Raw genomic sequence first — 144,179 nt, 5'->3', positions numbered from 1 at the left:
AAAGAAAGAAAAAATCTTCCAGGGTGGTCTCCTACTGGGCCAGGAGTCCACGGGCTTGTGCCTCACATAAGGCCCGATCCACCAGCCATTTCTGGCCGCTGGGCTGAGCGGTACGTAAAGCAGCCTCCCAGGAAGAATGAGTGGGATTGGGGATGGGGGTACTGCCTGTGGGGAAGAACATTCCCAAAGGTCACTAAGTGAATCTGGGCACACCACAGGTATTACAATGAGGAGGAAAGGTGGGGTGAAAGCATGAGAGACGGTAGGGTGAAACAATACCCGCCGCGGTGGCTCATTGGTTAGGGCGCTCGACTACTGATCCGGAGTTCCCGGGTTCGAATCCGACCGCGGCGGCTGCGTTTTTATGTAGGCTACATAAAAACGCTAAGGCGCCCGTGTGCTGTGCGATGTCAGTGCACGTTAAAGATCCCCAGGTTGTCGAAATTATTCCGGAGCCCTCCACTACGGCACCTATTCTTCCTTTCTTCTTTCACTCCCTCCTTTATCCCTTCCCTTACGGCGCGGTTCAGGTGTCCAACCATATATGAGACAGATACTGCGCCATTTCCTTTCCCCAAAAAACCAATTATTATTATTATTAAGCAGCCCGTCTGTAATCCGCCTTTTTCATGTTCCTGTGCTGCCACCTCACGTACAGCGCTGGAAGCTCATTGGAAGGGTACTGTGCGCCCAACCCGGCCGGAGTGAGTGCCGCTGCGGAGCACGTTTTGTAGGAATCTATCAACGATTGCGTGTCCTGGGCAGCACCTGGTGCCTGGAGGATTTCTAGGATTGACTGGTGGCTATGTGCGAAGTCCGAGGCAGGCTGCTGAGCCCACTGAAGAGCAAATTCTTCAGTATCTTCGGTCATCCGGCATGCGATGCGAACGCCAGCTGAGCAAGGGCCGCCGCTTCAAAGATGAAGGCTACATTCGGAACATAATATTCAATGAAATATCCGCGATCAGTGAAAATGGCGTTTTCCGCTGTATATGCCTGCCATCCATGAAAGGTGGATACTACATCGTGCACGCCGTAGCACTGAAAACAACTGGGGACAACAGTTTTCACAATCCCGCCGCGGTGGCTGAGTGGTTATGGCGCTCGGCTGCTGGCCCGAAAGACGCGGGTTCGATCCCGGCCGCGGCGGCAGAATTTTGATGGAGGCAAAATTCTAGAGGCCCGTGTACTGTGCGATGTCAGTGCACGTTAAAGAATCCCAGGTGGTCGAAATCTCCGGAGCTCATCACTACGGCGTCCGTCATAGCCTGAGTCACTTTGGGACGTTTTTAACCCCACTAAACCAAACCAACTTTTCACAAGCAATCGTTGTGCTCAAGTGCTTCAGAATAGCTACACGAGCGATAAAAGCACAAGCGTACTCGCAACATGGCAGCTCTGCTAGCATTTTACTTTATTTTCCTACAGCGCACCGCTGCATAGGTTAAACAAGCATGCGCGTCCATAAAGACGTGCGCGAGAAGAGCACATTGAGTCCTTCCGACGAAACCACGCAGAACTTTTCATCATGGATATGATGCGAACACACGCATAACGCACCTTCTGCTTCTTCTGCCTCTTAATACATGGCACATACCCACATGGGGGTATTGGCCAAGATGTAGTGGCATAAACAAGGAAATTTCCTTAGGAGATTACGACAAAATTGTAGCACCATGCGTGAATGCTCTCGTAGCTTCTTTTTCGTTGTCCGCTCCACCGCGCGTTGAAAGCGGCTCACAGCAATTGCCCATTTGGCCTTCTTGCTTGAGAAAGCAAAAAGCATCGGAATGAAGTCTGGGTGCCGCGGTGACATTCGAGGCCTTCCTGCCCATCAATAAAACATTTCGTGATGGACTGCACACGCATTTAACCACAGTACCTCGTCCGAACCTGTCACAAAGTGATTCCCGCACAGTCTTGACGGTGCCCAATGGCGGCCACGATCGCCGAGCCGGCGAACGGCTTTTATCCACGCTTCGCGTCGAAGGCGGTCCTGGGAAGCGTTCGGAAAGCGAAAAAATCCGAGTTTGCTTCCCTTTACATATTGGGTAATGCAGTCGTATGCAACACATGTCGTAGGCATTGTCAAATGCGTCGCACTGAACGCCAGACGGCTGCAGCAACGCACCCCGCGTAGGAAGCCGGTTTGTTTACACTTCCACGGCCGGTCTCGAGTGGCGCGCGACCCTTCCAATATGTTTCGCGACACCACCGCCAGGGGATGGGTGCATGCGCAGTCGCGTCGTGAAAAAAGGGGATTGTCGCCATGTGGCGCTGGATAAGGGAGACAAAGTAGCGTGGGGTGGTGGTAATTTCATGCGGCTGAGTTTGTAGAATGCGCTGATTTGATGATATGTGTAAAGGACCGATGGGGCCTCTTGCTCAGGGTTGGGTTCCTGATCGGCCGGGGTCCGGGAGGAGAGTTCTCGGGCCAGCGCATGAACGCGCTCATTACCCCGGGGGTCGAGGCATGCCCAGGGATCCACGACGGAGTAACCGTTCGGTCGAGAGAGGTGGCAAGAATACGTTGTGCGGCCGGCGTCGCCACGCCCTTTAGGTAGTGGTGGTATGCGGCCTGGGAATCTGTGCAAATTTCGATTATGTTTTTGTCAATGATGGAGTGGGCCAGCGCAAGTACGATGGCGGCTCATTCCGCCTCTGCAGGAGAATTATTTCGGATAGTGGCGGTGCCCCCCCCCCCCCCCCCCCCACCAGTGCGGTCTTCATAGGCTGCGACTGCCGTGAAGAATCCTACTTTAGAATTTTCTGCCACGTCGACATAAAGGATGTCGGAGTGGTTGCTGTATGTTTTGGTGTAACAGTTAGCTCGAGCCTGCCGCCTACCCTGATGGAGGCTAGCTTTCATATTGCGCGGTAGAACCTTCTGATATATGTGATCCTGCGTGCGCAGAGAAATAATGTAAGGTGTAGGACTTGTTGGGGTGGGGATGAGTGGATTGAGACGGAGCTGTCGCAGTAGGCGTTGTCCTGTTTCCGTGCGACTCAGGTGGACTAATTGGTTGGTGCGTTGAGCCTCTATTAATTCGATCATGGTATTGTGGGTACCAGTGGCCAGGAGGCGTTTCGTGCTAGCCGTCTGTGGAAGACGTAGGGCGGAGGTGACAGCCGTGCGTATTAGGATGTCTGCCTGTTGTGTTTGGCGCTGAGTGAGTATGTGGTATGGGAGGCGGTATGCAATGCGGCTGATGATTAATGCATTGGTCATATTGAGGGTCTCGCGTTCAGACAGCTCATGATTGCGTACTGCCACCCGCTTGATTAGTGCAGCCACCTGTTTAGTCTGTCTTTGCAAGAGCTGAAGGGTGGCGGTAGCATCGAGTGTGTTGTTAATGAGAAGGCCGAGAATCTTCAACTGAGACACAATGGGCACTGGATTCCCTTACATGTGCAGTTCAATGGGGGGTCACTGGGCAGGGGTTTCAGTTGCATGAGTTCCGATTTATTTGGAGAGCAACGGAGGCCTGTGTTGGATAATTGGGTGGTGGTGATGTCTATGGCAGATTGCAGGATATCCTGGGCTGTTCCAATAGATCCTCCCGTTGTCCAGAGGGTTATATCATCTGCGTATATGGCTGTGTGGAGCCCTGTGATAGCAGCAAGGGCCTTTGCCAGTGGCGCTAGGGCAATGTTAAACAGTAAAGGTGATAGGACCGCCCCTTGTGGGGTTCCCCGGTTAGGCAGGGGGAAAGGCTGGGAGGCGACATCCCCAAGATAGAGTTTTGCCGTGCGTCCCTGAAGGAAGGCCCGAACATAATGCCATATGCGGGTGCCACAGCCGGTGGTGGCTAATGTTGTCAGGATATGGCCATGGCTTAGTATATCGAATGCCTTATGAATATCCAGGGCCAGTACGGCTCGCGTAGCGGCTGTACGGCGCTTAGTGTAAAAGAGAGACTCTTTAAGGGCGAGAAGTACGTCTTGCGCCGAGATGTTTGGACGGAAGCCAAATTGAACGTTGGAGAGAAAGCCTGTTGTTTCTAGGAACGGTTGCAGGCGATTGAGAATGACATGCTCGAAGAGCTTGCCGACACAGCTCATTAAGGAGATGGGGCGCAAATTTTGAAGGGTTTGCCCGGTTTGGGTATAAATCGCATGCTGGCATGAGTCTAGGCTTACGGGAGCGTCTCAGCGTGCCAGTGGTTATTAAATAAATCCGTGAGTTTCTGAAGCGAGACCGTCCAGATTGAGTAGTGCCTTGTACGTTATGCCATCCGGCCCCGGCGCCGTAGAGCGGTGAATACTAAAGAGTGCTCGGCGGACTTCGGTTAAGGTAATGTCGGCATCAAGTTCCGGGTTAAGTGGAGGTAGATTGGGTGGATGTGCTGACTGAAGGGATGGCGGTATATAAGTGTCCCGTAGTTGGGCAATTACGTCTGTGCCCTTTTGAAGCTCTAGTTGTATTAGACGTTGTGTGCTTGCTTGTGTCTCAGATTTAGTGGTTTCTGGATATAAGAGAGCGCGTAGGGGGGACCACGTGCGTTTAGTGCTTAATGTACCCTTGAGGTCGTTACAAAAGGTTGCCCAGTTTGCACGGGCTAGGTTGTTCGCGTATTCTTCTGCCTCACGAGTGAGAGCGGCTATACGGAGTCTCAATATACGATTGTGTCGCTGGTGACGCCAGCGCTTGGGAAGTCCCTGTCGGGCCTCCCATAGATGAGCCAGATGCGGATCAACCTGCGGTGCCGCAGGGGTGTTTTTAATGCGTTTGCTGTTCGCCTGGATAGCCTCCACCAGACGGTCTGTCCAGTCGGTGACAGTACGGGGTTCGGTAGAATCAGCTGCCAAGTATGAGCGCAAATTATCCCAGTCAGTGAGGAGCTGTGAACGAGGGCTGAAAATCATGGCATCGTAAGCAATAGTAGCGGAGACTGGAACGTGGTCACTCCCAAGGCTGTCTTGGAGCACCGTGTGAGATTTAACGATTATGTTCGGTGTGGCCCATGTGAGATCGGGTGTGGTGTCGCGGGTGACACTTGTGCCAATGCGAGTGGGTACGGTGGGGTTTGTGATCAGGCCAAGGTTGTAATCAGCCATTGCGGTAGAAATGACGTTACCTTCGTGGGTATCCGAGGTGTATCCCCAGTGCGTGTGGCGTGCATTAAAATCACCCACCACAAGGAGCTTTGAGGAACGAAAGGAGCCCAGGATGCCCGGAATAACTCTGCCTTTATCTTTGGGATTGCTGTATATGTTAACAATAGTGAGGCCATATGTGTGCTCGGGTCTAGCACCGGCATGGATGCGAGTGTCAAGATTGCCGTACGTGGCGCAAGGACTGCCGTGCGATAACTGCGGATATGAATGCGATTTGTTTCCGTCTCTTGCAGAGCGATGACATGGGGTGGGGGGGGGGGGGATTAGGGGACTGGCGTCGCCGCCATCTTTTTTGCGTGCTATTTTTATGTGCCATGTTGCTGGTCTGGAGATACTGGATCAGGACAGGCAGCGTGTTGAACTGCGCGCAGCTTGCGAGGCAATTCCTCATGAGGTACAAGTTCGAAAAGCTTACTGATGCCGGCTTCATGTTTTTCCAAGCGTGTGTTGATCATAGCTTCTATCCTGTCCGTCATGGACTGTATCAGCTGTGCCTGGGCTCCTATTAGCTGTTGGTGCATCGCTCCATGTTGTTCAGCAGCTATAGTGTTTATTATGCTAGTGATTTGTGAAAGAAATTCAGCGGAACGTATGTCTTGCTTTGCCGCCTCTTGAGGTGGAATAGGAATCCCTTCCCTTACGGCGCGGTTCAGGTGTCCAACGATATATGAGACAGATACCGCGCGCCATTTCCTTTCCCCAAAAACCAATTATTATTATTATTTAAATTATTCCGAAACCTTCCGCTTCGGCATTAACAGCGTCCCTCACATCCTGCGCAGCGTCTCGAAATGTGCACGCACAAAACGTGCTTCAGTCCAGCTATGCAATGCAAATTCGGCTTGTGAAGCAGCACATTTCATGAGAATAATGATGCGAGTTGATGAAACACTATTTTATGATAAAGATCCATTCCTTGACACTAGTGGAAAACGCGCGATAAGCAAAACGGGCTCATTTTCGCTCCAGTGGCAAAAGTTAGCCTACGCGATGCGCTCATTTTGGCTGCGCGCCTTACCGCGCCTATGCCGTTAGCGCCGCCGCACGGCATCGGCGCGCTGCGGGGCCATGTTTCCCCGGTCGGTTTTCACAGCTTTCCAATCTAGCCACCTTAGCCTCAGGGTGCTGGCCAACTTTTCGACGGGAAAGCTTCTCTTCGTTTGGGCACCCTAACGCTTTTCCCTCCCTTGTTCACTTTGTGAACATATAACGTTGTAAGTTATATAGAAGACTCTAACTAAACAAACATTGTTTTAATAAATTCTTCTAATGTTAGAGTCATAACAATGTTAGCGTCATAGCAATAAAAAACATGACAAATATATTTAGAGCACTCATTTCCAGAACTTTTCCCGCTGTTTCTACAGTAAAGATGTTTTCCATCTAGCAGTACTTTGCAACCACCTCTATCAGATAGTACTCGCCATAGATTGCTTGCACAACCCCACTATTTCGCCATAAACTTTTCTTATTAACCATTCGCCACTATCATACATGGGACATCCCTCTGTAATGGGTATACAAGCTTGACTCCATGATATTTGTTCGGAGGTGAGTGAATACGAGTGGCAGCTGAAGTGTCACCCTCTTTGCTGCTTCTTACAAAGCGTTGTAACTTGTGTGCCGTCACAATTGGCGGTCCTGCATGCCTGTGCAGGGCTACTTCAAAATTTTCGTGAATGTTACATGCATGTTACATTTATATTCTTGACAGGTACACTAACGTTAGGGGAAGATTATGCTGACGTTTATGTTTAACATTACAATAACGTTAGAAAAAAGGATTAAAGCGCATTGAAATAACATTTAACTGTAAGAAAAATGTGGCGTTATTTTAATGTTTCGGTGCTACGTGGGACGTGCCGGTGGAGATAAACAAAGAACATGATCAATGTTCAATGTTCGATAACGTTCCATGTTCCATGAACGACATCGAATATTGAACATGGAACGTCAGCGAACACAACAAAGCTTTGCGGCATTGTCCCCCTCTTAAAGAAGCATCAGCCCAATCCTTAGGACAAAACAAAAGGAATCAAAGAAAGAAACAGAAACTGAGCACTGGTGTTCATTAGCCTCCGTAGTGCGGTTTCAAACGCATATGTGCATGACTTCTGGTCATGTGCAGCGCCGCTCGGAGGCTGTCGCTACATCAGGAATGCCTTCGTAATCGTGCTCCCCCAGTCATGGAACTGTCCCGTATGGCCCAAACTAACCCCGTAATAGTTTTTCCCTAAATCCTCTTCGACAGTTTGGTGTCTAAGCTCACACACGATCACCGGACTTATACTGCTTTTTACACCCATGCATATTGTATAAGGAGAATGCACAGGCTTTACAGTGGCCGCATTTTGTTGTACATAAAGCATGGCGAAAGGCCACCGCGCTTGTCTGATCGGCTTATTGCCACTTGCTCCAGCCTGCACTGTTGAAGGTGCGCGCTGTACAAAATGGCGCCGTGACGTCTCGTGAATACCCTGCTGATCAGCCAGCTTTCTGGGCTGAGCGGATAGCGTGGGGGTACTTAATCCTCAACTCCTACGTGGTCTACGAGCGCAGACCAGTGCCCAATGTGGCAGCGCCCATCGACCATTTTTTGAAAAGGTCGTAGAACCTGCAATACGTAGGTTCTACTTCACCACCAACAAATTTGAAAAAAAAACCAGACCAGTTTGTGTAGCGAGATCCTCAACTTTAATTTCCATCAAATACGATGTAATTCTTCCGTTGCATATTTCTATTTTTGGTTATGGACCTTGTCATTTCTTTGCTTGTTTCTTACGTCACTCGTTTGTTAGTAAAGCTGATGACGGCGAGCTGAAGCTTAGTTGGCAGTAACGATTGCGTGTCCTCTCGTTTGTTTCGCGGGTGCCTTGAGCTGACCGTGTCATTCCAAAAAGTAAAAAAAATAAAACGCCAACTAACCAAGCGCATGACGCCCTTGTGGACTTCAATTTGCCCTCGTGAACTTCAAAGGGATGGACTGCGGAGTACTAAATCCCCGGAGTGCTGGCTGTGCTCGCCGACTATCGACGAGTTAGGCACTGACGCTGGGCGCGCGAGTTTCTGTAGGCACCGAAAGGCGGCAGGAGCAGCCGGCACTACAGGAGGAAGCTATGGCGCGAGAATCAACTCAGAATTCGTGACGTTGTCTCATTTTACCAGCGAAACTGGCATTCAGCAACTTCTTCAAAAAGAGCTTTGATTTGGGCTGGTCCCAGTTATCTTCCCATGCGATCTGTCTATTCTACAGCTAAAACGCCGCCTGTTTATACTCTGATCTAGCTCGTAATAAAATTACAACTGCATTCTGTTTTCCGAGGCACTGCGGGATTCCGGGCACTGCTGTTTAGAAATGCGCGCGTTACTTTAACCGCAGCCGTGGCCTAGTGGCTCGGGCGCCCGTCTCGGCTGCGGGAGGTGGTCGGTTCGAAACCCACCGCCGGACACCCACCGTTAAACATGGGTACAAGCGGCCCCGGCCTGGCGCCCGGCTTTCTTTAGGGGTGTTCGCTTGGGAGAAGCTCCGTAAACCCCGCTGCGCCCCTCGCCGGCTAAGCCCCAGTATCCAACGACTCGCAGCCTGCTAAAGGTGGTACTCCGGTCAACGTGCGATCAGCAAAGCAGCAGCAAAAACCGCAGCCGTGGCCTCGTGGTAGAGTACCCGCCTCGGCTACGGGAGGTGGTGGGTTCGACTCCCGCCGTCGGCCGGTTACCCACCGGTTTCCTCAAAATGGGTACAAGCCATTCCCCGGCCTGGTGCTCGGCTTCTCAGGGTGCGTGGCTTGGAAAAGGAGCCCGCACTTTCAAAATCCAACACTGTGTAAGGTTGAGTTCAAGGCCCCCCTGCGTGCATTTTCAAGGCACCCCTGCATGCATTTGTTCTCAAACTTTAGAACTGCAGTCAATTAAAAGCGAGCATGAAGTCCGACATTTTACGTTCACCACTGACTGCATTAGCCGCAGGACGAGAGGCGGTTGATTCGTGGTACAGCGAGATCCAGCAGCACCAGTTCGGCTGCGAGCCACGCAGTCTCGGCTCCGGCCACTTCACGCAAGTCGTCTGGAAGGCCAGCACTGAGCTCGGCACTGCTCGAGCGCGCACAGCCACCGGCAAGCTCCTGGTTGTGGCCAACTACAACCCGGCCGGCAACCTCATCGGCAGCTTCGCTCAGAACGTGCCTCCGCCCAAGAAGTGAGCGAGCCGCGCCACGACGACTACAACGCACTGTGTCGGCCGCGTGTACAGCACGGGCACCGTCGCGCGCAACGGGCTTGCGTGCGTGTAAATATAGTTTCAGCTGCAAACACCAGCTGCCACAGATCTCGACTACCTCCCCCCTCACCTTAAGGAAGAAGAGGACGCCGAATTCCCCCCCACCACCTCCTTAGTTCCCCTTATTTCTGCCGGAAGGTTCGAACCTAATTAGCCCAGAAATAAAGACGTACAGGAAAAAAAGAACAGCAGGACTGCGGATTTTTTGTCGGCACCTCAGTCGGGGGTACGAAATTTTCTTCCGTCTAGCGGTATTAATCGACCTACAAAAGAAGCTGTAGCTTCAAAAATTGTCGACGTGAGCGGGAGAGAGGACCACACGTGTGTGTTGTGACGAAGGAGTCTGCTTTGGTCGGCAGCGTTCCGCTGACTATGTAAGATAATACTATGCAGATAAGATAAGGCTTGGGAAAAATAGAATGAGATTAGGCACAAGGGTACAAGTTGGGGGTGTAACTGTATGCATGATGCTTGCACGGTATGGAGAAAGCGTGCAGTAACCTTATGAAAAAATTATCTGCTAATAAAGCAGCAAGCAGCGAAAAATAACAGGATATAATTATACAGTGCGTCAGCGTGTGCTATAATGAAATGCATCTCTTTTAAATCACCAGCGCAAGGCTATTTACCAACAAAAATGTGCGCTAGTTATATATATATATATATATATATATATATATATATATATATATTATTTTAAGTATTGTTGTCCCGTTCATTACCACAGCAAATAAAATAAAACAAAAAGATTCCCCTATGCACCTTGCATTCGGTGACTGTTTCCTTCCTTCCTTCAAATATATATATATATATATATATATATATATATATATATATATATATATATATATATATATATATATATATATATATATATATATATATATATATATATATATATATATGCAAGCACACAAGGAGCCAGAAGTTTAGTGAGCTGCGTTCCAATGCGAACCACATATCACAAATTGCATATTGTCGTTCTCGATTAGCCAGTATGATACATGTTTGAATAGCGCTGTATGCAGTATCTTTCGGATGAAGGCGTTGCACGAGACAAGTTGGTTTGAATTAATGCAGTCAGTCTCCTTGTGCTTACAAGAGGAGCATGGCAGGGGTTGAATGTAAAGAAACAAAGAAATGGCCACGCTGTCGCAATTTTAAAGGCATATTCTGCCGAGCTTGCAATGTTGTGTTCGTCTGTGGTGTGCACATTGCAAATATGCATAAACTGCCACTGCAAAAAAAAAGAACGCTTTTCAAACCCGGGTAACTAGATTACAGGTGACTCGGTTAATGGCATACTACTGCCTAAGATGTTGAAATCCAGAAGAGGAAATTTACGACGTAAGATTCTCTCAAGGGCGTGAGAATTTGCCAGAACTTCCTGTGTAATCTACTATTTATTTTGAATGGTTTATGGCGATTTAACGTCCCAAATCGACGCAGGCAACGAGGGACGCGATAGTGAAGGGCTCCGGAAACTTCGACCAGCCGGGGTTCTTTGACTCGGGCTGACATCGCGCAGTACACGCGTCTCTAGAATTTCGCCTCCATCGAAATACGACTGCCGCATGCTAGAATCGAACCCACGTCTTCCGGATTGTTCTACGATTTGGCCTGAACATTAAAGCAGGGAAGCAATATATAACCTTTGTCCGTAAGGGTCCGAGACTGAGTCCATTTATAAAGATGCGTTTAACACAGAAATCATTTGTCCAGCACCCCTTCGAAATAGTCTCCCTTACAGTCTATACACAGCTTCCAACGCTTCTTGAGGTCTGGGAAACAGTTGAAAAACGCTTCTTTTGGCAGGACTGTCAGCTCCTTTGTCGTGGTGCCTTGAATGGTCTCCACTGTCCCCATCCAGCGACCTTTTAGGGCTCTCTTCACACGAGGAATCAGGAAAAAATCGCATGAGGAGAGGTCAGGCCAGTATGGCGCGTGGGGAAGTATACTACCTAGATGGAAAGAAACGCGAACAACCCGACGCCAACACGCCTGCTGCGGGAATTCATTTTCATCGCGCTTTTATCTCAGTGGTACGAAAAAGACGTTAGAGTAGTCCTAGAATGTATCATGGACGAGTCTAGGGTCTTTTTGCTATCACCGAAGAAAAAGCGTGGTGAAAAGAAGTATAAACAGCGGAGCGTGTTGGTGCCGGGTTGTTCGCGTTTCTTTCCATCGAGGTAGTACAGTAATGCAGTGCTTGGCGAGAAATTTTGTCACACTGAGAGCACTTTGCGGACTTGCGTTATATCGTGGAGAAGGCTCCATTGTGCAGATGCCCGTAAGTCAGGGTGACGGCGTCGCAGTGCATCACGCATGTGTTGGAGCACGCGGATATAAAACTCTTGATTCACCGTCTGCCCTTGGGACTAACTCGTGTTGTATGACGCCTCTGGCATCGAAAAAAACTATCAGCATCGTCTTTGTTTCGGTCTTCTGTCGCCGCACCTTTCTCGACGCCGGAGAGCTTGTGGACCGCCATTCGGCGTTCTGCCTCTTTGTTTCAGGATCGTATTGAAATCACCATGTTTCGTCTTCAGCAATGATGCTGTCGACGAATGTAGCATCCTTCTCTGCCTCGGAGAGCAGATCAGCGCTCACTGATGCCCGCGTGTCCATCTGGTCCTGCGCGAGGGAGTGCGGCACAATTCTGGCATTCAGCTTTTGTTTCCCCAAGCTCTCACGCAAAATTTGGTGACATGTTGTCTTACTAATGTCGAGAGCATCTGATAGCATGTTGACTGTTATGGTGCGGTCTTGCTGTGCAATTTCGCTGATCCGAGTAACGCTGTTTTCCTTCCGTGAGGTTGAAGAGCGCCCCTGCCATGCGTCGTCTCCACCGACGTTCTCCCCGAAACGAACCTCTTGTGCCACTAGAAAACTCGCGCCCGCGATAATGTCTCGTTGCTGTAGGCGTCACGAAGGAGCTCATACGTCTGTGTGGCTGTCTTGGCAAACTTCACAGTGAACTTTATGTTTACACGTTGTTCGAGGTGGACGTTCATCTCTCCATATTCACTCACAGTAGAATGCGCAGATGACTAGTGTCAACGTATTTTTCAACATGTAGTGGCGTCTAGCGGCTGCCACAGCAATTATCATCAATAGCTCAGGTTAGCCTGAAAAGATGGCGCACACATAAACAGCAACATTTGTTTTGGGGAATCATTTTTAGAGAAGAAAATAAATCAGTCTCGAAACTTTACGGACAAAGGTTGTATATTTCTCGGACAGAAGCAACTACCTTCTCCGGGAACATGTCTGTTTGATTGTACTCTTGACAAACCCATATAGGGGCCTCTTGTACAACGTGGGGGTTTGCATGGTCATCTATGGAAATTGAGAATTTGCATTTACGGTACATGAAAGGCGTGTTTCGTTTTAGGACATGAGGAAAATATATATGTTTAAACGTGGAAGAAAATCGCGTTACGCATAGAAGTAGTAGAGTCGTAGTAGTAGCGGTAGTTGTAGTAGTAGTAGTAGTAGCAGTAGCAGTAGCATAGTAGTAGTAGTAGTTGTAGTAGTAGTAGTAGTAGCAGTAGTAGTAGTAGTAGTAGTAGTAGTATTAGTAGTAGTAGAGCTTTCATCATCATCATCATCAGCCTTACTACACCCACTGCAGGGCAAAGTCCTCTCCCATGTCTCTCCAATTAACCCTATCCTTTGCCAGCTGCATCCATCCTTTGCCTGCAAACTTCTTAATCTCATCCGCCCACCTAACCTTCTGCCGCCCCCTGCTACGCTTACTTTCTCTTGGAACCCACTCCGTTACCCTTAAGGACCAGCGGTTATCTTGCCTTCGCATTACATGCCCTGCACAAGCCCATTTCTTCCTCTTGATTTCGACTAGGATGTCATTAACCCGTGTTTGTTCCCTCACCCACTCTGCCCGCTTCCGATCACTTAACGTTACACCTATCATTTTTCTTTCCATGACTCGCTGCGTTGTCCTTAACTTAAGCTGAACTCTTTTCGTTAGCCTCCACGTTTCTGCCCCGTAGGTGAGTACCGGTAAGATTATGCTGTTGTACACTTTCCTCTTGAGGGAAATTGGTAAACTGCCACTCATGATCTGCGAGAATTTGCCATATGCGCTCCTACCGATTCTTATCCTTCTAGTTATCTCCCTCTCATGATCCGGATCAGCTGTCACTACCTGCCCTAAGTAGACGTATTCCGTCACAATTTCTAGGCTCTCGCTGCCAATTGTGAACTGTTGTTCCCTTGCTAGGCTGTTGAACATTACCTTGGTTTTCTGCATGTTAATTTTTAGACCCATCGATCTGCTCTGCCTGTTTAACTCATTGATCATGATTTGCAGTTCACCTCGTGAGTGACTCAGCAAGGCAATGTCATCAGCAAATCGCAGATTATTTAGGTATTCTCCATTTGTTCTTATTCCTAACTGTTCCCAATTCAGGCCTCGAAATACCTCCTGTAAACATGCGGTGAACAGCATTGGTGAGATCGTGTCTCCTTGCCTGACGCCCTTCTTTATTGGAATTTTATTGATGACTTTATGGAGGACTATAGTAGAGCTTTATTCGGCCATAATTTGCAGGCCGAGCACGTCGACCGCCTGGGCGACCAGACGTCGCTGTTCTTCTTCCCCTTCAGCGCCAAACCAGTCAAGCGAGGTGGCGATGGATGGAGAAGGGGGCGGATAGGAACCCGACTGCTGAGCAGCCGGGCAGTAGAAGAGGCAATGGGCCAGGTCTGCGTAGTTACAGGGGCAGTTAGGACAGGAAGTGTCCGATCGGTAGGGATAGAGAAAGAGGCGAACATAGAAGTCTTAACATATTGACCTGACACCAAGGGAACCATCGTATATGCGCAAATGTAGGTTACTGCAAGGATGGTTGGAATCGTAGCGGGCAAAATGGGCAACATTCTTTGCCTAAGCACATGCTACATCTAGTGCCCGATTTCATGGCTTGCTTTGGTGCATCGGGTCACCACCCAAACAGCGATGACTTTTTTATTGTTTTTTAGAATAAATTTGCTTTGTTGGACCAGTTTGCAAGCGTTTCGCTTGTCCCGCTGCTTGTAAGTAAGCCGCATTACATGTAAATCAACACAAAACGGTCAAGGGCAACATAATTTCACTCCTCAGAACGGAACTATGCCGCTTGAAGCACCATGCTGTTTTAGCGACACTTTCCGAAAGGAAAGCGCACATGAGGTTACTGTTGTGAAAAATATACAAGTGACAGGGTTCGATACTCAGTCGCGCAGAATGTTTTCTTTAACAATGAGAGAGCGCTGGTGATTTAAAACGAGCCGCACAGCAAGGTCGAGGAGGAGCCCTGGTGGTATGATTGTTGTCCAGAAAGGCTGTACACCACGGTGCCGTGAAGGGATCTCCCGAAAAGAGATGCTGAAGGCGGCTTTTTCTCAGCTGGTTGATGTATTGTCTTAAGCGGATCACACCAGCATGATACGAACAGCGATCAGCATCCTTCAGGTATAGCCTTGTGCGCAGTCTGCTTGCGTGAAGTGCTGCCTCGCCTGAGACTGTATCCAAATGCGATTTCTGCTTAGCTACTATTTCATCCCACACTGAAAGCCTAACAGTAAGTCAATTACAAATGAACCAGGACCAAAGTATCGAGGCTAAGGCGTACTTTCAATGCCCCTAAAGTTTCTCGCTAGTCGAATAGATATTCCAAGCTCGGCAGCAACCTAAAACCTTTCTTCAGTGAGGTGACGTTCTGACCAGGACTAGCAGCCCCACCCAAAATGAAGCCTTCCAGAACAAAAACAAAGAAAATCTGCAGGAAAAGGAAACATGTGCACTGTAGGAGAACGTAGCTGCTGCATATTTGAGATGAAGGCGCAACTTAGTGAATTCAAGCAATTAATAACAACTGCAGACAGGGCACCAGGCAAGGAAGCAGCACATCAGGCCAAAGGTGCAAACCATGTCCTTTCCAAAATGGAGGAGAACAATTGTGGCGATTATATTGGGCTTTTTTTTTAGAAGATGTGGAAGCAAACAAAGCTACAGGAACAGCGTCTTAAAGCTTAAAAGGTGAAAATATCGAAAGAGCCTCAAACATTATGCTGGACGCGAAGCCCTGTGGTCACAAGACCGACATGAAGGCCATGCAGGGAGATGTGGGGCGCATTGAGATGGATGGGGAGTTTTGAGGAGCTTTCAGGCTGTAGCCACTGGCTTACGGGATCTACAGGCTAACATATCGCATTCATCGTAGAGGATGACAAGGCCGGCATTGATGAACCCCACGAGAAGAATGAGAGCACCGACGACCTGATAAAAAACATGGGAGCCGCCGCGGTGGCTGAGTGGTTATGGCGCTCGGCTGCCGGCCCGAAAGATGCGGGTTCGATCCCGGCCGCGGCATTCGAATTTCGATGGAGGCGAACTTCTAGAGGCCCGTGTGCTGTGCGATGTCACTGCACGTTAAGAACCCCAGGTGGTCGAAATTTCCGGAGCCCTTCACTACGGCGTCTCTAGTAGCCTGGGTCGCTTTGGGACGCTAAACCCCCATAAACCAAACAAAACATAGAATGGCTGAGTTCAATGCCTGACACAGGAATCACCTAAAAACAAACAAACCAGGCAGGGCTAAGCTTCGCTGCTTAGCGCATAAATTTACGCCAAGAGCCGGTTTACATCGCGCTGGACTGTGCTGCGCTGCTTTTTTGCTTACACAGCGCAGAGCAGCTACAGTAAATATAGGCGCGCTGTGTTGCGCTAAGTACGTACGGTAACGGCAGGCGATATTTTGCAGCTTCTTTCTTCTTGGCTTTCGTGCACGGCGAGGGCCTCTCTGAGGCGACGTCGACTTTCACGCTATCGAGCGCGGCGGCGGCGGCCGAGAGCTTCTTCGCCGGCCGTAGCTCTGCCAGAGCTGACGTGCGCACGTGGCTGCTCCTCTAAATTAGGCCCCGCGAAGGTTCTGGCGCCGCGCAAACCGTGGCTGTCGTTTTCTTTCGCTATACCTAGGGGTTAGACTTTCCTGTTTTTATTTTTTGAAAATTCGGCGGACTTTTTTCGGTGTTTATTTCAGAACCCAAGTTCCGTTTTTTTTTTGTTTTCTGCGATTGTTATTTCCGACAAATGAAATATGCTGAATTTTTTCGGTGATTAATTGCAGCAATCCACTTTGGTCAAAATTCAGTTGAAGTCTGCCTGGGTGATTTCGTCATCATGACCAATTTGCTTACTAGTAATCAGCGTGCAAATGGTAGTATTTGGAGCTGTGCTTACATAAGAAATTGCTATCGTCATTAAAAGGGTATCTCAAGTTAAACGAGACAGCCGGTAGACAGAAATGCAACTAGAAGTTCATTTCTAAGAACTAGGTTGATATGTGAGAGTTGGGTTGTCGCGCTGTGTTGTGCTCAAACGTGGGGCATCACGTGGTCTGCGTATTGATGGCAGCGATGGAACTGCCGACCAATTGTCGCGGTAGCCAGAACATACTTTTTAGTGACGCCCATGCACAATTTTGTTTTAGTGTCCTGCATGCAGTTCATTAACCTAATTTGTCGGCTAACTGCTCTAAGCAGGTGATCAGAGTGAACAAACTGTGCTTAGCTAGCAGGCCGCCAGGAGGTGGGGCTTCGCGGCCGTCAGAGGAGTGTAAACTAGCCGAGCAACGTCTCAAATCCCACAGATGCGCTTATTATCCAATAACAGCATCGTCGCATCGTGCCCCTGGTTTCCTGCTTACTTAATTAAAGTTTCGACTGAGTGTAACTCGCATTCAACAGCTATCTATGCCTTGCGTGCCAAGATTTCTGACCTTTTTCGGTTAAAACCGAAATTCTAAAAGTGACTTCGGCGTATTTTTATCTTTTTTCTTTTTGATTTCAACCGAAATGTCCAACCCCTAGCTTTACCGCATGGTGGCTCTGCGTTAAGACATCAGTCATTCCATATCAAACTTACCAGAGTAAGCGCTCGACCTCCTCCGATCTTGTCCATAAAATTTGCGGGTGCTTTTTGAACGGTTTAAGGTAATTACCCTTAATAATTTTGGGGAAACATTTCCTGTTCATGTGACAGCGCTTTTAAATTTTCAGAGAAGTGTAAAAGTTGGTCTCACTGAAAAATTTTAAAAAATTAAATATTTTACTTTAGCGCTCTAAAAGTTTGTAGAGATAATGCATGTGCATTGCGGTTTCTTACAGCACAGCAAATACATTTTTCGCACAAAGTTTTTTTCTTGTTATAATTTATTAATTTCTCCAAAAAATGTGGTTTTGCTAATTTTTCATACTCTTTTGCGACATTGGGGAGAAACGTCAAATGTTCCGGCGCTTCTACATAACGTGTACTATATTATTAGAAGGTTTAAACTATATTGCAAAACAACAAACTTCAGAAAAAATGTCGAAATTAGAAAAAGTGCGTTGTGCCACGTGTTCGGCCATAAATTTCGTACAGAGGCGTTCCCAGTAAAAATATGAAATGTAGCCCAATTGATAGCTAGCTTCATTGAAACTTCTTTCAGGGATTTTCATTGGAGCCTTTTTTGTTTTAAGCGAGAAAAAAAATTTTGAAGTTCAGCGCCGCTCCTCGAACCATGGTTGCCCCGTACCTCCACTGCACTGCTCTGCATGCTTTCGTTGGTTCCTGAGGGCCATACGCCGCAGCAAACTTTTAAAGAGATAACAGTGCTCCACGGGGCTCTGTGTCGGTAACGATCGAAGCCTGTGTGTGGGCCTGCTGAAGAGTAAAAATCGGTCCACAGCGCCATGGCTACCTTCGCGATGGCTCAGTCGCAGTGGCCGATTCTACCACGGACAATGCATAATGTGGAGTGAGCAGATGCCTCAATAACAAGAACAAAAAATGATGAAACGCAAATCATATAATATATAATTGGTTTTGGAGGGAAAGAAAATGGCGCAGTATCTGTCTCATATATCGTTAGACACCTGAACCGCGCCGTAAGGGAAGGGTAAAGGAGGGAGTGAAAGAAGAAAGGAAGAGAGAGGTGCCGTAGTGGAGGGCTCCAGAATAATTTCGACCACCTGGGGATCTTTAACGTGCACTGACATTGCACAGCACTCGGGCGCCTTAGCGTTTATCCTCCATAAAAACGCAGCCGCCGCGGTCGGGTTCGATCCCGGGAAATCCGGATCAGTAGTCGAGCGCCCTAACCACTGAGCCACCGCGGCGGGGCAACGCAAATCAGCGCATACGCGTTCTCTAGGCTCCTCGCCGTCAGAGTACGACGACAGCTCTTTCTCGCTGTTCACTGACCGCAGAAAATCGTCCTCGCTTCCATACAGGGTGCTTGAAATGTACTTGAGTAGAGTTAGTTCTTGGGCTAGTTGGTATTCTTGATTGAAGCTCATAGTTTTTCAGCGCAACGGCACACAGCCAAAGAAAAGAAGAAGGACGAACACAGCGCTGGCCTTACTTGTCTCCACAGTTCAGACCTTAAGAGTTTGCAAACGCGTGTCACATGCCCCCACGACGGCGGAACAGCACCAAACAAGGCACTCACTTCTACGGGCATCACTCTCTTCTTTATGCAGAATGCCAGGAACCTAGCACGGTACGTCGCTCTTGCAATGTTGGTCTGCAAGACTGCAGCTGCAAGACTGACCGAAGGTTGGTCAGCGCTGTGTTCGTCCTTCTTCTCTTCCTTCTTCTTTTCTTTGGCTGTGTGCCGTTGCGCTGAAAAACTATGAGCGTTTGAGATCCCACATTTTTTGAACGAATGGGCTAGCGTTGCCTGCGGGAGTGTCTTGCAAGCACCGTACACCCACCTTGCGATGTCTGCAAGTGTCGATCTTGTGAGGTCGGCCCGCTGGGGTGATGGTCTGCAAGATTCCAACGCAGTTGTTCGCTGTGCGTACGCGATCACTGATCGGTTTATTTAAACAGACACCGCGATGCTGAACTTGGGACGTCATACCGCCAAGAATTGGTTTCCCGAACTCGATGTGCCAGACCGCAAGCTTTTCCTTTACGCGCTCAGTTGTATGGCATATAAAAGAGTCAAATGCCGCCAGATGATATCTCAGTTGATGGAATATGCAGATTAATAGATAACTTAAAGGTATCTAGTGCCCCTGGGCCCGACAACATAGCTGTTAAGATTCTTAAAGGTACCAAACTAATATCTTGCTAAATTCCCGTGCGAGTGGAAGTGAAGCAGAGTTGTACCCACCTTTAAAGCAGGGAACCGTTCCGATCCATGCAATTATCGACCTATCTCGCTAACGGGCATTGCATGCAAGTTCATCGAACATAAAATTTATTCTCACATTGCAACGCACCTAGATAATAATTGCTCTTTCTTCTCTAACCAACACGGATTTCGTTCTGGTTATTCATGCGAAACACAGCTTTTCGAATTCACGACTGACGTACCTCCACTCAAACCTAGACTCATCATTTCAAACAGACATAATTTACCTCTATTCTTCTAAGGCTTTTGAGCACGTTCCGCACCTGCGCCTCATGACCAAACTTTCCTGCCTGTTCGCGGAGCCACTAGTATTATCATGGATTCACTGTTTTTTATCTAATCGTTCGCAGTACACCGTCAGTGATAGTCATCCTTCCGCCGCTCCAAATGTTACCTCTGGAGTCCCTCAGTGATCAGTTCTTGGCCCGCTTCTGTTTTTAATCTTTATTAATAACTTACCTGCTGGAATTTCGTCATCCATTCGTCTTTTCGCAGATGACTGTGTTCTCTACCGTCGTATTTGCACTAATAGTGATCAGTCTCTGCTGCAGGACAACTTAAACTTAATCCAAAACTGTTGCTTTACCTGGCTCATGAAGTTGAATGTGACTGAATGTAAGTTTATGCACGTGTCCCGGAAACGATCTAACTTGCTCTACTCATTTTCGCTAAACACGACAGTGCTATCGCAAGTTGAATCTTACAGGTATCTTGGCGTCGAAATAAGAAATAATCTGAACTGGTCAAAGCACACCAAGTCACTTGCTGCACGTGTTTTGCAAATCACTAGTTTTCATCAGACGACCCCTCACATTTTCTCCGCCCACAGTTAGACTAATCACATATGAAACATTCATCCTTACCAAACTTGAATATGCATCGACTATTTCGAACCCCCATCAAGAATACCTAATCCAGGCGTTAGAAGCAGTCCAAAACCGAGCTGCTCGTTCATAACATCCAAATATGATTCTCGGCTGAGCGTTACTAATATAAAATCTTCCATTGGTCTAACTCACCCCCCCCCCCACCCCATCACGGCGTGAGATAGCAAGAATTTGCCTATTTCCCAAACTTTATCATAATTTCCCGCAATTACGTGAGAGCCTTATTCTGCGCCCCTTGAGATCCTTCCGACGTTTGTTTAATTGCAACAGTCTTTGGAGTATTCATGGTACCACTAACGCTTTCAGTAATTCCTTTTTGCCACACAACTGTTATATTCGAGTGGGATGTACTCCCTGGCGGTATTGCCAATGAAACCAACTAAGTAAAAATTTAAACACTTATTGATTTCTTATTTCTCTCCTTAATTCCTGTAGAAAGCCTTTTTATTTACCTATTTATTGCCTGGTTAATTCAATGCGTTTACTGTTTTATTTGTGCTTGCCAATTATATTTTTGTTCTACCTTTGTGACCCGTTATCATTTGTTTCCCCCCTTAATGTAATGCCCCATTGGGGCCTTTAAGAAAAAATAAATGATGATGATGATGATGATGATGATGATGATGAAGCACTGGCATAGCGCGCACGCCAAGATAGCGCCAGGCCTCTTCCACACAGAGTCGATCCAGTCGATCATATAAGATCGGTGTCCGTCCACCACTTAGGGCGTACGCGGGCAACAACATTGCCAGGGAATGTTAGTGTGTCCACCGGTACCATTTTCCTCTGATCAAATATGGACTCAACTTGTTCCCGTCTGCTGTGCAACGGAGCATGACAGACACCGATTCTTTTTTTCATTCCCTGGCGTGAGTATTCGTACCTGCTTGGCGCCTGTCGACTCCACCGTATAGTTCGACGGAATATCGAATATGGTGTTTGATCGGCGTTCCCGATGTTACTTATAGTGTAATCATGCGAACGGCGAAGATCACGAGCCGCTCAAAAGCGATCGATTTTTCGTCGTAGGCTTTCGGGAGTAATTGGCAAATGTTCTTTCGCCGTCCCAGATAAAAGCCCTTCCTCTTCGTAAATTTGGTGATCTAGCTCCCGCTGACTTTGAAGCAGTACCTTGGAATATTGCGCTGCCTCGCTAGCTGAAGAGCCGTCGCCTTGATTGCATCTGAAGAGAAGGGCACCTGGCTAATTCGCTATTCCTTGAGGTACCCCGCAAGCGAGGCTTCAAGCACGGGGAATAATAATAACAATAATAATAATAATTTGTTTGGGGGAAAGGAAATGGCGCAGCATCTGTTTCATATATCGTTGGACACCTTAACCGCGCTGTAAGGGAAGGGATAAAGGAGGGAGTGAAAGAAGAAAGGAAGAAAGAGGTGCCGCAGTGGAGGGCTCCGGAATAGTTTCGACCACCTGGGAATATTCAACGTGCACTGACATCGCACAGTACAGGGCGCCTTGGCGTTTTGTCTCCATAAAAACGTAGCCGCCGCGGTCGGGTTCGAACCCGGGAACTCCAGATCAGTATTAGAGTCAGATTCTTCGTTCACTCCCTCCTTTATCCCTTCCCTTAAGGTGCGGCTCAGGTGTCCAATGATATATGAGACACATACTGCGCCATTTCTTTTCCCCACAAACCAATTATTAATTATTAAACTGACTCTTACTTGCAAGCAAATTAGAGCGCCTATTTAAACTGAAAACAAGAGCTCGTTCCCATACGGCGCGGTCTGGGTGTCCAACGAGATATGTGAGACAGATACTGCGCCATTTCCTTTCACCAAAATCCAATTTTCAGTGGTTAGGCGCTCGGCTACTGATTCGGAGTTCCTGGGTTAGAACCCAACCGCGGCTGTGTTTTTATGGAGGCAAAACGCTAAGGCGCCCGTGTGCTGTGTGATGTCAGTGCACGTTAAAGATCCCCAGGTGGTCGAAATTATTCCGGAATCCTCCACTACGGGCACCTCTTTGTTCTTTCACTCCCTCCTTTATCTCTTCCCTTACGGCGCGGTTCAGGTGTCCAACGATATGTGAGACAGATAGTGCGCCATTTCCTTTCCCCCAAAACCAATAATATTATTCATTCATTTCGTTAGAATCGCGCAAATATGGTTCTTTGGTGCTTCAGTATCGATGGCAGATGCCGGGGCTAGCAAAAATCTTTTACTTCCTTTTTACTATTATTTTTAATAAAACCACTACCACCACCACGAGTCATATGTCATGTGCAGGGACGTCCCTGGCGTCGCTGCTCTTGTTTTTCTTGACAAGCTGGGCTCTTCGTTCTCGGATAAAACACAGTTTCGCCTGTATCTTCATCCCGAGCAGATTTCATAAAACCCAACTTCTGCATTGCTCTGGGCATGGATTCATTTATTTTTTCCCCGCATTGAAGTGAGTTCAATCAGAACCCATGTGAATAAGGCGGGCTTCCTTCATTTTAGATTTTCCTCGAACGCCTCATCTGACAACACGCTGAGAAGTATTTTAAGCTGAAGCAGCCTGGCTGTGTCGCAAAACATAGGAAGAAAGGAGATGATTACTGTGGCATAGGAGCAGAAGCCTGCCCGCGGCTTAGGGACGAACCTGAATGGACGCATCGAGAGCAGCGGCACGAACGTGAAGTTGCCTGCATTTATTCCCTTATCTCATTCGCACCAAACTAGGACAGTCATCTGTCTGAAAACAAGACTGAACTCGGTTTATAGTGACCTGAAGTAAAATTCCAATGACTTTCAGGGCCCAAAATTTACGTTCTTTTAAAGGCTGGTCTCAAAAGTCACTTTTAAACATTATGGAGTTTGTGCACTTTTCTTAGCGGGGGAAAAGGCAGACGATAATCATGTTCTACATATAACAGTATAATGTGTACTGCCCCACGCTTCTGTACTGGCTATTTGCAAAAGGTCAGGTATGTGCTGACATTTCCCGAAGCTTAGAATTCTGGTCGTATGGTCCTTGAGAAAGACGGCCTTGCAGATAAGGTCGGCATCTCATAAGAACTCACACATATGAATTGCAATCGTTTTTATTTATTGTCTATGTGATATGGTTAAAGAGATTTTCATATTGGCATTTGGTAATGAATCAGCTACATACATGAGGACGACACAGCACACTAACCTGACGTGCACCTTAGTCCAAGAAGTATGGAGTCCTCGCCACTAATCCTTTTCCCAATGGTTCCCGCAGCGCTTGAAGACCTCACAGCGGAACGCGGGCCAGTGCGGTAACAATAGCAATTTTCTTGGCGCTTGTCCACGCGACGAGCACAGCCGGCGGCCGTGGACTACTTTGGGTTGCCGACTCGTCTGTCCATTCCATTGGGCAAGTTCAGCGGCCAGGTTTATCTGCCTACCGAAGGCAGTATGGCTCTGCTGCACTGTATCAGCAGGAGCTGACCAGCGAAACGAACCAACTGTCATGAGGCGAGGAACTAAAGCTCCGTTTTTACGAATGAGGAGTAGGGGGCCGCACCGGACTCAAATTCAAAAGGTCCTCATCATCCGGCACTCAGAAGGTGCCGTTTTCAAGATGGGCTCCGGAAGTCATCAGATTTCTAGACGAAGAGGTCAGCTAACCATAGCACGCCGAGTCCGTTGTCTTTTAACTGAAATCAAAACCTTCGGAAGACGCCTGACGACGAGGCGAGGAGGTCAGTTTCCCCGGCACGCCGACTCTGCAGGTTGTCCTCAGTGCGGAAACCTCCATGGCCTCCGAAAGGCGCTGGCTGCCGATAACAGGAGGTAACCTTCACCGGACACAACGAGTCTGATGTTTTCGGGGCGAAAACCTGGCCTCCTGAAGACGCTGCATGACGTGATGAAAAGGTCACGTTCTCCCTGCCCGCCATGTCCATTACCCTCAGGTGAAATCCTGTACTCTAGAAGACGCTGCACGACGATGTGAGGTTCCCCCCCCCCCCCCCCCCCCCCCCACGACATGAAGAGTCCGTTAATTATCATCAGGGCGAAATCCTTGACTTGTGAAGACAGCGCCATGATAGGCGTACCGATCGGATTCCCGCGCAATGCCGATCCGCTGTCCTCAGTCCGGTTTACGGTTTTATGGCTTTATGAGGTTTAAAGTCCCAAAGCGACTCGGGCTATGAGGAACGCCGTAGTGGAGGGCTCCGGAAATTCGATCGCTTGGGTCCTTTAACGTGCACTTACATCGCACATTACATGGGCCTCTACCATTTCGCCGCCATCGAAATGCGACCGCCGCGGCCGGGATCGAACCCGCGTCTTTCGGGTCAAGAGCCTAGTGCCATAGCCACTGAGCCACTGCGGCGGACCGACAGCGCAATTTTAGCAAGATTGTTGCATAGCCTTGCCTTGCATAGATCAGATATTTCTGTGACTGCACCCGAATGCAAAGGAGAGCCTAAACGTTAAAATTATACGCAGAACTGTCTGAATGTATTTCCCGAAATTTTCAGAGGAGGAGTCAGAAATGCTCCATTGAGTTTTTTTCAGCGCAGAATTTGTACAGAGGGACGAGCACCAGTGCAAATGTGTACATAAAAGTTAACTTCCAGATAAAACGGTGTAGCTCCAATCAACACGCTACAAAAAATTGATTTTGAGGAAATGAAAGGAGTACCCTGATTTGAACCCGACCGCGGCAGCCGCGTTTCGATGGAGACGGAACGCAAAAGCCACCCGTGAGCTGTGCGATGTCAGTGAAGTTTAAAGATCCCCAGGTGGTAGAAATTATTCCGGAGGCCTCCACTACGACACCTCTTCCTTTCTTCTTTGACTCCCTCCTTTATCCCTTCCCTCACGGCGCGGTTCAGGTGTGTTACCGATATATGTGAGGTAGTTACTGCGTCATTTCTTTTCCTCAAAAACCAATTTTTATATGAAAGGCGCAGTCACTGCTTCGCTTCTCTCTGGACACCTCAACCGCGCCATTAGGAACGGGATGAAGCTGGGAATGAAAGAATAACGAGAAAAATAGATGCCATAGTGGAGGGCCCTGGTATGATTTCTACCACACGGGTGGCTTTTTTTGCGTTTCGCCTTCGAACCCGACACGCGGCGGCCGCGTTTAGATGGAGACGAAACGCTAAGGCACCCGTGTGCTGTGCAATGTCAATGCACGTTAAAGATCGCCAGGTAGTTTGCAATTAATTTCCGCAGACCTCCACTACGGCACCTCTCTCTTCCTTTCTTCTCTCAGACGACAACCTCTGAATTTTTGAGTCATATTATATTATAAAAATAAATGAAGAAATATATATGGCAAAACATTTTACCGTTGCGTTCATTACGGTAGAGAAATGGAAAGGACATTTTTGTTTTGTCTCAAATGGACCGCAACACACAAGCTTGTATCGTCTGCCCTGCAGCTGTCGCTACTTGCACAGTAAGTTCACCGTCGGATGAAGGGTCGGCGACGAGTTCCTCGTGCGAAATACAAAGCATCCATGCTTCAGCCGTGACTAGGAGAACAGCGTTCTGCGTCGCGTTGAAACCGGCGATCAGCGGAAAATGGGGTGCGACTTTCGATGGCTGTCCCTTCACTCTCAGACAGCGGCCTGACAGACCACTTTGAGGCGCCGCCGTATTTATACACAGACGTGAAAGACGGTACTGAAAGCCTATAGTGAGTTTCGCACTAACATACATAGATACGTATACACGACCATGTACGCAAAATACATTTTCACGTGCGTTTTTGACCCGCCGCTGTGGCTCAGTGGTTAAGGCGCTCGGCAACTGATCTGGAGTTCCCGGGTTTGAACCCGACCGCGGCGGCTGCGTGTTTATGGAGGCAAAACGCTTAGACGCCCGTGTGCTGTGCGATGTCAGTGCCCGTTAAAGATCCCCAGGTGGTCGAAATTATTCCGGAGCCCTCCACTACAGCACCTCTTTCTCCCTTCACTCCCTCCTTTATCCCTTTTTTTAATGGCGCAGTTCAGGTGTCCAACGATATACGGGACAAATATTGCGCCATTTCCTTGCCCCCTCCCCAAAACCAATTATTATTTTGTTTGAAACGCGCACCTTCTGTTTCCGTCTGCTAGCCTACACCTCCAAAAAAAGAGGTGTGGAACGTGTAGTCCTCGTGCTACACTACGCGTAATAGAAATGCGTCCGTGTAGATGGGCGGAGCTACACTTTTTCTACACTGGCAAAAAAAAAAAATGAAACCACGCCAAACTAGCTACACTCGTGTAGCCAGTGTAGGTAAAAAAAAAAAATGGCCCCAATGTAGCAGACGACGCCGCTGCGTCCAGCGTTACCATTGGCTGCGCCGTCTGCTAAAGACTCCCAGTGGTCCTTGGGAAAACACGTGACTTCCGGCAAACTTTTTGGCGTGCAGCTCGGATAGCGAGGGCCTCTCCTGAGCTTTCCCTCCTCCATGCGTGACGGCCTCTACTCTAAATCTTCCTTGATTGATTGATTGATTGATTGATTGAAACAAGTTTTATTTCCATGAAAAAAAAGGCGCCTCCACCCCCCCCACCTCCTCTCCGACTACATGGTTTGACGTCACCACCCAGTTTCTTCGACTCTTTTCGCAGTATACAAAGTAACACATCCGCTTCCGGCGTTTTGGCCAATCAGGCGCGGCCACTGCACATGTCACGCGGCGTGCGTGTCATCGCAGTCAGCGCAGGTGTGTGTCCTTCTTGTTCTGGTCCTTTGTCTGCAAGCGCTGTGTTCTCAAGATCGAGTCACCCTCAGCTCCAGTCCCGCGTCGAACATCTTGCGAATTGGACGCAGTTTTCGAGCCCCAAGAGCCACGTCACTGCTGCTGCACTGCTCCAAGACACCGGCGAAGGTAGGTCTCGCAGTCCCCACCTCGAAGCAACGCGACGATGTTCCAGGGCTCTGCTGAACCATTACTGGCGGTACCTGCGACGCTCGCAGACAACGTCGGCCCTTGCCACTGGCGCGGAGTCGTTCTTGAAACATCGTACGACGCACGAGCCCACGGTGGTACCCGAGCGCGGAACGCCAGCGTTCTACTGAGAACTGCTGCTGTCTGCCCTTCGGCTATGAAGCCGCATCGCCCCTGCAGCTTGGAGTTGCAACAGCAGTGGAACCACACCGTCATGTTTCCAGCTGGGCAGCCAGGGAGTGAGGTCAAGGTACGTTCTACGTGCACTCTTCGCGCGGTTGTGGCTTGCGTTCATCTCATCGACATAATGGAATACGTTGTGCTCTCCGCCGAGTCGTCTAAACATCGTTTCTGTCTTGCGCAGACCAACCATCTCGCCATGCTCGAACAGTGCGAGGTGACTGCACCTGACAATGGCCGCGATGGTCAACGTGGCAAGCGGGTCGGTCATAGCCCCAGTCGCCGCCTGGCACGCCGTGGTCGTCGCCTGCGTCCGCGGCGTCCGCACCGCCGCCGCGGAGAAGGTAGCCACCTCGTGCTTCTGGCTTCCGGCCACGCTGCTGCTCGAGACCACCGTCTTGCGAGAGACGCCGCTGTGGATGAATCCGGAGCCCGTGGTTGCCTCCAGGTCTCCGAAGAAGCAGAACACCTCGTCGACCTCCGCCTGGATCTCTTAGAGGCTGGCTCTCGAGGACTCCGCAGCGCGATAGACCTTAATGATTTTAGTTCCGCTGCGGAAGTACCATCAGTGCCTGATTTCGTCGTGCCGCGTCTCCTGTGGTAATATGGCCGTCGCATTCGACGGCTAGCACGCATGGCGTACGTGCGAGTCGCTTGCGGGTTGCCTGCAGGAAGCCGCACAGGCGAAGGAGCTCGAACGCCAGTGATGGGCCGCACTTCATAGTCTTCAGAAGATGAGGCAAGCGCTGGCGTTCGAGCTCAGGGCGGCTTCTGCGCCCAACCGCGACGGTGGCGGATTATGTACTTGAAGCTGAAGATAGGCAACCACCTGCTCTTCAAGGACAAAAATCTTTGCGGACGCGTCACATTCTTTACGGTCTAATAGTTTAAACGTGATCTGAATTGCTGAAAATTTCGCCTAATTTCTTGACGTAATTTTATTGACGCCGATTTTTTCTTCAATTTGTTGCTGATATTTACTGGAGCACTGTTTTTCGAATAAATACAGGATCTGTCCAGAAAGAAGTCTCTGAATGTCGAGGGCAAGCCACCGCCCTGGCACAGTGGTTTATTGCGTTCGGCTGCTGACCCGAAAGACGTGGGTTCGATCTCGGCCGTGGCGATCGAATTCTAGAAGCCCGTGTACGGTGCGATGTCAGTGCACATTAAAGACCCCGAGGTGGTAGAAATTTCTTGAGCCCTTTACTACGTCATCCCTCATAGCCTGAGTCGCTTCGGGACGTTAAACCCCATAAAATAAACTCATAAGCCAAACAGAATATGAAGGGGATGTCTTTAATGCGCTCGTGTTCTGTCGTGTCCCTGCTTTTGCGCTATGGAACCTCGTGTGAATTTCCCACTAGCCTGAACAATCTCCCTTCTTATGCAGAAAGTCTGATGCTGATAAAGATGATAGTGTAAGCGTAGGCAGCTTCACACTAACAAACAGATGCGTGGATGTCCATGTACGCAAAATACATTTTTTCACTTGGGTCGCTCAGCGCCGATACCAACGTACGGAACGAACGCGGCTTACCTAAATGTGAAGTAGCGTTCGGCAGACTAAAATACGCACATTCTGGCGTGTGAGCAGTTTTTATCTTTCTAGAAGGTAAGGTTGCCGCTGTCCGTCTTGTAGGTGCATCGTCATAAAGCTGCCATCATCCAGGCAGACGGACTTCACAGACTTGCGAGGCTGCGCTGCAACTGCTCGCGACATTTACAGCCACAAAAAGGCGTTGTGAAACTCGCGCCTTCTTTCTTCGTCCGCTAGCCTACACCATACCTCCAAAGAAAGCGGTGTAGAAAGTGTAGTTACCATGCTACACTACGCGTAAAAGAAATAAGTCCGTGTAGGTGGGCGAAGCTACACTTTTTCTACACTGGCAAAAAAATGGACCCATGCTACACTGGCTACACTAGTGCAGCGAGTGTAGGTAAAAAAATGGCCATACTTTTTGCAAGTCATCGTGTCACATGGTTTTTATGCGACGTCGTCACCTTGACACGTTATCCACCAATTACTCCGCTTAATTAGTGATGACATCATTTTCCAATTTGTCATTTTCATTTTACTAATTAAATAATTGTCTAAATTGCAGTAATTAGCTTCTTAATTGATTTTACTAATCAACAATGCGATATCATTCTTCATCACAGAATATAACACCATTAATCTATTACTATTATCATTAAACTTTTACAGCCGCCGCGGTGGCTCAGTGGTTATGGCTGCTGACCCGAAAGACGCGGGTTCCATCCCAGACGCGGCAGTCGAATTTCGATGGAGGCGAAATTCTAGCGGCCTCTGTTCTGTGCGATGTCATTGCACGTTAAAGAACTCCAGGTGGCTGAAATTTCTGGAGCCCATTGCTATGGCGTCCCTCATAGCCTGAGTCGCATGGGTCGTTAAACCTCAACAAATCATAGATCATTAAACTTTTAAACATTTATTCGTCATGAGTGACGTCATTGTGAGGACCCATTTCGCGGACAAAGAACTGTGAACGCAACTGAGTTATACAACGCTTGCGCATTAATAAATTGGAAATCGTCATCATCTGTGGCGACGGCAAACCAAAACAGCAAGCTATCACGGCAAGGGTGCAGGTTGCGCCATCACGCGCCTTCCGGTCTAACGGTCGCTGTACCGTGCAGGGAGGTGCATAGAAACTCACAGAAGAAACAAGCCGTTATTGATTGTTGTCGTCACACGCAGTCGTGCTCAGACATGTTGCTGCCCCGGTTTGCATCGACGCCAAGGTGTGCGACTGTGTCTACACGTGCGCCTGGTTGCATAATGCGCAGCGATTTGGGAGCCAGCTCAAAAAATATATCGAAGCTCATGCGCGTAGCGTGCGCCTAACCAGATGTGAAAAACGGCTAAAGCGTGCTGCAGTAACATTACCGCCGCTACTGGCACCTAATCAAATGGCCAGATTGGCGAGTTGCAAGTTATATTTCCTTGAATGTCATATCTGCCTAAGCTAAATAATACACACCAGCCTTTACAGAGCTGAACAGAAAGTACATACATAAAGACCTTGTGTAGAATTCAATGATTTAAAGGTACTGAAAGGCATTAGGCCAAAGAGAAATATACCAGAAAGGAATACTTATACATGGATGAAATCCATGTTCAAAAATATTCAATAATTTTTGGAAGATCCTTGAAACAAAGAGAGAAGCAGCCCTCCCTTTCGTCACCATATTGCAGACTCAGAAAAAAACACTACAATATATAAGTTATATATATGAGCTGGTGAGCTTTCGAAAAATGAAATTTACGAAAAAGCATACAGCTAACAAACACTGCAAAATGTTACAAAATATCTTCCTGTGTTGCTGAGCAGTATAAAACAAAAACATTGCACTTGATGAAATGATATTCTGAGAGATGTGTAATTTTGTAACTTTACCTTTAAACATGTATTTAATTGGCATCATAATTTGTCTTATGCTGTTCAAAAGGCGACGTGTGTGACATTATGCAATGTGTAAACGCCTTTGTATATTCTGTATATGTATGAGGTGAAAATCCTTGCTAATGTGCATTAGTTTGCAATTGTCATTGCACTGTTGTGAAATTAGTTCTCATTACGTTTTGCCAACGGACATGTTTCTTTATTTATTTCACATACCTACTATTTCTGAGGCACCGTGGAGGTGAGCGGTACAGCTGTCACAAAAAATGCAGTATACAGAATTGGCAGGTCATACTATGGTAACACAAAGTAAAGGATATACACATGTGAATAAAGAGTGTGCATAATTAATGTGGCTTTTTTCAAGTAAAGAAGCAATACACTAATATGTGTCAACAATTGCAATGGGGTTTCTTAATGTACAGGGGGTTACACCTCTGCCTATATGTGTTACTTGTGACAGTGATTACTACTTGCTCCCAGTGCCATGTACTTCTATATGACAAAAATAAAATTGTAATAAAATCAAACAGCAACATATACCACTTGACAATGTCAAAAACTTGCATGAAGCCCTGCTACTTGCTCTCATTTTTTTACCTTGCAGTTGCCCCCTAGATGAGTAATATAATTATGCCCTCCCCTTTCGTCACTTCCCTTTCAACCTACGAGGATGGTTAAAAAGTAAGGTAACAAGCGCCCGTGTGAATTAAATTCTATGTCTGGATAGAAGGCACGATCAAATCTGGTAGATTCAGGTAGTTGTGCCACTGTGCTTTGAAATAACTAGCAACATATGTGGAGAGGCTACAACATTGCAAACTTTTTCACAGAAAATAAACGCCCCCAGCCAAAGGGCTCTCCAAAGCAGAGGGGGTTAGGTGGTGAAACCGACAACTCACCCGCCCGTCTCAACCTAATAAACTCCGGTTCCTACAACTCCAAATGCAAAGTGTGTGGGGAGAAGGCAAGCCTGCATCACATAGCGTGGATCGGCCCAAGCAATTCACCTGGCGACCTGACGCAGTGGCAACTAATGAGGGGTGGGAGGCTGCCCAGTCCAGCTTTAGACTTGAAGCCCAAAGGGCCTTCGTAGCATGAGCACGGACAGAAGTGACAGCAGCTGGAGCCCCCGACTATAGATCCCTCCCACACATCCCCCGGCCAAATCTCGCAACAATGTTTTTCATTCATTCATTCATTCATTCATTCATTCATTCATTCATTCATTCATTCATTCATTCATTCATTCATTCATTCATTCATTCATTCATTCATTCAATCCATTCATTCATTCATTCATACATTCATTCATTCATTAAGTTATAAGATGGAATCATTGACTGATACATGGTTGGCGATTGAGGTGCAAAGTGTAATAAGGTTTCCGTGTTTAAAAAGAATGTCCCCAGTTGCAATTCACCAGTGACTAGTGGAAGCTTATAGAGTGAGTGTAATGTCAAGAAAACAAGTGCAGTTTTGGTGCCAGGATTTTGATGAAGAGAACAGATGTGTGAGACGAGCATAGGTCAGGGTGACCAAGCACGTCCACCTCAAATGGCAATGTGCCATGTGGAAGGGTTGTTTCGAGATGGTCGTTGCATTCATGTGAGGCACACTGCCCACAAACTCAACATCTCCGTTGGCCATGTAGTGTTGTATTGGGTTTTATGGCATATAGGCAGCTAAGGCCATCATGCGCGAAGCTCATGGTATAGAATAAGTTTCCTGTAGAATGTTTAGAAATGTGAAATATTATCGATGGTGCAGATGGCCTAAAAGACTGTACTGTATAGTAATAACAGAGGAGTAGAAATTTGGAAATGGCTAATTGTAAAAGCCTTAAAAAAGACCAGGTAGCCTCAGCGGCTAACCTTGGCTGGGCAAGAATCCTGAGGCTCCGAACCTATCAAATAAAAACCTCAGCCTTTTTCTTTAGGCATGAGAAAGTGGGTGAGGTCTACTAGAAAACTAGCAAAGCAGCTGGTCAGAATTTAAGGTCTTTCGAAAAATCCTGCCTCTCTTAAAAAATTACAAACGCAAAATTGATTAAAGTGTTTTTTTCTTAGTCTTTGCAGTTTCACGCAAGATAATAAGATGTGGTTAACGGCAAGTTCACCTCCGCATTCCTCGCAAACTGGCTTGTCTTCTTTTGTTAGGAGGAAGTTGTGCGTAAGGTGTGTGTGGCCTATTTGGAGACGACAGAGAATGACTTCCTTGAATCGTTCCTGGTGCACACAAGACATCAATTCGCCTAAAGCGGGCTTTAGCAAGCGTAGCTTTTTATTTACCTCATTTCTCCAAGACGACTGCCATTTTTTTCTTAATTTACGCTGTACTAAGTTCACGCAATTCTTAAAAGGTATAATTACTTTTTTATTTCCTTGCCACGAGCTTTAGCAGCGCAGAAATCTGCCCTCTCGTTGCCTTTTATTCCGACATGACTCGGAACCCAGCAGAGTTTTATGTTTTGTCCTCAATCTGTGGCTGTTACTATCTTGTGTATGATGCCACGAAGAATCGGAGTGATTGCATTTCTAGAGTGCAGAGCTGTAAGTATACTGAGGGAGTCTCTAAATAATACTGTTTAGGTGAGGTTCTCGTTTACTATTTTTTCTACGGCCACACAGACTGCGTAACATTCTGCAGAGAAGATGGATGCGAACTGTGGAAGCCGTACTGTTTTCTCAGACTTCCCTCGGATGACTGCGCTTCCTACGTAAATGTCCGTTCTTGAACCATCTGTATAAAAGTGCGTAAGGCTACTGTATTTTTCTTTGAGCGCAAAGAATTCTTGTACTATATGTTGTTGTGGAGTTTGTTTTTTATATAACTGTATAAGAGTAGGATCACAGATTACAGGAAAATTGTACCATGAAGGCAGTGGATCTCGTCTCCGAGCAAAGTCAGGCAATATATCTAATATGCGGAGGTTTCGGCAAATCTCTTCAAAACGCATGAGGAGTGACCTGATAGCTAGCGGTTTGTTGTTAAACAGTGTCCTAGATGGGCACTTTGTGACTATGGGGTAACATAAGTGTTTGGGCAGCGAATAGATTTTTAAAATGTATGAGCATGTGAGCATAGTTCTTCTGTCTGTAAGTGACGGTTCGTTGATTTCTACATAAAGACTCTTTATGGGCGGCGTCCTGTAAGCACCAAAGGAAAGACGCAAATCTAAATTACTATGTATTGGATCTAGTTGTTTCAGGTACGAAGGCCTCGCTGACCCATAAACTATATATCCGTAATCTAAGGTAAAGCGTATCACGGAGCAATAAATTTTTAAAAGACATGTCCTGTCAGCACTCCAACCTTTGTGTGACAATACTTTGAGTATATTAAGGGATTCGGAGGCTTTGTTTTTCAGTGCATTTATTAGAGGCAGGAAAGTGAGTTTTTTGTCAAAAGTTATCCCAAGAAATTTGTGCTCATTTTTGACGGGTGTCTGTGTTTCGTTCAGGTGTATGTATGGGTCGGATTGTATGCCTCGTTTCAGCAAGAAAAGAATGGCTACTGTTTTCTGTGTGGAAAGCTGGAAATCATTCTGATCTGCCCATGTCACTAGTTTATTCACTGTCAACTGTATTTGTCTCTCGCATGTTGCTACATTTGAGGATGTGCAGGCTATTTGAAGATCATCAATGTACACTGAATACAGGATGTACTTTGGGATTATTTTACTTATGATATTCATTTTTATAATAAACAATGTTGTGGTTAAAATACACCCCTGAGGAACCTCGTTCTCTTCAACGAAGCTCCTGGAAAGGGTTGATGCTTGGCGTACTTGAAATGAGCGGTCGGAATGGAAGTCATTCAGGCAGTTCAACATCTTGCGATGGATACCTAGGTCCCCTAGGTTGCGGAGGATCCCAAACCGCCAGGTTGTATCATATGCTTTCTCCATATCGAAGAAAACAGCAAGACAGTGCTGTTTGTGTATAAAAGCTTCTCTTATTGTGTTTTTGAGGCACACTAGATCGTCAGTTGTTGAGCATGCCTTTTTAAAACTACATTGATGGGTATGAGGATGTTCACGCGATTCAAGGACAAATGTCAGACTAATATTAAGGACACTTTCAAAAGATTTGGCGAGATAGCTTGTGAGGGCTATCGGCCGATACCTACAAGGGGAAGTTGGTGCTTTTCCAGGTTTCAGGAATGTCACTATGACGGCTTTCTTCCACTCCTTAGGTATTTTTCCTTCTATGAATATTTTATTAAAGTAATTCAGGAGTGCCTCTATGGCAGGCTGGGAAAGATGGGCAGGCATTTGATAGTGTATCTGGTTGGGTCCTGGAGCAGTTTTTTTGCCAGCAGACAGTACAGTAGTTTTTGCAGAGTGATTAAATTGTATTGTTGGTTTCCACCTCGACTTGTTGGAAGCCTTTGTTTTTTGGCAATAGTTTTGTATTTCAGGAATGACTGCATATACTGAGATGAACTAGAAACTGCAGCGAAGTGTTCCCCCAAAATGTCTGCCTGTTGCCTTATGCTTGTTTGTGCGCCAGGTGTTGTCAAAAGAGGGATCATGGACGGTGAGAAGTGGCCATTTAATTTCGAACCTGTTCCCACATTTTTTTGTTATGTTGTTTGACAGCTTATAGATGAAATATAACTTTGCCATGAGGCTTTCTTGGCACTGCGAAGGATATACCCAGCTTTCACTCTTGCCTTTTTAAACCGTACGAGGTTCTCATGTGTAGGGTACCTGTTAAATTTACCCCAAGCTTTATTTTGTTGCTTTTCTGCTTCCTTGCAATTTTGTGCCCACCATACCTTGTGGTTCTGTCTAACCACTCCAGACAACTGAGGAATAGCTAAGTGTGCGGCAGTTATTATACAGTTCGTGAACATTTCATTTATCTAATCAATGTTCAAATTTTCCAAAACTAATTTTTCTAATGTGGCTTCTGCTCTAAAAAGTTGCCAGGCTGCTAAATGAAGTTTTCCAACGTTGCACTTTTGTTAGGATTATCTCCGGTGAAGATGTTAAACTGATTAGTACAGGGAAGTGATCGCTGCGATATGGGTTCTCAATGACATCCCATTTAAAATCGTTAAAAACACAAGGTGAACTAAAAGATAATCTAGGCAGCTCATTTTCCCACTGCTTGGAGAGCAGTAATTGTGTTTGCCCGTGTTCAGGAGGCAGACATTGTTGCAGAGAATAAAATCTTCTAGAATCCGGCCTCTGACGTCTGTTTGTTCACTTCCCAAAAACGAAGAGTGAGCATTAAAGTCCCCAACTAAAAGATATGGCTCTGGTAGTTGTATTAAAATTCTTTCCAAATCGTGAAGTGTGATGGTCAGGTGATGTTCAATGTATATGGAACATGTTGTTATGGTTTTAAAATGAAGTACGGTACTGTAACTGCCTCCAATGAGGTTTTCAGGTCGATTTTCCGAGTTGCATAGCCCCCCTGGACCTTAATAGAAGCGCATCCTCGGATACACTGGACGAACATGCTGAACGCACAGCTTTTTTCATGTTGGACCTCTCCGTGAGAGGAGGGCCCTATGGACCGGCAGACCTGGTGGTCCGCGTGGCCTGTTTTGTGGGTGGTTGCGCGGAACTAGCTGCGGCCACCAGGGGCACGGGTGTCCCTGCTCCAGGCTCACTGTGTGTGAGCTATGCAGATGCCGATGGCTGCTGTGATGCTGCACACTGTTGCACCACAGCAGAGTATCTTGGGTTCTGCCCCAACAAGAGTCGTTTCTGCGCTTCTCTGAAAGATACGTTTTCTTTGAGTGTAATAATTTCTTTTTCTTTTTTCCAGGCTGGGCATGACCGTGAGTAAGCCGGGTGGCTGCCCTCACAGTTTATACAAATGTGGTGTTCCACATTCCAGTGTTCAGTGTGATGGTTGTGCGAAGCACATTGAGCACAGGTCTGTTTGCCCCGGCAGGTCTGCAAACCGTGGCTTACTTCCGGCATTTGTAGCATCAACGTGGGTTTGAAATGTATGGTCTCAGCTTGATTTTGGTGTATCCGACCTGTATAGAATCTGGAAGTGAGCTTGAAGCGAAGGTGAGGACAATGTGTTTTGTTTGGGTTTCTTTATCATCCCGTCTGATTTTAATCCTGTACACGTTCATGACATTCTGTTCCTTTAGGCCTTCCAACAGTTCCTCCTGAATCAAGTATCTTAGGTCATCGTCTGAAATTACTCCACTGACTGTACTTAATGATTGGTGTGGGCTGATTAGTACAGGAATGTCTCCAAAGCAAGTGACTTCTTGCAGTTTTTCATGCTGGTGGTTATAGAGAACTTCGAGTAGAAGGTCCCCATTGACTAATTTTTTTACGTTGTACCCCTGGCCTATTGTGTCTAAGTTTTTGTCACGAGAAATGGTTGAATGAGTCTGGCAGTTTTTCTTCATGGTTGGATTGAACCACGTGAAATCTTGGAAAGCTATTGGCATTCTTTCCAAAGAACCTTGCTGCCATGTCGGTGCACCCTCTTTTGAGAGGGTGATCAGAAGAAAGGCATGAAGTAGCCATAAAATACATTTGTTGTTTGGCCATGGTGCAGTCACCCACCAAGGAGCCCATTGAGGGGATGGGGCAGGTACTTGCAAGTCCTGCCCACGCCAGCTGTGCACCCCACTATAACCAAATATGACGCAACTCAGGGTGGTTGGCCACACAAGGTTAACCCTAGCCACCAATGAAAAGTGGAAAAACCAAGAAGAGAGCAGGAGACAGAAGAGTTGTAACAAAGAGATAGGAAAGTGAAAGGTGGAGGAACGGATAGGAAAAGGCGACTGCTGATTTCCCCCGGTCAGGTCAGGTCAGGAGGTGCCGTCTACAGGAAGCTGGGGCCAAAGTGGTGTGTTGCCTCCGCCAAGGGGCCTTAAAGGTCCAAACGCTCGGCATCGGCTCAACCACCAGGATCCCCTTTTCACCGGACACAGCGATGCCACGCACGGCTAAGCGCGGGTGCTCGGGTCCGTGGTGATGCACTGTTCACCATCATGCCCCTGCGGGGATGTCCCTGTGGATGCTCAGGAACCCGTGGTGTCGCCACTCACCAATGTCTGCATGCTGCAGATGCCCCCTTGTGGGGAAGGCAGTGTAGAAGATATCGTGCAATATACATTGGGCTACTGGAAGATGTGTTCTTTCTTGGCACCGTGGCAACTCTCAAATGAGTATAAAGCCAGCTGAATGGGGTTCTCTCTCCAGCACTTAATGCGGTATCAGGCGGAGATTGTTCCATTCCTGCACCGTATTGTTACAGGGGATGAAACGTGGGTGCATCATATGACAGCTAAGGCGAAGAAAGCATCAATGTCACGGAGACGCCTCTCATATCCCTCCCATAAGAAGTTCAAAACGATGGTATCCGCAAAGAAAGTTGCCAAAGTCTTTTGGGACATTCAGAGCATGCTACTGATTGATTTTCTCACCCATGGAGAGACCGTGAATGCTGCCTAGTTATTGTGGGAATTAGGGGATTGGGGAGGAAACAACCGGGATTGCTTTAGAAAGGTGTTGTGTTGTCGCACTACAGCGCCCGACCACATATGCCCTTGGTTACACATTATTTGGTACGGCGTGTCTGACGGACTTTACTGAAACACATCCTACACAGCCCGGATCTCGCAACAAACAATTTTCATCTCTTCTGACCATTAAACAAGGATCTGACTGGTTGCTACACCAGAACTGATGCCGAAGTTCAGGGGGCTGTTGTTAAGTGGCTCCTAGATGTGGACTGTGATTTCTTTTATACCAGTTTCGACAGATTGGTTTACCAATGGAACAAATGCTTTGACAACCATGGTGACCATGTGGAAAAGAAGAAAAGTAATATGCACCAGTGTATTAGTAACTTTGTGTATCTCTGATATCCTGAATAAACTCTTTTTGAAGGAGGACTTGTTACCTTACTTTCTGAACCACCCTCATAAACCAGTTACTTCAGTTCAGAAAGTTTACTTCATGATTCGTGTCATCTCATGTCCTTCAGCCTCCTGAACTATATACTACAGTGCTGACCACCAACACGAAAGGCAATGGGAAAGGCATCAATGCTACACTTCATCACAAAAAAACGAGCAACTTATGTTGAAGATGGAAAATGTACCAAGAGTATATTGTAAGCCTATTGGCCTTAAGTATATGCTTTGTGCGAAGGAAACCATAGCAGAGGAGAAAGGAAGTGCATGATGATATTTATTAATTTGGGCATTTAGTAAAAGAAATAAAAATGATATCGCGCAGCCCACAAGCGCTTGATGACAGTGGAGAGGCACAGTTAGCCCATACACTGCACAGAGCTTCTCAGCAACTCGCACTTCTGAACCCACGTATTTCGGGCCAGCAGCCGAGCACCACTCAGCCACCGCGGCGGCTAGTATCATGGTGTTTTGTACTGTGTTAAAGTGGATTTGACACGTGGGCTTGTCAGGGTACCCTTGCAGTTCTGAATGGCTTTCAATGTGCACAGTAGCTTTTTGTTTGTTTTTGAAGGCATAAGCATGGTTGGTGCTAGCGTAGACACCTTTCAGTGCACACATGGGGCCACATGCTGCATTAGCCACATAGTATTTTACGAGAAGCAAGTGAAGAGTACTCAAAAGCCCATATTTAGTTGACAAATCGGAGCTCCTTGCCATCCAAAGTTTTCAGTTAAGATTTTATGGTTACCAAGGGCAATTTTCTCGTCTAAATTCAGAAGACCAGTGGTAAAATGAGGCAGAACACATTCTAGCCGACTGCTAACTGACATTGCATATCCGAGTAAAAGGCAGTTGGAGAGCAGAAGGGCAGTCTGAATACACATTCAATTTGCCAGTGATAGAAACTATTTTGTATAGGGTATTTACTTACGGGCAACTTTGAGTAGTAAACAGTTGTAAAAGCACGAGTTGGGAAATACTGCTCTCCTGGTCAAAATAATTTTTCCAGTTCCTTATTTTTTTACCTATCTTTTTTGTAAGCCAACATCCCTGGACCAGTTTTAGGACACTCTGCCGCTGAGAATGTCTTCAACCATTAGGGTGCCTGCTGCTACACCTATTGCCAACGACTCCTTAACATTAAAATATACTGCAAGCAGCCAGGTTCCATCAATGCCGTCTGCAGCTTTGGCAAAGCTCAGTCAAAGAAAATCTGCTGCTGCCACAGAACTGGCCACTCTTCCTTTTTCTCTAAAAAAAGAAGCATCAGGTAATAAATACCTTTGTCCTTGCTTTTTAAAAGGTGGTAGTTAGACATCCTAATGGCAGTAGTATTGAAGAAAATTATATAGAGATATGCAAAGCAATGCGCAGATTTTGTAAAAACTACAGCTGACAGCACTAAGCTGGTTTTAAAAATGCTATCAATGAAATAAAACTACTGATATTTATCACACATACCAGAAACCTCCTTTGCCAACAACAGTGCTACTCTTAGCAGTGCCACTGGCAACATATCGGCAGCCTGTCTTACTGAAAAGTTTAGAAGAGATGATGACAAAGCCTGGTTTAACTGTGGAAGAAATGGTGACAAGTTGCAAGTGAAAAAAATCAAGGCATCTGAAGTTTTTTTCAGCAAAATTAACAAAAGTAATGCGATCTAATACTCACAGTCCTAATCGTAAAGTGTTGTATAACGACTCCAGGCCATGTAGCTTGATTACAGAGCGCGGTACAAGCATGGGCTCTGGCTTGACTTGCTTTGCCAATTTAAAATACAAATTCCTGCCAGTGCTATTGTCATCGTAGGGAAAGATCTAACGCAAAATGCAAATACTTTTACACTCGTCTGTGGCAACGGACTGTCGTTTAAACCTGCTTGTCTTCCATTTGTAGTTACTGTGCGATACGAGTTACTAGATGTTTTGTCTACATCAGTTCACTTTATTGTGTAAATGCGACCCATTTTACTGAACATTTTGCTGAAACGACTGAAAAACATATTTTAGATCAATAAAACCCATACCAAGTTGCCTAATGAAAATATTTTCTCAAGGAAGCCAAATAAAAGCATGCAATAATCACCTGCGGTTGTTATGAAAAAGACAAGCATAGCTACTTAGGTACAGATAACTAATTTTTGTAGTACCTGCCACAAAATCATGCCACAAGTAATAATTTTGTTGTAAACTGACAATGAAGTTTGGACGTCGGCATAAAACCTGTTATAGACATAGACAGGAATAGCAGCAGTCTCTTATTCACAAAATGTAAACACTGATGTGGAAAAGCACAAACAGCAAGTTTCACAAATTTTACTGCATGCATAGCATGTCACGAGAATAATTGGCAACAGTGAATTATTCGGCTCACTGAATAAAAACATACACAAGCAGCCCTCTCTTTAAATTACTAACGCATTCGCCGAGTTTCACACACATTTCACCACAATTATTGAAGGACGGTATAAACAAGTTGCCAAAATAAAAAAACAGGTTCACTACTGCACCTTTTCACGCTGTTTTCCTAAGCTCTTCTCGTGCCAACATGTTTTGAGGAATGCGGTCAGTTCTTTCTCCTGGATGTAAATGACGGCTAGAAGCGTGCCCAAGCACATGGCACCTACAGCAGTATGAAATAAGAGATAAGTAAATCCGGCCTCACAGCAGAAAGCTGCTTCTGAAACTTTGGTCACTACATAACTGAATACCGAAGCACCAAGTACAGTTCCACTAGGAAGCATGCCATGTAATGGACAATACTGTGTTTTTGCATAGTAAGCAGTTATGAAGAACATGCTATAGCCAATGCGTGCAATCATGTTGAAGCAGATGGCCAAAATGAACCCGACAGCTCCAAATAAGGAAGTCAGAAGGTAAGAAACAAGAAGGAAAAGAACTGAAAAAAGGGTGAGCCTCTGGTTGTGTTGGTCCAGCTGCTCTTTGTTCATGGCGGCAAATACAAAACACTCGGTGACTCCATTGATAGCAATTAACACAATGTACGCACAGTGCCACCGAAGTAACAGGGGAGCCAAGCTGCCACTGAGTGCACTGCCACCATATATATGCAGAAGGAGACCCGAGTAGGCTTGACCAAAGATTAATATTATGAGACCGATATGGGTCAGCAGCTTAAGAAGGTACTTAAGGGTTGATGCACTCAGTGTAATACTGTCTACATCTTGCCGATCAGGTGGGACATCACGTTGTACCACTTGAGCAAAGAAAATGTAGCTACTTTCTCCAACAGGCTCGAAGACGAGACGTGCAGTCAAAGATCCAAGATTGTTGACAACGTCATACACACCCTGTTCAGCAAATGAGAGAATGCTAAAAACAGTCATGATGTAACGTTCACCTTCTGTCAAAAGCTGTTTGAAGACTGTTTGCTTCATAAAACTCCAGGTCAGTTTTGTGACATCATGGTCAAGTTGTGTACCATTACAACCAATGAAGGGAATAATATCTAGCGCAGTTGTGAAAGGCAGCGCATGGTCGTCTTGATTAAGCCCAGAGTCCTGTGAATCGCTTTTGGTGAGTTGGCGCAGCCGCCTAGATTCAAATGTGAAATAGGCGAAAATAACCACAGTGTAATACACAGACGATATTAACTGGGCAATACTATAAGCCCGAACGGCATTCTCGGGATCGAATGCGACAAGTCCTGCCATTATAATGCATCGTAAGGCAATGCCGCTGCCAACAAAAAAACACTTTGAACTTTATGTAGTGAAATGCTTGACTGACAACGTACAGCGGTTCTGCGAGCACTTCAATAACTACAGAAATAACCACACAGTGCACACCCAGTACGTAACCACCTGCAACCGAAGGGTCGGGCTGCTCCACAACAAACAGCCACACAAAGCTCATCATGGCACCGATAAAGACGCAAACAGGAAGGCACAGCCAGGTTAAGTTGATGATTGCAGGCCAGTTCTGGTTATCCGTGTCACTCAAACATGATCGTCGGAAAGGCTCCCGGCTCAGGAATTGCACAGTCGTGTACAGAAGCATCAGCCGGACGTTGATAACTCCAAGCAGGTCTCTGGTGATGTGTCGCAAGATGTATGCATTCAGCACGAAGGTTAACACACGCAGAGTCAGCTGCAGTACGATGTTGTAAGAGGCCGCTCTAGTGGCGTTCGCCATCAGATTGCTCCCTGCCATTTCTCTTGATCATTCAATCGTCTTTCGGCACAATAAAGGAAACAAACACTGTGTCGAAATAGATAAAGAAATTAGTAAAAGCCGCAAACACGTCATCCAGCCTTCGTTGTGTGGCTCCACTAGGCAAGTGTTCAACTGAAGTTGCATAAATATATAGAGCAGATATTGCAAACGCCGGAACAAGAAAAGGTTCCTCAGTTCAAACTTCACAGGCATGGAATGCCGATAAAGCCAGGCATGCGAAAATTGATGTCACAGAGGCAAAAAAATCTTGTCGTTCAAGCACAGCTGTAAACGTCAACAACAATCCCTGGGCGCTGCCATATTGAGCCCATTGTCGTTAGCTGCAAAGGCGTTTGCTGCTAGCAAAGTGAAGGCGTGTCGCGGCGGCTTGTTGCACCCACTACTGGAGCAGCCTAAATGTAGTTTTCAGCAAGTGATAGGTTCCTTGTGCCAACCCCGGCTTTCTCAACAGTCTCTTCCATGCTTTATAAGCCACGAATCATGTAGGGGATCCCGTACGTAGCTTACAAGTCGAAAAATTTAAATGGAAATCAGTGGCTAATTACAAAGTACAAAGTGTGAAAGACCTACGGATGAATACATTGATGTTCGAAGGAGTAAACCCACCTAAATTTTTGGTGCGCATTTTGTTCATGGCAATAGAAAAATAATTCAAACCTAAATGCCTCTCTTCTACTCTTTTAGTTTCGGTTTCAACAGTTGAGTGTTGAATGTGTCGTCAAAGTTTCGTTTATGCCACGCAAGGCATAAGAAAACTGCGATATAATCGTTGCTTCGTCATATTATTTTACGACCACCCAAAATACGGCCTGTCTCAATAACTGGGAAAACAATGAATGAATAAACTGCGATTGTATAGCAGTTCTTGCGCGGCTTACGTGACCTAAACACAACTTTAATGGCACAGAGCTGTTAAAAAACGAAACCGGAACAACATGAAACAAATTTTGTTTTAAATTACTAGGCGATCGTAGGCGAATGCCATGTGATGATGTATAGCGCCCTCTTTCGCATTTATGAAGTACAGGTCCCTGATGCAAGACAATCGTAGATTACATTTGCGTTCTCGTTGATGAAGACTTAATTATCTGTAGCATAGTTGATAAGAAGAAGAAAATCTTATTTTATAGTAGCTTGCTGGACCAGTTGGTGCATGGTACCAGGTAGAAAAACCAGCGGAAGAGGACGCGTACACAATAGAAGGAATTCACACGGAATTCAACGCCAGCTTCGTCCGTGTGAATTCCTTCTATTGTGTACGCGTTCTCTTCTGCTGGTTTTCTACCGGGTGTCGTGAGTTCTTTGCATGGAAGGTAGGAAGACTCTTCAGCCATTGAGTGCGTTAAACGTGTCCTTCAGCGCCTCGTCGTTTGCGTGTCGTCTGCTTTTGGCGTGCACAAATAAGGCTAGAAAAGTACAGTATTGTGCGTTTTTATCGTGAAGACTTTCAAAAGTTTCCCCGCCTCAAACGCTGGCCCATTTGCGATGAAACTGCACACAGAGCTTTCGCATTATGGTAACTTTTGTATCGTAGTAAGTTTGACAACAGTACTTACTTAGTTGAGGCGTGCATGATGCGAAAACGTAATCGTCTACGCAGTGATCGGCGAACCAAAACCCGCAGGCCACGTTTTTTCGCTGACTGGCGCAGGGGCGAAATCTGTTTTCGGCAGTCGAAAGCGTCACGACAAGGCCGCCGAGGCGAGCGTTGCAAGAAGCGCGGGCCCTTTGAATATACCGTTCTGCCCGTTTCGTCTGCTTCAACTGTAGCGCTTACAACATTTTCGCCTAATTGAGCGGGAAAAAATATCACAACTGATTTAACGAGGCTTTACCTTTCAAAGAATATTGTTTGCAATGCTCGTCTCGACGGCCTTGTTGTAACGCTTTCCACTGGAAAAACAGAAGGAACAACTGCCGCCCTTCAGCGAAAAAACGTCCTCTGCGGGTTTTGGTTCGCCGATCTCTACGTAGACGATTACGTTTTCGCATCATGCACGGCTCATCTTGATAAGTACCGTTGTTATAATTGCTACGATACAAGTTGCTACGATACAAAAGTTACAATAACACGTAAGCTCTGTGTGCAGTTTCACCGCAAATAAGCCAGCGGTTGAGGCGGGGAAATTTTTGCAATTCTTCACGATAAAAACGCACAATACTGTATAAATCAACCCTGTCTACGTACCATAAGCGTGTGCACACTTACGTGCGCGAAACTCCAGTATTCTGCGGGACGTTACGCAATTCGCACATTTAATTCAGCGTATGCAAGCGGAGACGCAATGAGAAGATTAATCTAGTGGCGCCATCTAATTGTTAAAAAAGAAACTTTTTTATCAGCAGATTGACGCTTTTTTAAGCCAGGAAGCTGTAGAATTGTCACTCTAAATAAAGCATAATCCAAATTTATCGCTCATACATTTTTGTTATAGGCGAGATGAGACGAAGCGAAAGCCCGGCGTGACATTAAGGCTAGTGAACGTACTGAAAACGGCAGTAAAAACGACGAACCCAGTCCAAAGTTACGGGTTCTGCATCGAAGGGCGCCCCTGTTTTGGGAACGATATTTTAGCGTAATGCAAGAGTCACGCACGCTAAACTCCGAAAATGGCGTGCATAACACGAGCGTACGGTAAGGCTCTATTTGAAATAGCGTTGGACACCTGTACACGACGAAACACGAAGCATGGGCAGTATCGATATCTATCTTTCGATATTGTGATGAAAGTGCCAGAGTATCGGCTTCTAAAATACATTTTTAGTGTATCGTGTATTTTAACCATACTCGACATTAAAAAAAGAGTGTGCAGAAGATATTGAGACTGCTAGCTGTGAGTCAGACTTTGGCCGGGTGGCGTTCGCTCAGGCGGAAGTGAGCAACAGAGGGAAGAATTAGGAAGAGATAAAATGCCAATCTTGTTGGCCCGGTAAGTCGACTTTCTTCCTACTTTCAATTTTTTGGTGACCCTCGGTGTTAGAAGGGACGAAAGGCAGGCTCACCGTTATGGTACAAAAAACTCCTCTTCACCGCTGTTTCAAGTTGCGGTGGTTGCCAGCAGAAAGGGAAGACTTTCACAAGCTTCATGCTCAGGAGCTTGCAGGACGTTTGTTATTTGCCCTGTAAGCACGATAAAGGTCAGGCACTCTCGCACACGCGGGTCACTTTTGTCTTCAGCGCTGACAGCGTCAAATGCATCAGCTCACGCGTTCCTTTCCTTTGGAGGACCAACACTACAACAAGCAGGAGCTTTCAAGAGGCGATTTTGAAACTTGAGTTTCTTAACTACACATCGAAGATTCTCGAGTAGGCGTGACTGTGATTCAATCTCATCCGTTGATAAAAGGCACCTTCATAATATACAACACGGTGGCGTGCTCGTGTGCTCCTGAAGAGAGGATTTTTTGACTGGCTTCGCTTAAAGCTCGGCCGCATTGCGGTGGTCTTTAGCCTGCACGTTTCTGCCCCATAGGTGAGTGCCGGTAAGATACAGCTGTTGTATATTTTTCTCTTAAGGTATATTGGCAAACTGCCATTAATGATCTGATATAACCTGCCGTATGCGCTCCACCCCATTCTTATTCTTCTAGTTATTTCCCTCTCATGATTCGGATAAGCGATCACTACCTGCCCTAAGTAGACGGGTTCCTTTACCAGTTCCGGTACTTCGCTACGAATTGTGAAGGGCTGTTCCCTTGAGAGACTGTTGAACATTACTTTGGTTTTCTGCATGTCAATTTGTAGACCCATCGTTGTGTACTGCCTCTCTAGCTCATTGGTCATGCTCTGCAGCTCATTTTTTTTGTGACTTGGCAACGCAGTGTCGTTAGCGAATCGCTAACTACTTAGGTATTCTCCATTAACTCTTATCCCCAACTGTTCCCGATGCAGTTCTCGGAACACCTCCTGTAAACAGGCGGTGAATAGAATTTGCGAGATCATGACTCCCTGCCTGACACCCTTCCTTATTGGAACTTTATTGCTGAATTTAAGGAGGACTATGGTAGGTGTGCAGTCGTTATAGAAATGATCAAGTATTTTCACATAAGACTATTCTACGCTCTGATTCCGCAATGCCTGCATGACTGCGGTTTCCACTGAGTCAAATGCTTTCCTGTATAAATGAAGGCTATATGTAGGGGCTGATTATATTCTGCGCACTTCTCTATGACCTGATTCTTTAACGTTAACTTTAACGTGACTGGCTGGTTGTTCAGTACGAAAGGTATAGTAGGCTTTACGTTCGACAGAGGACGCTGCATAATATTGCATAGTTGTTTCGGCGTTTAAAATGAAGTACGTGATAGCTTACACTATGATCAGCAGGAGACCGCGCCAAGATAAATGGGCGCGACTATTAGGGAGGGAAAAAATGATTCCTTTTGATAGCCAAGCTAGCGGTTATTCGGGGGCGCTCATTACGCGAGTAAATACGGCAATTCCCAACGGTTAGAAGAAGCACTCTACCGGTTGGTCTAAAGACGCAAACGGAGAAATTTTAAGCTCAGGCCGTGGTATCTCCACCGACGGATAGAGGCCGTTCCATGCATATAACTCAATGCGCATGTGCCGAAAACTGGACGAAGGCGCTCAACAGCCGCGACTGACCACAGGATCACAGAGGGTATGCAAATTGTATACTTATATGGCAGCTGGCCGCGCACGCGGACAGTGCCAGGTGGACAGTTTGCACGACCAGACAGCAATATCATACTATACGTCAAGAAAATAGGCCTTATTCATTAAAAGTTTGAGCGTACCTTCAATTAGAAGTGTATTTAGCATGAAGTTACTTTGGACCCACTATATTAAGATGCAGGTCAAGAAGGCAGCGGCAGACACCCCTCAAAGGAGGCCCTCCAGCCAATGGCGTCGACCGGTTGTCATGACATCGCGTTAAATCCCATGTCACAGACGCACTTGCCAGCAACCTGCGATTTCAGACACCTTTGCGGCAATGCTGCAGAGGCTAGGCAAGAAAGGGACCGAGACGGTCCTCTGTCCCCTTGCCATGTGGAGTGGGCTTCTCAGCGATAGCGACCCTGTACCCTCTCTAGTTTCCCCCTTCACTAAGGCTCCTTTATTTCTACCCTTCACCCCCTCGGTACCTCTAGCGCGAACAGCCCGAACAACGAACAACACACTCCTCACGTCACGGGGACAAAGGACCCTCTCTTTTGCTTTCCTGCATAGACTCTGCTGTATTTTATCAACCGCGAAGTCATGCGAATCGGTCGACGCCATTGGCTGGAAGGCTTCCTTTGAGGGGCATCTGCCGCTTCGTTCTTGAGTTGTATCCGACTGTAGGTAGAATATTTTAAGCCCGTTATTCTTAGTGGTGCGGGCTGGGACACATTTTTCTTGTTTTTTTTTGTCCCAATATAATCTATGTATGCAGAATTGTGCAGGCAGGGGCTACTACTGTTAATTTTTTATTTCGCCCCACCCTTATGCATCTGCGTAGAATTAACAGAGGATGACTCACTGTCCATGAATGAAACAGCCAGTTGTCGACCTTGTTGGGCTTCGACCAAAAAAGTCCAGTTTTTTTTTTTGTGAGTGCTCTGTTGAGGTGCTGGGATCACGGTAGGAAACCAAGCATTGCTGGCTTGTGCTTTTATGTCGAGCTTCGCAAGAGATAGTGGCGCGACATTCAGTGCCCATGAGAGGGGCGTGAAACAAATTTAATCGAAACCGCTGCCTCTCTATCTTTTTTTTTCAGACCCTGCGGGTTGTTTTTTCCGTATCAGGGCCTGGGGCAGCACACACACACGGGGCATGGACAGTCATACTAAGCACCATGTTAATTCTTATTCTGCTAGTTTTTTCACTAATCACGCGCACAACCTGGACTCATTTCTTATTGGGTAAATAGCTTGTGTATATTACCTCTCCCCCTATCCTCGCTTCCTGTCCTCTCACCTCTTTCGTTTCATTTCTGCATTCTGCCTGCTATAATTTATTTCCGCTGCCCCAGCTCAGGTGCTTGAGCGTCTATGGCAGATGCCGGGGCTAGCCATAATCTTTTCCTTCCTTTTTATTATTATTTTAATAAAAACCTCTTACTACTACTACTTTTTTTTTCGCCCACCCAAGCGCAGAGGGCTCTCAGTATTAAACAGTTCAACACCTCGGAGCCGTGAAAAGTATCGAGCCCGCACGAGAAGGGAAAAAGCTAAGAGCGGAGTGGGAGCGCGGCAGCTTGAAGCAATGGTCCCACCCCGACGCAGATATCGCTTCATGAAGCTTTTATTTCCCTTAATTTTCACTGGCGCACTTGTGTGCCTCTCGTGCAAACGATGTGGCGAAATTTTGTATTTCGTATTCTCTTGTGCAACTCGTGATCAAAAAGGGAGTTTAAAGATGAGAAGATAAACAGACCAAAGGTCCCCCAAGAGTGTCGCAGAGTCTATTTTCTTTCCAAATCAAATTAAGTCCGCTCCGAAATCGCTCAGTGTTACTTACAGAGGCAAGGGTCCCATAATCAGAAGCCTGTACTGGCACTCTGGATACATCATTAATACAAATCAAGAAATAATAGCAGCGAATTCAGCGGATTGGTTGCAGCATATGAAAATGTAACGACATCTAAAACAAAGCAGGAATGGAGTTAAACTTCACAGAGGCAATACTACCAAAATTATTCAGAAGCGAAAAGATAGAAAAACATCCGTTTTGCTACAGAAAGAACGTTAGCTTTTTTTTTAATGATGTTTTCAGTGAAAATGGCAATATGCTTGGCAATGTGTTCTTATTGAATTGGCCGCAAATAATGAGGTCACTATCTCGTAATTAATATAGACTTTTGGAAGTAGAGAACTGTTTCTATCTGCAACCTGAGAAGAATTGTTGTTTGTCTGCATATTGGGATTGGTAAAATGGAAATGTTCTATTAGCTTAAAGAAAATAATCTTAAGCTGATAATGAAAAGAAATGGTAGTGAACTGGTAGAGTGTTCTCATGTGACAAGGAATGAGCAGCAGTAGAGAATGACCTGCATGGTTATAATGAGGATGGCCTGTTTTTGTAAATGACGCAGAGATAAAACGTGGCAGTGGAGCTTCCCGGTGCAACAATACCGTAAGGCCGTAAGTGTGGTGACGGTGTACGAATTCGTAATATAAGGATAACAGTATGTGAGTAGGAAAAATGGACGACGTTTAATGAGTGATGCAACGCCAGACAAAGATTTTTTCTTCATTTGAGCGATGCGGGTGGAGAATATTAAGAGTGGAATCCAAAATAACGCCGAGAAAACTGCTGTAATTAGATGCTGAAATAATACTAAAATGAAAGATGAGGGGAGGGGGAAGTTAAAGCAGGTACGCAGGGAAGGGCTTTGGAGTAAATTTAAAAACCTTAAATTTAATTTTAGAGGTTTGAATAATTGTCTGATTATCGAGACACCATGTCGTTAACTTGCTCATTACGGTACTCAGTTCAAAAATTAGATCGCTATTGGACTCGATATATAACTAGATGGCAATATCATCCTCGTATAAAATACAGTGGCATCGAGTAATCCAATCAAATTATGAACATACCGGGCGTCCCAATTAAATGCTAATAACTTTTTAAAAAGTATAGAAAAAGACGGAGCCTCGTGCACAAACAGGCGCACCCGCGGCCAAACGCAATGAGTTACGTCTGATAAGTACAAAAAGAAGAAATTTCGCAATCAGGAAGACAAAGCAATGAAACTTTAGACGTCATTCTTACGACAGTTTCTCTGAGAAGCCATACTTGTGAAGATAACGGACGGCTCGAGTGCGCATATTGTTCCCTGTTCTCTACAACACAGAATGTTTCTGATCAATCACACATTGATAATGCTGGTTCTAGTGCCTTCATGTGGCGAAACAGACGGGCACACCTGCAAGCCAGGCAGAGGCGATTTCGCGGTTTTCCTAGTTCTGTTTTTGATGGATAGTTCGATTATGTTCCTTTGCTAGCGTATTGATGAAGTGGCCTTTTGTCCGACACATTTTTTACGCAAGACAGAGGTATCCCGTATACTACGCCGGCTGCTATATTGCGCAGTGATTGGAATCCACGTTGGGCAGTGTTTTCTTTCTCGCCTGAAACATGTCGTCATAGTCTCCTCAGTTTCAAAGAGCAGAAAAGGCTAGAGAGACACCGTGTCTCTCGGCTATTTTCTCCATTTTGCGTGCAACTTTATGCACCTGCAGCGTTACTTTCTACCTTAATATTTCTGGTGTTTCTGGCGATAAAGGAAGCACCATGTGCAGTGCAAAACATGAGCATAGCTACGCATTAAGATTCGCTGTCGGCGGAGTATACGAGATACCACTGCTTCATGGGGAAAGTAGAAAAGAGGCCAGCTGCATCCGTAATGAAAAGGCCAGTTGCATCCGTAACAACAACAAAAAAAAAAGAATTGCTTGACCCGTGTTCTTACTGTGTAGTTGGCTCAAATCTTCATGGCTTTTCAAAAAGTAAATATGGACTATCTATCAAGAACGGCTTGGGAACAAGGAAATCGCGAATCTGCTCACTCACTGTCGGTGACTTGAGATGGTGCCTCGTGGTTTTACTGCGTAAGTCTGTGAAGCGGAAGTAGCAAGTACAAGCAGATTACTGTGACGTATCGACTCGCAATTCGGCACTAACAAATCAGAGGCTGGACTTCACGTTCGGCACATCGTGACAATCCAGCGTCGAAATACTGGCCGCTAATAACGCACAGAATTTAACGTCGGAACAATTTTTGATACTGCTCTCGATTTGCTGTAACCAGAACCAGCACTGTTACGAGGTAATCCTGACGACAGGCACGGACGAAATCATCGGTTACATACAAGTTGGTTGGTGCAGAACTCAAACGAACTTTTCACTGCGCGAACTTGCTCTTAAAGCAAACAAAACGGCCGTTGGCGACAGCAACAATTAAGTGCACTACGCGGTCGTCGAGATTACAATTCCCGTCACTCCTGGCCGCGCTCCATTTAAATATGACTGCGAACATTCAGGGTAAGGTGCCCAAAATACCGAGAACAATACTTCCTGAAATTCGTAGAAGTTGACGCGCGTGCTAATGGCCCTTCTATAGTAGGATACAACTTGAAAAAAAAAAGGGGGGGGGGGGTTAACACTGGGCCACGGTCCGCGGCGTCCTTTACTACTCCGCTGGCCAACAACAAAATAAACGAAATCAGCTGCTTAATGTTTGACTATAATAAGCAAGACAGGTATAAGAAAATATTGAGCTTGTCACTTTTTTCTTGCGATTAGGTTCTTGTTTAGGTAACAAGAAAAGTTGTGACAACGGGCTACTTTTTTTGTTGTAGAGAAATTGTGTGCGGCGGTCCTTAATGTGGGAGGTGCTTCACTGCAGATATAAGTCGTAACCGTGACTATGGAGAGATCTGGTCTGGTCTCGCGCCGTCAGTAGAAAATAATAAGGCCTCCCCAGGTAGCACCAAACATCACTATAGGAATGTTACGCAAGTTTCAGTAATGCTACATGTTCCACTGTAAAGTTACTTTAACGTTAAACATTAACATATAACATTCATGGTAGAGATACTTGACACTCACAATTTGAACAAGGGAGAGGAAAGGCTCAGGGTGCTGGCCAACGTTTCGACGGGAGGGCTTCTCTTCGTTTGGGCACCCTAAGGCTTTTCCCTCCCTTGTTCACTTTGAGAACATATAACGTTGTAAGTTATATAGAAGACTCTAACCGCTCTAAACAAACATTGTTTTAATAAAGTCTTCTAATATTAGAGTCATAACAATGTTAGAGTCATAGCAATAAAAAAACATGACAAATATATTTTGAGCACTCATTTCCAGAACTTTTCCCGCGTTTCTACAGTAAAGATGTTTTCCATCTAGCAGTACTTTGCAACCACCTCTATCAGATAGTACTCGCCATAGATTGTTTGCACAACCCCACTATTTCGCCATAAACTTTTCTTATTAACCATTCGCCACTATCATACATGGGACATCCCTCTTTAATGGGTATACAAGCTTGACTCCATGATATTTGTTCGGAGGTGAGTGAATACGAGCGGCATGTTAAGACCGTTTACAGCGCGCAGTTCTTCCGTTTGAGACCAGATGGCGCCACAGGTACGCTAGGAACGCGGTGCCATTACGGGCCTGGTAAGTCACCACCGTGTACGCCTAGACGCAGCAGTGGAAACATCGTGGGCGGCTGCCGAATGTGTTCAATTTCTACGAATATGTGCAAAGGCCGAGGAATTGTGGATTGCAAGAATTGCGAGACAGAGTTAAAGGTGCGGAAGCGATCGTTTGCGACCATCACGGAACCGAACTGCACAAGGACGTACGGCCCCTGTCGCGCCCGTTCGGTATGCGCCCTTTCCAAACGGATGAACGCAACAAACACGTTCGCCAACGCTAGATAGCCAGTATAGAAAGAAAGGTTTCGATCTTGGAAAATATGCGGTGGTAAGTGCAGTACATAGCAATATGGACAAGCTGTTCCGCCACCGAAACCGTCACTTCGTGCTTTCAGATTCTGTGCAGTTGCGCATGCGTGTGTAGCGAGACCCGACTTCTCGTAAGTTACGGTGTGCGGCCATGAGTAAAAGGAGCGTTCGAGGACGAATTAGGAACGAAAAAGAAAGATTACTTACGCTCCTACATACCGCTACTGCAGATTATGCAGTGCACAGTCGCGCGAGCGGGCAACGCTTACCGTCAGTCCGTGTATTATAAGACGTCTTGGTGCTGCTGTTGGACTTAGGTACAAGAGGCGCGGTTTTCGTGGACCATATTCGGAATAAAGGATTTGCGTTACGGCTGGTGTGCTGGGTTGTTCTCACTTCCTCGCGGTCAATGCGAGACAGTCACTAAAAGTGACTCCGCAGGTCAGCACTCAGAGTGAAGTTGATTACTTTCCACCAAGGAGACCTCGAGCATTTTCATGTCAGCATATTGAGCGTAGAGCGTACCATAGTTTTATATGTGAGGCTGACATAACCGTAAAGTTCGTGAAGCATTAACGCGTTTCCATGCGCGCATTCTAACGATAATATCGCGGAATCCTTGGAAACGCACGCCAGCTCGTGAAGACTGCTTTTTGCATGGTAGCTGCGACCATGATAGTTAATATTTGTGTGCCTATTTATTTTTGTCGCCTTTCTGTTTTTAACAAAGCAGTAGAAAATATTTTAGGTTTCCTAAGCACTGCTAACAGGTTCTAAACGAATGCGTACGACGTGCATGCGAGCGTTTGAGCGGTGTCTGCATGCATGTACACAACACGACAACGACCTGCGCTGCCGCAGGAGCATTAAACCTTGCCGTTTTAGATAATAACAATAAAAAAACATTCAGCAAACCCTTCAGCGGATGCGAAGACAAGCATTCAGGCGATCCAACCCTTGGCTCGAAAAGGGAGAGCTGAGCGGCTCTCCGCGACATGAAGCCCGATCACGTTTTCACGCCTCACGTGATAAAATTAGGGATCTCACATGTCCTTTTAAGCTTTGGCCAAACCATAGTGCCGTCTGCCCACTCCTTTACAACAGTATCAGTCGAAACACTGCCTCTCGGAACCGAACTATCAGACGTAGCAGCCGTCGCGAAAAAGCGCGCGCCGAGCAGTCAGGAGGCGTGTAATGGCGGCGTGATCACGTGATCAAAGATGGCAGCCTCCATGATACGGCGCTGTAAAGCCTGCATAGTGGAGCTGAAGTGTCGCCCTCTTTGCTGGTTCTTGATTGCTTGCACAACCCCACTATTTCGCCATAAACTTTTCTTATTAACCATTCGCCACTATCATACATGGGACATCCCTCTGTAATGGGTATACAAGCTTGACTCCATGGCATTTGTTCGGAGGTGAGTGAATACGAGCGGCAGCTGCAGTGTCACCCTCTTCGCTGCTTCTTACAAAGCGTTGTAACTTTTGTGCCGTCACAATTGGCGGTCCTGCATGCCTGTGCAGGGCTACTTCACCATTTTCGAGAATGTTACATGCATGTTACATTTATGTTATTGACATGTTCACTAACGTTAGGGGAAGATTATGCTGACGTTTATGTTTAACATTACAATAACGTTAGAAAAAAGGATTGAAGCGGATTGAAATAACATTTAACTGTTAGAAAAATGTGGCATTATTTTAATGTTTCGGTGCTACGTGGAACGTGCCGGTGGAGATAAACTAAGAACATGATAAATGTTCAATGACGTTTCATGTTCCATGAACGTCATCGAATATTGAACATGGAACGTCAGCGAAGACAACAAAGCTTTGCGGCATTGTCCCCCTCTTAAAAAGCACCAGTCCAATTCTTAGGACAAAACAAAAGGAATCAAAGAAAGAAACAGAAACTGGGCACTGGTGTTCATTAGCCGCCGTAGAGCGGTTTCAAACGCATATGTGCATGACTTCTGGTCATGTGCAGCGCCGCTCGGAGGCTGTCGCTACATCATGAATGCCTTCGTAATCGTACTCCCCCAGTCACAGAACTGTCCCGTATGGCCCAAAATAACCCCGTAATAGTTTTTTCCCTAAATGCTCTTCGACGGTTTGGTGTCTAAGCTCACACACGATCACCGGACTTATACTGCTTTTTACACCCATGCATATTGTATAAGGAGAATGCACAGGCTTTACAGTGGCCGCATTTTGTTGTACATGGAGCATGGCGAAAGTCCACCGCGCTTGTCTGATCGGCTTATTGCCACTTGCTGCAGCCTGCACTGCTGAAGGTGCGCGCTGTACAACAAAATTGCGCCGTGACGTCTCGTGAATACCCTGCTGATCAGCCAGCTTTCTTGGCTGAGGGGATTGTGTGGGGGAACTTAATCTTCAACTCCTTCCTGGTCTACAAGCGCAGCCCAGTGCCCATTGTGGCAGCGCCCATCGTCCATTTTTTGAAAAGGTCGTAGAACCTCCAATACGTAGGTTCTATACTTCACCACCAACAAATTTGCAAAAAAACCTCACCAGTTTGTGTAGCGAGATCTTCAACTTTAATTTCCATCAAGTACGATGTAATTCTTCCGTTGCATATTTCTATTTTTGGTTATGGACCTTCTCATTTCTTTGCTTGTTTCGTACGTCACTCGTTTGTTAGTAAAGCTGATGACGGCGAGCTGAAGCTTAGTTGGCAGTAACGATTGCGTGTCCTCTCGTTTGTTTCGCGGGTGCCTTGAGCTGACCCTGTCATTCCAAAAAGTAAAAAATGAAACGCCAACTAACCAAGCGCATGACGCCCTTGTGAACCTCAATTTGCCCTCGTGAACTTCAAAGGGATGGACTGCGGACTACTAAATCCCCGGAGTGCTGGCTGCGCGCGCCGATTATCGACGAGTTAGGCACGGACGCTGCATGGGCGCTCGAGTTTCTGCAGGCACCGAGAGGCAGCAAGAGCAGCCGGCACGAGAGGAGGTAGCTATGGCGCGAGAATCAACTCAGAATTCGTGACGTTGTCTCATTTTACCAGCGAAACTGGCATTCAGCAACTTCTTCAAAAAAAAGCTTTGATTGGGGCTGGTCCCAGTTATCTTCCCATGCGATCTGTCTATTCTACGCCTAAAACGCCGCCTCTTTATACTCTGATATAGCTCGTAATAAAATTACAACTGAATTCTATCTTTTTTCCGAGGCACTGCGGGATTCCGGGCACTGATGTTTAGAAATGCGCGCGTGGTGTGTGGGGCACTTGTTGTGGACGTGCCCAGCGACGGCTGCTATCAGAAAACGGCTCCTCAGGGAGGTGGGCCTGCGGTGGAACCGCGAAAGTGACTACGTGAAGTGGACTATGGACAACCGTTTCATTAGCAACCTGTGCGACTACCTCAGCGCAACGGTTCTTCACTCCTTCTTTTAACTTTCAATCCCGTGAATTCCTCCCCCCCCCCTTCCTTTTTCAGCTTAAGCCTCATGGCACACTTCTCGAATAAAAAAAAATGCGCGCGTTACTTTAACCTATTCTCTCTGCATGCATTTGCTCTCAAACTTTAGAACTGCAGTCAATTAAAAGCGAGCATGAAGTTCGACATTTTACGGTCACCACTGACTGGATTGGCCGCAGAACGAAAAGCGTTTGATTCGTGGTACAGTGAAATCCAGCAGCACCAGTTCGGCTGCGAGCCACGCAGTCTCGGCTCCGGCCACTTCACGCAAGTCGTCCGGAAGGCCAGCACCGAGCTCGGCACTGCTCGAGAAGCGCGCACGGCCACCGGCAAGCTCCTGGTTGTGGCCAACTACAACCCGGCCGGCAACCTCATCGGCAGCTTCGCTCAGAACGTGCCTCCGCCCAAGAAGTGAGCGAGCCGCGCCACGACGACTACAAGGCCCTGTGTCGGCCGCGTGTACAGCACGGGCACCGTCGCGCGCAACGGGCTTGCGTGCGTGTAAATAGTTTCGGCTGCAAACACCAGCTGCCACATACCTCGACCCCCTCACCTTAAGGAAGAAGAGGACGCCGAACTCCCCCCACCACCTCCTTAGTTCCCCTCATTTCTGCCGCAAGATTGAAACCTGCTTAGCGCAGAAATAAAGACGTATAGAAAAAAAAAACAGGACTGCGCATTTTTTGCCGTTACGTCAATCGGGGGTACGGAATTTTCTTGCGTCTAGCCGTATTATTCGACCACCAAAAGAAGCTGTAGCTTCAAAAATTGTCGACGTGAGCGGGAGAGAGGACCACACGTCTGTGTTGTGACGAAGGAGTCTGCTTTGGTGGGCAGCGTTCCGCTGACTATGTAAGATAATACTATGCAGATAAGATAAGGCTTGGGAAAAATAGAAGGAGATTAGGCACGAGGGTACAAGTTGGGGGTGTAGCTGTATGCATGATGCTTGCAGGGTATGGTGAAAGCGTGCAGTAACCTTATGAAAATATTCTCTGCTTGAAAAGCAGTAAGCAGCGAAAAATAACAGGATATAATTATATAGTGCTTCAGCGTGTGATATAATGAAATGCATCTATTTTAAATCACCAGCGCAAGGCTATTTACCAACAAAAATGCGCGCTTGTTATATATATATATATATATATATATATATATATATATATATATTATATATATATATATATATATATATATATATATATATATATATATATATATATATATATATATATATGGCATGGTATCTGCCTGAAAAAACTCCCAAGATCTCAAGCTGTGCTTGCGATGCCGTCGTCTTTGTCACGTACCCGCGTTCACGCGCGTTAAACTGGCAGTCTTCCATGCTGTAGTTTGAAAGTGTCGTCTTCATACCCTTTCATCAGCGCGCGTGGAAACGTCGTCAGACGAGCATGCCAAAAACCGCACAAAATGGCGGGAGGTTAGAAGCAGTGAAATTCAGAAGACCCAGTGCTATCGCAATGTCATCGAATAAGGGTAATTAAGCGACCTACAAACGTACCTTGTTGTGAGTCTATTCTGTATTTAACACTTACTGTAATTGTCTTGGTAAACGCTACTGCATTGTTTTCTAAATATTATTGGCGTACATTAGTTTTTGTACACAGACACAACAACGAGCTGTCTCATTTGAGCAGTGCATATAGATAACAATTAAATGTTATAAGTGCAGGTCACATGCATGCATGCAGTGCGTTCCAGTAGAGTGATATTTTGGCGCTCAACTCGTAACTGTCTCGGTTTTGTTTCACGTATTAGCTCAAACAACACTTCACACACGTACAGGTGAGATGGAAATAAATGGGAACAGAGCGGGGCCTAGGCGCTCCACTGTTCGCATTTCTTTTCATCGCGGTGTTACTTCGGTGGTAGGAAGAAGACGCTAGAGTCGCCCGTCAGTCATTCTATGATGACTCTAACATATCGTTTTCGTGCCACCCAGGTAAAAGCGCGATCAAAAGAAATTCAAAGAGCGGAGCGCCTATGCTCCGCTCTGTTCGCATTTCTTTCCACGCGATAGTACACGCAAAACAATATAAGCATGTATAGCTTTCGTCCAGTAGTGCCTTCAGGGCTTGTCTATGTGTTTATTACTCGGTAATAACGCCAGAAGTTGCTGACATAAAAAAATAACTCGAAATTTAAAACGACTGATAGTGAGGAAGTGTCGATGATGTGAGTGCGAGGGAGGGCCAGCAAATTTTTGGAATTGAGGATGAGGGTTAGGGAGGGCCATGGACTCAAAATTGAAGGTGCGGGAAGTAGTAATAATAATAATTGGTTTTTGGAGGGAAAGGAAAAGGCGCAGTATCTGTCTCATATATCGTTGGACACCTGAACCGCGCCGTAAGGGAAGGGTAAAGGAGGGAGTGAAAGAAGAAAGGAAGAGAGAGGTGCCGTAGTGGAGGGCTCCGGAATAATTTCGACCACCTGGGGGATCTTTAACGTGCACTGAAATCGCACAGCACACGGGCGCCTTAGCGTTTTTCCTCCATAAAAACGCAGCCGCCGTGGTCGGGTTTGAACCCGGGAACTCCGGATCAGTAGTCGAGCGCCCTAACCACTGAGCCACCGCGGCGGGGCGAAGGTGAGGGAAGAAAAGTAAAACATGAGGGCATTTGCCACATCTGGTTAGACCACACGGCTACAGAACAGCGCGGAGTGATACACCACTCTTTTATTGAAGTAAAACATGAGGGCATTTGCCCACATCTGGTTAGACCACACGGCTACAGAACAGCGCGGAGTGATACACCACTCTTTTATTGAAGTAAAACATGAGGGCATTTGCCCACATCTGGTTAGACCACACGGCCACAGAACAGCGCGGAGTGATACACCACTCTTTTATTGAAGTAAAACATGAGGGCATTTGCCCACATCTGGTTAGACCACACGGCCACAGAACAGCGCGGAGTGATACACCACTCTTTTATTGAAGTAAAACATGAGGGCATTTGCCCACATCTGGTTAGACCACACGGCCACAGAACAGCGCGGAGTGATACACCACTCTTTTATTGAAGTAAAACATGAGGCATTTGCCCACATCTGGTTAGACCACACGAGCCACAGAACAGCGCGGAGTGATACACCACTCTTTTATTGAATTATATATATTTTTTGCGCACTACTTCCACATTTTGTACAGAATGAGACAGATACTGCGCCATTTCCTTTCCAAAAAAACAAATTATTATTAACAAGATTGGGGTTACCCAACGCTCGCGACGCCGTCATACCCCGCAGTTTTGTGCCGTATCTCTTAGTACTCAGCGCTAAAAAGTCTGCTGATTCAGCTATCATATTTAGGCAGAGTGTCCTTGAAATCCAACAATGAAGGGCCGGGCACTGCAATAAGAATCGATGGCCTCAAGAAGCTGCAATAAACTGTTAATTGAAATAAACTTTCTCGCCGCTTTACACGGCGACGCCTCCACCGGTTATCCTTTCCCTCACGGCGCGGTTGAGGCGTGCACTGAGAAGTGAGAGAGTTACTGCGCCATTTACTTTCCTCAAAAAGCCGCATTCTTTTTATCTCTTATGCTGCCTCGATAGAACATCCCTTTGGTAGGGTGGCGACACTGATCGTGGCCCCGCCGCGGTGGCTCAGTGGTTAGGGCGCTCGACTACTGATCCGAGTTCCCGGGTTCGAACCCGACCGCGGCGGCTGCGTTTTTATGGAGGAAAAACGCTAAGGCGCCGTGTGCTGTGCGATGTCAGAGCACGTTAAAGATCCCCAGGTGGTCGAAATTATTCCGGAGCCCTCCACTACGGACCTATTCGTTCCTTTCTTCTTTTCACTCCCTCCTTTATTCCTTCCCTTAAGGCGCGGTTCAGGTGTCCAACGATATATGAGACAGATACTGCGCCATTTCCATTCCACCAAAAACCAATTATTATTATTACACTGATCGTTCGATCGTTCGTTCGCCTTGAGGTTTCACACTACTCACACATTACGTCTGAGCAAATATGTTAGTGTAAAAGAAAAAAAATATTTTCTTTTCTGCGACAGGTCAGCATCAGAAAAGTGAAACTCGTCGCGTCAAGTATATAGAGCGGAGGAATAGAAAATCTTGCTCCTCACCGACGAAAAGGATGGGCTTGTAGTTCTGCAAGGATTTTCGCCTTTCTAAACTTGTCTCGCGGCCGATGTCTTTCTTTTTTTAGCTTGAAGCTGTGAAGCATCCATGCCTGTGGAGAAGAAATACTACGGTCTATTTAAGGGCTGTTTAGAATCATAGATTTTCTTGGCTGTCCGCCGGAACCAGCCATAGAAAACGCTCCCGAGGCATCAGTGTTTTTCTGGAAAATCGTAACGCGTTACTAAAAACCAAAAAGAAAAGACTGCATTCCACTAATCACCTACAACCTGTACACTCGGCACCTATCCCACGTAGTAGATGCAATCACCTTCAAGGAACGTAGTTCCCTTTTCATGCAAGTGTTCGAACAAAAATTATGTTTAGCCTCTGGCGCAAGTAGACATGGTGAGCAACGATGAAGAAATACGATGAGGATCGAAAAGGAAACAAGGTGTTACTGGCACGGTGCTTCTGTACTGAAGGTTGAAACCTTTCGGGACAGCGGGCCGCACGACAGTACATTGCGGGCGCGTGTTTCAGGCTCCTTCAGCATAATGGGATGACGGTAAATGGAATAAAAATGAAATAAACAACAGTTCGAAAAGAATTGAGAGCAAGAACACATGTTCGCACGTTCGCACGCGCGCACACACACATTAAAGCGGACTCAGAGCCTCAATAAGGAAGCCCCGAAGTGACACACACACACACACACACACACACACACACACACACACACACACACACACACACACACACACACACACACACACACACACACACACACACACACACACACACGCACACGCACACACGCACACATATATGCAAGCACACAGGGAGCCAGAAGTTTAGTGAGCTGCTTTCCAATGCGAACCACATATCACAAATTGCATATTGTCGTTCTCGATTAGCCAGTGTGATACATGTTTGAATAGCGCTGTATGCAGTATCTTTCGGATGAAGGCGTTGCACGAGGCAAGTTGGTTTGAATTAATGCAGTCAGTCTCCTTGTGCTTACAAGAGGAGCATGGCAGGGGTTGAATGTAAACAAACAAACAAATGGCCACGCTGTCGCATTTTTAAAGGCATATTCTGCCGAGCTTGCAATGTTGTGTTCGTCTGCGGTGTGCACATTGCAAATATGCATAAACTGCCACTGCAAAAAAAAAGAACGCTTTTGAAACCCGGGTAACTAGATTACATGTGACTCGGTTATTGGCATACTACTACCTAAGATGTTGAAATCCAGAAGAGGAAATTTATGACATAAGACTCTCTCAAGGCGCGTGAGAATATGGCAAAGCTTCCTGTGTAATCTACGTTTTATTTTGAATGGTTCATGGCGATTTAACGTCCAAAGCGACTCAGGCAATGAGGGGACGCGTTAGTGAAGGGCTCCGGAAACATCGACCAGCCGGGGTTCTTAGACTCGGGCTTACATCGCGCAGTACACGCGTCTCTAGAATTTCGCCTCCATCGAAATACGACTGCCGCATGCTGGAATCGAACCCACGTCTTCCGGATTGTTCTACGATTTTTCCTGAATATTAAAGCAGGGAAGCAATACATAACATTTGTCCGTAAGGGTGCGAGACTGAGTTCATTTATAATGATGCGTTTAACACTGAAATCATTTGTCCAGCACCCCTTCGAAATAGTCTCCCTTACAGTCTATACACAGCTTCCAACGCTTCTTGAGGTCTGGGAAACAGTTCAAAAACGCTTCTTTTGGCAGGACTGTCAGCTCCTTTGTCGTGGTGCCTTGAATGGTCTCCACGCTCCCCATCCAGCGACCTTTTAGGGCTCTCTTCACACGAGGAATCAGGAAAAAATCGCATGAGGAGAGGTGAGGCCAGTATGGCGCGTGGGGAATTACTACTAAGGCTAACAACCCGACGCCAACACGCCTGCTGTGGGAATTTATTTTCATCGTGCTTTTACCTCGGTGGTACGAAAAAGACGTTAGAGTAGTCCTAGAATGTATCATGGACGAGTCTAGGGTCTTTTTGCTATCACCGAAGAAAAAGCGTGGTGAAAAGAAGTTGAAACAGCGGAGCGTGTTGGCGCCGGGTTGTTCGCGTTTCTTTCCATCGAGGTAGTGCAGTAATGCAGTGCTTGGCGAGAAATTTTGTCACACTGAGAGCACTTTGCGGACTTGCATTATCGTGGAGAAGGCTCCATTGTGCAGATGCCCATAAGTCAGGGCGATGGCGTCGCAGCTAGTGCATCACGCATGTGTTGGAGCACGCGGATATAAAACTCCTGATCCACCGTCTGCACTTGTGGGACTAACTCGTGTTGTATGACGCCTCAGGCATCGACAAAAACTATCAGCATCGTCTTTGTTTCGGTCTTCTGTCGCCGCACCTTTCTCGACGCCGGAGAGCTTGTGGACCGCCATTCGGCGTTCTGCCTCTTTGTTTGAGGATGGTATTGAAATCACCATGCTTCGTCTTTAGCAATAATGCTGTCGACGAATGTAGCATCCTTCTCTGCCTCGGAGAGCAAATCAGCGCTCACTGATGCCCGCGTGTCCATCTGGTCCTGTGTGAGGGAGTGCGGCACAAGTCTGGCATTCAGCTTTTGTTTCCCCAAGTTCTCACGCAAAATTTGGTGGCATGTTGTCTTTTATAATGTCGAGAGCATCTGACTGCATGTTGACTGTTATGGTGCGGTCTTGCTGTGCGATTTCCCTGATCCGAGCAACGCTGTTTAGAGAACTTCAACTCCTAGATGGCTAGTTTTCTTCAACCTGTTGCAACTAATAACCCTAGAAGAGTGCCGTTTATCATGCAATGGAACTGCGCTGGGATTATAAGTCGATTAGCAGAACTAAAATTGTTCTTGAAAGAGACCTGTGTTCCAGTACTGGCCCTCTCGGAGGCTGGCTTGCCAAGCGGGAGGTCTTTGCCGGGATACGTCACCCACAAGAATTGCAGCATAAAGTCTTATCCCGCAGGAAGTGCCGTCCTTTACATACGAAGGGAGATTCCTCATGTGGCTTTGAACGTCACCAATCTTTGCACCGACAGTATTGAGGTAGTGGCTGTGAGGATTCGGCTCGCCTTCCGAACTCAGTCCATTGCATCAGTATACGTGTCCCCGCGGAAGAAGGCCGATATGGCTTTGTTCCTCCAGCAACTTTGTGACCACTGTCCAGCACCCAGAATCATCTGCGGTGACTTCAATGCCCACCACCCTGCCTGGGGTGACAGGAACACAGATCCTCGCGGACGCCAACTTGTAGAAGTCATCGACAGTTTGGACCTGTGCGTGACCAATGACGGAAGTCCCACTTTCTTTCGGCCTCCAACCTCACCCACATCCATAGACCTAACCTTACATTCACCTGACGTCCGTGTGCAGCGGTCAACTAGAGCTGACCGAATGGGAAGTTATCACTACCCGATATTTGTGTTTACTGCCGACTTCCATCTGCGTGGTCCTAAAATTTGCCATGTTGTTAATTGGGACAAATACAAGGAGCACTTAGCCTGTGTTTCCGGTGATGTGAGAGACAAAATGATTTATGCTAAGATGGCTGCTACCACGGCGCTCAAGCTACCTGATCATTTTCCGACTCCGGATTTAAAACTCAGGAACCTCTGCGCAGCGCGCAGAAGGGCGGAGCGACAACTGTTGCGAAAGAAGGACGACAGAGCCTTGAAGACAACTTTCAACAGGCTCAACTCTGCCATTAGACGTCAAGCGAACAAGCTCTGTAGGTCCCAGTGGGCATCCTTTTGCGCTAGTTTGACTGTTTTCTCACCGGTAACGAGAATTTGGCGTGTCGTTGGCAGTCTTGCTGGTGGCTCTCGTCCGAGTAAACCTTTCGAGGCGCTTGCATTGCGCACGCAGAAACATCTCGTGTGCTTGGCAGAGGAATTTGCGGATGCATTTGTAAATTCCAGACCAGGCATTCATCCCTGCGCTCTGCCTGCTACGTCTCCGTCTGTTATGGACGCCCCGTTCACACTTCGAGAACTACAGACAGCGCTCCGCAGCCTGCGGCGTCGCTGTGCACCAGGTCCTGACGGCATTACCAATCAACTGGTACAGAACCTGCCTCTGGAACACCGAAAGATGCTCCTAACCTATCTCAATCGAGTGTGGGAGTCTGGTGACGTTCCCCCTTTAAGGAAGGTGGCTTGTGTAGTCCCACTGCTGAAGGCCAGCAAAGAGATGACAGACGCGGCCTCGTATCGTCCTGCATCGCTGACGTCGTGTGTGGCTAAGCTCATGGAGAAGATGGCAAGTAAGCGTTTGTATTGGTGGCTTGAGGATAGAAGGGCACTACCAACATGCATGACTGGATTCCGCACAGGTTTAAGCGCGCAAGATAGCGTCCTGGACTTGATAAGCCACATTGAACATCAGAGTGCTTTTGGACTTTCAACACTAGCTATTTTCCTAGACGTATCAAAGGCTTATGATAGCGTCCTCCAGAGCTCAATACTGAATAGTCTGCAGGTGATAGGCGTACAGGGCTATCTTCTGCGATTCATTCACTTATTTCTCAGTGATCGTAAATTTCGAGTGCGGTTAGGCAGTAATATGAGCTCCGAAAGGGCGGTATCGCGAGGGGTACCTCAGGGTAGTGTCCTGTCCCCAACGCTCTTTAATGTTGTCATGGCTGGTCTTCCCGCAAAAGTGCAAAAACATTGTAGGCATGTCCATATGTCGATATATGCAGACGACATTTGTCTTTGGTTAACCGGATATCAACACAAACGCTTAGCTCTATTAGTGCGAAAGGCCGTGCTTTCAGTTAAAAGTTACCTTCAAGGTGTTGGGTTGACTCTCTCGGTGGAAAAATCTGGCTTCGTCCTGTTTCCAGGTAGGGGACGACGGTATGCGCGGCTGAGCATAGACCTTGATCAGTCTTGCCTTCGTCAGGTTAACCCCATACGTTTTTTGGGCGTCACTATTGACTCACGTCTACAGTGGCCACGAGCTGTGGACTCGATTGTGGCTTCACTATCTTCGCGTCTCAATGTGCTTCGTAGAGTTGCTAGTGAGCAATGGGGAAACCATCCTGCTTCAATGATCAGGCTTCACGATGCCCTGGTGACAAGTCGCATAATGTACCAGCTCCATTTAATTTCCCCCTCGGTATCGCAGCTGGAACGGCTTGAGGTTTTGCACAGAATGGGACTAAGGAGGGCTCTCGGCGTTCCGCAGGCTGCTCCAAACAATGCAGTACTGTATGAGTCTCAATCGAAAGCTCTACGGCTAGCCGCTTCACAAAGACTTTTGCTGCAAATTGGCCATCTCAGAGGGACTGTTGCCTGGAGAGCGCTTCTACCTCGCCTTCAAAAGAGATCTGAGTCCCGGGCGTACTTGGCTTTAAATACTCTTCGTTCTCCGGGTCTCGACCTTCGAGATCGACCTAAGACGTTGAAGCCACCTTGGTCCTTTCCGAGCCTCGATTGTTCCTTGACAATTCCCCACGTTCGCGCTAAGCGGAATTCTCCTTTAGCGGCAATGCGTTCGCTCGTACTGGAACATCTTGAGACCGAATATGCCAGTCATCTTCAAATTTTTACAGACGGCTCTGTGGACAAGGTCAGAGGATCTAGTGCAGCTGCTTTTCATATTCCGTCTTTGAAATATGATTGGTCTTTTCGTTTTACTAAAGTCGTGTCCTCCACAATGGCCGAAAGCGTCGCCATTGAGGCAGCTCTAAAGAAGCTACGGTGTTGTACGCCTCAACCTACTGTCATAGTTACGGATTCAAAATCTGCCCTTCAAAGGTTAGAGTACGGGTTCCCCACTGATGCCTTGAGTCTTAGATCCCTACGTTTGGTGCAGAATCTACATAGCAAAGGCTTCTCTATGCGTTTTCAATGGGTGCCCTCGCACATAGGTGTCTTAGGCAATGAGATAGCAGACAACCTCGCCCATACAGCTCTCTCCGGGATTCCAGTACATGGAGTCCCTCATGAAGTCAAGCAAATGTTCAGAGATGTGGTGTTGTGCCAATTCAGTTCTTTGCGGAGCTCTCCTCATCAGCCATGTGTGACCAAGGGTCTCAAAAGGTACCAAGCCACTTTGCTGCACCGCGTTCGCACGGATTCGGCACGTATGCCGGCGTGGATGTATAAAGGCGCGCTCACACTAGCGGGAAGCTTCCCGCGCCGCCACAGCGTCAACGTCGACGCTGCCTCGCAGCTCCTCAGAATGACGCTCACACTGCGCGCGTTTTCTCGCTGCGGTTGTCTTGGAATGTGGAGAGAGGAGGCGCTGAGGGAGGACCCGAACGAGCAGAAAGAGAAGGGGATAGTCACGTGACACTAGAGAAGACTGGAAAGCGCACCCTGCTAGCTCCCCTCCCGTCGCCCTGGCAAAGCAGCCACCGAGTGCCCGGCCGGCCGGCCGGCCGGACGCGCGCAGCCTCCGCCGACGGTGTCACTGAACTGGGACCGACGTCACGGTTCACGGTCGGCGCCCATTGGCTGTTCTGGTCACCGGCACGGGAAAAATAGGTACCGATCCCATCGCTCCGCGGGACGGCAGAGCAGGCTGTCCGCGGGAGAAAAACCGGCTTGCGCGGGAAGCGGCACGCGGAAAACGCCCAGCGTTGCGCGTTTTCCCGCTAATGTGAGCGCGCCTTAAGACTGGCCTAGCGTTGTCACCATTGTGTTCAACGTGTGGTGTGTGTGGTGACATAGAACATTACCTCTTGTGCTGTACTTTGTACAACGCGGAACGGGCTGTGTTATTCGGATTCCACAAGAAGGCAGGAGTTCCTCACAGTTCTCTTCAGGACATTGTTTTCCCGCGCGGGAGCCAGTCGAGTAGAGGGGATGCTTCTCGCCTTCTTCTACTTTACCTGCAGGACACGGATTTGGCCTCCACATGGTGACCTCAGGAGTGTCTATTTGGGTTTTTGCGGACAGTGTTTCTGTGATTTCTATTTAAGTGTCGCTACGGTGGAGCAATTGCCGGCAGCAACTGCAAGGCTAATCCCACCGGTAGTTTACAACCACTCAACTCAACTCATCAACTCGCTCACCTACTGGTATTCATTTTACTGTGCTGCGTACACCGTTCTTTGAAGCATCGCCACTCATCTACACGATTCAACTTGGCTGCCGGCTTCTCACAGCCCGCATGTGGTCTGCGGCGATTAATTCCATCAGTGAATATTGATTTCGGCCACAATAAAAGCTGTAGGCACGTTTGCACTCGGCTCTACTAACTTCTCGAATCGGCCGAATCGGTCTGCCACTGTCCGGTCACCGGACCGTCGCGTGCATGGAACGGCTGCCTGGACAGCGGACAAGCACACGACTCCCGATGGCTCCAACTGAATGGCCGATGTCGCATTTCTCTGGCCAAGAGCAAAAGCATACAAAGTGATAAACGAAGCAATGGAGGAAATAAACTATCGAGGGAATAAACTTTAAGGCTCTTATAGATTCTCTCAGTTCTCACTATTTCTGCGTTTGTATCACTCGTTTCTGCATCATTTCGTAGCGAATGGCAGTAGAATTATTGCTTTATGCACATGAATCCCGAGGCATTAAGGAGTTCAATAAGGGTAAGTATTTTTGGATACATTTTAAATATTGATTGAACTTAATTTTAAGAGTAACGTTTATTTTATGGAAATATAAATGCTGAAGTTAAACTGTTATTTTCATGAGTACTGGGCGTCTAAAAAAACTAATAGCTTTATTGCACGGAACAGGGCTTTGTGAGCATGCTGAAATAAAAAAAAAAGTTTCTGCACTTTCTTCATAGTTATTTACCACCCGGGGGATGACTTTACGGGGATGTTAATTGTTGTTACCCGGCAACTACGCAAGATACTTCAACCAAATTTGGTTACATTTCATTTAGCTCAAAAGTGTTTTACGTTTTCATGTCAGCACGCCAGCAGTGTTGGTCAGTCGAGCTACGCTGCACATGAGCAAGAGTGGGCTCCATGTGCGCTGTTACATAGTTAAGTGTATGGGGCCCTAGGAATGCCAGACTCGTTCAGGTCCGCAGGTCCCGGATCTCGGTGACCTGCTGACGGACCTGTTGAAGCGCCGGAGCGCTCCGTGGGAAAGAAATGCTGGTGCTGTACCTCGATCCAAGGGAAGGCGATGCGCTTTGATCTTCGTAGGCGCGAACACGCCGTTGCTTTTGCGCGTTGAATACAAACTCGGCCGCTTTTCTTCGTCGGCGAATTAGCAAAAACACTTTTGCTCCCGCGAACAAACTGGTGACGTTGCCGCGGTCGCTGCCGACATTCGACATCATGCCGCCGCATCTTGGTTGATCCATGCTCCGTCAACTCACAGGAGCAGCCGCTGGCAATATTCCCAGGCAAACGGTCGTCGATCTCAACATCACTGTCTGGAGAATCTGCCAATGATCAGAAGAAATTGCAAACGTTGCAGTTGACTCGTCCTTGTTAACTCGTCTGCTGGGGACCCAAGAGGTTTCGTGTGGAATTCCTTTCGTATATATACACAGCGAGGATCCCGATCTTAGCAATATAAATTTAGACCGGACATCAGATTGCTCGTACGAAGTTTTGAGAGAATTGTGAACATCAAAATTCGCTCACAACACATGACCACAACTTCTTCTGACCATCTTGCCCTGTGAAGTAGCTGATGTTATCATGAGGGTTAGTGCGAAGAAGGCAGCCGATTACAAAGAAATCAAAGCCAGCCTTCTGAAAAATAAAGACTTTCGGTCGAAGCCTTCCGCCAACGGTTTAGAAACGCAAGTGAAAGCGACAGTGAAGGATAACCGAAATTCGCGCATAGCCTTAAGACCAACCTACTGGAGTGCCTTAAAGAGGACCACAGACTCTATAAAAGCAGCCGGATGGCACATTGTCATACGCTTTTTCCAGCTCCTGTACAAATGCTAATTAAACTGTGCAGTCTAACTCTTAGCTGCCTTCCTGCTTTCACTATAGTTCATCAACAGGTCATTGAAAGCTGGCACCAGCGGACCTGAACGAGTGCGAAAAAGAGAGCGACACGACGAGGCATCGCGTTGAGGACCGCCGTCGTTCGCTCAGTGGAGAAGCCTCATGCTAGCGACGGCTACCTACTGCAGGTGCACCAGAGGAGATGCGTTTTCGTTCGGTGCCTGCGCACTGCAGCTTAGTAAACACTCCAGTAAACTGTCACCTTGATAAGCTTGTAAGCGGGCGAACTATGCAATTGAGAAAAAGCGTCGCGATTCGAGAGTGATTCTGGAAAGCAGCAACACTGAGGATTGAGGGCGCGTATACACGCATCTCGGCCTGCATTTCGCTCTCTGGTAGCCCGCTCCAGATGTTAATTGTTAGCCCTCCGTTACCGACAAGCAGATTGTTCTCGATATCTAAGTTTTGCGGGTATGCCTAGCAAAAGAAATATGTTCTTTTGGCGGTGACCAAATCGACGCTCTTGTTGATCAGGTGAAGACAGATCTCGGGGGAAAGAGTTGTGTGACAAACCGGAAACGGGGATCTGGCTGGCTAATCGCGTCTCAGGGCGCTTCCGTGCGCACCGGGGCTTCTTCACTGGGACGGCGCAACACGGCTACGCTGTGTCGCAGCGCTCCTCCGGTGAAGCTGCGAGGGACCCAGCTAGCGCACCTGAAGCGACACCCAACGACAAATGACGATTGCACTGATTCTTCTTCCTTTCTATTCGTTTCCTGGGGACTTAAAGGACTGTTTAATTTTAACCCTTATTTTTACCTGTGTACGATGACTTTTCGGATATATATGCGCGTTTTTACTAGTGGTGTGGTCTCTTGTCTTTAAACTTTGAATGCTCAAGTAGACATAGTAAAAAAAAAAACACGTATCTCTATCTTTCGTCTTGCATTGTAGACACGGAGCGCGGCAATTTAAATGCCTTTGCCACGAGTTGAGCTCTGTGCACTGGTGTCTGGCCATACGTGAGTCACTGCGAAGTGTCGCCGCTGATTTCGTCGCGTTGCTGCTGCAAGCAGGACAGTGCAACCGCGGAGCGTATCCTACTCAGTGTGAGGTCTTTTAAGGTTCAGAGAACGAAGGAATCGCGGAGATTCGGGAATTTTTATGATTAAAATCTTCGGTAGAACAGCCAATCTGCAGTGAGTACAAGTCAGCACGTTAATGGGTATTAAGGCAGGGAATGAAAGAGAAACTGAAAGAGAGTCCATTGTACCGTTGGACAGTATTCAACGCCAGTGACGGCTGCACCACCGCAGCGCAAAGAATGTGATAGCAGACATCTATGGGATGAAAGTACACCCGACACCAGCGGCGTTGAAGAAAGCTGCGGTCTCATTCTCGTAATGCCTGCTTTTAATGGTACAGTCTTTGTCAAAAATATACAGCCCAAGGCGTTTGCTTCCAAGCCGTGTAGAGGGGCTCTTAAGCCCACTTGATAGTCCTAAGCTCGGGAACTTTGAGGACTTAAGTTAGGGTCCCTGAGTACGCAAGAGGAGCCGCGCAGCAAGGCTCAGAAGCTGGCCCCTTGGGCTGTACGTATTCCAAAGAAGATACATTCGTGTGCGTCCCGCCCGCTCATCGCGTTTCAAAAATCGCTGGCGGCCTCCATTTTATCCGCCTGCCCGCATGGTTACGCGGCGCCCTGGCTCACTGAGCACAATACGAAGCCAGCACACATGACTGGTGTGGGCCACGCACCTCCGAAGACGCATCCTCGCCAGGCCCGGCCGGCGGTGAGCTGCGAGGGCAGAGTGGAGATCACCTTGTCCGTGGGTGCTGCTCATGAAGGACTCTCCCCAGCCGGCGTGGCATGACTCCAGCGCATCCCTCTGCGCCACCAGCAGTGGATGATGCAAGCACGCGCAAGCAGTTATATACGTGCGTCATCTGGTTATTGCTCTGTTTGCGACTGCACCAAGAAGCAGTTCGATTATGCAAAGGAAATGCGCCGTGTTACTGCTCTGTCAATTAATTCAGGCACCACGTCGAAACGAAATAGCCGCGGGATAACCAGCGGCACTGTCCTTCTCATGACTTCCCAGAGCTACCTGCGTACAGGTGGAGGCTAACAAGGTCCCACTGAAAGCCGCTCACCTGGGCGGCGCGTCGAGTTGGCGAGCTACCAGCTGACAGGTGGAGCGCGTGGTCTCCAGCGGGTCCGAGCTCTCAGCTGAGCTCTCAGGTCAGCCCATCCCCTACCATCTCCTCAGGACCTGTTCCAATCTTCCCGGCGAAGCCACCCCCCCCCCCCCCCCCGCCCCCAACCGTTCACCCGATCATGCGCGGACGGTTAAAGGCTCGTCTGACCAGCGTTACCGTTGACGGGCAGCAATAGCTGCTCCGGGTGGTCCGCGTGGTCGCCACTCCCACTGTGGTCTTGTACTTAGGACTATACACCCGGGTATAGATGACAAATAAAGTTTTTTCCTGCTCCACCTCCGCGAGCAGCCGTAAAAATATAGTGTTGCGGGATCTTATACATGGAACATTGAGCAAAACGACCCCCCGCGCTGCCTCCCACTGCGAATAGCGGGGAGGAATGCCCACCATAGTGCTGACGTTGCCGATGCACTCGAACGTGATGTCGAGGCCGCCGTTCGTCATTTCAGCCAGGTGCTGCACAATAGTCTTGGACAACGCGTTGGGATTCACGCACTCGGTGCAGCCGAATACCTTCGCTACGTGCACGCGGAAAGAGCGACGCACAAACTATCACGCACATTTTTCGGAAACGTTTAGCGTCTTCTCTATGCAACTTTTACAGTGCTCGAAAAGTTACTGCGATTCACGTTGTATAATCATGTCGTTCTCTCACTTGTTGATACTCAGGCTGGATAGCAGGTTTGCTTTAGGACATGGTTAACTGAGTGAACGATGCCGAGCATCCGCAGTACGTATCTACCGGGGACTTGGAAGGCGCTCGAGAACAGCCTTCGAGAAAAAAATGTGTCCAGGAACGTTTATGAATAATGCGTACGCGTTTGGTATTTCAATAGCGGGGGAAATTCTACTGCCGAAACAAATCGGGGCGACAGACTAGCGTGCTTTCTGATATTCAGTCCGCATCCGGTGTTTATAGTTCGCAGGGCTCAATGTTTGCTAAAATAAGGTTTTTTTTTTTACTAGATTGTCTGTTTCCGGCACATAGCCCGCAAGAGCAAGGCGTACAGCCAGCGCATAAAAATGTATGTGGACGTACAGCGCAACTGTCACAAAATTACGTAATAGAACAAGCGCTGGGAATTACGTTACGCATGCGGCAATGTTGAAAAAAATATTGCATATTGAGGGTTCTTCGTTTTCGGGTAAAACCCAAATTTACTCGATTTTTTCACCCGGAACATGTTCCCTAAAAATCGGGTAAAAGCCGATTTGTCCTCGATTTCTGGCACAACTACTCCCGCGGAACTACTCTGCCCCCAGTTGGCGCACGGGCGAGAAGTGGCCAACAAAGACGGAAACCAATTGGCGTTATGGATATTGGAAGCCGTACTGGATCCATTGCAGAAGGGGCTGCTGAGTCAGTCCTTTGATAACTACCGACCTCTCTTGATTTCCACGATGAACGATGTAGACTAACTTCGCGGGGAGTTTAACCAGTACTTGCTGAAACCAAGCCCCACTAATAAATACAGGTGTCATGGACTCTTGGCACGCACGACGCAACTGTGCGCTACCCTGGGCTAGCAAATACCGCGTAGACAATGTCATGCATAGCTAATGGCAGCTGTGATGTTGAGAGAACGTTCTCTCAGCTGAGAGACCACCAAAGACAGGACAGGTCTCGCATGGAAACCGAAATGCTGCCCATGCAGATGATTAGGTATGTTAACAACGACGTGTAAAAAGTCGGTGGGGGGCCAGCTTGCGCGCAAAAAATGTTTTGGTGTCCCGAGACTGATCCATGCTGTTTACTAGTAATTATTAATTAGCAAAGAAACGCCGAATTCCGGAATATTTTCTTGAGAACTACGATTTCCCCCCGCTTACCAGCTTGAAACATAGCCCAAATTGTTACCCTCCGATTGAAAAAAAATCCAATAAATTATACAACTTGTAAATTTAACACGAGAAAAAAGCCCGAATTTCGGAATGTTTTCACGAAAAGCACTATTTCTCCCCTATTGTCAAGCTGAAAAATAGCGCTCCATCTTACCCCCCAAATTTGAAAAAATATAAAACCCGAAAACGAAGAACCCTATGTGTAGCCCTAATCTACAGACAGTAAAGCATATCTGGAGCCCTAACCAGATCTCTCTGATAAATTCACTGGAATCACCATATAACCGAGCCTGCATATTTCTAAACAGTGTCAGCCTATCATCTTCGTAAGCAAAGTCCGGCCTAATAAATCTTGATTGCCGTAGTCGAATCGCCAGTATGTGCTAATTTCATGTCACTTCTTTTTTTTTGCACATAACTTCGTATTCTGCCCTACATATACATCAGCTTTGCGGCACGCAATTCAACCCGCATCGGTCATCCCCTGCAAGTTGCCCCTCCACATGCTCATGCTAGATTTGCTGCATTATTCTTCCTTCGCTCAGCCATTGACTGGAACGGCTTTCAGCATGACGTGACTGGGAATACGGCTGCCTAGATGCGGTTAAAAAGATGCGGTTAAAAAATAAAAAAATGACACGAGGCGAAGCTACGTTCTGGATGATAATGCGTGCCTTGCGATGCGTACACATCTAATAAAATCAATAAAACCGCGCAAAAGGGCAATGACTCAATGTGCCATGGAACCACAAAACAGATGTCTTGTATAGTCGCGTATAACGCATTTTATAAACGAATTAAAGATAACACTAACGTCCCTGCTGTTCTCAAAAAGTTGGTGAGAAAAATGGGGTGGTTAGGATGGGCTAGTTAGCTTAGCTATACTCTTTGCTTTATACCTGACGAGGCGCCTTTAAACTTCTCGGTCGTAGGGTGATCGAAACCCAGATTTCAAGAATGTGGCTTTTAATTTATGAAATGAGTGAGCCGGAACGTTTACATGCTTAGATAAGGGCAGGTTGGGTAGACCTAAAGCTAATCTAGGGACTTTAGGTGGACCTGCACTGCGAGCCTTATGGTTCTAAAGCGCAATATGAAATGCGTCGCAGTTTGACCTATAGGTGAATTGCAGCTGGCAGACGGAACATCCAAGTAGATGAATGGCGTTTCGACTGTCGGAGGTGAAGATAACTCTAATTCTTACACTGTAGCTGAAAGCAGAGCTGCGATGGTGAATTTTTTATGGCGCAAGGGCATCTGCGGCCGAAGAGCGCCATGGCACGAGGTATTTTCATTTGCTCAAGGTGGGGTCAAAGACCGATTTCCCAAGCATTTCACCCTGAAAGCAGCGCTAACAGCTATCTGTGACGTCGCCAACTGTAGGCCAAATATACAGCGAGATTTGTTGCACGGTGCCGGTGCCGGAAAACACTGAAGGGGTGATTTTTAAAGAAGTTGAAAGATCGGCGCTACTTTTTATCACGTCGGAATACAGCTCGCAGTGGTAGTTTAAAGATGTCCTCTAAACGGACAATTCGCATCATGATAATGCGATGTCTTCTTAGAATTCCTGTTACATTGGGGGCAGATGCCAAGTAGGTTAAGAGTAAATTAGTTTGGCCTTTCAAGATAGGTTTTCAAGATACGACTCGCGGTCACATGCGTCTGCGCGTTTCACGGCGGCATCAATTACCTTTGCCGGATACTTCTGTTTCATAACAACACTGCGAAGTTCTGAGAAATTGCTGTAAAACGCGATTTCTCTGAGCATATTTTTTTAAAGCGGACGGCCTGACTGTAGGGAATGTATAGTTTCAGGATGTTTTACATGGCTGCTGTTAAGTGAAGGTAGGTATATGGCTCTTACTAAGGGTCAGCTACAATTACAATTGCAAACAGGCGCCTAACAGTAATAGTTAAAATGATAATTATCAAAGTTAGTTAACCAGCTGAATAGTTAACATTGTTCACCTGTTTTCTGAAGTCCGCCAACACTATTTTTCCGCAGAAGTCGACTTCATACCTCGAAAAGCATATTTAAAAAAAATAGTAACGGGCTTCCCTGAGACATCAGGTATATACAGGGTGTTCAAAATTAACCTTTACAGATTCTTTTAAATTAGGCGCTGTAAGGTACATGAAAGCGACCTAATTGTCGCCGTTGGGCACCTGATTATAACTAAAATATGTTCAACCTTTTAGCCACGACGTATAGCGTGATTATTTATATTGGAAAATAGAGGCGGTCGCATTTCAAGACTTCCCCATTAGGTATAGAATGCTATCGCCCGCGAAGTTTCCACTGATTTCGCGTAGTCACGCACGTCAGGCGGTGGAAGCAGACGCGAAACTGCTCCCTGGTGTGGTGCAGCTTTTGCGTCTGTCGTTTTTGTCATTTCGATAGCCAATAGTGAAAGGGAAACAGTTATCGGCGGTCGCTCTACGCATTTGGCAGACGAAACACTCGCGTCACGACGACGGGAGTTTTGCGCCGACGGTCACCGTCTTGCGTGAGCAATTACGCGGATCAAGCTGAAAATTGGGAAGCGAATATCACGGAACACACGAATGCTAGGAGAATTCTGCCAAGTAGAATTCAGCAGGAATAATCCAATATAAACAAGCCCTCTTACTACTGTTGCAAAGAGGTTCATTAATTTATTTTAGTTTATCAGGCGCCTGATGGTGAAATTAACTTCTTATTTTGTATCCCCCTGGGCGCATAACTTATGTGCGGAGGTAGATTTAACGCCGCCCAATGCCTCATTAAAAAAATCTGTAAAGCTTAAAGGGTCTATGAAAGGGCCCCTTGAGGTATGCCTGGGATGCCTAAAAGTTGCGGCATGCCTGGGATGTTGAAACACGCCGCTTCACTGTCCAGCAAGAATTTTTTTTCTTAATGCGCTTTGTAGAAGCTGAGTTATCTGTAGTCAAAATTTCAAATTCAATGTCCACGCATTTCCCTCCCCTGTCGTCACTTTTTGCACGCTGGAAGGTAGGCGGTCTTCCGCCGGCCCCACTTCCGGGGGCGGAGCTTCCTGACTCGCCGGAGCTACACGGGTTATTGGCCGCGGCCTAGGTAGCTGCATGCCTGACGTCTGAGAGAATCTAACCAATAGCCATCTCTCTAATTGTATACACAAGTGCGAGCGACGGAGGAGGGTGGAAGCATAAAAAAGTCGCCGGGAAGGGCTCAACTTTCGCGCGTGATTGTGGGTTCTCTGCTTCGTTTAGAGGAGTATTATTTGGCTCTGGTGTTCATGACAACACAACACAGTGATTGAGAGAGTTGATGTGATCTCATCGGAAGGTGTTTCAGAGCCCCTTTAATATTGAACACCTTGCAGTATACAAACGAATGTTGGACCAAATTGACGAAACCCTTGGAGCCAGGTCCGAAGTGGCTATCGCGAGCAAGCTTAGAAAACGATATGTGCGGCTTCGTAGCACCAGTGAGAGTGTGAAGGAACACCTTGTCCGCTTTGACGGCTCACCGGAAACCGTGATTGGGATATGCACTTGCAAGTGGCGAGTCATTTTCTCCTTTCACAAGCAACAGCGCACACACTTTGTGTGGTTTGTATTACGGGCAGGTATATAGCTTTCCGGGAAGACTGTCAAGCTGCCCACGGGCCCAATTATAGCTGAAGGTCGACTTGCGCTGCCGAGAACGTGGGACGACAGCGACATGTGCCGTCGCTTGGCGTGTCCTCGCAGGTGTATGCTACATATACGAAAATGAGCATACTGCCATGTATGGAAGTATAGCAAGGCCACTGGGTTCGAAGAGCCTTGCGCTGCTGTTGATTATTTTAATGCATACAATATTTCATTCATCGAATGCGCATTGCAGCATGACGGTGACCAAGGTAACGAGGAGGTGGTAGAGTGGTAGGGGTTTATTTCATTTCATGAAAAGAAGAAAAATTAACTATAGACCTACTCCAAGGGTAACGCGAGTGGTCAGCGCCAGCTGGTTCGCGAAATAATTAATGCAATGGTGACGCCATGCTTAACGGCGCGGTGATTGTGCTTTTTATGTCATGGAATGGTTACAATGAGTCCCCTGTGGTAGGCGAATTACGGGGGCATGGACTGGCGGATCTTGTCTCGTAGCGCGTTTGCGGGCATCGTTCCGTGATTTTTCTCCCTGCGTTTGACGCGGCGCACGTTTGCGTCCTCTTTGTTGCCCGGTTACGTGCAGCGTCCCGAGCGCAACGCACCGCATCGACCTTGGTTGAACTCATGCACCTCTCAACGCAACATGAGAGCGTGAAGGCTCCCGTTCTGCAGAAAATCCGCCGTCGTCGGGGTTATGAGAGGAAAAGCAGATAGCCCACCTGCCACCTATAGGTCACGTGATATTGTGACGTCTTCACAACCTTCCCGCCGCCTTGACAGGTGGCAATCCGCTCACCGGATTGTGAGCAAACTGCGCATCGTGGCAGGCGGCAGTTAATGATTGGTCGTGAGAGGTTGCTCGGGAAGAGCAACCCAGGTCTAACAAGCCTTAAAACAGCCACCTGCTGTGCTGTGCTGTGGCAGTGGCGCATCCCCTTACCGCTGCGCCAGGAGTGGTACGAGGACTCCCAGGGATCTATGAATGTAAAGTAGAGAATGAGCCATTCCGCATATATGGGCACTAACCCTTTAACGCTATTGCGTCGTATACCCTTAAGGCGGAGCTTAGTTGCCCCCGCCCTCCCCCCTGCAGCTTTCATACATGGAGGAAAAAACTCAGGAGGGCGCGTCTGAGATTACGTTGAAGCCTAGTCATAAAAAGTAAAAAGTAGACAGTCGGTCCCCCACGTGATCACACCAGGTGATAGCGTACGGTGATATCTGTCACCGCAGCGCACGCGCATGCGCGGACCAGCGCCTACGCGCGCAGGAGTACGCATGGGAGTAGAAGGAGAGAGGATAGAAAATAGTATTGCTAAACGGGCGAGTTGGTTCAAATGGTTGCTTATACATTCTTGAGGGCGACAGCGCAAAAGACGGGGACGAAAGAGGAAGGAGGAGCGCCTCCTGTTTCGACCCCGTCTTTTGCGCTGTTATCCTCAAGAATAGAAGATAGGTCGAGCTGTATCAGAGCGCGCGTACACGCACACACACACGCACTCAGAGACAGACAGAACTGTGCGTGAACCGGTACTGGGACAGTCAATGATGTTAATGTTTTCAAGATACCATTCTATATACGATAGGAATGTTTTGGCCTATTTTAATCAACGATAGAAATATTCTAGCAATGAGACTATTAAAAGTAGGCTGCATCAACGAAACTTGTGTCTTTCTTCCGGTGTATCACTGTACACGTTCACAGAATTTGTTTATACTTTGAGTTCGCATACTCAGAGTGCATAAAATACTGGAGGGGAGCGTTAATTGGTTAATATATGCGGAATTGATCTTTCTCTACTTAACATTCATAGATCCCTGGGAGTCCCCATGCCAATCCTGGCACAGTGGTGCAGCGGCTAAGCCGTGCGCCACTGGCCTGCATGCGATGACAGGTGCTGCCACCGGTGGGGCCTGTGTTACTGCTATTTCCGAGCAGCCTCTCGTGGCCATACATTAATCTAACTGCCACCTGTCGCGGTGGTCAGTTTGCTCACAATCCGGTGGGCAGGTTGTGATGACGCCACAAGGTCACGTGACCTAAGTGGCCCACCTATCCAGGCGCTCCGGCTGCGAGGCTTCAAACGGTCGCCGACGCAGGACAATTTTTTCCGACATGGGGGTACTAACGCTCTGGTAGGCAAAACACTGGTAGGTAGGCCTAGAGCACTGAGCATAGAGCATAGATCTGCACACGCCTTGTTTACGGCTGCCGTGCGTGGCTATCCTCGCGAAAAGTCGTGTGGCGGAAATCGCGCGAGGAGATCTGCAGCCGGTCTTCTGCGTCCTGCTTCCTCCGATATACATGCACGGGAACAGGCGAGATGCCTCAAAGACAAGAGCAGCCTCCGACTATATATAGCCTTAAACGGTCCTGCGAAACTCGAGAAGCCATCTAAGCCGACGTACTGTGGGCAGCGCACGCAATGGGACGCAGCCGGCCCTCATTATGCAGCTTTTGTTATGCGTCCAGGAATCTGATGAAGTCCTTTCTTTCGGTGCCTGTCTACATGCCGGATGCTGGCGTGTTGAGAATGCATGAATGCAAAGAAAAACAAGCTGCTGCTGACGGAGCAGGAGGTTGCGCTTTACATCGTGTGGTGCAGGCCGTTTCATTATACAAGAGGTGAGACACATCCACAGGCGCGGATCATCGGGTTTCCTTAAATTTATACCCCGTTTTTATCTAAAAGAGATAAAGCTTTATCTTGCAGTACAGAAAAAAACGTTGCACGCAGCACACTGACCCTCAGCCAACAGAGCCTCACTTTCATTAATCCACTAGAAAAAGCAGTGACCTTAACTATATATAATCCAGCAACGACGCCGAAGCAGCTGTTCAGTACAGCGAGTGTGTAGTATATATGTAATGTCCTGGTAGAAAACATCGGTTAAAGCAGTTATCCGCGAGGCGTATTAGTGCTTCGATCATTATCGCAGATTGTGACTCCAACGAACTACGTGTGATAAAACGGCGGGATTATTTAAGTATACAGTCGTGCACGGAACAAACAAACGAAGCGCACCACTGAGACTCATACAGTGCGCCTTCGCGTAACCTCATGAGCCGTGTTCTCACGTGTGCACACGCGAAGCGTCCCGATTTCCGCGAGATGGTGACGGTGCATTGAATGAAGAATGGAAGGAAGGCTGCCGGCCGCCGTAACCTCCGCATTCCTGGCGGGAACCTGAACGGCGTCCCGGCGGAAAGTAAAGCAAAAAAGGAACGGAGCGTAGATATATATACAACAGGAGAAAAATAAATACGAGGGATGGAAGTAAGAGTATAGTAGAGAGAAGGAATGCTGCACACGCAGCGCACACAAATAAATTGCGCATACACACGAGCACAAACACTCAAACAAGGCGACATGTGAGCGGAGTTACAAGACATAGCAAGGTATGTATACGTGTTCCACCCGTTCACTTTCGTCTGCGGCTGTGCAGTTTTGGTTACTTTGTCCGCTGCTACACCAAATTGTAATTAGGATTTATGATGGCACCAATTGTTCATGTGAAATATTTTATTAACCCTACCCTTCTGCGTAGTCCTCTGCAAACCATTCCTGATGGTATGCGTCAATCTATGGCTGCGTACGGCAGTTTATGTGACTTTTTTTTCTCTAGGTGGCTTATTATAGCACAGCGCGGCGCGCACGTGTCAGAATATTTTGGCGCTTTGGGTAATGTGAAAAGCCAAATTATGAAGCATTTTTCTTCGTAGGTGTTGGATGATGAGAGCGCCCGGTGCACGTCTAAGTGTTCGACCTGTTCTGTAATATAGCTGTTCAAGTAATGTGTAGCGTTAGTCATTTCGAATGAAATAGCCATCCAGAAGGAGCGATCGACTGCCCAACTGGAGCGAAAGGGGAGAGGGGCACGAATAAACATTTGCGAGGGTTCCTGCTCCGTTAGATGTTATGGACATGCAAGAGCAGTCACGGAGTCGAACGCGAAATGCACCGTGCGCTGATATGTCGCGCTCGTGTCGTTCGAGAAATCACGGTCCGTATCGAGGTGGCACCGAGCGCACAAGCCATCCTCCTCCTCGGCCTCCCCAGGAGGAAGCAGAGAAAGAGGATTAGACAAGTCTCTTGCTCATACACTATGCGGCAAGCCGCTCCACGCGGTGTCGGATAAAAGGCAGCTGTTAGCTGAAGAGCTACTTAAATCACACAGGACTGGCGCTTTTCAGATCACGTAGAAAACGACTTGGGAAACTGTCGCACCAAGCCCCCCGGCATGTACCGGCACTCGTACCGCAATCGTCCATCGAGCGACGGCGCCGACCGACGACCACGTGGGAGGGACGCGCGGACGTCGGGATGGCCCCTCGAGAGGAGAACGCGGCCTTCGCGCGTCTCGAGCGGATGCGCCTCATTTCGGCTCTGGCAATTTCGCCCGGATTACCGAAAAATTCCATACGACCGCGGAAATTTTGCTTCTTCTAGACAGATAACATCTCCCGGCACCCGAAAGTACCGCTCTCGACCAGGTGGGCCAATTTTTGGGCCTTTTAGGCCCATTTCTGACTTCAACCTGTGGGAGCTTTAGCTAGGCCTAAAGCCAAGTAGCCAGTGTCCAGCGTTCTTCGCGGACGCCGTGGCGGCCTCCGGTCGCCGCGGGTACGATCCCGAGACGATGGCATGGACAGAAGTCGTCACAGGCGCATTGTCTCCGCCTGAAACTTCCACTCCAACGCAGGAGATAGTAGACGAAGGTCTCTTCTCGTTGGTGGCACTTCGTAAACGCCAGCACGCCTGAACACGTCGGCGGTCAACGGACCCACCGTGAGTGCCGCTGTTTCTGTGCATCCGAACACTGCAAGCTCCAACCCTCAGCTCTCTCAAACAGTGGTATCGAAGAAATGGCGGCCCACCGCTATGCCTCGACTCCGCAATGAAGATTTCACGATCGCCATTAAGCCCAGAGTGACGATCTCTCTGAAGACAGTCCTGCAGGACGGTGAGCTTGGTGCTTTGCTCTCAGCCTATGTAAACGCCTCTTCGGTGGACACGCTTAGTATCTGGCCCATCTGGGACCAGAATATCATCATCGCCACCACTCAAGACGTCAATGCGGCGAACGCGCTTGCTCGCGAGTTTACCCTGCAATCTTCCAATGGCTCCATTCCGATGGTCGGCCTCGCCAATGTCAACGGTGAAGTCTGCAGGGGGATTATTACGGTCCATGAGCAGGAAACTTCTACCACCTTGAAATCTAAAGTCCAGTGGAGCGGAGGAGAGATTGCCTTCATCCGCAAGCTGGGGAAGTCGACGATTGCCCTGCTCACCTTCGTGGGGCGTATAGTACCGCGTTACGTGCACTATAACAGTGTGGTGACTGTGGTGCGCGAATATAAGCGGACTATTCCCGCGTGTTTCCGATGCGGCACCATTGGTCACCGCGTGGAATTATGCCCGAATCCTCAAGACAGTCGCTGCGGACACTGCGGCCAAACGGTCGCAGTCCTCGAAGACGGCAACATGGCGTCCCACGAGTGCAATCCGTCCTGCATCGTCTGCGGTGGCGCCCATCTTACGGGCTCGCAAGACTGCAAAGACAAATTCCGACGGTTGCAACAACCGGGCAACACTACCGGTCATAGAAAACAACCTCAGAGTGCTGTGGCCCCGGGTCCTGGCACAGATCCGAAAGTCCCCCCGCCTAGCAACAAGATAGTGCAAGCCAAAATCGGACAAGCTCCACCGGCGGGCGCCTTACCCAGGCGTGCCCCCAAGCCTCCTCGACCGACTAAGAACGCGTCCCGTGATCCAGGTGCCCCCGCATTCTAAAACGGGGATTTTCCGCCTCTCGTGGGCCCTCCGCTTGGCGCGCCAAAGAAGACATCACAGCCCAAGGTAGGCAGCCGAGATGGGCCTCCTCCGCCTCCCCATACTCCCCTGCCTTCTCCTTCCCCAAATCTTCCTCCTCCTCCCCCCTTAACTCTGATGTCGCGGACATCCGCCGCGAGCTCGAGACCCTCCGGGCACAGAATGCTCAACTCCACGCCAAAATTCACGCGCTAGAAATGGCCCGGTCCTCCCCGCCCACTGCTCAGGTAGCTCCGGAGCCGATGCAAGAAGTGCCGGCGGATCCGACACCCTCTAGCTCTGACGTGGGTTTCACCGCCCTCGAAAATGCCCTCGCCCAATTAACGACTCAGATGTCCAATTTTGGCCAAATCCAAGAAAACCTGCTCAAGGCAGTCACGGCAACAGTTACGGCCGCCGTGACAGCAAACATTAAGACGTGGCTAGAGTCAAACCCTCGGCTTCTCCGCCGAATGGGACCCCTCAAAGACGCGAAACGCTCGTCAAAATTCAATCGACCCATTGATCTAACCGATCTCTCGGAGGAGCCGGAACCGCTTCCGCTGCAGGTGGCGGAACATTTTCCGGCTCTCCAAGGCAGTCTCTCTTCAAATCGGCATGGCTGCGTCCCCTCCGAACCAACCCCCTAGAGGGCGCCGCCCCCCCCCCCCCCCCCGCAAAGACAGCAAGCTCTTTCCTTTGTACAGTGGAACTGTCGGGGTTTCAAAGACAGGACCAAACGCGCCAACTTAAGGGCGTACATTGACAACCTTGAACACCCTGCCGCAGTCCTTGCGTTGCAAGAAACCGGGGATGCGGTCAAGCTCTCAGGCTATAGTACCTTCCAACGAGACCCGTTCACCTGTCTCCTAGTCCACAATGCCTACACAGCGCAGGAGGATAATCTTGACCTAAATCTGGAATATTCGTACGTGATAGTCTCTGTCCTCCCTCTACGGCGAACAGATAGTCCCGCACACACCCTTAATATCTACTGCCCCCCGAAACTCAAAAATATCAGTTTTTCTAACATCTCTAGCGCAGCGCTAAGGATCGCGGGTCGCGACCCCCTCATAATAGTGGGCGATTTTAACGCCCCCTGTCCAATGTGGGGCTATCGCAAGGAAGAGCCACGTGGTCGTAAGTTGGCGGAACTTATATCTACGCTGGGCATCACTCTTCTAACCGACCCTGCTCACCCGATATGTGTAGGGAATTCCGTCACTCGGGACACCTGCCCCGACCTTACCCTCACGAAACACATCCGACACGCAGAGTGGATCAACACTGAGGACACCCTTGGTAGCGACCACTGCATACTGAACACTGTAATTTAAACTCGACCCTTACATCGCCCCCTTGCAACAGCCAAACTTCCCGACTGGAATGCTTTCCGTCAGGCCCTCCCAGTAACTTCTCTCTTGGACCAAGACTACTCAACTTGGGCACACGGACTCATGCAAACACTCCGTTCACACGAGAAGCAGATCCAGCTTACGGAGCGTGCATCGGACGTGGATAACCACCTGATACACCTCTGGGAAGCTCGCCGCAGCCTCACTAAACGATGGCGGCGGCAAAAACACAATCGTAAGCTCCGCGCTCGCATCTCTGACCTCACCCAGCAAGCTGCCGAGTATGCTGCCCAGCTCGCTGACAATGACTGGGTAGATAGATGCAGCAACGCAGCAAAACAGATGTCAAGCCGCAACACTTGGCGGCTCTTTAGGAGTCTCATAGAACCCACACAAACACGCTCGGAAACCCAGAAACACCTCACTCGCGCAATACACAATTTCCAAGGAAACACAGAGCAGCTAGCGAATGTCTTACGCACAAAATACTTCAGTTAGGATCAAGATCCGCGCTGGCAGGATTATTCGTATGCAGGCAACGATAATCCGGAACTGGATCAGCTTTTCCAGCTTGTCGACCTTCGCGCGGCTCTTGGCAAAATGCGCAAGGGACGGCGTCCGGGAGGGATAACGTCACAATCAAACTGTTGGAAAACTTCCCCGATCGGTCATACGAAACCCTACTTGAATATATCAACGCCATTTGGACCGGGGACACTTCGTTGTCACCTGATTGGAAGACATCATTGGTAACCTTTATCAAGAAGGCGGGGAAACCGGTAAACACAGACAACCTCCGGCCCATCTCCCTCACTTCATGCGTAGGGAAACTTATGGAAACGATGGTCCGTGACCGCCTCTCGGAATATCTCGAGAACAAGAACACCTTCGCCGACATCATGTTCGCCTTCCGACCTCATAAGTCCGCACAAGACATACCTTTACAGCTTAATCGCGAGGTTCTCGAACCCATAGACACCCACACAATGACAAGATAGTCCTAGCACTCGATCTGAAGGGTGCGTTTGACAACGTTAAACACAGCGTCATATTAAAACATCTTAGCGAGAGCAACGGCGGTCCTCGTACATTCAACTACATCAAACATTTCTTAACAGACCGCTTGGCCTATATACGCATACAAGAGACCGAGTACGGCCCGTTTGAGATGGGAATGCGGGGCACACCACAAGGCGCTGTGTTGTCCCCGCTTCTCTTTAATATTGCCATGATGCACCTCCCAGCGCAGCTGGCGGGTGTCGGCGGTGTTCAGCATGCACTGCACGCCGATGACATCACCATCTGGGCTACTACGGGAAACATAGGAGAGATGGAGGAATGCCTGCAAGCAGCGGCGCACAGTAGACCACTATGCTACGTACTGCGGTCTCCAGTGCTCCCCGTCCAAGTCTGAATTTCTGTATATTCGACATTCTCCGAAATGCAAAATCTCCGTTCAGCTCTCTCTCGCCAGCAGCCCCATCCGTGAAGCGCAGGAGCTGCGAATACTCGGTCTCTTCATTAATCAGCATCGCAAGGTAGACACGACCCTTGCCAAACTACGCAGAGTCGGCGACCAGGTGGGCCGAAGGGCTCGCCGCGTTTCCAACAAGCGGGGAGCGTTGCGAAGTATGGATGCGGTGCGGCTCGCCCATGCCTTCGTAACTAGTCGAGTACTGTACTCGACTCCTTACCTCCGCTTACGGAAACATGACGAAGATTGCTTGGAGGTTGTCCTCCGCAAAATTTTCAAGAGAGCCCTCGACCTCCCGATCTCCACTTCCAACGCGCGACTGCTCGCGTTGGGGATGGTGAACACCTATAGAGAACTTCGCGAGGCGCATCTCGTTAACCAATATACGCGTCTCGCTCAGACCGTGTCCGGTCGCCGCTCTTGGACCGGTTACACATGAAACATGACCATCATACAATGGAACGGGTTCGAGTGGCCGAACTGTGGAGACGCGCCCTCTACGTTCGACGCCTTCCAACTAAGATGAACAAGGAGGACCATAATGGCCGGCGCCAGGCGCGGACGGATGCCCTACGCCGCCACTATGGCTCAAAGAAACACGTCTTCTACGTCGACATTGCAGACCCCTACCACCACTACAGGGGGGAATGGTACACGGCTGCAGTCGTACACGAGGGAAGACAGGTGGATGGCCTCTCGTTCAGGGCGCCCAGCTCAACTCATGCGGAGGAGGTAGCGATCGCCCTCGCAGCCTCCCATCCCGACTCTAAATTCATCCTCACGGACTCTCGCGGAGCCTGTCGTAACTTTGAGTTCGGTTGGATCACTCCACTTGCTCACCAAATTCTTCATCACAGTACTCGCGACTGCGATCCAACTCACCGCTCAATCATATGGGTCCCCGGCCACCAAGACATGCCAGGTAACGAAGCCGCCCATGAGGCAGCCCGCGCACTCACTTACCGGGCACCAGGCGTTCCTTGGGAGGACCTTAACCCGGATCAAATCCCTCTACTTTCTTTTAAAGATATCACAGAGCACTATCGTGCCGACAACCGGCGCTACCCGGCTCGTGTGAAGGGACTTGGTAAAGCTGGCGAACGAACTCTCCTTAGGCTCTTTACAAACACCCTGCTGTGCCCGGCCGTTCTCAAGCACTTTGACTCTTCTTTTGACGGCCGCTGCTCATTCTGTGGGTAGGTGGCAGACACCTTTCACATGGTTTGGGCATGCAGGCAAAATCCTTCTCTGCCCCCCATCACCCCTTCCCCTACCCGAGAGGACTGGGAGGCGGCTCTGCTCGGCTGCAAGGAACTATCGGCCTAAGAGGCCCTGGTTCGGCGGACCTGCGCAGCGGTCAGGACCAACGGGGTCCCGGAATGAGGGACTCCGCCTTCTATTGTAAGGGGCGATTCCCACTAGGGGCCTCTCCCCGAGCAACTCTCTGTAGATATAGCCTAATAAATGCTTTTCACCACCACCACCACCCTCGAGAGGAGATGCATAAGGCGTGCAAGGCGTCCAGTAAACAGGTATACATCTCCGGTGTGCTAAAAACGTCTAATAGAGAGATTTAGCATAGCGAGGCCTACTAGCGTAGACGCATACCGGTTTACCGGACGCCGGCTGCGCACGCGACGTGGCACTGCCTCACCCCAACAATGTCACTGCGCATACGCAAGAGGGATCCGGTAAACCGGTATACATCTCCGGTAGTACGTCTCCGGTATGCTAAAAACGTCTAATAGAGAGATTTAGCATAGCGAGGCCTACTAGCGTAGACGCATACCGGTTTACCGGACGCCGGCTGCGCACGCGCAGTTGCACCGCCTGGCCCCACGAGCGTGTGTTCGGGCGACGCCTCCTAAAGTTTTAGGAGGCGTTCCATGGGTCGGGAGGTATCTGTTAAACCTGCATACGTCTACGATAGTGCGTATCCGCTATGGTAAATCTCTCTAACGATCGCACTCGAAACTTAAAACAGAGACAGACAACAAACATGCTTGTAAAGCGGAACAAGCTTGCAGTATACGTGCTGCTCACTCCCTTTCGTGATTTCAAATGTTTCTATTTCCGAGAGTCTATATAGTCCGCTGGCTGTCAGCCCGTGCCCTAAAATAAGTCGGCTTTCGACAATTCTAACTGAAGGGACAGAAAATTTGTTCGCTATATGCTGAGCTAGAATTAAGGGGAGCCTTTCTAGCGCGTTTGATGTTTGCGGTACCAAAGCTTCGGTTCAAATAAATCGGCACTTCGACTTAAAGGCGTTCGAGTTCAATAAGGTGGTCTGCGCGGGCCATCCTCGGAAAGCTTAGCAGCGAATCGTATACTTAATGCGCATAACTGCTGCGTAAGCGATGGTTCAGAAAAAAAAAATAGACCGGGGGGCAAGAAGTAACCAAGAGTGTTCGATTACTTGCAGGCATGGCTGCATTATTCCTAGAATTGGGGCAGCCGGCTATAGCCTCTTGCGCCTCTAACGACACTCGCTAAAATCCTCTGACAGCAATACTTCAGGCTTAACATCTTAACATCCCGCCTCAACAAACTCCCAAGATCTCAAGCTGTGCTTGCGATGCCGTCGTCTTCGTCACGTACCCGCGTTCACGCGCGTTAAACTGCCAGTCTCCCATGTTGTAGTTTTGAAAGTGTCGTCTTCATCCCCTTTCACCAGCGCGCGTGGAAGCGTCGTCAGACGAGCACGCCGCAAACCGCACAAAACGGCGAGAGGTTAGAAGCAGTGAAATTCAGAAGACCCATTGCTATTGCAGTGTCATCGGGTAAAGGTAATTAAGCGACCTACAAACTTTCCATGTTGTGAGTCTATTCTGTATTTAGCACTTATTGTAATTGTCTTGGTAAACGCTACTGCATTGTTTTCTAAATATTCTTGGCGTGCATTAGTTTTTGTACACAGACACAACAACGCGCTGCCTGATTTGAGCAGTGAATATAGACAACAATGAAATGTTATAAGTGCAGGACACATGCATGCATGCATGCGTTCGAGTAGTAAAGACAGAGTGATATTTTAAGGCTCAACTCGTAACGGTCTCGGTTTTGTGTCACGTATTAGCTGAAACAACACTACACACACGTACAGGTGAGATGGAAATAAATGCGAACAGAGCGGGGCCTAGGCGCTCCACTGTTCGCATTTCTTTTCATCGCGGTTTTACTTCGGTGGCAGGAAGAAGACGCTAGAGTCGTCCGTCAGTCATTCTACGATGACTCTAACATATCGTTTTCATGCCACCCAGGCAAAAGCGCGATCAAAAGAAATTCAAACAGCGGACCGCCTAGGCTCCGCTCTGTTCGCATTTCTTTCCATCGCGATAGTGCACGCACAACAATATAAGCATGTAGGCTCTCGTCCAGTAGTGACTTGAGGGCTTGTCTTATATGTTTATTACTCAGAAATAACGCCAGAAGTTGCTGACATAAAAAAAAAATCACTCGAAATTTAAAATGATTGATAGTGAGGGAGAAGGTGAGGGAGTGGCGATGATGGGAGTGCGAGGGAGGGCCAGCAAAATTTTGGAATTGAGGATGAGGGTTAGGGAGGGTCATGGAATCAAAATTGAGGATGAGGGAGGTAAAGTAAAAATGAGGGCATTTGCCCACCTCTGGTTAGGGCACAAGGCCACATAACAGCGCGGAGTGATACATCTCGCTTCATTTATTTAATATTTTTTGTGGACTACTTCCGCATCCTGCAGACATTTTAAACACAAACTGCTAAACGCTCGACGACGCCGTCATACCCGCAGTTTTGTATATCTTAGTACTCAGCGCTGAAAAGTCTGCTGACTCGGCTTGAAACAGAGGATTGAAGAGAAGTTTATTTACCACGGGCCAGTGGGACTGGAATCCCTCGCAAAAACAAAGGCACAGAACGGCGACTATTGTCGCCCAACCTAAAGTAATGACATCCGATGTGATTGCCAAGTACCAACCGCCGACGACGCCGTCATACCCGCAGTTTTGTACGGAATATCTTAGTACTGAGCGCTAAAAAGTCTGCTGATACAGCTGTCATATTTAGGCAGAGTGTCCTTGAAATCCACAACGAAGGCTCGCGCACTGCAATCAGAATCGCTGGCCTCAAGGAGCTGCACTAAAGTGTTAATTGAAATAAAAGTAGTGTAAAATGTAGATACAAAAAGTACATCTTTTCTCCAGTATTTTGTGTTTACTTGCTGAGCCGAGTGGCCCGACGCTGCCCTCCTGGCAGAGCTCTTCTTTCTCGCCGCTGTACACGGCGACGCTCCACCGGCTATCCTTTCCCTCACGGCGCGGTTGAGGTGTGCATTGAGAAGTGAGAGAGTTACTGCGCCATTTACTTTCCTCAAAAACCGCATTTTTTTATCTCATGCTGTCTCGATAGAGCACCCTTTGGTAGGGTGGCGACACTGATCTTTCGATCGGGAGGCGCCATTCTGAATCACAAGGATTACGCCAATTCCTATAATGAAGACGCTTCTAAATTTAATCTGAAATAAGATTTTCATGTCTGGAAGAAGTACTGGACGCTTTGGTGAGTAAAAAAAAATTGGAGGACGGTTAAGCTTCACCTGTAAGAGCAGGATGCGACAGCGTGTTGCCGCATTGCCAAGGAATCCACGGAAACGCCATCGTCCTTCGGTGCCAGCGCTTGCCCGGACAATTTAAGGAAACATATCTTGGTGGACACCCGAACCACGCCCTAAGGCAACGAAAATGAAAATAAAATTTTAAAGGAAAGGAAATGACGCCTGTCTCACATATATCGGTGGACACCCGAACCGGGTCGTAAGGGAAGGAAATTGAAATGAAAATTGATTTTAAGGAACGGAAATGACGCCTGTCTCACAATTCTCGCTGGACACTCGTACCGCGCCGTAAGGGATGGAGAATTCATTCGCTTACGGAGCGGTCTAGGTGTACACCGATATGCACCATTTTTCGCTCACGGCCAAAGACGCCGACGACACCGGCTATTCTGCGACACGAGCTCCTTAAGGCTGTCGCGTTAAACATTGGAGAGGATACTTAAGCTCCGCGTTAAGGGTATGACGCGATAGGGTAGTAGATTAGGCTTTCCATACTGAGCAGTTTGACACCTTTGAACGCATTTTTCATTTCTTAAAATTGTTTCCGTTAATTAATCGAAGAATTACACTAAATTTTCTTAATTAGCATCATCAAGCATTGACTTTTCATTCTGACCTTACTGATACTTTTTAACCACCTTTTTCTAATTTTGCCATTTTTATGTTTCCTTAATTAATCAACAAATTACAATGATTTCATTAACTCGTCATCGCCTATCACAGACCAATCAAACATCAATCACTAGAACCACAAATTACCATGCTACGATTTTTTTACGCAGCCCCCGATTATTTCCGACACGCTGTGCCGACTACTACTACGCCAACGGTTTTCGACCGAACGAGCTCTACGCGCTATCGCGTAGGGCGCGAAAATGCTGTTAGGCTCACAGCCCGTAGGGTGTAGGAGAGTGCAAGGCACGGCGAAAGGAGAGACACAGGAAAGCGAAGTGAAATTCTACATTGTTGAGTTGAAAGCACCGAAACGACACTAAGTTGCCAAGCCGAGACATGCATCTGTCGCTTCGTAACGTTAATCTCATATATATCGCCGCGAATATTTGCAGTGTGTTCGTTTTTCAAATCTGCCGCCACATCACTTTATCGCTTTGTTTGCTACGCAAGACGCGACTAGATTTATCTCGATTGATCGCAGCCAGGCAGAGCTGATTCTACGTTGTTCCGGAATGTGCTAGTAACTTTGCGCTCTTTATCTCGAAAGTTCGCTATCAGCTTTAAATTGAGCACGGCCGACCGCGACCGGCATTCTGTTCGACGACCGCCGAGCACGCTTGTCGCTTCGCCGCCGCCGAGTGATTCAGTCCATTTTGGGTGCAAGTCAGCTCAATAAACAGTTCTTTTAGAAAACCCTTTCGTCCGTCTTCATCGCTGCTTCGACTTCCGTCACCACTACTTGAAAATAAAAAAATTGTTATCTTTCCCATGCGGCACCATTTGGAAAGACAGAGCGAGGAAAGGTGAGTGCAGCCGCGATCACCTCCATTATTCTTAGAAATACGAGGGATTGTGCTTTCAACCCTAAGATGTGGCGTTTCTGCTCTCGTCGCAAGGTAAAGAGGATGAGCGCGAGGGCAGTGTACCTCTTCAGTTTTATAGATTAAGTCGCTGGTATAATGGCAGTGCATGCTTGGTAATAGGGACAGCGAAGAGGGAGTGCGCGTATACGGGGTAAACGGAGTCTCAAACATCGAGAACAATACGGTCATGCCTCTCCTTTCAGCGACTGCATTACAAGGAAATGACATCACTGAAATGTTCTTGCGGTATCGTTTAGTCTGTGTATATATATATTTATAACATTTACCACTTAAGAGTGCAGCACTTTATCAAAAAATGTATATTGGTCAGAGAGTAAAGAGAATTTATTCCAGATCATGAAACAATAGGAGACGTTGTGAAACGATGATGACAGGTTGTTGATGTAGCACAGAGTACACACAAATAAAGACACAGTTTCAACACATTGCACAAAACCTGCATGATTGAGGTCTGCTTCAGTACTGCTGGTCCTGTAAGGTCTGTAAGACGGCGACGTTTGTCCTCCGGCTACTGAAATCCCACAACACTGGCCTAGCATAGAACTTGTGTCAGTTTACCTTCTAAACGAAACGAAGGACGATGGACATTATTACTAATGAAGGAATCGTGTTGCATATCCCCAATAGCACAGTTTGTGAGATGGGGGCAAGCGCATATCATATGATATGGGCCTGCCAGAAGAATTCGCAAATAAAGAGAGTAAATCAATCAACGAGAGAAGGCTGGGAGCCGACCTTGTCCGGCTGCTTGCACCTGGAGTCCCAGAGGGCTCTGGTTCAAAAAGCGCGGGCAGCGGCTACCGCCAATGGTGTCCCGGAATGAGGACTACCACCCAGGCAAGGGAGCGGTGAAACCCTCCACTCTCCTGTTAAACCCACCCCAGTGCATCCAATAAAGCTTTACCACCACCACCTCAAAATCAACGGAGCCTAAACCTTCCGCTGGTTTTGAGAAAAGGAAAGGCGCATAACTGCCTCAATTTTTAGGTGCATGCCACCGTTTAGTCACAGCGCTATTGAGGTTTCCCTTGAACAAGTGAGCCAGTTACACTTGCTTCTCGGATGCTTCACAGACAGGAACACGCCGCTTAAACCCAGGGAGTGCGGCTAGACGTGTTTTCGCACTTAAAACAATGACTGGTGGTTTAGCATTCCTATGCACGAAATATTGTGCGAGAGCACGCTAGACCACCCGAATTTCGTGGGCGGGCCAAATCTTATTCGGGAGTATCTCAGGTACCTTCCGAACGTGGTCACTTAATTTTTAAATTCTCGGGGGTGGGCCAAGCCCATTTTGACATTGTCCCAGGTCGGTTCCGAACGTGGACCAACTCAATTTTGAAATTTCCGATGGTGGCCAACCTCATATTTGGAGGTGCTCCAATTCCATTTTGAGACTAGGCCAAGCCTGTCTTCCACCCGAGCCTGTCTTACACCCACACCATAATCACCGGGATCCAAATCCGGCAAAGGCCATTTCAAGGTCAAACTTGGTGTGCTCTAACCTACCCGCCATGGTGACTCAGTGGTTAGGGCGCTGGGCTACTGATCCTGCGTATACGGGGTTCGAACTCGACCGCGGCGGCTGCGTTTCGATGGAGGCAAAACTCTAAGGCGCCCGTGTGCTGTGCGATGTCAGTGCACGTTAAAGAACCGCAGTTCGTCGAAACTGTTCCGAAGCCCTCCACTACGGCACCTCTTTCTTCCTTTCTTCTTTCACTCCCTCCTATATCCCTTCCCTTACGGCGCGGTTCAGGTGTCCAACGATATATGGGACAGATACTGCGCCATTTCCTTTCACCAAAAAACAATTATTATTACTATTTTTATTATTATTATTATAATTATTATTATTATTATCACCCTCACCCTCGAATAGTGAATTCTGCCCTCCCTCACCCTCACCTCATGATGTCTTGCCCCCTCGCTCTCGCCTCACCGAGAGAAATCCTCACGAGGTAATAAAAAATAAAAAAAACGCTAAAGTCGTCCATGATTGTGACATGAATAACGCTAGCGTCGTTTTATTATCAGCCAGGTTGCAAGCGTTATGAGAATAAATGCGAAAAGCGAGCGTGTAGCTATCGCGCTGTCGGCATTTTTTATCGCGAGACTGCTCACGTATGCACACCCAAGCAATAACTGCATCCCCTTTTTTGCCTAATTAGCAAGAGAGCAACGGTATGCTTCATTGGCTGCTGCAAAAGCTCACACAATTCGTAAAGCATGCGTTATGTAAATTCCACACCGCGCGGCCGTCGCTTCAGTCGCGCTGGACCAAATATGGCGGCGGGTCGGAGTTGCCGCAGACGGCCGCGGTACTTTCCCCATTTCAGCGACTTTACGATGCTGAGGCCAAATGGTGTTGTCGTGTACGTCGTCGTTGCCATCATCGTCAGCGCAGCTACGTCCACTACAAGACATAGGGCTGTCTAGCTGACCTCTAATTAACCGTGTCCTGCGTCGGCTGGGGTCGCCTTGTCCCCGAAGACTTCCATAGCTTATCAGCCCTAGTGCCCACTTCTCTAGGAATCCACTCCGCTATCGCAAGACATCATCTGTTACCTTTCCTCTGCATTACATATTCACTGCCCGTGTCTCCATTTCCTCTTATTAATTTCGACTATGCACTCTCGTTCGAGTTGAGTTGAGGTGTTTAATGCTACAAATGGGGTTAGCCTTGCTTATTCTGCCGGAACTCTCGTTTGTTCCCTGGCCCACCCTTATAATTCCTCTTTTAACTTTATCCCTGTTGTCGTCCTTTCGCAGCGTTGGCTGTAATTTCAAACCTTTTAGACATCTTACCAAGTTCTACCCCTTTTTACCCTTCTAATTGTTGTCTCAGAAAATAGAAAAAATTCAGAGAGAGAAATAGAGAGAGAGAGCCCGGATCAGCAACGCCGCCAGGCTTAACACCAATTCAAGATAAATGAAAAGGATCTAGAGTTCTCCATCTGCATGATAGTTATTATATAGGGAAAGTATGCAATCGTTCTTAATTGCACAGGCATCCCCAAACACTGTTTAACTGTGCGCCGGCTTTCTTTAATGAGTATTTACTGATTACACTCTGTAATCGGTTCGTTTTACGAGCGCGCACCAGAGCTGCGATGCAATCTTCACGCTCAGCCGGAGCCTAAACGCAGGGGCACCATATCTGCTCCTGCGCATTTCCAGACATCGTCTGATAGCGACGAAACAAGGCAAGAAAGAGTAAAAGTGTGCAAACCTTTTTGCTGACAGCCATGAGCACAGACAGCTGATCGTCCGACTTACCTGGCCTATGTATGCATTGTTTGCCTGCGGCTTGATCCAAATACGTTACAGTGGGCGCGCATGAGTCACAAGATGCGGAGAGTTTGAAGGATGCTTCACTCCCGCCACCGGTTGGCCCGATATTGCACTACCTCCGGGATCGGCCTTAACTTTAGCGCGTGTTTACTATCCTGTCTTTCTATCCCATCTTTCAACTCTCCTTCTACCTGCACGTGGTAGCGATTGTGGCTCGGCTTGAGCCAGTGAGCAGGCCTGTGCACTTTCCTTTCTTCCTGGCAGCAACAGACAGACAGACAGACAGACAGACAGACAGACAGACAGACAGACAGACAGACAGACAGACAGACAGACAGACAGACAGACAGACAGACAGACAGACAGACAGACAGACAGACAGACAGACAGACAGACAGACAGACAGACAGACAGACAGACAGACAGACAGACAGACAGACAGACAGACAGACAGACAGACAGACAGACAGACAGACAGACAGACAGACAGACAGACAGACAGACAGACAGACAGACAGACAGACAGACAGACAGACAGACAGACAGACAGACAGACAGACAGACAGACAGACAGACAGACAGACAGACAGACAGACAGACAGACAGACAGACAGACAGACAGACAGACAGACAGACAGACAGACAGACAGGTAGTACATACCAAAAGAAAGCCAAACAGAGCAGAAATATGAAAAATTATTTTCAAGAAGCTTTATTCGCATTGTGTTTCACGCGTCGCGACGAAAGCCAGCAGCAGCGCGCCAGGTGCATGCAGCCTCGCCGTTAGACTGACTACACTTCGCGGTGGGATTTGGCCCACGACTGCGATAAATGGCAGCTCTCCATCCCTCTGCTACCGTTCAGCTTTTGCTGCTTTATCTGATCAGGTTTTGCTGCTTTATAAACCGGGACTCTACATAAACCACGATGTGGTAGTGGACGCGGTGTGGGGTGTGCGGATTTTGCAAAATTTTGCCCTCCGTTGCACGTGCTCATTGGTGTAGAGCGATCATCAACTCGCTCACTTACTGGTATTCATTTTACTGTGCTGCGTACGCCGTTCTTTGAAGCAGCGCCACTCATCTACACGATTCAACTTGGCTGCCGGCTTCTCACAGCGCGCATGTGGTCTGCGGCGATTAATTCCATCAGTGAATACTGATTTCGGCCACAATAAAAGCTGTAGGCACATTTGCACTCGGCTCTACTCACTTCTCGAATCGGCCGAATCGGTCTGCCACTGTCCGGTCACCGGACCGTCGCGTGCATGGAACGGCCGCCTGGACAGCGGACAAGCACACGACTCCCGATGGCTCCAACTGAATGGCCGACAGCGTCAGGCAAGAGGCTATAGTGACCACTCTCGGGCACTCCATTTCGCCGTCTCTGCGGGGAAGCTGCCTTCAATACCGAAGCCAGATAAAATATCTCATTCCGGCATCTTTTTTTTTTCTTCACACGTAAACCTATGGCTTGTATTCCATTATCATCGCCCTTTGCTTCCTTGCACACAGATATAAATAAACGAAAGCCACCCCTGATGAAAAGCTGGAAACTGTATATAACTGCGCAGCTTGTGTATTAATACAGAGTGTAGAATCCTCCAGGAAACTGTTCCGCAATCGCAAGTGAATTGCGAAGACGTCCGGAGTAAAGTTTTGTGATGAAATCTGTGCTCGCTACTCGCATCTTCACATCGTAAACTTCCTCCGCTCCTCACTTGGGGATCACCAGCGCTGCGACACTTTGCAAACGCGGCAGGTTAGAGGTGAGAAGGAAGCGCAGACGAAAGACTCTATGCAGGTGTGCGAAAGTTTACTCTTGAATTCGTGCAACGAGCATGGCAGGGACTCAAGAGGAACGGGCGGATTCGACCTCCTGATGCGTCAGAAGCTGATGGCGGTGCGAATGCTGAAAGAGATATTGAGACACAGTTTTCGTAATGCCGATCACTTTCGAAAAAAAAAACAGCAAAAGAGGCGCCGTTTTTTTAATATCCTGCACAAAACGCAATAAACGGTTGGACCGAATATAGACATAGTCGGGTCGATACGGTAACTATATCGCCATCGTCTACTGAGTGCATCGCACGATTCAGATCTAAATGGCGGGGGTTCATACACAGACATTTTTATTTTAATTTTATTACTTCCTGTCTGACATCCAAAGCTCTGCTTGTTTGGCTGCACAGGCAGTGTGCTCATCTCTAGTCAGATACAAGAGAGGTTGCTGTTTGTCATGCAGGTGTCATTATCAGATGCATGGTGTGCATGCAGGTACACGAATGTTCGGCGCTGTTCTATTAAACACACTTTTTTTTCGATCACAAAGAGGTGCATTACACGTAATCTGCTGAACATTTACGAGATATAACGTTCTTGCGAAGTAAAGCGGCACCTTAAGCTGTGTCGGTCGAAACAATCCTAATCAGCAGCGGGGACCCTGTAATATTAGTGATCCGATGAAACCGCTGTGTTGCCGCTATTTGTGCCAGAAGAATTCGCAAATAAAGAGAGTAAATCAATCAACGAGAGAAGGCTGGGAGCCGACCTTGTCCGGCTGCTTGCACCTGGAGTCCCAGAGGGCTCTGGTTCAAAAAGCGCGGGCAGCGGCTACCGCCAATGGTGTCCCGGAATGAGGACTACCACCCAGGCAAGGGAGCGGTGAAACTCTCCACTCTCCTGTTAAACCCACCCCAGTGCATCCAATAAAGCTTTACCACCACCACCACAGCGTTCTTCTTGTCAAACGAGGCCTACCATCTGCACGACTACGTTTCGAATCATGCATTCATGGTATTAAATGTGAGACGACTATGTCAGCCTCTTAAACGGGCGGTTTTCAATGAGAACCTCGAGGCTCGCGGGCCCTGTCGAACTCCACGAGGTTGTGGCAACAGGACAATGTTGATGACGGCTCAGAGGTCAAGTAATCTCACACCCCATAGATGTAACTTACCGCGTTGGAAACAAATTTGGTATGAGAAAGCAACGAAGCGAGCATATATTTATTTCAGTATATTATGACTGGTTATAAAATTAATGCCACAAAATCACGCATCCTCCGCTCTTGCATTTGTGAAAGGACCGAAGCTTGGTTCTGTACGACGCTAAGGAGCTGGTGATCGCTGTCATCGGTGGTTTCGGAGCTACTCACTTGATCTCTCTCTCATTTCTTTTTGGATTAGAACGTTATTTTGCAGTGCACCGCGACGGGCGGCAGGACGCGGAATGGAGTTCTGGCCGCAGCGGCCGCATTTCGGTGGAGGCGAATGCAAAGATGTTCGTGCGCTGTGCGATGTCAGCGCACGTCAAAGAATCCCAATTGGTCTAAGTTAATCCGCAGCCCCGCACTACGGCGTCCCTCATTGCCCACGTGTTGCTTCGGGAGGTTCTACCCCACATACCGTGAGATAACCGTGCACTCGAGGCAGCAGTCAAGTGATTAGTTTAGGTGCGGCCGCTCACAGCTGGGACAAAAGCGAGACGGTGCACTGTCGTGCTTTGCCGGCTGAGCTGCTAGCTTCGCGGTCAGTTCGAAATAACCGCTATGCGTTCCGACTACCGGGCGTTTTCTCTCACACATGAATTTGATGGTACCGTAGCACCATTTGGAACCGACAAGATTCCGCTGCACCATGCCGTATAATGACATTAAATCTGGACGTCTGGCACATGTCGCACCGAAATATAGAACAACGTGACGTTTATAGGCTTAAGGAAGGAATCAGTGGGCAGCTTTAGCATAGTGCGATAAAAGCGGTGGCCTTGTGGCAGAGCATCCGCCTCGCATTCGGGAGGTGCTGGTTGGACCTCCAGTGCCGCCGGGTGCACACCGGTATCTAAAAGGTACAAGATTTCCGCCAGCCTGACGCTCGGCTTTTCAGGGCTGATATGCTTGGGAAAAGGATCTTGGACCAAAACCATAATCCGCTTACATGGGCATGCGCTTGGCATACGTTGGCCGGAGTTCCCCTGCAGCAGATCACAAAAACGCTCATCGCGCACCTCGCAATGCTTGTGTGCGTGCGCGCGCCAGTGTAGCACATGCTTCTTCACCGTTAGTCCAGCACTGACGATAGGCTGCCCTGCATGAACGTGAAGGCGTCGTTGATCCTCTCCAGGTGCACCCTATGCGTGATGAGCTCGTCGAGCTTAAGCTTCTTGTCTAGGTACAGGTCCACCACCAGCTGAGGCACCTGGTCGACAGACTTCCAGCCTGCGCGAATGGACACGCAAGCGCAGTGGGCAACTTGCACGATAGCTCCATGGAATCCACGAGCATTGCTTGCAGGGTAAATCTTTGGCGGCCTTTCGCAGTGCTTCTCAGACAACAAAATTTCGGCCGCTGTGGTGTCAGAGAGCCCTCCCTATAATATGCATCAGCAGTAGCAGCAGTAAGAAGAAGCGCACAGAGACAATTGAGGGGGGGGGGGGGGGGGGAAGGGGGGGTGGCAAATAAAATGGCCAATTTGGTGGAAATTTTTTATTTCTCAATTCATTTTTTTCGTAATCCTCGGGTCTTCATCTGTCTCGTAACGAAAAATTATAGCGAAATATGCAGTACAAATTTAGATATTAAATAACTTTCTTTTATATCAGGTCGTGAAAAACTGTGAGTGAATAGCGCTTCTAATGGTCCCGGCACATCGCGAATTTCGCGGATTTCCCACGAAGGGTCACCATACCATCTTAGTATCACCATGAAGAGGAGAGAGCAGAAGATCAGTGCTTCCGTTGGTTGCAATGTCGCATTTCTCTGGCCAAGAGCAAAAGCATACAAAGTGATAAACGAGGCAAAGGAGGAATTAAACTATCGAGGGAATAAACTTTAAGGCTCTTATAAATTCTTTCAGTTCTCACAAATTCTGATTTTGTATCACTCGTTTCTGCATCATTTCGTAGCGAATGGCCGTAGAATTATTGCTTTTTGCACATGAATCCCGAGGCATTAAGGAGTTCAATAAGGTAACTATTTTTGTGTACAATTTAAATATTGATCGAACTTATTTTTATGAGAAACTTTTTTTATTGGAAATATAAATGCTGGAGTTTAACTGTTATTTGCATGAGTACTGGGTGTCTAAAAAAACTAATAGCTTTATTGCACGGAACAGGGCTTTGTGAGCATGCTGAAATAAAAAAAAAAATCTTCTGCACTTTCTTCATAGTTATTTACCACCCGGGGGATGACTTTACGAGGATGTTAATTGTTATTACTCAGCAACTACGCAAGATAGACTAAATAAAATGCATTTATGAAATCAGCATATAAAAAGTTAAATACCCTAGTCACTTTTGGTTACATTTCATTTAGCTCAAAAGTGTTTTACGTTTTCATGTCAGCACGCCAGCAGTGTTGGTCAGTCGAGCTACGCTGCACATGAGCAAGAGTGGGCTCCATGTGCGCTGTTACATAGTTAAGTGTATGGGGCCCTTGGAATACCAGACTCGTTCAGGTCCGCAGGTCCCGGATCTCGGTGACCTGCTGACGGACCTGTTGAAGCTCCGGAGCGCTCCGTGGGAAAGAAATGCTGGTGCTGTACCTCGACCCAAGGGAAGACGATGCACTTTGATCTTCGTAGGCGCGAACACGCCGTTGCTTTTGCGCGTTGATTACAAACTCGGCCGCTTTTCTTCGTCGGCGAATTAGCAAGAACACATTTGCTCCCGCGAACAAACTGGTGACGTTGCCGCCGTCGCTGCCGACATTCGACATCATGCCGCCGCATCATGGTTGATCCATGCTCCGTCAACTCACGGGAGCAGCCGCTTGCAATATTACCAAGCAAACACTCGTCGATCTCAACGCCACTGTCTGGAGAATCTGCCAATGATCAGACGAAATTTCAAACATAGCAGTTGACTCGTCCTTGTTAACTCGTCTGCTGGGGACCCAAGAGGTTTCGTGTGGAATTCCTTTCGTATATATAGACAGCGAGGTTCCCGATCTTAGCAATATAAATTTGGACCGGACATCAGATATCTCGTACAAAGTTTTGAGAGAATTGTGAACATCAAAATTCGCTAACAACACCTGGCCACAACTGCTTCTGACCATCTTGCCCTGTGAAGTAGCTGATATTATCATGAGGGTTAGTGCGAAGAAGGCAGCCGATTACAAAGAAATCAAAGCCAGCCTTCTGAAAAATAAAGACTTTCGGTCGAAGCCTTCCGCCAACGGTTTAGAATCGCAAGTGAAAGCGACAGTGAAGGATAACCGAAATTCGCGCATAGCCTTAAGACCAACCTACTGGAGTGCCTTAAAGAGGCGCACAGACTTTTATAAAGCAGCCGGATGGCACATTGTCATACGCTTTTTCCAGCTCCTGTACAAATGCTAATTAAACTGTGCAGTCTCACTCTTAGCTGCCTTCCTGCTTTCGCTATAGTTCATCAACAGGTCATTGAAAGCTGGTATCTGCGGGCCTGAACGAGCGCGAAAAAGAGAGCGACACGACGAGGCATCGCGTTGAGGACCGCCGTCGTTCGCTCAGTGGAGAAGCCTCATGCTAGCGACGGCTACCTACTGCAGGCGCACCAGAGGAGATGCATTTTCGTTCGGTGCCTGCGCACTGCAGCTTAGTAAATACTCCAGTAAACTGTCACCTTGATAAGCTTGTAAGTGGGCGAACTATGCAATTGAGAAAAAGCGTCGCGATTCGTGAGTGATTCTGGAAAGCAGCAACACTGAGGATAGAGGGCGCGTATACACGCATCTCGGCCTGCATTTCGCTCACTGGTAGCCCGCTCCAGATGTTAATTGTTACCCCTCTGTTACCGACAAGCAGATTGCTCTCGATATCTAAGTTTTGCGGGTATGTCTAGCAAAAGAAATATGTTCTTTTGGCGGTGACCAAATCGACGCGCTTATTGATCAGGAGAAGACAGATCTCGGGAGAAAGAGCTACGTGACAAACCGGAAACGGGGTTCTGGTTGGTGGTGGTAGTGGTTTTATTAAAAATAATAGTAAAAAGGAAGGAAAAGCATTTTTGCTAGCCCCGGCATCTGCCATCGATACTTAGGCACCTGAGCTGGGGCAGCGGAAATAAAGGATATCAGGCAGAACGGAGAAATGGAGTCCGTGAGGTTGAAGGGCGCCACTGCCATGTGTCGTCTTCCACCGACGTTCTCCCCGAAACGAACCTCTTGTGCCACTCTAAATCTCGCGCCCGCGATAACGTCTCTTTGCTGTAGGCGTCACGAAGGAGCTCATACGTCTGTGTGGCTGTCTTGCCAAACTTCACAGAGAACTTTATGTTTACACGCTGTTCGATGTGGACGTCCATCTCTCCATATTCACTCACAGTAGAATGCGCAGATCACTAGTGTCAACGTATTTTCCTACATGTAGTGGCACCTAGCGGCTGCCACAGCAATTAACATCAATAGCTAAGGTTAGCCCGAAAAGATGGCGCACACATAAGCGGCAACATTTGTTTTTGGGAATCATTTCTAGAAAAGAAAATAAATCAGTCTCGAAACTTTACGGACAAAGGTTGTATATTCCTTGGCCAGAAGCAACTACCTTCGCCGGGAACATGTCTGTTAGGTTGTACTCTTGACAAACCCATATAGCGGCCTCTTGTACAACGTGGGGGTTTGCATGGCCATCTATGGAAATTGAGAATTTGCATTCACGGTACATGAAAGGCGTGTTTCGTTTTAGCACGAGGAAAATATATATGTTTAAACGTGGAAGAAAATCGCGTTACGCGTAGAAGTAGTATAGTCGTAGTAATAGTGGTAGTTGTAGCAGTGGTAGCAGTAGTATAGTAGTAGTAGTAGTAGTTGTAGTAGTAGTAGTAGTAGTAGTAGTAGTAGTAGTAGTAGTAGTAGTAGTAGTAGTAGTAGTAGTAGTAGAGCTTTATTCGGCCATAATTTGCAGGGCGAGCAAGTCGACCGCCTGGGCGACCAGACGTCGCTGTTCTTCTTCCCCTTCAGCGCCAAGCCAGTCGAGCGATGTGGCGATGGATGGAGAAGGGGACGGATAGGAACCCGACTGCTGAGCAGCCGGGCAGTAGAAGAGGCAATGGGCCAGGTCTGCATAGTAACAGGGCCAATTGGGACAGGAAGTGTCCGATCGGTAGGGATAGAGAAAGAGGCGGACATGGAAGTATTAACATGTTGACCTGACACCAAGGGAAGTATCGTATATGCGCCACTGTAGGTTACTGCAAGGATGGTTGGAATCGTAACGGGCAAAATGGGCAACATTCTTTGCCTAAGCACATGCTACATCTAGTACCCGATTTTATGACTTGCTTTGGTGCATCGGGTCACCAACCAAACAGCGATGTTTTTTTATTGTTTTTTAGAATAAATTTGCTTTGTTGGACCAGTTTGCAAGCGTTTCGCCTGTCCCGCTGCTTGCAAGTAAGCCGCATTATATGTAAATCAACACAAAACGGTCAAGGGCAACATAATTTCACCCCTGAGAACGGAACTACGCCGCTTGAAGCACCATGCTGTATTAGCGACACTTTCCGAATAGAAAGCACACATGAGGTTACTGTTGTGAAAAATATACAAGTGACAGGGTTCGATACTCAGTCGCGCAGGATGCTTTCTTTAACAAGGAGAGAGCGCTGGTGATTTAAAACGAGCCGCACTGCATGGTCGAGGAGGAGCCCTGGTGGTATGATTGTTGTCCACAAAGGCTGTACACCGTGGTGCCGTGAAGGGATCTCCCGAAAAGAGCTGCTGAAGGCGGTTCCTTCTCAGCTGGTTGGTGAATTGTCTTAAGCGGATCACGACAGCATGATACGAACATCGATCAGCATCCTTCAGGTATAGCCTTGTGCGCAGTCTGCTTGCGTGAAGTGCTGCCTCGCCTGAGACTGTATCCAAATGCGATTTCTGCTTAGCCACTATTTCATCGCACACTGAAAGCCTAACAGTAAGTCAATCACAAATGAACCAGGACCAAAGTATCGAGGCTAAGGCGTAATTTCAATGCCCCTAAAGTTTCTCGCTAGTCGAATAGATATTCCAAGCTCGGCAGCAACCTAAAACCTTTCTTCAGTGAGGTGACTTTCTGACCAGGACTAGCAGCCCCACCCAAAATGAAGCCTTCCAGAACAAAACCAAAGAAAATCTGCAGGAACAAGAACACATGTGCACTGTAGGAGAACGTAGCTGCTGCATACTTGAGATGAAGGCGCAACTTAGTGAATTCAAGCAACTAAGAATAACTGCGGACAGGGCACCAGGCAAGGTAGCAGCACATCAGGCCAAAGGTACAAACCATGTCCTTTCCAAAAAGGAGGAGAACAATTGTGCCGATTATATTGACCTTTTTTTTAGAAGATGTGGAAGCAAACAAAGCTACAGGAAAAGCGTCTTAAAGCTTAAAAGGTGAAAATATCGAAAAAGCCTCAAACATATATGCTGGACGCGAAGCCCTGTGGTCACAAGACCGACATGAAGGCCATGCAGGGAGATGTGAGGCGCATTGAGATGGATGGGGAGTTGTGAGGAGCCTTCAGGCTGTAGCCACTGGCTTACGGGATCTACAGGCTAACATATCGCATGAATCGTAGAGGATGACAAGGCCGGCATTGATGAACCCCACGAGAAGAATGAGAGCACCGACGACCTGATACAAAACATGGGAGCCGCCGCGGTGGCTGAGTGGTTATGGCGCTCGGCTGCCGGCCCGGAAGATGCGGGTTCGATCCCGGCGGCGGCAGTCGAATTTCGATGGAGGCGAAGTTCCAGAGGCCCGTGTGCTGTGCGATGTCAGTGCACGTTAAAGATCCCCAGGTGGTCGAAATTTCCGGAGCCCTTCACTACGGCATCTCTCATAGCCTGGGTCGCTTTGGGACGTTAAACCCCCATAAACCAAACAAAACATGGGATGGCTGAGTTCAATGTCTGACACAGGAATCGCCTAAAAACAAACAAACCAGGCAGGGCTAAGCTTCGCTGCTTAGCGCATAAATTTCCGCCAAGAGCCGGTTTACTGCGCGCTGTACTGTGCTGCGCTGCTTTTTTGCTTACACAGCGCAGAGCAGCTACAGTAAATATAGGCGCGCTGTGTTGCGCTAAGTACGTACGGTAACGGCAGGCGATATTTTGCAGCTTCTTTCTTCTTTGCTTTCGTGCACGGCGAGGGCCTCTCTGAGGCGACGCCGACTTTCACGCTATCGAGCGCGGCGGCGGCGGCCGATAGCTTCTTCGCCGGCCGTAGCTCTGCCAGAGCTGACGTGCGCACGTGGCTGCTCCTCTAAATTAGGCCCCGCGAAGGTTCTAGCGCCGCGCAAACCGTGGCTGTCGTTTTCTTTCGCTATACCTAGGGGTTAGACTTTCCTGTTTTTATTTTTCGAAAATTCGGCGGACATTTTTTCGGTGTTCATTTCAGAGCCCAAGTTCCGTTTTTTTTTGTTTTCTGCGATTGTTATTTCCGACAAATGAAATATGCTGAATTTTTTCGGTGATTAATTGCAGCAATCCACTGTGGTCAAAATTCAGTTGAAGTCTGTCTGGGTGATTTCGTCATCATGACCAATTTGCTTACCAGTAATCAGCGTGCAAATGGTAGTATTTGGAGCTGTGCTTACATAAGAAATTCCTATCGTCATTAAAAGGGTATCTCAAGTTAAACGAGACAGCCGGTAGACAAAAATGCAACTAGAAGTTCACTTCTAAGAACTAGGTTGATATGTGAGAGTTGGTTTGTCGCGCTGTGTTGTGCGCAAAGGTGGGGCATCACGTGGTCTGCGTATTGATGGCAGCGATGGAACTGCCGACCAATTGTCGCGGTAGCCAGAACATACTTTTTAGTGATGCCCATGCACAGTTTTGTTTTAGTGTCCTGCATGCCGTTCATTAACCTACTTTGTCGGCTAACTGCTCTAAGCAGGTGATCAGAGTGAATAAACTGTGCTTAGCTAGCAGGCCGCCAGGAGGTGGGGCTTCGCGGCCGTCAGAGGCGTGTAAACTAGCCGAGCAACGTCTCAAATCCCACAGATGCGCTTCTTATCCAATAACAGCATCGTCGCATCGTGCCCCTGGTTTCCTGCTTACTTAATTAAAGTTTCGACTGAGTATAACTCGCATTCAACAGCTATCTATGCCTTGCGTGCCAAGATTTCTGACCTTTTTCGGTTAAAACCGAAATTCTAAAAGTGAATTCGGCGTATTTTTATCTTTTTTCTTTTTGATTTCAACCGAAATGTCCAACCCCTAGCTTTACCGCACGGTGGCTCTGCGTTAAGACATCAGTCATTCCATATCAAACTTACCAGAGTAACCGCTCGACCTCCTCCGATCTTGTCCATAAAATTTGTGGGTGCTTTTTCAACGGTTTAAGGTAATTACCCTTAATAATTTTGGGGAAACATTTCCTGTTCATGTGACAGCGCTTTGAAATTTTCAGAGAAGTGTAAAAGTTGGTCTCACTGAAAAATTTTAAAAAATTAAATATTTTACTTTAGCGCTCTAAAAGTTTGTAGAGATAATGCATGTGCATTGCGGTTTCTTACTGCACAGCAAATACATTTTTCTCACAAAGTTTTTTTGTTGTAATAATTTATTATTTTCTCCCAGAAATGTGGTTTTTGCTAATTTTTCATACTTTTTGCGACATTAGGGAGAAACGTCAAATGTTCCGGTGCTTCTACATAACATGTACTATATTATTAAAAGGTTTAAACTATATTGCAAAACAACAAACTTCAGAAAAAATGTCGAAATTAGAAAAAGTGCGTTGTGCCACGTGTTCGGCCATAAATTTCGTACAGAGGCGTTCCCAGTAAAAATATGAAATGTAGCCCAATTGATAGCTAGCTTCATTGAAACTTCTTTCAGGGATTTTCATTGGAGCCTTTTTTGTTTTAAGCGAGAAAAAAAATTTTGAAGTTCAGCGCCGCTCCTCGAACCATGGTTGCCCCGTACCTCCACTGCACTGCTCTGCATGCTTTCGTTGGTTCCTGAGGGCCACGCGCCGCAGCAAACTTTTAAAGAGATAACAGTGCTCCACGGGGCTCTGTGTCGGTAACGATGGAAGCCTGTGTGTGGGCCTGCTGAAGAGTAAAAATCGGTCCACAGCGCCATGGCAACCATCGCGATGGCTCAGTCGCAGTGGCCGATTCTACCACGGACAATACATAATGTGGAGTGAGCAGATGCCTCAATAACAAGAACAAAAATTGATGAAACGCAAATCATATAATATATAATTGGTTTTTGGAGGGAAAGGAAATGGCGCAGTATCTGTCTCATATATTGTTGGACACCTGAACCGCGCCGTAAGGGAAGGGAAAAGGAGGGAGTGAAAGAAGAAAGCAAGAGAGAGGTGCCGTAGTGGAGGGCTCCGGAATAATTTAGACCACCTGGGGATCTTTAACGTGCACTGACATTGCACAGCACACGGGAGCCTTAGCGTTTTTCATCCATAAAAACGCAGCCGCCGCGGTCGGGTTCGATCCCGGGAAATCCGGATCAGTAGTCGAGCGCCCTAACCACTGAGCCACCGCGGCGGGGCAACGCAAATCAGCGCATACGCGTTCTCTAGGCTCCTCGCCGTCAGAGTACGACGACAGCTCTTTCTCGCTGTTCACTGACCGCAGAAAATCGTCCTCGCTTCCATACAGGGTGCTTGAAATGTACTTCAGTAGAGTTAGTTTTGGGCTAGTTGGTATTCTCGATTGAAGCTCATAGTTTTTCAGCGCAACGGCACACAGCCAAAGAAAAGAAGAAGGACGAACACAGCGCTGACCTTACTTGTCTCCACAGTTCAGACCTTAAGAGTTTGCAAACGCGTTTCACATGCCCCCACGACGGCGGAACTGCACCAAACAAGGCACTCACTTCTGCGGGCGTCACTCTCTTCTTTATGCAGAATGCCAGGAACCTAGCACGATACGTCGCTCTTGCAATGCTGGTCTGCAAGACTGCAGCTGCAAGACTGGCGGAAGGTTGGTCAGCGCTGTGTTCGTCCTTCTTCTCTTCCTTCTTTTTTCTTTTTCTTTGCCTGTGTGCCGTTGCGCTGAAAAACTATGAGCGTTTGAGATCCCACATTTTTTGAACGAATGGGCTAGCGTTGCCTGCGGGAGTGTCTTGCAAGCACCGTACACCCACCTTGCGATGTCTGCAAGTGTCGATCTTGTGAGGTCGGCCCGCTGGGGTGATGGTCTGCAAGATTCCAACGCAGTCGTACGCTGTGCGTACGCGATCACTGATCGGTTTATTTAAAGAGACACCGCGATGCTGAACTTGGGACGTCATACCGTTAAGAATTAGTTTCCCGAACTCGATGTGGCAGGCCGCAAGCTTTCCTTTACGCGCTCAGTTATATGGCATATAAAAGAGTCAAATGCCGCCAGATGATATCTCAGTTGATGGAATATGCAAATTAATAGATAACTTAAAGGTATCCAGTGCCCCTGGGCCCGACAACATAGCTGCTAAGATTCTTAAAGGTACCAAACTAACATCTTGCTAAATTCCCGTGCAAGTGGAAGTTAAGCAGAGTTGTACCGACCTTTAAAGCAGGGAACCGCTCCGATCCATGCAATTATCTACCTATCTCGCTAACGGGCATTGCATGCAAGTTAATCGAACATAAAATTTATTCTCACATTGCAACGCACCTAGATAATAGTTGCTCTTTCTTCTCTAACCAACACGGATTTCGTTCTGGTTATTCATGCGAAACACAGCTTTTCGAATTCACGACTGACGCACCTCCACAGGCATAATTTACCTCTATTCTTCTAAGGCTTTTGAGCACGTTCCGCACCAGCGCCTCATGACCAAACATTCCTGCCTGTTCGCGGAGCCACTAGTATTATCATGGATTCACTGTTTTTTTATCTAATCGTTCGCAGTACACCGTCATTGATAGTCATCCTTCCGCCGCTCCAAATGTTACCTCTGGAGTCCCTCAGTGATCAGTTCTTGGCCCGCTTCTGTTTATATTCTTTATTAATAACTTACCTACTGGAATTTCGTCATCCATTCGTCTTTTCGCAGATGACTGTGTTCTCTACCGTCGTATTTGCACTAATAGTGATCAGTCTCTGCTGCAGGACAACTTAAACTTAATCCAAAACTGTTGCTTTACCTGGTTCATGAAGTTGAATGTGACTGAATGTAAGTTTATGCACGTGTCCCGGAAACGATCTTTCTTGCTCTACTCATTTTCGCTAAACACGACAGTGCTATCGCAAGTTGAATCTTACAGGTATCTTGGCGTCGAAATAACAAATAATCTGAACTGGTCAAAGCACACCAAGTCACTTGCTGCACGTGTTTTGCAAATCAATAGGTTTAATCAGACGACCTCTCACATTTTCTCCGCCCACGGTTAGACTAATCACATATGAAACATTCATCCTTACCAAACTTGAATATGCATCGACTATTTCGAACTCCCATCAAGAATACCTAATCCAGGCGTTAGAAGCAGTCCAAAACCGAGTTGCTCGTTTCATAACATCCAAATATGATTCTCGGCTGAGCGTTACTAATATAAAATCTTCCATTGGTCTAACTCCCCCCCCCCCCACCCCATCAGGGCGTGAGATGGCAAGAATTTGCCTATTTCCCAAACTTTATCATAATTTCCCGCAATTACGTGAGAGCCTTATTCTGCGCCCCTTGAGATCCTTCCGACGTTCGTTTAATTGCAAGTCTTTGGAGTATTCATGGTACCACTAACGCTTTCAGTAATTCCTTTTTGCCACACAGCTGTTATATTCGAGTGGAATGTACTCCCTGGCGGTATTGCCAATGAAACCAACTAAGTAAAAATTTAAACACTTATTGATTGCTTATTTCTCTCCTTAATTCCTGTAGAAAGCCTTTTTATTTACCTATTTATTGCCTGGTTAATTTCAATGCTTTTACTGTGTTTATTTGTGCTTGCCATTTATATTTTTGTTCTACCTTTGTGACCCGTTATCATTTGTTTCCCCCCTTTATGTAATGCCCCATTGGGGCCTTTAAGGAAAAATAAATGATGATGATGATGATGAAGAAGAAGCACTGGCATAGCGCGCACGCCAAGGATAGCGCCAGGCCTCTTCCACACAGAGTCGATCCAGTCGATCATATAAGATCGGTGTCCGTCCACCACTTAGGGCGTACGCGGGCAACAACATTGCCAGGGAATGTTAGTGTGTCCACCGGTACCATTTTCCTCTGATCAAATATGGACTCAACTTGTTCCCGTCTGCTGTGCAACGGAGCATGGCAGACACCGATTCTTTTTTCATTCCCTGGCGTGAGTATTCGCTCCTGCTTGGCGCCTGTCGACTCCGCCGTATAGCTCGACGGCATATCGAATATGGTGTTTGATCGGCGTTCCCGATGTTACTTTTAGTGTAATCATGCGAACGGCGAAAATCACGAGCCGCTCAAAAGCGATCGATTTTTCGTCGTAGGCTTTCGGGAGTCATTGGCAAATGTTCTTTCGCCGCCCCAGATAAAAGCCCTTCCTCTTCGTAAATTTGGTGATCTAGCTCCCGCTGACTTTGAAGCAGTACCTTGGAATATTGCGCTGCCTCGCTAGCTGAAGAGCCTTCGCCTTGATTGCATCTGAAGAGAAGGGCACCTGGCTAATTCGCTATTCCTTGAGGTACCCCGCAAGCGAGGCTTCAAGCACGGGGAATAATAATAATAATAATAATAATAATAATTGGTTTGGGGGAAAGGAAATGGCACAGCATCTGTCTCATATATCGTCGGACACCTGAACCGCGCTGTAAGGGAAGGGAAAAGGAGGGAGTGAAAGAAGAAAGAAAGAGGTGCCGCAGTGGAGGGCTCCTGAATAATTTCGACCACCTGGGAATCTTCAACGTGCACTGACATCGCACAGTACAGGGCGCCTTGGCGTTTTGTCTCCATAAAAACGTAGCCGCCGCGGTCGGGTTCGAACCCGGGAACTCCAGATCAGTATTAGAGTCAGATTCTTCTTTCACTCCCTCCTTTATCCCTTCCCTTACGGTGCGGCTCAGGTGTCCAATGATATATGAAACACATACTGCGCCATTTCTTTTCCCCACAAACCAATAATTAATTATTAAACTGACTCTTACTTGCAAGGAAATTTGAGCGCCTATTTAAACTGAAAACAGGAGCTCGTTCCCATACGGCGCGGTCTGGGTGTCCACCGAGATATGTGAGACAGATACTGCGCTATTTCCTTTCCCCAAAATCCAATTTTCAGTAGTTAGGCGCTCGGCTACTGATTCGGAGATCCTGGGTTCGAACCCAACCGCGGCTGTGTTTTTATGGAGGCAAAACGCTAAGGCGCCCGTGTGCTGTGTGATGTCAATGCACGTTAAGGATCCCCAGGTGGTCAAAATTATTCCGGAATCCTCCACTACGGGCACCTCTTTGTTCTTTCACTCCCTCCTTTATCCCTTCCCTTACGGCGCGGTTCAGGTGTCCAACGATATGTGAGACAGATAGTGCGCCATTTCCTTTCCCCAAAAACCAATTATTATTATTATTCATTCATTTCGTTAGAATCGCGCAAATATGGTACTTTGGTGCTTCAGTATCGATGACAGACGCCGGGGCTAGCAAAAATCTTTTACTTCCTTTTTACTATTATTTTTAATAAAACCACTACCACCACTACGGGTCATATGTCATGTGCAGGAACGTCCCTGGCGTCGCTGCTCTTGTTTTTCTTGACAAGCTAGGCTCTTCGTTCTCGGATAAAACACAGTTTCTCCTGTATCTTCATCCCGAGCAGATTTCTTAAACCCAACTTCTGCATTGCTCTGGGCATGGATTCATTTAATTTTTCCCCGCATTGAAGTGAGTTCAATCAGAACCCATGTGAATAAGGCAGGCATCCTTCATGTGAATAAGGCGGGCTGTGCGATGTCAGTGCACTTTAAAGATCCCCAGGTGGTAGAAATTATTCCGGAGGCCTCCACTACGACACCTCTTCCTTTCTTCTTTGACTCCCTCCTTTATCTCTTCCCTCACGGCGCGGTTCGGGTGTGTTACCGATATATGTGAGGTAGTTACTGCGTCGTTTCTTTTCCTCAAAAACCAATTTTTAAATGAAAGGCGCATTAACTGCTTCGCTTCTCTCTGGACACCTCAACCGCGCCGTGAGGAACGGGAGGAAGCTGGAAATGAAAGAATAACGAGAAAAATAGATGCCATAGTGGAGGGCCCTGGTATGATGTCTACCACACGGGTGACTTTTTTGCGTTTCGCCTTCGAACCCGACCGCGGCGGCCGCGTTTAGATGGAGACGAAACGCGAAGGCATCCTTGTGCTGTGCAATGTCAATGCACGTTAAAGATCGCCAGGTAGTCGCAATTAATTACCGCAGACCTCCACTACGGCACCTCTCTCTTCCTTTCTTCTCTCAGACGACAACCTCTGAATTTTTTAGTCATAATATATTATAAGAATAAATGAAGAAATATATATGGCAAAACATTTTTCCGTTGCGTTCATTACGGTAGAGAAATGGAAAGGACATTTTTGTTTTGTCTCAAATGGACCGCAACACACAAACTTGTATCGTCTGCCCTGCAGCTGTCGCTACTTGCACAGTAAGTTCACCATCGGATGAAGGGTCGGCGAAGAGTTCCTCGTGCGAAATACAAAGCATCCATGCTTCAGCCGTGACTAGGAGAACAGCGTTCTGCGTCGCGTTGAAACCGGCGATAAGCGGAAAATGGGGTGCGACTTTCGATGGCTGTCCCTTCGCTCTCAGACAGCGGCCTGACCGACCACTTTGAGGCGCCGCCTTATTTATACACAGACGTGAAAGACGGTACTGTAAGCCTATAGGGAGTTTCGCACTAACATACATAGATACGTGTACACGGCCATGTACGCAAAATACATTTTTCACGTGCGTTTTTGACCCGCCGCTGTGGCTCAGTGGTTAAGGCGCTCGGCAACTGATCTGGAGTTCCCGGCTTCGAACCCGACCGCGGCGGCTGCGTTTTTATGGAGGCAAAACGCTAAGACGCCCGTGTGCTGTGCGATGTCAGTGCCCGTTAAAGATCCCCAGGTGGTCGAAATTATTCCGGAGCCCTCCACTACAGCACCTCTTTCTCCCTTCACTCCCTCCTTTATCCCTTTCCTTAATGGCGCAGTTCAGGCGTCCAACGATATACGGGACAGATACTGCGCCATTTCCTTGCCCCCCTCCCCAAAACCAATTATTATTTTGTTTGAAACGCGCACCTTCTTTTTCCGTCTGCTAGCCTACACCTCCAAAAAAAAAAAAAGTGTGGAACGTGTAGTCCTCGTGCTACACTACGCGTAAAAGAAATGCGTCCGTGTAGATGGGCGGAGCTACACTTTTTCTACACTGGCAAAAAAAAAAATGAAACCACGAAAAACTAGCTACACTCGTGTAGCCAGTGTAGGTAAAAAAAAAAAAAAGGCCCCAATGTAGAAGACGACGCCGCTGCGTCCAGCGTTACCATTGGCTGCGCCGTCTGCTAAAGACTCCCAGTGGTCCTTGAGAAAACACGTGACTTCGGGCAAACTTTTTGGCGTGCAGCTCGGATAGCGAGGGCCTCTCCTGAGCTTTCCCTCCTCCATGCGTCACGGTCTCTACTCTAAATCTTCCTTGATTGATTGATTGAAACAAGTTTTATTTCCATAAAAAAAAAGGCGCCTCCACCCCCCCCCCCACCTCCTCTCCGACTACATGGTTTGACGTCACCACCCAGTTTCTTCGACTCTTTTCGCAGTATACAAAGTAACACATCCGCTTCCGGCGTTTTGGCCAATCAGGCGCGGCCACTGCACATGTCACGCGGCGTGCGTGTCATCGAGTCACCCTCAGCTCCAGTCACGCGTCGAACATCTTGCGAATTGGACGCAGTTTTCGAGCCCCAAGAGCCACGTCACTGCTGCTGCACTGCTCCAAGACACTGGCGAAGGTAGGTCTCGCAGTCCCCACCTCGAAGCAACACGACGATGTTCCAGGGCTCTGCTGAACCATTACAGGCGGTACCTGCGACGCTCGCAGACAACGTCGGCCCTTGCCACTGGCGCGGAGTCGTTCTTGAAACATCGTACGACGCACGAGCCCACGGTGGTACCCGAGCGCGGAACGCCAGCGTTCTACTGGGAACTGCTGCTGTCTCCTCTCCGGCTATGAAGCCGCATCGCCCCTACAGCTTGGAGTTGCAACAGCAGTGGAACCACACCGTCATGTTTCAAGCCGGGCAGCCAGGGAGTGAGGTCAAGGTACGTTCTACGTGCACTATTCGCGCGGTTCTGGCTTGCGTTAATCTCATCGACATAATAGAATACGTTGTGCTCTCCGCCGAGTCGTCTAAGCGCCGTTTCTGTCTTGCGCAGACCAACCATCTCGCCATGCTCGAACAGTGCGAGGTGACTGCACCTGTCAATGGCCGCGCTGGTCAACGTGGCAAGCGGGTCGGTCATAGCCCCAGTCGCCGCCTGGCACGCCGTGGTCGCCGCCTGCGTCCGCGGCGTCCGCACCGCCACCGCGGAGAAGGTAGCCACCTCGTGCTTCTGGCTTCCGGCCACGCTGCTGCTCGAGACCACCGTCTTCCGAGAGACCCAGCTGTCGATGAATCCGGCGCCCGTGGTTGCCTCCAGGTCTCCGAAGAAGCGGAACACCTCGTCGACCTCCGCCTGGATCTCTTAGAGGCTGGCTCTCGAGGATTCTGCAGCGCGATAGACCTTGATGCTTTTAGGTCCGCTCCGGAAGTACCATCAGTGCCTGCTTTCGTCGTGCCGCGTCTCCTGTGGTATATGGCCGTCGCATTCGACGGCTCGCACGCAAGGCGTACGTGCGAGTCGCTTGCGGGTTGGCTGCAGGACGCCGCACAGGCGAAGGAACTCAAGCGTCAGTGATGGGCCGCACTTCATCGTCTTCAGAAGATGAGGCAAGCGCTGGCGTTCGAGCTCAGGGCGGCTTCTGCGCCCAGCCGCGCCGCTGGCGGATTATGTACTTGAAGCTGAAGATAGGCGGCCACCTGCTCTTCAAGAGCAAAAATATTTGCGGACGCGTCACATTCTTTATGGTCTAATCGTTTAAACGTGATCTGAATTGCTCAAATTTTCGCCTAATTTCTTGACGCCGATTTTATTGATGCCGATTTTTTCTTCAATTTGTTGCTGATATTTACTGGAGCACTGTTTTTCGAATAAATACAGGATCTGTCCAGAAAGAAGTCTCTGAATGTCGAGGGCAAGCCGCCGCGGTGGCACAGTGGTTTATTGCGTTCGGCTGCTGACTCGAAAGACGCGGGTTCGATCTCGGCCGTGGCGATCGAATTCTAGAAGCCCGTGTACGGTGCGATGTCAGTGCACATTAAAGACCCCGAGGTGGTAGAAATTTCTTGAGCCCTTTACTACGTCATCCCTCATAGCCTGAGTCGCTTCGGGACGTTAAACCCCATAAAATGAACTCGTAAGCCAAACAGAATATCAAGGGGATGTCTTTATTGCGCTCGTGTTCTGTCGTGTCCCTGCTTTTGCGCTATGGAACCTCATGTGAATTACCCACTAGCCTGAACAATCTCCCTTCTTATGCAGAAAGTCTGATACTGATAAAGATGATACTGTAAGCATAGGCAGGTTCGCACTAACAAACAGATGCGTGGATGTCCATGTACGCAAAATAAATTTTTTCCTTGGGTCGCACAGCGCCGATTCCAACGTACGGAACGAACGCGGCTTACCTAAATGTGAAGTAGCGTTCGGCAGACTAAAATACGCACATTCTGCGTGTGAGCAGTTTTTATCTTTCTAGAAGGTAAGGTTGCCGCTGTCCGTCTTGTAGGTGCACCGCCATAAAGCTGCCATCGTCCAGGCAGACGGACTTCACAGACTTGCGAGGCTGCGCTGCAGCTGCTCGCGACATTTACAGCCACAAAAAGGCGTTGTGAAACTCGCGCCTTCTTTTTTCGTCCGCTAGCCTACACCACACCTCCAAACAAAACGGTGTAGAAAGTGTAGTTACCATGCTACACTACGCGTAAAAGAAATGAGTCCGTGTAGGTGGGCGGAGCTACACTTTCTCTACACTGGCAAAAAAATGGACCCATGCTACACTGGCTACACTAGTGTAGCGAGTGTAGGTAAAAAAATGGCCATACTTTTTGCAAGTCATCGTGTCACATGGTTTTTGTGCGACGTCATCACCTTGACACGTTATCCACCAATTACTCCCCTTAATTAGTGATGGCATTGTTTTCCAATTTGTCATTTTCATCTCACTAATTAAATATCTCAATTGTAGTAATCAACTTCTTAATTGATTTTACTCATTAACGATGTGATATCATTCTTCATCACAGCATATAACACCATTAATCTATTACCATTATCATTAAACTTGTACAGCCGCCGCGGTGGCTCAGTGGTTATGGCTGCTGACCCGAAAGACGCGGGTTCCATCCCAGACGCGGCAGTCGAATTTCGATGGAGGCGAAATTCTAGCGGCCTGTGTACTGTGCGATGTCATTGCACGTTAAAGAACTCCAGGTGGCTGAAATTTCCGGAGCCCTTCACTATGGTGTCCCTCATAGCCTTAGTCGCATGGGTCTTTAAGCCTCAACAAATCAAAGATCATTAAACTTTTAAACATTTATTCATCATGAGTGACGTCATCTGTAGGACCCATTTCGTGGACAAGATCTGTGAACACAACTGAGTTATATAACGCTTGCGCATTAATAAATTGGAAATCGTCATCATCTGTGGCGACGGAAAACCAAAACAGCAAGCTATCACAGCAAGGGTGCAGGTTGCGCCATCACGCGCCTTCCGGTCTAATGGTCGCTCTACCGTGCAGGGAGATGCATAGAAACTCACAGAAGAAACAAGCCGTTATTGATTTTTGTCGTCACACGCAGTCGTGCTCAGACATGTTGCCGCCCCGGTTTGCATCGACGCCAAGGTGCGCGACTGTGTCTACTCGTGCGCCTGGTTGCATAATACGCAGCGATTTGGGAGCCAGCTCAAGACATATATCGAAGCTCATGCGCATAGCGTGCGCCTAACCAGATGTGAAAAACGGCTAAAGCGTGCTGCAGTAACATTACCGCCGTTACCGGCACCTAATCAAATGGCCAGATTGGCAAGTTGCAAGTTATATTTCCTTGAATGTCATATCTGCCTAAGCTAAATAATACACACCAGCCTTTACGGAGCTGAACAGAAAGTACATACATAAAGACCTTGTGTAGAATTCAATGATTTAAAGGTACTGAAAGGCATTAGGCCAAAGAGAAATGTACCAGAAAGGAATACTTATACATGGATGAAATCCATGTTCAAAAATATTCAATAATTTTTGGAAGATCCTTGAAAGCAAAGAGAGAAGCAGCCCTCCCTTTCGTCACCATATTGCAGATTCAGAAAAAAACACTACAATATATGAGTTATATATATGAACTGGTGAGCTTTCGAAAAATGAAATTTACGAAAAAGCATACAGCTAACACACACTGCATAATGTTACCAAATATCTTCCTGTGTTGCTGAACAGTATAAAAGAAAAATATTGCACTTGATGAAATGATATTCTGAGAGATGTGTAATTTTGTAACCTTACCTTTAAACATGTAATTAATTGGCATCATAATTTGTCTTATACTGTTCAAAAGGCGACCTGTGTGACATTATGCAGTGTGTAAACGCCTTTGTATATTCTGTATATGTATGAGGTGAAAATCCTTTCTAATGTGCATTAGTTTGCAATTGTCATTGCGCTGTTGTGAAAGTAGTTCTCATTACGTTTTGCCAACGGACATGTTTCTTTATTTATTTCACATACCTACTATTTCTGAGGCACCGTGGAGGTGAGCGGTACAGCTGTCACAAAAAATGCAGTATACAGAATTGGCAGGTCATACTATGGTAACACAAAGTAAAGGATATAAACATGTGAATAAAGAGTGCATGTGGCTTTTTTCAAATAATGAAGCAATACACTAATATCATGTGTCAACAATTGCAATGGGGTTTCTTAATGTACAGGGGGTTACACCTCTGCCTATATGTGTTACTTGTGACAGTGATTACTACTTGCTTCCAGTGCCATGTACTTCTATATGACAAAAATAAAATTGTAATAAAATCAAACAGCAACATACAAATTTGACAATATCAAAGCAAAGTCAGGTAATATATCTAATATGCCGAGGTTTTGGCAAATCTCTTCAAAACGCATGAGGAGTGACCTGATAGCTAGCGATTTGTTGTTAAAGAGTGTTCTACATGGGCACTTTGTGACCATGGGGTAACATAGGTGTTTGGGCAAAAAATAGATTTTTAAAATGTATGAGCATGTGAGCATAGTTCTTCTGTCTGTAAGTCACGGTTCGTTGATTTCAACATTAAGACTATTCATGGGCGACGTCCTGTAAACACCAAAGGAAAGACGCATATCTAGATTATGTATTGGATCTAGTTGTTTCAGATACGAAGGCCTCGCTAACCCGTAAACTATATATCCGTAATCTAAGGTAGAGCGTACCATGGAGCAATAAATTTTTAAAAGACTTGTCCTGTCAGCACTCCAACGTTTACGTGACAGTACTTTGAGTATATTAAGGGATCCGGAGGCTTTCTTTTTCAGTGCATTTATTAGAGGCAGGAAAGTGAGTTTTTTGTCAAGGGTTATCCCAAGAAATTTGTGCTCATTTTTGACGGATGTCTGTGTTAAGTTCAGGTGTATGAATGGGTCGGATTGTATGCCTCGTTTCAGCAAGAAAAGAATGGCTACTGTTTTCTGTGTGGAAAGCTGGAAATCATTCTGATCTGCCCATGTCATTAGTTTATTCAATGTCAACTGTATTTGTATCTCGCATGTTGCTACGTTTGAGGATGTGCAGGCTATTTGAAGATCATCAATGTACACTGAATACAGGATGAACTTTGGGATTATTTTACTTATGAAATTCATTTTTATAATAAACAATGTTGTGGTTAAAATACACCCCCGAGGAACCTCGTTCACTTCAACGAAGCTCCTGGAAAGAATTGATGCTGGGCGTGCTTGAAATGAGCGGTCGGAAAGGAAGTCATTCAGGCAGTTCAACATCTTGCCATGGATACCTAGGTCGCGGAGGATCCCAAACCTCCAGGTTGTATCATATGCTTTCTCTATATCGAAGAAAACAGCAAGACAGTGCTGTTTGTGTATAAAAGCTTCTCTTATTGTGTTTTTGAGGCGCACTAGACAGTCAGTAGTTGAGCATGCCTTTTTAAAACCACATTGATGGGTATCAAGAAGTTCACGCGATTCAAGGAAAAATGTCAGTCTAATATTATGGGCACTTTCAAAAGATTTGGCAAGACAGCTTGTGAGGGCTATCAGCCTATACCTACAAGGGGAAGTTGGTGCTTATCCAGGTTTCAGGAATGTCACTATGACGACTTTCTTCCACTCCTTAGGTATTTTGACTTCTATGAATATTTTAATGAAGAAATTCAAGAGTGCCTCTATGGCCGGCTGGGAAAGATGGGCAGGCATTTGATAGTGTATCTGGTTGGGTCCTGGAGCAGTTTTTTTGCCGGCAGACAGTACAGTATTTTTTGCAGTGATTAAATTGTTGCATTGTCGGTTTGCACCTCCACTTGTTGGAAGCCTTTGTTTTTCGGCAATAGTTTTGTATTTCAGGAATGACTGCATATACTGAGATGAACTAGAAACTGCAGCGAAGTGTTCCCCCAAAATGTCTGCCTGTTCCCTTATGCTTGTTTGTGCGCCAGGTGTTGTCAAAAGAGGGATCATGGACGGTGAGAAGTTGCCATTTAATTTCGAACCTGTTCCCACATTTTTTTTTATGTTGTTTGACAGCTTATAGATGAAATATAACTTTGCCATGAGGCTTTCTTGGCACTGCGACGGATATACCGAGCTTTCACTCTTGCCTTTTTAAACCGTACGAGGTTCTCGTGTGTAGGGTACCTGTGAAATTTACTCCAAGCTTTATTTTGTTGCTTTTCTGCTTACTTGCAATTTTGTGCCCACCATACCTTGTGGTTCTGTCTAACCACTCCAGACAACTGAGGAATAGCTAAGTGTGCGGCAGTTATTATACAGTTCGTGAACATTTCATTTATCTAATCAATGTTCAAATTTTCCAAAACTAATTTTTCTAATGTGGCTTCTGCTCTAAAAAGTTGCCAGGCTGCTAAATGAAGTTTTCCAACGTTGCACTTTTGTTAGGATTATTTCCGGTGAAGATGTTAAACTGATTAGTACAGGGAAGTGATCGCTGCGATATGGGTTCTCAATGACATCCCATTTAAAATCGTTAAAAACACAAGTTGAACTAAGAGATAAATCTAGGCAGCTCATTTTCCCACTGCTTGGAGAGCAGTAAGTGTGTTTGCCCATGTTCAGGGGGCAGACATTGTTGCAGAGAATAACATCTTCTAGAATCCGGCCTCTGACTTCCGTTTGTTCACTTCCCAAAACGAAAAGTGAGCATTAATATCCCCAATTAAAAGATATGGCTCCGGTAGTTGTATTAAAATTCTTTCTAAATCGTGAAATGTGTTGGTTAGGTGAGGTTCAATGTATATGGAACATGTTGTTATGGTTTTAAAGTGAAGTACGGTTACTGTAACAGCCTCCAATGAGGTTTTCAGGTGGATTTTCCGAGTTGCATAATCGCCCTGGACCACAATAGCAGCGCCTCCAGAGAGCCTGCTTGAGTTCTCCTGGTCACAGAGAAAGACTTGATACTTTCTAAGAATATTTTTTTTCCGTGCTCCCAGGTTAGTCTCCCGGAGACACAGTGCTACCGGAGAGAATCAATTTAAAATATCTGTTACATCTGTGTAGTTGTGTAAAAATCCACGACAGTTCCAGTGAACTTGAATTGCCATAATTATAGACTAGATGAGGATAATGTTTAAAACCTAGGTTGGTGGGTCTTTTGGACCAGTTATTAGGAATTACTCCCTTCTTTTTGCTCGACAGAGTTTTGCCACTGCTGCAGCGGCAAGAGCTGTGTCCATCGCATCCTCGGATACACTGGACGAACGTGCTGAACGCACAGCTGTTTTCATGTTGGAGCTCTCCGTGAGAGGAGGGGCCTTGGGACCGGCAGACCTGGTGGACCGCGTGGCCTGTTTTGTGGGTGGTTGCGCTGAACTAGCTGCGGCCACCAGGGGCACGGGTGTCCCTGCTCCAGGCTTACTGTGCGTGAGCTATGCAGGTGCCGATGGCTGCTGTGATGCTGCGCCCTGTTGCACCACAGCAGAGTTTGTTGGGTTCTGCCCCAACAAGAGTCGTTTCTGTACTTCTCTGAATGATACGTTTTCTTTGAGTGTAATAATTTTTTTCTTTTTTCCAGGCTGGGCATGACTGTGAGTAAGCCGGGTGGCTGCCCTCACAGTTTATACAAATGTGGTGTTCCACATTCCAGTTTTCAGTGTGATGGTTGTGCGAAGCACATTGAGCACAGGTCTGTTTGCCCCAGCAGGTCTGCAAACCGTGGCTTACTTCCGGCATTTGTAGCATCGACGTGGGTTTGGAATGTATGGTCTCAGCTTGATTTTGGTGTATCCGACCTCTACAGAATCTGGAAGTGTGCTTGAAGCGAAGGTGAGGACAATGTGTTTTGTTTGGGTTTCTTTATCATCTCGTCTGATTTTAATCCTATACACGTTCATGACATTCTGTTCCTTTAGGCCTTCCAACAGTGCTTCCTCATTCAAGTATCTTAGGTCATCGTCTGAAATGACTCCACTGACTGTACTTAATGATTGGTGTGGGCTGATTAGTACAGGAATGTCTCCAAAGCAAGTGACTTCTTGCAGTTTTTCATGCTGGTGGATATAGAGGTCTTCGAGTAGAAGGTCCCCATTGACTAATTTTTTTACGTTGTACCCCTGGCCTATTGTGTCTGAGTTTTTGTCACGAGAAATGGTGAAATGAGTCTGGCAGTTTTTCTTCATGGTTGGATTGAACCACGTGAAATCTTGGAAAGTTATTGGCATTCTTTCCAAAGAACCTTGCTGCCATGTCGGTGCACCCTCTTTTGAGAGGGCGATCAGAAGAAAGGCATGAAGTAGCCATAAAATACATTTGTTGTTTGGCCATGGTGCAGTCACCCACCAAGGAGCCCATTGAGGGGATGGGGCAGGTACTTGCAAGCAAGTCCTGCCCACGCCAGCTGTGCACCCCACTATAACCAAATATGAAGCAACTCGGGGTGGTTGGCCACACAAGGTTAACCCTAGCCACCAATTAAAAGTGGAAAAACCAAGAAGAGAGGAGGAGACAGAAGAGTTGTAAGAAAGAGATAGGAAAGTGAAAGGTGGAGGAAAGGATAGGAAAAGGCGACTGCTGATTTCCCCGGGTCGGTTCAGGCCGGAGGTGCCGTCTACAGGAAACTGGGGCCAAAGTGGCGTGTTGCATCCGCCAAGGGGCCTTAAACGTCCAAACGCTCGGCATCGGCTCAACCACCAGGATCCCCTTTTCCCCGGACACAGCGATGCCACGCACGGCTAAGCGCGGGTGCTCGGGTCTGCGGGGATGCACTGTTCACCATCATGCCCCTGTGGGGATGTCCCTGCGGATGCTCAGGAACCCGTGGTGTCGCCACTCCCCAATGTCTGCATGCTGCAGATGGCCCCTTGCGGGAAAGGCAGTGTAGTAGATATCGTGCACAATACATTGGGCTACTGGAAGATGTGTTCTCTTAGGGTACCGTGGCAACTCTCAACTGAAGTTTAAAGCCAGCTGAATGGGGTTGTCCCTCCAGCACTTAATACGGTATCAGGCGGAGATTGTTCCATTTCTGCACCGTATTGTTACAGGGGATGAAACGTGGGTGCATCATATGACAGCTAAGGCGAAGAAAGCATCAATGTCAAGGAGACGCCTCTCATATCCCTCCCATAAGAAGTTCAAAACGATGGTATCCGCAAAGAAAGTTGCCAAAGTCTTTTGGGAAACTCAGAGCATGCTAGTGATTGATTTTCTCACCCATGGAGAGACCGTGAATGCTGCCAATTATTGTGGGAATTAGGGGATTGGGGAGGAAACAACTGGGATTGCTTTAGAAAGGTGTTGTGTTGTCGCACGACAGCACCCGACCACATATGCCCTTGGTTACACATTATTTGGTACGGCGTGTCTGACGGACTTTACTGAAACACCTCCTACACAGCCCGGATCTCGCAACAAACAATTTTCATCTCTTCTGACCATTAAACAAGGATCTGACTGGTTGCTACACCAGAACTGATGCCAAAGTTCAGGGGGCTGTTGTTAAGTGGCTCCTAGATGTGGACTGTGATTTCTTTTATACCAGTTTCGACAGATTGGTTTACCAATGGAACAAATGCTTTGACAACCATGGTGACCATGTGAAAAAGAAGAAAAGTAATATGCACCAGTGTATTAGTAACTTTGTGTATCTCTGATATCCTGAATAAACTCTTTTTGAAGGAGGACTTGTTACCTTACTTTCTGAACCACCCTCATAAACCAGTTACTTCAGTTCAGAAAGTTTACTTCATGATTCGTGTCATCTCATGTCCTTCAGACTCCTGAACTATATACTACAGTGCTGACCACCAACATGAAAGGCAATTGGAAAGGCATCAATGCTACACTTCATCACAAGAAAACGAGCAGCTTATGTTCAAGATGGAAAATGTACCAAGAGTATATTGTAAGCCTATTGGCCTTAAGTCTATGCTTTGTGCAAAGGAAACCATAGCAGAGGAGAAAGGAAGTGCATTATGATATTAATTTGGGCATTTAGCAAAAGAAATAAAAATGATAATGCGCAGCCCACAAGCGCTTGATGACAGTAGAAAGGCACAGTTAGCCCATACACTGCACAGAGCTTCTCAGCCACTCGCACTTCTGAAGTATGTCACTCAAAGAAAGCAACTGAGCCTATGTAAGCCAAGGTCTGCCAGTGAAGGAACAGCTGTTTCTTCCAGCATGGAAGGTTCATATCATGCTGTTTTGTACTGTGTTAAAGTGGATTTGACACGTGGGCTTGTCAGGGTGCCGTTGCAGTTCTGAATGGCTTTCAATGTGCACGGTTGCTTTTTGTTTGTTTTTGAAGGCTTAAGCATGGTTGCTGCTAGCGTAGACACCTTTCAGTGCACACATGGGGCCACATGCTGAATGAGCCACATAGTATATTGCGAGAAGCAAGCGAAGAGTACTGAAAAGCCCATATTTAGTTGACAAATAGGATCTCCTTGCCATCCAAAGTTTCAGTTCAGATTTTCTGGTTACCAAGGGCAATTTTCTCGTCAAAATTCAGAAGACCAGTGATAAAATGAGGCAGAACACATTCCACACAATTGCTAATTGACATTGCATATCCGAGTAAAAGGCAGTTGGAGAGCAGAAGTGCAGCTGGCACTTTTCACTTCTTCCAAGAAGATATTCACCTATTTCAACACTAAGAGCACAAAAATGAAAACATGATTAGAATACTTCTTTTCTTAATTGAAAAAAAAAAGTAACACGTCATTGGATATTTTGCTATCATGCAATACCAGTACAGAGGATTCCTCAGTTCATTGAACTTGAACTTTCCCATGGATGTTGATTTCTGAACCTTTGATCCATTGCGTAGTGCAAGTGCTCGGAAGTTGCGAGAAATGACGGGTGAGTAGAGGCCCATAACTAGGCCCACAATTTTTTGGGCATGTTGAGGTGGTCACTTAAAACTTCTTTCTCATCATCAACATCACTCATAATGACACAAAGGCCAATATTAAAAGGTCATGTTGTGCATTTTTCCCAACGCCTCAAGAAAACCCAGCAACGGTACTTGATTTCTGTGTGCGAGTTGGAAGGAAATAGTAATGCTAGTATTGAGGTTGCTTTCATGCGAGGCTAGTACTGCACTATGCTTACAAGTAGACTAGCCCATGTGCAACTCAGCAGTCACTGTGTTTTTCATTTGCAATAAAATGTAAAAAAGGTGCCAGGATGTCCAAAGAGGATTGGAAAAAATTATTTCGTCTCTCTGCACATGCTTGCCGAGACACGAGAAAAAAGACGAATTAACATGATGCAGCTCTTCTTCCCCAGCCTTGTGTAAGGTTCCCCAATAGAAAGGCTAAGCTTATTGGCCAGTGTCCCTCTGCACCCTTACTCCCTGCAATATAGCACTGGCAAATTTTTTTTTTTTTAAGTATGGAGGGCACTTAAAACTACCTACGTGCTTGAATGCAAAAGTATTGAGTCATCGTGACATCTGCTTCGATGTTCATTAAAGATTGCTTCCTTTCTAATGACACACCTACTCATTAGCATACACTCGTAAGGAAACGCATACACTAGGTTCACCTTTATTCTCCAAGAATTGAAGCAGTTTTGTGGCCTATGGGTTGCATGCTCACCTCACAGTCTGAAGGTCAGTGGTTCGATTCCCTACACCTTCACAACTAACTTTATTTTTTCTTCTTTGCTGTAGACTTCACTATCCTATGCTCTACTGCCGATGTCATGCGAGAACATGGTGACAATCTTCCAGACTGGGAGGAAGGTTTCGAACTTGTGGCAGACGGCCTGAATACATATTCAATTTGCAAGTGATAGAAACTTTTTTGTACAGGGTATTTACTTACGGGCAACTTTTGAGTAGTAAACAGCTGTAAAAGCACGAGTTGGGAAATACTGCTCTCCTGGTCAAAATAATTCTTCCAGTTCCTTATTTTTTTACCATATCTTTTTTGTATGCCAACATCCCTGGACCAGTCTTAGCACCCTCTGCCGCTGAGAATGTCTTCAACCATTAGGGTGTCTGCTGCTACACCTATTGCCAACGACTCCTTAACATTAAAATATACTGCAAGCAGCCAGGTTCCATCAATGCCGTCTAGAGCTTTGGCAAAGCTCAGTCAAAGAAAATCTGCTGCTGCCACAGAACTGGCCACTCTTCCGTTTTCTCTAAACAAAGAAGCATCAGGTAATAAATACCTTTGTCCTTGCTTTTTAAAAGGTGGTAGTTAGACATCCTAATGGCAGTAGTATTGAAGAAAATTATATAGAGATATGCAAAGCAATTTGAACAGGCCTATGAATTCTATACTGGGCTGGGCAACTAATTATTGCATATGCCAAGTTATGGGATTTGTAGGTGCTATAGTGCCCTCCTTTGGCCACACCGAAAGCGTAGTGAAAGTGCGGCCGCATGTAGAAGAACAGAATAAAGACGGCGCCGGGTTGTGGCGCGTGACGCCACCGTACGACAGTTCGGTTCTGGTCTTGATACAAAACGTTGGCTGCGCCACCTAGGTGATGTATAGCGGAAATAATAAGCATGAAATTACATGAGATGTGCAGATTTTGTAAAAACTACAGCTGACAGCACTAAGCTGGTTTTAAAAATGCTATCAATGAAATAAAACTACTGATATTTATCGCACATACCAGTAACCGCCTTTGCAAACAACAGTGCTACTCTTAGCAGTGCCACTGGCAACATAGCGGCAGCCTGCCTTACTGAAAAGATTAGGAGAGATGATGACAAAGCCTGGTTTAACTGTGCAAGAAATGGTGACAAGTTGCAAGTGAAAAAAAATCAAGGCATCTGAAGTTTCTTCCAGCAAAATTAACAAAAATAATGCGATCTTATACTCACAGTCCTAATCGTAAAGTGTTGTATAACGACTCCAGGCCATGCAGCCTGATTACAGAGTGCGGTACAAGCATCGGCTCTGGCTTGAATTGCTTTGCCAGTTTAAAATACAAATTCCTGCCAGTGCTATTGTCATCATAGGGAAAGATCTAACGCAATATGCAAATACTTTTACACTCGTCTGTGGCAACGGACAGCCGTTTAAACGTGTTTGTCTTCCTTTTGTAGTTACAGTGCGATACGAGTTATACTAGATGTTTTGTCTACATCAGTTCACTTTATTGTGTAAATGCGACCAATTTTACTGAACTAATAATTGTAGTACCTGCCACAAAATCATGCCACAAGTAATAATTTTGTTGTAAACTGACAATGAAGTTTGGATGTCGGCATAAAACCTGTTATAGACATAGACAGGAATAGCAGCAGTCTCTTATTCACAAAATGTAAACACTGATGTGGAAAAACACAAACAGCAAGTTTCACAAATTTTACTGCATGCATAGCATGTCACGAGAATAATTCGGAACAGTGAATTATTCGGCTCACTGAATAAAAACATACACAAGCAGCCCTCTCTTTAAATTACTAACGCATTCGCCGAGTTTCACACACATTTCACCACAATTATTGAAGGACGGTATAAACAAGTTGCCAAAATAAAAAAACAGGTTCACTACTGCACCTTTTCACGCTGTTTTCCTACGCTCTTCTCGCGCCAACATGTTTTGAGGAATGCGGTCAGTTCTTTCTCCTGGATATAAATGACGGCTAGAAGCGTGCCCAAGCACATGGCACCTACAGCAGTATGAAATAAGAGATAAGTAAATCCGGCCTCACAGCAGAAAGCTGCTTCTGAAACTTTGGTCACTACATAACTGAATACCGAAGCACCAAGTACAGTTCCACTGGGAAGCATGCCATGTAATGGGCAATACTGTGTTTTTCCATAGTAAGCAGTTATGAAGAACATGCTATAGCCAATGCGTGCAATCATGTTGAAGCAGTTGGCCAAAATGAACCCGACAGCTCCAAATAAGGAAGTCAGAAGGTAATAAACAAGAAGGACAAGAACTGAAAAAAGGGTGAGCCTCTGGTTGTGTTGGTCCAACTGCTCTTTGTTCATGGCGGCAAATACAAAACACTCGGTGACTCCATTGATAGCAATTAACACAATGTACGCACAGTGCCACCGAAGTAACAGGGGAGCCAAGCTGCCACTGAGTGCACTGCCACCATATATATGCAGAAGGAGACTCGAGTAGGCTTGACCAAAGTGAATATTATGAGACCGATATGGGTCAGCAGCTTAAGAAGGTACTTAAGGGTTGATGCACTCAGTGTAATACAGTCTACATCTTGCCGATCAGGTGGGACATCACGTTGTACCACTTGAGCAAAGAAAATGTAGCTACTTTCTTCAACAGGCTGGAAGATGAGGCGTGCAGTCAAAGATCCAAGATTGTTGACGACGTCATACACACCCTGTTCAGCAAATGAGAGAATGCTAAAAACAGTCATGATGTAACGTTCACCTTCTGTCAAAAGCTGTTTGAAGACTGTTTGCTTCATAAAACTCCAGGTCAGTTTTGTGACATCATGGTCAAGTTGTGTACCATTACAACCAATGAAGGGAATAATATCTAGCGCAGTTGTGAAAGGCAGCGCATGGTCGTCTTGATTAAGCCCAGAGTCCTGTGAATCGCTTTTGGTGAGTTGGCGCAGCCGCCTAGATTCAAATGTGAAATAGGCGAAAAGAACCACACGTGTAATACACAGACGATATTAACTGGGCAATACTATAAGCCCAAACGGCATTCTCGGGATCGAATGCGACAAGTCCTGCCATTATAATGCATCGTAAGGCAATGCCGCTGCCAACAAAAAAACACTTTGAAATTTATGTAGTGAAATGCTTGACTGACAACGTACAGCGGTTCTGCGAGCACTTCAATAACTACAGAAATAACCACACAGTGCACACCCAGTACGTAACTACCTGCAACCGAAGGGTCGGGCTGCTCCAAAACGAACAGCCACACAAAGCTCATCATGGCACCGATAAAGACGCAAACAGGAAGGCACAGCCAGGTTACGTTGATGATTGCAGGCCAGTTCTGGTTATCCGTGTCACTCAAACATGATCGTCGGAAAGGCTCCCGGCTCAGGAATTGCACAGTCGTGTACAGAAGCATCAGCCGGACGTTGATCACTCCAAGCAGGTCTTTGGTGATGTGTCGCAAGATGTATGCATTCAGCACGAAGGTTAACACACGCAGAGTCAGCTGCAGTACGATGTTGTAAGAGGCCGCTCTAGTGGCCTTCGCCATCAGATTGCTCCCTGCCATTTCTCTTGATCATTCAATCGTCTTTCGGCACAAGAAAGGAAACAAACACTGTGTCGAAATAAATAAAGAAATTAGTAAAAGCCGCAAACACGTCATCCAGCCTTCGTTGTGTGGCTCCACTAGGCAAGTGTTCAACTGAAGTTGCATAAATATATAGAGCAGATATTGCAAACGCCGGAACAAGAAAAGGTTCCTCAGTTCAAACTTCACAGGCATGGAATGCCGATAAAGCCAGGCATGCGAAAATTGATGTCACAGAGGCAAAAAAAAAACTTGTCGTTCAAGCGCAGCTGTAAACGACGTCAACAATCCCTGGGCGCTGCCATATTGAGCCCATTGTCGTTAGCTGCAAAGGCGTTTGCTGCTAGCAAAGTGAAGGCGTGTCGCGGCAGCTTGTTGCACCCACTACTGGAGCAGCTTAAATGTAGTTTTCAGCAAGTGATAGGTTCCTTGTGCCAACCCCGGCTTTCTCAACAGTCTCTTCCATGCTTTCTAAGCCACGAATTATGTAGGGGATCCCGTACGTAGCTTATAAGTCGAAAAATTTAAATGGAAATCACTGGCTAATTACAAAGTACAAAGTGTGAAAGACCTACGGATGAATACATTGATGTTCGAAGGAGTAAACCCACCTAAATTTTTGGTGCGCATTTTTTTCATGGCAATAGAAAAATAATTCACACTTAAATGCCTCTCTTCTACTCTTTTAGTTTCGGTTTCAACAGTTGAGTGTTGAATGTGTCGTCAAAGTTTCGTTTATGCCACGCAAGGCATAAGAAAACTGCGATATAATCGTTGCTTCGTCATATTATTTTACGACCACCCGAAATCCAGCGCGTCTCAATAACTGGGAAAACAATGAATGAATAAACTGCGATTGTATAGCAGTTTTTGCGCGGCTTACGTGACCTAAACACAACTTTAATGGCACAGAGCTATTAAAAAACGAAACCGGTACAACATGAAACAAATTTTGTTTTAAATTACTAGGCGATCGTAGGCGAATGCCATGTGAAGATGTCAAACGCCCTCTCTCGCATTTATGAAGTACAGCTCCTTGATGTAAGACAATCTTAGATTACATTTTCGTTCTCGTTTATGAAGACTTAATTATCTGTAGCATAGTTGATAAGAAGAACAAAATCTTATTTTAAAGTAGCTTGCTGGACCAGTTGGTGCATGGTACCAGGTAGAAAAACCAGCGGAAGAGGACGCGTACACAATAGAAGGAATTCACACGGAATTCAACACCACCGTCGTCCGTGTGAATTCCTTCTATTGTGTACGCGTTCTCTTCTGCTGGTTTTCTACCGGGTGTCGTGAGTTCCTTGCATGGAAGGTAGGAAGACTCTTCAGCCATTGAGTGCGTTAAACGTGTTCTTCAGCGCCTCGTCTTTTGCGTGTCGTCTGCTTTTGGCGTGCACAAATAAGGCTAGAAAAGTAGAGTATTGTGCGTTTTTATCGTGAAGACTTTCAAAAGATTCCCCGCCTCAAACGCTGGCCCATTTGCGATGAAACTGCACACAGAGCTTGTGCATTATGGTAACTTTTGTATCGTAGGAAGCTTGACAACGGTACTTACTTAGTTGAGCCGTGCATCATGCGAAAACGTAATCGTCTACGCAGTGATAGGCGAACCAAAACCCGCAGGCGACGTTTTTTCGCTGAATGCCGCAGTGGCGAAATCTGTTTTCGGCAGTTCGAGCGTCACAAGGCCGCCGAGGCGAGCGTTGCAAGAAGCGCGGGTCCTTTGAATATACCGTTCTGCCCGTTTCATCTGCTTCAACTGTAGCGCTTAAAACATTTTCGGCTAATTGAGCGGGAAAAAATATCACAACTGATTTAACGAGGCTTTACCTTTCAAAGAATATTGTTTGCAACGCTCGTCTCGACGGCCTTGTTGTAACGCTTTCCACTGGAAAAACCGAAGGAACAACTACCGCCCTTCAGCGAAAAAACGTCCATTGCGGGTTTTGGTTCGCCGATATCTACGTAGACGATTACGTTTTCGCATCATGCACGGCTCAACTCGGTAAGTACCGTTGTCAAAGTTGCTACGATACAAAAGTTACCATAACACGTAAGCTCAGTGTGCAATTTCACCGCAAATAAGCCAGCGGTTGAGGCGGGGAAATTTTTGCAATTCTTCACGATAAAAACGCACAATACTGTATAAATCTTCCCTGTCTACGTAGCATAAGCGTGTGCACACTTATGTGCGCGAAACTCAAGTATTCTGCGGGACGTTACGCCATTCGCACATTTAATTCAGCGTATGCAAGCCTAGACGGAATGAGAAGATTAATCTAGTGGCGCCACCTAGTTGTTAAAAAAACTATTTTATCGGCAAATTGACGCTTTTTTAAGCCAGGAAGCTGCAGAATTGTCACTCTAAATAAAGCATAATCCAGATTTATCGCTCATCAATTTTTGTTATAGGCGAGATGAGACGAAGCGAAAGCCCGGCGTGACATTAAGGCTAGTGAACGTACTGAAAACGGCAGTAAAAACGACGAACCCAGTCCAAAGTTACGGGTCCTGCATCGAAGGGCGCCCCTGTTTTGGGAACGATATTTTAACGTAATGCAAGTGCCACGCACGCTAAACTCCGAAAATGGCGTGCATAACACGAGCGTACGGTAAGGCTCTATTTGAAATAGCGTTGGGCACCTGTACACGACGAAACACGAAGCATGGGCAGTATCGATATCTATCTTTCGATATTGTGATGAAAGTGCCAGTGTATCGGCTTCTATAATACATTTTTAGTGTATTGTGTATTTTAACCATACTCGACATTAAAAAAAGAGTGTGCAGAAGTTATTGAGACTGCTAGCTGTGAGTCAGACTTTGGCCGGGTGGCGTTCGCTCAGGCGGAAGTGAACAACAAGGCGAAGATTTAGGAAGAGATAAAATGCCAATGTTGTTGGCCCGGTAAGTCGACTTTGTTCCTACTTTCACTTTTTGGAGACACTCGGTGTTAGAAGGGACGAGAAGGCAGGCTCACCGTTATGGTACAAAAACTCCTCTTCACCGCTGTTTCAAGTTGCGGTGGTTGCCAACAGAAATGGAAGACTTTCACAAGCTTCATGCTCAGGAGCTTGCAGGACGTTTGTTATTTGCCCTGTAAGCACGATAAAGGTCAGGCACTCTCGCACACGCGGGTCAGTTGGGTCTTCAGCGCTGACAGCGTCAAATGCATCAGCTCACGCGTTCCTTTCCTTTGGAGGACCAACGCTACAACAAGCAGGAGTTTTCAAGATGCGATTTTGAAGCTTGAGTTTCTTAACTATACATCGAAGATTCTCGAGTAGACGTGACTGTGATTCAATCTCATCCGTTGATAAAAGGCACCTTCATAATATACAACACGGTGGCGTGCTCGTGTGCTCCTGAAGAGAGGATTTTTTGACTGGCTTCGCTTAAAGCTCGGCCGCATTGCGGTGGTCTTTAGCCTGCACGTTTCTGCCCCATAGGTGAGTGCCGGTAAGATACAGCTGTTGTATATTTTTCTCTTAAGGTATATTGGCAAACTGCCATTAATGATCTGATATAACCTGCCGTATGCGCTCCACCCCATTCTTATTCTTCTAGTTATTTCCCTCTCATGATTCGGATAAGCGATCACTACCTGCCCTAAGTAGACGGGTTCCTTTACCAGTTCCGGTACTTCGCTACGAATTGTGAAGGGCTGTTCCCTTGAGAGACTGTTGAACATTACTTTGGTTTTCTGCATGTCAATTTGTAGACCCATCGTTGTGTACTGCCTCTCTAGCTCATTGATCATGCTCTGCAGCTCATTTTTTTTGTGACTTGGCAACGCAGTGTCGTTAGCGAATCGCTAACTACTTAGGTATTCTCCATTAACTCTTATCCCCAACTGTTCCCGATGCAGTTCTCGGAACACCTCCTGTAAACAGGCGGTGAATAGAATTTGCGAGATCATGACTCCCTGCCTGACACCCTTCCTTATTGGAACTTTATTGCTGAATTTAAGGAGGACTATGGTAGGTGTGCAGTCGTTATAGAAATGATCAAGTATTTTCACATAAGACTATTCTACGCTCTGATTCCGCAATGCCTGCATGACTGCGGTTTCCACTGAGTCAAATGCTTTCCTGTATAAATGAAGGCTATATGTAGGGGCTGATTATATTCTGCGCACTTCTCTATGACCTGATTCTTTAACGTTAACTTTAACGTGACTGGCTGGTTGTTCAGTACGAAAGGTATAGTAGGCTTTACGTTCGACAGAGGACGCTGCATAATATTGCATAGTTGTTTCGGCGTTTAAAATGAAGTACGTGATAGCTTACACTATGATCAGCAGGAGACCGCGCCAAGATAAATGGGCGCGACTATTAGGGAGGGAAAAAATGATTCCTTTTGATAGCCAAGCTAGCGGTTATTCGGGGGCGCTCATTACGCGAGTAAATACGGCAATTCCCAACGGTTAGAAGAAGCACTCTACCGGTTGGTCTAAAGACGCAAACGGAGAAATTTTAAGCTCAGGCCGTGGTATCTCCACCGACGGATAGAGGCCGTTCCATGCATATAACTCAATGCGCATGTGCCGAAAACTGGACGAAGGCGCTCAACAGCCGCGACTGACCACAGGATCACAGAGGGTATGCAAATTGTATACTTATATGGCAGCTGGTCGCGCACGCGGACAGTGCCAGGTGGACAGTTTGCACGACCAGACAGCAATATCATACTATACGTCAAGAAAATAGGCATTATTCATTAAAAGTTTGAGCGTACCTTCAATTAGAAGTGTATTTAGCATGAAGTTACTTTGGACCCACTATATTAAGATGCAGGTCAAGAAGGCAGCGGCAGACACCCCTCAAAGGAGGCCCTCCAGCCAATGGCGTCGACCGGTTGTCATGACATCGCGATAAATCCCATGTCACAGACACACTTGCCAGCAACCTGCGATTTCAGACACCTTTGCGGCAATGCAGCAGAGGCTAGGCAGGAAAGGGACCGAGACGGTCCTTTGTCCCCTTGCCATGGGGAGTGGGCTTCTCCGCGATAGCGACCCTGTACCCTCTCTCTAGTTTCCCCCTTCACTAAGGCTCCTTTATTTCTACCCTTCACCCCTTCGGTACCTCTAGCGCGAACAGCCCGAACAACGAACAACACACTCCTCACGTCACGGGGACAAAGGGCCGTCTCTTTTCCTTTCCTGCACAGACTCTGCTGTATTTTATCAACCGCGAAGTCATGCGAATCGGTCGACGCCATTGGCTGGAGGGCCTCATTTGAGGGGCATCTGCCGCTTCGTTTTTGAGTTGTATCCGACTGTAGGTAATTCTGGGGGGGGGGGGGGGGGAATCCGACTGTGCGGCCTGCCCGTGGCCCCCCCCCCTGCCACCGGATACGGGCCGGTGTAGTTTGGGCTACTACGTTTTGTTCCGGTGCAACGCCAGCGGTGGAGATGGGCTGGCCGGGGCCCGTCCCCTGGGGATGCAAAACCCCATGGGAGTGGCAGCGACTCCCAAGCGACTGAGTGGGCCAGTCGCGCACGTGAGGTCCGATGCCTGTGCGGAGGCAGGCCTGGTTTCATAATCAGGTTGGACTCACGGAATTGGGCTCAAAAAGTGCTCGGAAATCAAAAGGCCTCTGCACGCGGGGGCGTGCGTGGCTACCAACTGGCGCGTCGGTTTCTGGCCACGGAGAGGCCAGGTCCGCGCGGGGGTTTCCAGCAGAAGGGCTCCTTGGGAGCGATGTCCTCGGGGAAGCAGCCAGGGATGGCTGACCGCGGGGCCGTGAGGCTAGAGCGCGGGACGCCGAGGTAAGGGGGACCTTAGTAGGACCGATGCAAAAACCGTCGATGTTGTGGAGTAGCGGTGGAGTGGGCCCGGGTTATCTCACCCTCGGCCAGGTTCTTGGTTTGTGGCCCGGTCAGCCCGGCCCTGAACACTCCCTCCTCAGTAGGTGTGGAGCAAGCCAGGGGAGGAAATAAGTGCAAGGTTGGTTGGTTGGAAGCACAGGTGGGTCCCTGGGAGTCTAATTCCATTGGCTGGATCCACCACACATACTTCCGGAGTCTGAAAAGCCGCGAAAAACACTTGACGGTTAGTAGCTGGGCAGCGTTACGCAAGTCCGAACCGGACCCCTGAAAGTCGTGGAGGAGCCCGAGGCAGCTGCCCCGGGTTAGGATTCCCTGTCTCCGAGTCGGAGCTATTGCGTCGTTGGGTGGTCGGGCATCCCGTGAGTGGAGCCGCACCATTGGACAACATCGACGCCCTCCCTGTCCTGGCCAGACAGGAGTCGAGCGATGATAAAATGAGGGTCAATATCTCGCTGTCCCCATTCCCATCACATTCCCCATAACCCTTCCCTCAGTCCCATTCCCACAACCTATGTCCCACCCCCTCCGCTACGTCCCAGGGGAGATCAGGCGAGTCTCCCCGGGCCCGCTCCCCCGGCTGTGGGTCGCTTGGTAGCATTACCCCATTTTTTTTTATTTTCCCACCTGCGGGTGGCAAAAGCACAACATTGCCTTCGGGCCTTTTCATTTATATTACGATTGGGTTAAGCCTGTGATACTTTAGTGGTACAGGCAGGAGCTTATTGGTTTACGTTTTTTTATGGCAGCTCCACCATACTCTTTGTAGGTAATTCTACCGTGGTACAGCAGTGGAACGGGGAGTCCACCTCTTTGGACTCATCGACTATCTGTAGGTAGAATTGTTTGAGCCCGTTATTCTTAGTGGTGCGGGCTGGGACACATTTTTCTTGTTTTTTTTGTCCCAAAATAATCTATGTATGCAGAATTGTGCAGGCAGGGGCTACTACTGTTCATTTTTTTATTTCGCCCCACCCTTATGCATCTACGTAGAATTAACAGAGGATGACTCACTGTCAATAAATGAAACAGCCAGTTGTCGACCTTGTTGGGCTTCGACCAAAAAAGTCCAGTTTTTTTTTTGTGAGTGCTCTGTTGAGGTGCTGGGATCACGGTAGGAAACCAAGCATTGCTGGCTTGTGCTTTTATGTCGAGCTTCACAAGAGATAGTGGCGCGACATTCAGTGCCCATGAGAGGGGCGTGAAACAAATTTAATCAAAACCGCTGCCTCTCTATCTTTTTTTTTCAGACCCTGCGGGTTGTTTTTTCCGTATCAGGGCCTGGGGCAGCACACACACACGGGGCATGGACAGTCATACTAAGCACCATGTTAATTCTTATTCTGCTAGTTTTTTCACTAATCACGCGCACAACCTGGACTCATTTCTTATTGGGTAAATAGCTTGTGTATATTACCTCTCCCCCTATCCTCGCTTCCTGTCCTCTCACCTCTTTCGTTTCATTTCTGCATTCTGCCTGCTATAATTTATTTCCGCTGCCCCAGCTCAGGTGCTTCAGCGTCTATGGCAGATGCCGGGGCTAGCAATAATCTTTTCCTTCCTTTTTATTATTATTTTAATAAAAACCTCTTACTACTACTACTTTTTTTTTCCGCCCAACCAAGCGCAGAGGGCTCTCAGTATTAAACAGTTAAACACCTCGCAGCCGTGAAAAGTATCGAGCCCGCACGAGAAGGGAAAAAGCGAAGAGCGGAGTCGGAGCGCGGCAGCTTGAAGCAATGGTCCCACCCCGACGCAGATGGCGCTGCATGAAGCTTTTATTTCCCTTAATTTTCGCTGGCGCACTTGTGTGCCTCTCGTGCAAACGAAGTGGCGAAATTTTGTATTTCGTATTCTCTTGTGCAACTCGTGATCAAAAAGGGAGTTTAAAGATGAGAAGATAAACAGACCAAAGGTCCCCCAAGAGTGTCGCAGAGTCTATTTTCCTTCCAAATCAAATTAAGTCCGCTCCGAAATTGCACAGTGTTATTTACAGAGGCAAGGGTCCCAGAATCAGAAGCCTGTACTGGCACTCTGGATACATCACAACAAATCAAGAAATAATAACAGCAAATTCATTGGATTGGTTGCAGCATATGAAAATATAACGACATCTAAAACAAAGCAGGAATGGAGTTAAACTTCACAGAGGCAATACTACCAAAATTATTCAGAAGCGAAAAGATAGAAAAACATCCGTTTTGCTACAGAAAGAACGTTAGCTTTTTTTTAATGATGTTTTCAGTGCAAATGGCAATGTGCTTGGCAATGTGTTCTTATTGAATTGGCCGCAAATAATGAGGTCACTATCTCGTAATTAATATAGACTTTTGTAAGTAGAGAACTGTTTCTATCTGCAACCTGAGAAGAATTGTTGTTTGTCTGCATATTGGGATTGGTAAAATGGAAATGTTCTATTAGCTTAAAGAAAATAATCTTAAGTTGATAATAAAAATAAATGGTAGTGAACTGGTAGAGTGTTCTCATGTGACAAGGCATGAGCTGTAGTAGAGAACCAGCTGCATTGGTTATAATGAGGATGGCCTGTTTTTGTAAATGACGCAAAGATAAAACGTGGCAGTGGAGCTTCCCGATGCAACAATGCCGTAAGGCCGTAAGTGTGGTGACGGTGTACGAATGCGTAAAATAAGGATAACAGTATGTGAGTAGGAAAAATGGACGACATTTAATGAGTGGTGCAACGCCAGACAAAGATTTTTTCTTCATTTGAGCGATGCGGGTGGAGAATATTAAGAGTGGAATCCAAAATAACGCCGCGAAAACTGCTGTAATTAGATGCTGAAATAATACTAAAATGAAAGATGAGGGGAGGGGGAAGTTAAAGCAGGTACGCAGGGAAGGGCTTTGGAGTACATTTAAAACCTTAAATTTAATTTTATAGGTTTGAATAATTGTCTGATTATCGAGACACCATGTCGTTAGCTTGCTCATTACGGTACTCAGTTCAAAAATTAGATCGTTATTGGACTCGTTATATAACTAGATCGCAATATCATCCTCGTATAAAATACAGTGGGATCAACTAAGGCAATCAAATTATGAATGTACCGGACGTCCCAATTAAATGCCAATAACTTTTTAAAAAGTATAGAAAAAGACGGAGCCTCGTGCACAAACAGGCGCACCCGCGGCCAAACGCAATGAGTTACGTCAGATAAGTACAAAGAGAAGAAATTTCGCAATCAGGAAGACAAAGCAATGAAACTTTAGACGTCATTCTTACGACAGTTTCTCTGAGAAGCCATACTTGTGAAGATAACGGACGGCTCGAGTGCGCATATTGTTCCCTGATAATGCTGGTTCTAGTGCCTTCATGTGGCGAAACAGACGGACACACCTGCAAGCCAGGCAGAGGCGATTTCGCGGTTTTCCTAGTTCTGTTTTTGATCGATAGTTCGATTATGTTCCTTTGCTACCGTATTGATGAAGTGGCCTTTTGTCCGACACATTTTTTTACGCAAGACAGAGGTATCCCGTATACTACGCCGGCTGCTATATTGCGCAGTGATTTGAATCCACGTTGGACAGTGTTTTCTTTCTCGCCTGAAACACGTCGTCATAGTCTCCTCAGTTTCAAAGAGCAGGAAAGGCTAGAGAGACACCGTGTCTCTCGGCTATTTTCTCCATTTTGCGTGCAACTTTATGCACTTGGAGCGTTATTTTCTACCTTAATATTTCTGGTGTTTCTGGCGATAAAGAAAACACCATGTGCAGTGCAAAACATGAGCATAGCTACGCAATAAGATTCGGAGTATACGAGATTCGGAGTATACGGCGGAGTATGCGAGATGCCACTGCTTCATGGGGAAAGTAGAAAAAAAGTCAGCTGCATCCCTAATAAAAAGGCCAGTTGCATCCGTAACAACAACAAAAAAGAATTGCTTTACCCGTGTTTTTACTGTGTGTCGGGTAGTTGCCTCAAATCTTCTTGGCTTTTCAAAAAGGAAATATGGGCTATCTATCAAGAACGGCTTGGGAACAAGGAAATCGCGAATCTGCTCACTAACTATCGGTGATTTGAGATGGTGCCTCTTGGTTTCACTGCGTAAGTCTGCGAAGCGGAAGTAGCAAGTACAAGGCACCCGTGTGCTGTGCAATGTCAATGCACGTTAAAGATCGCCAGGTAGTCGCAATTAATTTCCGCAGACCTCCACTACGGCACCTCTCTCTTCCTTTCTTCTCTCAGACGACAACCTCTGAATTTTTGAGTCATAATATATTATAAGAATAAATGAAGAAATATATATGGCAAAACATTTTTCCGTTGCGTTCATTACGGTAGAGAAATGGAAAGGACATTTTTGTTTTGTCTCAAATGGACCGCAACACACAAGCTTGTATCGTCTGCCCTGCAGCTGTCGCTACTTGCACAGTAAGTGCACCATCGGATGAGGGGTCGGCGACGAGTTCCTCGTGCGAAATACAAAGCATCCATGCTTCAGCCGTGACTAGGAGAACAGCGTTCTGCGTCGCGTTGAAACCGGCGATCAGCGGAAAATGGGGTGCGACTTTCGATGGCTGTCCCTTCGCTCTCAGACAGCGGCCTGACCGACCACTTTGAGGCGCCGCCGTATTTATACACAGACGTGAAAGACGGTACTGTAAGCCTATAGTGAGTTTCGCACTAACTTACATAGATACGTATACACGACCATGTACGCAAAATACATTTTCACGTGCGTTTTTGACCCGCCGCTGTGGCTCAGTGGTTAAGGCGCTCGGCAACTGTTCTGGAGTTCCCGGGTTCGAACCCGACCGCGGCGGCTGCGTTTTTATGGAGGAAAAACGCTAAGACGCGCGAGTGCTGTCCGATGTCAGTGCCCGTTAAAGATCCCCAGGTGGTCGAAATTATTCCGGAGCCCTCCACTACAGCACCTCTTTCTCCCTTCACTCCCTCCTTTATCCCTTTCCTTAATGGCGCAGTTCAGGTGTCCAACGATATACGGGACAGATACTGCGCCATTTCCTTGCCCCCCCCCCCAAAAAAAAAACCAATTATTATTATTTTGTTTGAAACGCGCACCTTCTTTTTCCGTCTGCTAGCCTACACCTCCAAAAAAAAGAGGTGTGGAACGTGTAGTCCTCGTGCTACACTACGCGTAAAAGTAATGCGTCCGTGTAGATGGGCGGAGCTACACTTTTTCTACACTGGCAAAAAAAAAAAAATGAACCATGCCAAACTACCTACACTCGTGTAGCCAGTGTAGGTAAAAAAAAAATGGCCCCAATGTAGCAGACGACGCCGCTGCGTCCAGCGTTACCATTGGCTGCGCCGTCTGCTAAAGACTCCCAGTGGTCCTTGGGAATCACGTCACTTCCGGCAAACTTTTTGGCGTGCAGCTCGGATAGCGAGGGCCTCTCCTGAGCTTTCTCTCCTCCATGCGTGACGGCCTCTACTCTAAATCTTCCTTGATTGATTGATTGATTGAAACAAGTTTTATTTCCATCAAAAAAAGGCCCCCCCCCCCCCCTCCGCTCCGACTACATGGTTTGACGTCACCATCCAGTTACTTCGACTCTTTTCGCAGCACATGGTTTGCATGTGACGTCACGTCCGGCGGCGCGCGCTGCGGCGGACATGTTGGTGCAGTCTGTGCGGAGTCGGTGGTGTGCGTATCGCACGCGTTTCCTCGCTAGTGGTAACACGTGCAATTTTGTTGCCTTTTGTGTGGCATGCCGCCGCTTCTCAGTAAGCAGCCTTTAGACGCTACCTACCGCTTAGATCTTACGGGGTCGGAGCGCGTTCGGTATGCGGAAAAAGTGCGTCTCTGCGATAATATCGACCCGTTCATGCTGCGGCCGGGAACGGACACAAGCGATGTCGACATATTTCCAGAGATTTGTTACGGTGACATCGTCAATTACCTTGTTTTTTCTGCAAGCTTTCTGACCCTTGAAGAAATGAAGGCGTTTAAGTCCACCGAGGCGCATAATTATTTCACTAGCGGCTGGGTGAAGGGACTGTCGGCAAAACAGCTGCAAGGGGACAAGGTGCTTCTACTTGGAGAGGTAAGCCGCAGGGCATTGATCTTTGTAAGGATTAGAGTAAAGAAATAACGGTTATTAAATCCACAAGTGACTGAGTGTAAGCAATCAATCAGTAAAGTTTTAAAAAGAACTGTTTACAAACTGTCAGGCTAGTGATTCATTTCTTCATATGTACTGAACCTGGACGACTTCAGATTAAATCACGAGTTATTCTGTTTTTATGGGCATATGAAAGGAACCGTTGCTGGTTTATCTTAGTTTGGAAACCCAACAAGTTATTGCGCAAAAAAGAAACGGTCATGCGTGGAGAGATTGTTATCGCTCGCTACAGATTTGTCGACCAACAATTTAGGTCTCGCCTGTCGCGTCGCGCACTATGGCCCGCATTAAGTGATCAAGCTCATCGCTGTTGCCGTTTTCGACGGTCCGGTAGCGCGACAAGATCGACAGTGACGTGTGCCTTCGCAGAGATGTGCCCAATGTTAATTTGGATTCGTAGCCTCCATTGTTCCCGACTCCTCAGCCTGACACTCCGCTTGAGCCGCGCGTTTCTGGGTCCGTCGTCTTGCCGCGCGAGCGTGGCGACCGGGATCACCATGTTTTGCGCTGTAGCCGAGCAAAAGCGTAGGGGCCCAGTCCGGGTCCGTCTCCTCCCACAGTTTTGATGGTCTGCCTACAAAATGCAAGAAAAGTTTGTTTAAAATGAGATTTTCCGCTATGCTTGTACGTCATGCACCTAAATAAACACTGTGCATATGCAACGGACTTACCTTTTACGAAGTGAGCGCCGCAAACACGTATGCCCGTCCTTTCGGTGTTGAGATCGGCACGTTTTATACGAGCCAGCCATACCTCCCGTCGCTTCGCGCATAAAGCTTTCGTACGGTCACCTTGATGCTCGATGACCTTTGAAAGACGAAAAAAGTTTGTGTTTGTTGATTTCGCCCAACAAGTGCGGTTGGAGCATCCAACAACAGCGCAGATAACCATCGCAACGCCGTCGAAGTACACCGTACGCGCGAATTGCATCAAGTGCACCACGGCCGCTGCGACTGCACCAACATGGCGGAACAGTATCCCAGGGATCCCAGCTACGACGTCAGTGCAAGCCATGTATACCACCTAGTTAACCTTACAGCTAGTCTAGGTGGTATTGAGCATACAATGCACCACATCCGCTTCCGGCGTTTAGGCCAATCAGGTGCGGCCGCTGCACATGTCACGCGGCGTGCGTGTCATCGAATCACCCTCAGCTCCAGTCACGCGTCGAACATCTTGCGAATTGGACGCAGCTTTCGAGCCCCAAGAGCCACGTCACTGCTGCTGCACTGCTCCAAGATACCGGCGAAGGTAGGTCTCGCAGTCCCCACCTCGAAGCAACTCGACGATGTTCCAGGGCTCTGCTGAACCATTACAGGCGGTACCTGCGACGCTCGCAGACAACGTCGGCCCTTGCCACTGGCGCGGAGTCGTTCTTGAAACATCGTACGACGCACGAGCCCACGGTGGTACCCGAGCGCGGAACGCCAGCGTTCTACTGAGAACTACTGCTGTCTGCCCTTCGGCTATGAAGCCGCATCGCCCGTACAGCTTGGAGTTGCAACAGCCGTGGAACCACACCGTCATGTTTCAAGCTGGGCAGCCAGGGAGTGAGGTCAAGGTACGTTCTACGTGCACTCTTCGCGCGGCTCTGGCTTGCGTTAATCTCATCGACATAATAGAATACGTTGTGCTCTCCGCCGAGCCGTCTAAGCGCCGTTTCTGTCTTGCGCAGACCAACCATCTCGCCATGCTCGAACAGTGCGAGGCGACTGCACCTGTCAATGGCCGCGCTGGTCAACGTGGCAAGCGGGTCGGTCATAGCCCCAGTCACCGCCTGGCACGCCGTGGTCGTCGCCTGCGTCCGCGGCGTCCGCACCGCCACCGCGGAGAAGGTAGCCACCTCGTGCTTCTGGCTTCCGGCCACGCTGCTGTTCGAGACCACCGTCTTGCCAGAAACACAGCTGTCGATGAATCCGGTGCCCGTGGTTGCCTCCAGGTCTCCGAAGAAGCGGAACACCTCGTCGACCTCCGCCTGGATCTTTTAGAGGCTGGCTCTCGAGGATTCTGCAGCGCGATAGACCTTGATGCTTTTAGGTCCGCTCCGGAAGTACCATCAGTGCCTGCTTTCGTCGTGCCGCGTCTCCTGTGGTATATGGCCGTCGCATTCGACGGCTAGCACGCATGGCGTACGTGCGAGTCGCTTGCGGGTTGGCTGCAGGACGCCGCACAGGCGAAGGAACTCAAGCGTCAGTGATGGGCCGCACTTCATCGTCTTCAGATGAGGCAAGCGCTGGCGTTCGAGCTCAGGGCGGCTTCTGCGCCCAGCCGCGACGGTGGCGTGATTATGTACTTGAAGCTGAAGATAGGCGGCCACCTGCTCTTCAAGAGCAAATTATTTGCGAACGCGTCACATTTTTACAGTCTAATCGTTTAAACGTGATCTGAATTGCTCAAATTATCGCTTAATTTCTTGACGTAATTTTACTGACGGCGATTTTTTCTTCAATTTGTTGCTGATATTTACTGGAGCACTGTTTTTCGAATAAATACAGGATTTGTCCAGAAAGAAGTCTTTCTGAATGTCAAGGGCAAGCCACCGCGGTGGCACAGTGGTTTATTGCGTTCGGCTGCTGACCCGAAAGACGCGGGTTCGATCTCGGCAGTGGCGATCGAATTCTAGAGGCCCGTGTACTGTGCAA

At 47.4% G+C, this 144,179-nt stretch overlaps 4 protein-coding genes and 2 pseudogenes across 4 annotated transcripts in view; 4 read left to right on the top strand and 2 right to left on the bottom strand.

The window, feature by feature from the left end:
• Positions 1-27,139: 27,139 nt before the first annotated feature.
• Positions 27,140-115,872, top strand: LOC144136777 (uncharacterized). The gene is made up of 3 exons (XM_077669398.1): positions 27,140-27,278; positions 114,614-114,856; positions 114,971-115,872. Exons 2-3 carry the CDS (start codon positions 114,764-114,766, stop codon positions 115,490-115,492), a joined length of 615 nt encoding a protein of 204 aa, XP_077525524.1. The 5' UTR covers positions 27,140-27,278; positions 114,614-114,763; the 3' UTR covers positions 115,493-115,872.
• On the top strand, positions 27,157-28,191 carry LOC144136782 (uncharacterized). The gene is made up of 3 exons (XM_077669409.1): positions 27,157-27,279; positions 27,347-27,588; positions 27,703-28,191. The coding sequence occupies exons 2-3, from the start codon at positions 27,496-27,498 to the stop codon at positions 28,120-28,122; spliced, it is 513 nt and encodes a 170-aa protein (XP_077525535.1). The 5' UTR covers positions 27,157-27,279; positions 27,347-27,495; the 3' UTR covers positions 28,123-28,191.
• Positions 40,778-43,376, bottom strand: LOC144114100 (man(5)GlcNAc(2)-PP-dolichol translocation protein RFT1-like). Its single transcript, XM_077647586.1, is given in 2 exon segments — positions 40,778-42,566; positions 42,568-43,376. Coding segments are annotated over 2 exon segments (1,671 nt in total). The 5' UTR covers positions 43,027-43,376; the 3' UTR covers positions 40,778-41,354.
• On the top strand, positions 57,033-57,579 carry LOC144136772 (Golgi-associated plant pathogenesis-related protein 1 pseudogene; annotated as a pseudogene).
• Positions 115,873-128,824: 12,952 nt separating the features above from the next.
• On the bottom strand, positions 128,825-129,960 carry LOC144114099 (man(5)GlcNAc(2)-PP-dolichol translocation protein RFT1 pseudogene; annotated as a pseudogene).
• Positions 129,961-142,669: 12,709 nt separating this feature from the next.
• Positions 142,670-144,179, top strand: part of LOC144136766 (uncharacterized) — a 3,601-nt gene continuing 2,091 nt past the window's right edge. The window contains exons 1-3 of the mRNA XM_077669371.1: positions 142,670-142,788; positions 142,856-143,098; positions 143,213-144,179. The exon at positions 143,213-144,179 is cut by the window's right edge and continues 2,091 nt beyond it. Of these exons, the coding sequence (XP_077525497.1) occupies positions 143,006-143,098; positions 143,213-143,656 (537 nt within the window). The 5' untranslated portion in view covers positions 142,670-142,788; positions 142,856-143,005 and the 3' untranslated portion in view covers positions 143,657-144,179. The remainder of the gene's footprint in view (positions 142,789-142,855; positions 143,099-143,212) is intronic.

Source organism: Amblyomma americanum, chromosome 1, assembly GCF_052857255.1.
Source record: "Amblyomma americanum isolate KBUSLIRL-KWMA chromosome 1, ASM5285725v1, whole genome shotgun sequence".
NCBI classification, from domain to species: Eukaryota; Metazoa; Arthropoda; class Arachnida; order Ixodida; family Ixodidae; genus Amblyomma; species Amblyomma americanum.
Note: the sequence above shows the minus strand (reverse complement) of the source record. Positions and strands in the feature narration are given on the sequence as shown.

Excerpts from the sequence above, each read along its gene's own strand:
- LOC144136782 (XM_077669409.1), top strand. The coding sequence starts at position 27,496 with ATGAAGCCGCATCGCCCCTGCAGCTTGGAGTTGCAACAGCAGTGGAAC. Across the intron at positions 27,589-27,702 it reads AGCCAGGGAGTGAGGTCAAG|ACCAACCATCTCGCCATGCT; the intron begins GTACGTTCTACG and ends TGTCTTGCGCAG.
- LOC144136777 (XM_077669398.1), top strand. The coding sequence starts at position 114,764 with ATGAAGCCGCATCGCCCCTACAGCTTGGAGTTGCAACAGCAGTGGAAC. Across the intron at positions 114,857-114,970 it reads AGCCAGGGAGTGAGGTCAAG|ACCAACCATCTCGCCATGCT; the intron begins GTACGTTCTACG and ends TGTCTTGCGCAG.